Below are 144,179 nucleotides of genomic sequence, written 5' to 3'. Positions count from 1 at the left end.
CAACGTGAAGGAGGGCAAGGCAGCTAAGGAACCCAGGGGCCTATGGCTTCTCTAAACTCGGAGGCCCCCAGCTGGCCTCGCAGAATATGTTCTCCGTTAGAACCGGGTGAGATGGGAGACTGTTATCTTAGAAAGTGCACCCGGTGTGAGTAGTTGGGAATCCCAGGGGGCGCTACAGGTTTTGATACTCCAGTGTGTGAGAAGCCGCCGCGGAGAAGGCGGCTTTGGCAAGCCGGCCAATCCCACCGCAACCTTGAAGGTGAGGCTGTGGGCCAGATATGAGCACTCTAAACCGGGGTGTATCTCCCCCCACCCCCCCACCCGCGACCATCTGCAGTTAAAGTCCTGCTTAAAACCTAGTAGTTACATCTTCACAAAGACCACGGAGTGTGCAACCCCCTTACCCCCACTCCACCCCAGACTAAACCGGAGGGGATCCGAGAGCCCTGAGCATTTAGGGTCCTCTCCGGCATTTTTCATGCATTGGAGAAAGAAATGGCAACCCACTCCAGTGTTCTTGCCTGGAGAATCCCAGGGACGGGGGAGCCTGGTGGGCTGCCGTCTATGGGGTCGCACAGAGTGGGACACGACTGAAGCGACTTAGCAGCAGCAGCAGCAGCAGCAGCCGGCATCTTGAAGTAACATCACTGCGTCATAAGGGAAGGCCTGAGCTCTCAGCACTTCTACCCGCTCTTCCTTCTTAAGAAAGGAGGAAGGTGGAGGGAATCTAGGGCGCGCTCAAACCTGAGGAGGGTGCGAGAACCTCAGCCTCTGACTTCTCCCCACTTCTTGCTTCAGAGTCGCGCAAGGCGCATCCTGCACTCCGAACTCCGAGAGTCTGATTGAGGTCTTCGGTGGGGTCAGATCCTGGAACAGGTGAAATCTCAACCAGCTAGAGCTCAAGACTCAAACGCCCGCAGAAAATCCCCTGCTGCAGGGAACCCCAAAGTTCCCGGACATGGTGGTTACAGGAGAACCCGGGGTCAGCTTCCCGTTAGCTGACTTCGGCTTCTGCTACCTAGAGCAGGAGCGACCAGCAGGCCGAGCACTCAGCGCTCACCTGCCCCAAGCTGGCCGCTCACTGGAACTCTTGCCAAACCCCAATGTAGACCCTAGTTAAAGGGAGCAGGGTAGATCGTAGAACCACTGGGACCCTCTGAGGTGCGCAAGGACTTGTGACAACGGGAGCCTGAGCTACTGCCCCCACACCCATCATACGCGCAAATTCTAGCTGGAGGAGGGGGAAATCAGGGGGATCTTCTTGTCGGGTATGCGGGCCACAGCTTCAAGACCCCCCTTGAAGTGCGACAGGGTGAGACAGTGTTAACCTCGGTGGGGACAGAACGGCGACTCTACACGCTCCCAACACCTCCCAGCGTCGCGGTCCTGCCCACCGTCGGCTGAGGCTGGCAAACGCAGCGGAACGCGGCGCCTGCTATCAGGGGCTTAGTCGGCGAATCTTGGCGCAAGAAAACTTTTCTAGAGACAAGCGCTCCACCCATCCAAACTGGCAGAGAAAGGTGGTGTGAGGCTCCTGACTTGGCCATTTAGAGGAAAACGCGGAACTTGATTTGCGTGGTTTACTCACGAAGCCCTGAACTAGCCAGTAGACGGTCCCTCGTGCTCGTCTGCGTCTATGTTTCTGGGTGCTTCGGAGGGCCTGTGCATTTGTATTTGACCTCCGTTTGTAAAAAGTGGTGTGTGTGTGTGCGCACGTGCGTGCAGCCGAAGGGCGTAGCAGATCCCCCTCGCGTCCCAGAGAGGCGCGCGCAAGTCGCCAGGTCTCTGCGCGCCCTGAGCTGTGCCTTGGAAACCTTGCTCGGAGGGCTTGGCGCCGCCAGGACTCCGGGGCTGGCAAGGCAGGGCCCTGCTCTGGGCAAAGAGTTATTACTGCTTTGAGCAAAGGGCGAGGCCTGGGGGGCTCGCGGGTAGGGGCAGGGGTCGCGGCTCTGCTCAGCTCCAGGGCCCGCGCGCACCAGCTCACGTCACGCCCCAGCCCGGAGGGTCTCGGCAGGCCTCGGGTCCGCGAACTTTGCGCGCTCTTCCTTCTCTTCCATGCCTGAGAAATCTCGGTCTTAGTTCAACAATTTCTAGCCGCCCTATCCACTCTTGCTAGCGTCGAGCGCCACCGGGAAAATCCCCGTATCCCGGGCCAAGCGAGCAGTCCCAGGATGAGGCGGCCTGGCCCAAAATGCGGATTTTCCATCCAGCCACTCGGCCCGCCTAGAGAGACCCTCCGACAGGGCAGCTTTTCTTTAAAACGAAAAGCTTCTTCTCAACTTCTTCTCCCGGGCTTATGATACTCCCTTCTTGATGAAAATATGGAAGAACTCCGCGGCCCAGAGTACGGATCCGCCAGATTTTCATGTGCAAAATACTCAGGAATGAGAGGTGGGGGTGGTTGCGGAGGGGGCGCCTCCTATGACACTCTCCCCCACCCCCCGCCCCGCCCCAAGAGCATCCCGACTCCCACTGCCGGCTCATTTTCTTCCCAGCCCCCCAGCTCCATCATGCCTTCTAGTCTGGCAGGGACCTGGCCAGAATGACGAATTCTACCTGAAATCACACCACTGCAGTCCCTGGGCGATGTTTTCCTTCCGTTTCAAAAGCTGGCGATGCAGGCGGAGAAACGCGGCGCGGGTTTGGGAGCCTGCAGCATCCCGCCGGCCTCAGGAGGGGCGGGGCGGCTGCGGTGTGCAGAAAGCACCACTCCCGCCTCAGCTCGCCTTCCCAGCCAGAACTGCATTTAAGTGCCTCAAAATTCAACGTTCCTGGGACGTCCCGGTTTCAGTATTTCGGGAATAGGAAGAAATGAATCTGGCTACTGACGGCAAAATAGAGGCACAGAGACAATCCTACAGTTCAGTCAGCAGAGCCTGTGCCTGAAGGTGTGAGGGAATCAGCCTAACTCAGGGTTGGGACTCACAGCAAGTGGTGAGACTGCCATCACCACCCAAAACAAGTGGCCCCTTTAGGGATAACAGCTGGATGATGTCCCCATTTACCTTGAGGTCCCTTCCAGGGTGCCCTACCTTTCTCTTATCTTTCCTAGGCCAGACCACCCCAGCGGTTCCCTCTCCCCACTGTGAACATTCCTCCAGGAACTCAGCTCCACGCTCCATGGGGGTACTGAGTGGCTGACTGAGGCAAGGAATGGTCAGCCTTGCATCCCTGGGCTGCACTCTGGGACTTGTCCGGGCAACCAGCCGAGCCAGGCTAAAGAGAGCTAAATCTGGGGGCTCCACTGTGTCCTGGGCCCAGAAGTCTAGAACAGAAGTCTTTGTGCTCAAGCAAATGGGTCAAAATGGGGAGGCAGCTAAGCCAGACCAGGGAGCCTCTTGGAGCTCCAACCAGGGCTGGGTCTAGGGGCATACTAGGTTCACTGCCCTCAGCATCTCTTCAGGGACAACATTCTCCCTCCCAATGGGCCCCATGGGATAACTGGCTCCCTGTGATGGATGGTGGGTCTGTAAGAGGGCTATGCCCTCACCCCAGCTCAGTGTCAAACAGACCGGGGTGATCAGGTTTTGTCCACAAGGCCTATTTGTTCTAAACTCTCCTGAAATAACATTTTATCAACTCCAGACATTTCGTAGTTTCGAGGGAAAGGGGTGTGGCTGTCTTGGAGAGAGATTTGACTCTTCAAGGTTTCAAAAAAAAGAGAGGAAAAAATTGAATGGCCCATCCCAGAAGCAACGTGGAGGCAAAAATAAATTTGCTATATTCCATTTGCAGTATGAGGGGAAAACTGCCTTTCATCCCACCTCAGCTTGGCGATGGTCGCCTGCAGTGACCCATCTATTGGAAGATCCTGTGTGTGGGTGTGGGTGTGGGTGTGTGTGCATGTGTGTACATGCTGATGGGGGAGGTACAGATGGTGTGCAGTGTTTCAGGCCCTTCACTGACCAAATGTGAGCCAGAAGGTCCAAGTTCTGGTTTGGGCTCCTCCTCAATCTGGGACAGGGAAGTGACCTTGAACAAATCACCACTCTGCCATGCAATACTTTGGCAGCTTTAAAATCATGACAGGCTGTTTTCCAGCCCTAACCACTGGTGGATAGTGTGTGGTCCTTTTCTCTGGACACTGCGAACCTGCCCAGTCCCCCTACTCCATCCACAAGCAAGGGGTGGGTTTGCCCTGGAATTGCCTCTCTAGACTCCAGTACCAGCGCTGGAGAGGTTAACCTTGTCCCCCACTACCCTGTTCTCCACCAACCCTGCTTACACTCTGCTTACAGCTGCTGTAGAAAGCTGGTGCACACACTCCTGGTGAAGCCATCTGCAGGACAGGCCTGAGTCTATGGCCGACAGGGCTCCCAGGTCAGACTCTGGTGCATGGATCGCTGGATCATGGCAGCTGTCGCAGGCTATGGTTTGATGGAACCTTGGCTCCAGGGTTGCAGTATGCTCCCCCCAAGCTCTAGTCCCCCATCTCCAGCGGCTCCACCCCACAGTGCCTCCGGCTAAAGTCCAGGTGGGAGATCCCAGACCCTAAGGACCGCCTCGCCCCAGCAAGCCAAGTGGCCTTTACAAACCAGAGTAAACATTTTATTTACAAGTTTGTGGTATCCTAAGTGCATCACGTCTTTGCACTGTGACCCCTAGTGCAGGGAAAACTGTTTAGTCCAACACCTCACAGTGTGAGCTGCTTGTATCCGGGCAGGAGTGTTCGTCTGGCGCTGGGAGCTTGGCAGTGGCGGTTGGGGGTGGGCAGGGGGGGCACTCTGACTCCCCTCGGCTCTGTGCCGGGTGGGCTGCACCGGACCAGGGCGGCGATGCGCGAAATTCCTCTGCTGCGTCTGGAACCCCGGGGCCCGCCGCCAATGGAGAGTAGGCACAGAATCCAGCCCACACTGGAAGGCTGGGGGTCTGCACGCAGGGCTCCTCCAATCTCGTCCAGTCTAGAGGCCGCCGAGGGGCGCTGGGACGGGCTCGGGGCTTTTGGGGGCGCTGCTGAGGGCGGGCTGGGGTGCGGGGAGCAGCTCTGAGGCGCCGCCGCTGCTGTGACTGCCGGAGCTCCCGGCGCTGGTGGTGCTGCCGCTACTCAGGCCGCCGAAGTTGAAGCCGCCGCCGCCGCTGCCGCCGCCGCCACTGCCTCCACTGCCTCCGCTGCTGGCGGCCAGGAGGGCGCCGGCCGCTGAGGCCTTGATGACCGTCGTTTGGTGCAGAGCCCGCTCGGCCCCTTCAGTCCGCTCCGTGTCGCTGGGGGCCATGTCCAGTGACTCGGGGTCGCTGCTCTCGCTCTCCGCCTCGCCCTCGGAGCGACTAGGGCTCTGCTCCTCCGGCTCGCCGTCAGCGGCCGGGGCTCCGCCCGACGGCTTCTCGCCCGCCTCCTTGTCTTTGTCCTTCTGGGCCTGAGCCTCCTTGGAGTGCCGCCACTTCATCCGCCGGTTCTGGAACCATACTTTCACCTGCGCCGCGCCGCGCCGCACCGGGAGACAAAAAGGGACATGGAGATGAGAGGCAGGCTCGCTCCAATCCGACTCTCGCGCATCCCAGACCTTCTCCCAAAGGCGGGAAAGCATCATTGATAGTCCCCAGCACCTCTACCACAGGCCAGGTACTGGGTTAGGAGTAGGGACCCAGAGGCAGCCGAGGGAAACCACGGGGACCACCAGGGATCTTGGCTTAGGGAAGCCGCTAGGACTGTTTCTCAAAATGTGGCCCTCTGACCTGTAGCCTGAAGTCACCTGGATGCTTGTTGGAAAAGCAAGTCCTTGCACCTTGCCCTCAAACTAGGGTCATCAATACTCTAAGTCGATGCTTCTTAACCCCCTGTGAGCCAGGACCACCCCCTGCCATGAATCTGATTAATCTATGGAACCCTGGCCCAGAAAAATGCACATATACCCAAGATTTTGCACACAATTTCAAGGGTTTGGTGGCCCACTGTTAAGAATCCTTGCTAAGTCGGCCGATCCTCTACCGCCATTACAGAAGGCAAGTCAGTACAAAAGTATTTCTTTTTAAGGAGGAACCCTGAGAAACAAGGGGAAGGGGATTCAAAGAGTTAATCCTAGTGGCATGGGAGCACCAATGGACCTTCAGTAAAAGAGCATTTTCTTGGTGTGTGTGCACTCAGAGACTGATAAGGACCCTGCCCCTGCCTGAGATAAACTAATCCTTCTGAGGGCTCAGAAAACGCTGGCATTAAACCTGTGCAAAGTGGAGGAAGGGGGTAGGGATGGTTCGGAGAATCTATATAAATATATAATCCCCTGGGGGACCCAATGCTTTCACACAAGTCCCAGCTTCCCTTTTAAAAATAACATCCACAGCTGGTGGAAAACGGCTGGGCTCCTCCAGTGTATGTGCTGGGGAAGGGAGTTGTGTAATGAAGGACAGAAGGAGGGGGTGGGCTAAGGGAGCTGTGAAAAAATGCCTTTGGCTTCTGCCCTGTTCAGAATATTCAGCACCCAGGAAGCAAGGGCTACTGCTGTGAGGTAAGGAAGAACTGTGACTCTTTATTTTCAAAACTTAAAAAATAAAAATCCAGGTCTTGAACTTGAGAAAAGGAAAAAATTGAATTCAGGCACAATAGATTTGCTATTTGAAAATTTTTCTTAAAAAACAAACCAAACAAACAAACAAAAAAACTCAAGTAGGCAGAACCTGGTGTAATGCTCTTGGGCGCTCTAAGAAAATCTTTTTTTTCTTTCTCTTCCTCACTGGCCCCCTCCCATCAGGCCATTAGAAAATGGGACTGACTGTGGCCGCTCCAAGTGGACTTCTCACCCTACTGGGGCTAAGTAATTCCGTTTGAAATGATGTTTTCACTTCCTCACAACTGGTGATTTCACAATCCAGCAGTAGCAGAAGGAGGAGGAGGGAGGGAGGATAAGAGGAGGGGAAAAAACAACAACAACAATCTCTTGACATTGGATTTTTATCTCTTCTGAAACTGCCCCCTACAGCCAACTGCGCCACACTGGAGTACATAATTATCTCCGGAGGCCTATTTGCTTTCTCAGCAACAGGCTTTCCCTTGTTGGCCAAAGTAAACATGCGGCAGCTTGTGACATATATCTTTAGGGTGGGCTATTCTTTCTGCCCTTCTCCCCCTACCCTCTTCCTCTCTCCCTCTCAAGTTGAGAAGTCTACGAAGCCTCGTGAAATTCAAGATTTAGTGTTTCCACCGCAAAAGGAGAGTCAGGCCGGGCGGAGGGGTCTTGGGGCTAGGCCACGAGCTGCTGCCCCACCGAAGGGCTGTGCGGCGGGGCCGGAGCGGGCTTACCTGCGCATCCGTGAGACCCAGCATCGCGGCCAGCTGCTTTCGGTCCGGCTTGGTCACGTACTTCTGAATCTCAAACCTTTTCTCCAGACCTTTTCTCTGCAGGTTTGAGAAGACTGCCCGAGACCACGAGCGCTTTCTCTTGTACGTCTGAGGCATGGTGTCCTTCGTGAGCACGGCGTAGGGACCTGCCAGCAGAGGGGAGCCGGAACAGGAGAGAGACAGAAGGGCCCAGTTAGTGCTCTGTCGCGGCCTGCGCGCCTGGGGCTCACACGATGCTTAAAATTGTTTTGCCTCAACAGTCGGCTCTGAAAGCCCTTTCACGCAGGCACGGAATGGCCTCTCTAAAGAGGAAACTTAGGGCTCATAAGACCATAGGCGGAAGGCCTAACGGGAGTGTGGAGTGGACAAGCCCGGGGCTTCATCGGTTAATTCCAAAGGAAAGACATAAACCGAATGCGTGACCATCAGTCATTCTCAGAGTGGGCGAAAATAACCCTTGGGCCTAAAGGATCCAAAGATGACAGCCTCGATTCTCTACTCGTGTGTGTGTGTGCACTCGCATCCGTGCCCAGGTGCGCAAAAGTGTTTGAGGTCATTCCAAAATGTGTGTATGTTAACAAGCAACACCACTTGCTGCACTTTCAAACCACCCTCTAGGGAGAAATGACTAGGGAAAGCCCCTTCCCCATCACCCCACCTGCCCCCCACACACTTTCTTGACTCCCCAAGCTCCCCCATCCCCCAGGCTACAAAAGACTGAGCTAGCTTCCTGGGAAATCTGTCGCTTTCTCTCCGGACGCGGTAGCCTCCCGAGTCAACTCCAGGATTGCTAAACCGCGGCGTGCACGTGAAACTCCAGGAGGTGTGGGCGTCGACCTATGCATGAGGCGGGCGCTCGGAAGGGTTTCGGTACCTGGAAATGTGTCTTGAAACTGATGTTGAACTGAATTTCTCGGGTTCGAACTTAAAGGACTCAGGATGGCAGAGGCCTCATTAATGGGATCTAGAGACGCGAAGAACTGGCCGGCGGAGGGCTGCAGGCCGGAAAGATGCACCCCCGCGGGCCGCCCGCCGGTGAGCAGCGACGTGAGATCTGGGGGCAAGGGAAAAGAAGGGGTGTTATCCCTCCACAGACCCACACTCACACTCTCTGGAATTTGCTTCTCTCTGCCGCCCAACACGCCCTCCATTCCGCTTTCCTGGAGCGAAGTCGTGAGGGACCTCTGTCTCCAGCCCCCAAGACGCCTCTCTCCGTACACTGGCCAAAGGGCAGGGCACGAAATGTTCCTGTGTGTGCCCTGTAGGTCCACATCCATGCGTGTAACTAGGGAGGGCTTTTGGCAAAGAGGCCTAAACAAGACACCTTCAGGTGTCTTCCAAGAATTCCATAGAACTAAACCGTCCCCCCTCCAAGAAGCCCTCTGCTCTCTCCTCTTGGAAGTTCAGTCAGTATTGTTCATCTACAGTTCTTTGGTGGAATTGCACCAGAAATCAGACCAAAGGAAGCAAAACTGTTCCCCAAAAGGGCTTTTCCTCTCCAATAATGTAGTTCTCTCTCCAGATATGTGATTAAAGAGACACACATATGATAGTCCTTTGAGCAAATATTTACTCCAACAATTTTTATGAATATTGATTCTGTGACTGTGTGTTTTTAAAGCATCCCTGGGTTCTTCGTGGTTTTTATTTTTTATCTTTTTTTAAAAAACGTAGAGCAAGTGAGTTTCAAACCTAATGCTTCACAGTCTCCTTACAATTCATTTCCTTTTCCCTCATTCTACCAACTTGTTCTTAATCCTAAAAACACTCAAAGGCATCCCAAACGGCCCCAGGGATCCGCGAGTGCGTCAGTTTCCTGATCAGAGGCCTGCAGCCTCTCTCCCAAGACCTACCTCTCAGTGTGTTGCCTTCCTTCACTTTGGGGTCAAATTCTGCAGACAAAATGCGGTCAATTCCAAACTTGAGGTCCTTGCTGGAGGGGGCCGGGGCGGAGCCGCTATGGTGGGGGTTAGGGACCACCCGCGACCCAGAGGCCGGGGGCTGCAAGGCGCCAGCCCGGGGTGGATGCGGAGGCTGTTGCTGCTGCGGTTGTTGCTGCTGCTGTTGTTGCTGTGGGTGATGGTGGTGGTAGGCGGCTGAGAGCGGGGACAGTCGCTGAGGGAAGCCAGCAGGGACTTCGGAGGGCGCCACCACCGGGGTGGGTCGAAGCGGGGATCTGGCGGCAGCTTGGAAAGAGGCGTGCGGGTGAGTCGATCCCAAGTGCGCGGTGAGGGCAGCAGCCGAGGCCCCCGCCAGACCCTCCGGGGTCGCCCCGGGCTCCCCAACACCCGCGTGCAGGATGTCCGCGATGCAGAAGGAGGGTTTCTTGACGGCGGCGGGGTCCAGAGGGAAGGAGCAGCCGCCAGGGCCGGCAGAGGAGCAATAGGCGGCCGACCACAGGCTGAAGTTGGACGCGTAGAAGGGAGCCAGCCCGGCGGCGAACATTCTGGCGGGGTGCGCCGAGAGGCCGCCGCGGCCTGGCTCGGCCGGGTAGATGGCTGGGTGCGCGGGGAGAGGAACGCTAAGTCCGGGAGAAGGCAGAAGCCCCTCCGGGGACGCTCCGCTTACTCGTCTCCGTCCGAACTGCAGACTGGCCAGGGAGCCCTAGCGCCACGGAGGGAGGAGGCGAGGGCCGGATCCCGGCCGGCCGGCCACAGCCTCGGCCCCTGGCCTCACTTTAAAGGCGGCGCGGCGCCCGCGCTCCCCGCGGGCTGGAAGGCGAACCAGGGGCGCTGGAGCGGCTAGGCGGGCGGGGGCCGCGACTGCACGAACGCCAGGGAAGCCGGGGAGACGGGAATCGGGCACCGAAAGAAACACCCAAACAGCTAAGCCTTAAGAGCTAAATTTAAAACAACAACAATAATAATCCGTTAGTTTGAAAAAAAAAAAATTAGAGGGGGGGGGGAAAAGTCCTCTCTAAAAACTCCCAAAGTTTTGGCAGGAGCTTTCGAGTCAGACCCGGGGTAGGACCTCGATCCAAGCGCTCATTGGCCACGCTGGCAACCAATGGGGAGTGGGAAACGGAGGGGAACTGGGAAAGGGGGCGTGTCCCGTCCCCTCGGCCACGCCCCGGCCACGCCAAACTGCTGCTGCCGCGTGGGCTGAGCTGCGTTAGGCGCGCACTCTGCAAAGAGCAGGGGCCAGAACTGCTGCCCCAGGGAGTCCTAACCTCCCACTAACTTCTACGGCTCCGAATCAGCACCAGGCGCAGAGAGTTGGCCACAGCGCTCCTGGAGCCCTCTCTCAAGGAAACTGGTGCTCCTGCCTATATTCGAGGGTACAAAGCCGGCCTCCTAGAACGCTGACGGAGCCCAAGGTTCCCTCCTCTCTTTACTTCTCTCGGCCCGATTTTTCTCCAGTCGGCCTCTATCCCCGAGAGTAGGTGTCCTCTACCAAGCTCAGTCTTTCGTAGGTCCCGGCCCACACGCGGCCCTGCCCTGGGCTATCGCGCGCAGCCCTCCCCCGCCCCCCGCAAATGAGCACCTCGTCTGCTTCCCGGCCGCGGAGATCCTCAGGGAAGAGAGGAGGGACGCTCGCAAATGAGCTTTATTCTGAGCTGTCACACACTGACAACTTGAACGAGTAACTTTTCAAACAAAATAAAACGGATGTCTCCGAACGCCTCCCTTGGAAGCAGCCAAACCTTCTCCCCTCCCCACCCCTCGAGCCTCAGGGACAACAAAACAGGCCGCCGTCCGAAACCCGGGAGCGCGGCACGCGCGTCCCCTCCTCTGCTGCACCTTGTAGGAAATGTCACCCTCCCTCCTCCGCCACTTCCCCGATCACGTGGCGTCCGTTGTTTTGCAAGTGCCCACAAGAGTCGATTTCCTTGGGGTTAAATGCTGCTTTCATTGCTGCGACTGTTTCCCCAGGGAACTCCTTAGGCCTGGTCGCAGGAAAAGCTGCAGTGGGAGCGGACGCCTTCTATTCGCACTTGGGGTCTTTGGAGCACAGAGTCGGTGTAGTGGGGGTTTTCTGCAACATCAACATCTCTATTTTAAGAATTCGTTCTCTTTTAAATTAGAGTCAGAATGGATTTCCCCACCCCTCTCCCAAATAAACCACAGGCCACCCACATGAGTTCTTGCACATTTTCAGGAAGAAAATAAAATGATATTAATAATGAAGCCACGAAATCTTTTGTTTTCGATTGTCCTAACAGGCATCTTCTAATAGAACTTCCGTGCTTCTGTGGCATTTTCCTGCCCAAACTTTCAGTATCGTTGCCATAAAGTTTCTGTGGCATTTTACAATTTCACTTCAGTACTAACAGGTCTTTACCAAAGAAACCGAGGAAGACAACTGAATTTGCCATGCCTATCTCGAGTTCGGGGTTTGTGCTAGCGGTTTCTGGTCACTGGTTGCAGATGCTGTCATTTTAAGCTTTTGGCTCTCTCCAGGAACGTAACAATCTCTAATCAATTATTTGTGACCAGTCAGCTTTGAGAACAACACCGCCCCGCCCCTCTCCCCAACCAGCTTCTGTCTCTCTCTGTCCTCTGTCTCTCCCTCCATCTCTTACTCAAGAGGGTTTCTTGCCCTGCTCCGTGGAGCCGGGAAAGAGATCTTGTGTCCAGAGACTGAAAGGGGGTAGGAGTGGGGTGATCTGCTAAGGTCATGGGCACCTGGGGCAAGAGAAATGCAGGAAGACCAGCCCTTTAGTTTCTAGCCAGAGACAAAGAGGTAGAGGAGTATAAAGCCACTTGAGATGTTGGACCCTCCTTAAAGGGCTCCAGTGCAGGCTTCGCAGGAATACGCTGAGGATTCCAGGGAGACTCTAGAGGGAGGGCGCGGCCTGTGTATAACTCGGAGAAAGACACTAGCGCCAGCGTGTGTAGGGGCGGCCTGGAGCCCTCTCTTCCTCCCTTTTTTTCTGGTGTCGCTTCCAATTCCGCTGCGAGCACTGAAGCCAGGGCCTAAGCACAAACTCACAGTTCGAAAACAGGAGCATTTAGGCCTCACCCCAGGCAGTCCGCCCGCAAATGCGAAGCGACCCTCGGGAACCCGCGCGGGATGCATGCGGGGCAGAACGTGGGCTCTGCGGGTTTCCAGCGGAGCCCACTACCCGCATCTGCAGCATTTCAAGGCCCGGGGCAGAAGGGGCGAGGATGGGGCCACAGGGCGCATTTTCCCCGCAGACTCCTAACCCTGCCTCCCACTTCTCTCTGCCCGCCAAACCCGCACGGCCTGATTGTAAATTGCAACCGGACCAGCGTGCCCTTCGTTACTCTCGGTTTCATTGCAACCGCATCAGCGCCTCTCAGACCCACCAGGAGCTCCCGGAGGGAAACGCGAAAAAGGAAACCTTTGGAACCCCTTTCTGCCTCCCCTCCACACGCCTTTGGCCCAGGCTCCGACTCTGCGAGCCCCTCGCCCTCTTTTGAGTGCTCAGAATCTCCTCCTCCTCCCTACTCCCTCCACCCTCTCAGAACCAAGAAAGCAGCAGGAAACCCTGGACTCGCCAGAGTTCAGGTCATCTCCTGTTTTTTGATGGGCTCAAACTCCGGCTAAATGAGCGGATGTGCCTGCGAGATTGGGCTCAAAATAGAAGCGGCCTTAGTATTTTAGGATACTGCAGAAATCCTTATTTCTTCCGGAGAAAAACTCTATAATGACTCCTAGCACTTCCCCTTTCAATATTTGTGCAACTTTATCTCCACCGACAAGTTGCTCGGGTGACGCAAATCCGCCCTTGTGTATTACAACTACCAAAATAAATGCGCGGAAATCAATTCCCTTCTAGCAATGAAAATATAAATATACAGCTGCGACTTTCCCCTTTAATCTTTGCTTTCCGAGCGGCTCCGGGCTGTGGCGAAATGAACCGGTCCAGAGCAATTGAGACAGGCCGAAGCCCTGGGGGCAGAGGCGAGGGCTCGGGGGCCTGCTAGCCGCGGATTCCGGGTTCTAGCAGAAGTGAAGAGGGCCAGACTGAACCAAATTAACTTGAGCTTAAATTTGGCAGCGCTGTCTTTTGAGGAAGCTCAGACGAAAGACGTTTGCATAGCTACACTGGGCAAATTGCAATTGACAATAGAGCAACAGAGGTAGTGGTTTATACTAAAAGGTTTAACAACTTTGGGTGGTGGGGGACAGGGAGGAGGGACGCTAGAGGGGGAGATGCCACAATGGCATCGAATCAATTCCAAGAGCTGTCTTTAATGCATACGACCCTTCCCTTCTAAATCAGAGGTTTATGCATTGACTGAAGCAAGAGATGGGTCCCATTGCCCTCTGGTTGTGCTGTATTCCAAGTCTCCGTCCTTAAACCACCCATGTAAATTCTTGTCCTAAATTTGGGGACACATATACACACCCACTGAGCATAAAAACTCAAGGAGAGTAAATGTTGAGCTTTGCTTATTACATAACATAACTCTTCAAGGGCTTCAGCTGTCCAGATGTGCTTTCTGCTTTTGTTCTTGCTTTTGGATTCTGAGCAGAATAACGCACAAGTTAATTGCTCTGTGGATTTGGGACCCCCTTACACACAATCTTAATTTTAAATACTTTTTCAAACAAAGGAAAGGATGGAAATAATTAAATATTCACAGTCAAATAAGAAGGAAACTTAGCTTACCCAGTTCTCAGGATGTGAGAGGTTTGCAGCAATGTAGGAATCTGAGTATATTCTGCCTGTCATTCTGCCAGCCCGAGATTTACAGACTGCTGGGCCAGTGCTTGCATTTAGAAGTGGGTGTGGGCCTTCTGTTCCTTATGGATACTATGTACTAGAGTTTAGGACTCTAGACACACACACGTCCCTTAGATTATTCTAAATAGGCCATAATGCCCTTGTTCTGGAGACCTTAATATTCCGGAAGTTAATATAGTTCCTGAGTTTTAAAAGATAGTTAGACTTTGATAGGGGTTAGGAAAGGTGATTAACAATGTGTTAGGACCACAAAGTCCATAGCCACTTGATTTATTCCTTTTCTCATTTCCCAGGTGAGGCAGACTCACAGGTGGCCATCTCTTTATGTGGCCATAGCCCTGCCCTGACCTCTTGCCAACAGGACCGGTTTTGGAGCTGCAGACAGCCTTTTGGGTCTGGTCTCACTTAGCTTTTCTTCTCATAGAGTTTCTCACATGTTTCTTTCATCCCATGAATAGGATATACCACTTCACATACATGTACTTCCCCTCTCCCTCTTTCTCTCTCTCTCTCTTTCTTACACACACACACACACACACACACACACACACACACACATCACGGGGGATCTTAGAGACTGGGGAGAAGGGCAGGAGAGGCAGTTTGGGGTTTTCTCCAGGCAGTTTCGAGCTTTCTGCTGTTGTAAAACCCAGTATCTCTGCCTCTCCAAGTCATTTCTCCACACTCAGCCAAGAAAGACCTCAGACCTCATAAGACATAATGATAGAACCCATTTCCACGTGGCATTTATAACATAGACCCACATATATGTGCAGTGAAGTCATGTCCTCGTAAGAGTAAGTTAAGAGAGACCATCTTAACACGGAAACAATTTAGTACTTCATTCTACAAGTTTCTGTGTGGTAGCCGGAACCAGTCTCACTTCTTCTCCACATATTAGTCACTTGCCTTGTAGAAGCCGAATTTGCTGCTTGAGTTATTGAATCTGAATAGCTGAGATTTGACATCTAGGGAGTGAGCTGAATGTTAAGGTAGGAGAAGCAGGTGTAGGTGAAAATTGTATGTTAAAAGACAACTCTGGTGTTGAGAGGGAGAGAGAAAAGGCATTCCCAGAAGAACAGTTATCTAGACAAACAAAGCTTTCCTTTCCTTTGAGATAATATTCCCAAGTTATAGAATGGGTTCTAAGAACAGAGAAGGGACTTAATTACTCCCAGATTAAGAGGCAGGAGTGAGAAGGAATCCTCTGAAGGGAAAGGATTCTCAGTTTAATGTAGATAGAGCCCAAGGGCTGTCCCCATCTCAGTGGTGCCAGTTCTGCTCTTCCAGAATTGAGACAGCTCTGAATTTAAGGATGGAATCTTGCCAGTCCTATTACAGCTCAAGTCCCTGCATCACCTCATCCCTCAATGAGCCCGCTTCTTACCAAAAGTTGGTTCTCTACTGACACCTGCTGGGCCATCTCTGCATCGTCGTCTAGTAGCGCTCCTCCTTTGCCAGCAACATTGCTGTGATGAGAGCTGACTCTTCCTTTTGCAAATATGCAGGTTTCTAAAATTGGCTTGGACCAGCAGCTGCTTCCTTCCATGTTGCCGACAATATGGAAAGATCTTGTAGGATGTCTTTGAAAGATGGGGTGAGGGAAGTTGTCAGCCTTCAGTTCTAATACCTTACATTTTACAGATCTCAAGGCCAGCTCACATTTATTATTTTACTTATTTTTTAAAATAACCCATTGTAAGAATGAAGAGGAGGTATTATTATCCCTCCTCATGTGAGTTTAGGAAGTTGCCCCTCAGAGAGGTTAAGTGGCTTGTCTAAGGTTACATGGTTAGGAAATGGTGTTGCAGGGAGCAAAGGCTACATTTTCTGACTCATCAGCCAGAGCTATGCCCCTTGGCCAATTTCTTTAGGGGAAATGGTTTATTCAGAGGAAAAACTCTCTGCCCTCCATCTGAATGTGCATCAGTTTCAGGCGAGGGGCTAAAGTGTAGAACTGTGTCTAACACAGGGATTGTCACAGGAACACTGTTAAACAAGAACACATTGGTGATCACACCACTAAATTGTGATTAGAGGTGTTTGGAAGACCCTAGGTTCATATTGTTTCTCTCCCCTTCTCCTCAAGGTAGCTGAAATCCTACTCTTGGAGGATTTTCCTCTTTGGAGATGAGGCATCTTACTATAAATTCATGTATCTGATCCTTTTCATTGTGCACCAATCTGAGGGCAAAGAGCCTTTGCAGGGGGAGGACAGAAGGATACTGTGAGCATGACAAGCAGACAAGGGCTCAGGCCTTAGTGGAACAGAGGGAGGAGCGTGAGAGCACTGGGCATGGGCTCCTTGCAGGAAACTAAAGAGGGAAATTGCAGAATGGATTTTTTTAAAATTTTTATTGTCATATGATTGCTTTACAATTTTGTGTTAGTTTCTGCTGTACAACAAAGTAAACCATCTACAGGTATACATGTATACACCCTGCCCCACCCCGCCCGCTCTAGGACATCACAGAGTACCAGGCTGAGCTCCGTGTGCTATACAGCACGTTCCCACTGGCTGTCTATTTCACACAGGGCAGTGTATATATGCCAGCCCTAATCTCTCAGCTCATCTCACCCTTCTCTTCTCCCCCTGTGTCTACATGTCCTTTCTCTATGTCTGCATCTCTATTCCTGCCCTAGAAATTGGTTCATCTATACCAGTTTTCTAGATCCCTATATGCATTAATATTAGAGATCTGCTTTTCTCTTTCTGACTTACTTCACTCTAAGTCTGTCTGTATGACAGACTCTAGGTCCATCCACATCTCTACAAATGCCATTTTAGAGTTCTTCTAGGGGCTGTCCTCTGTCTACAAGTTCTCTAAATAGTAAGAAAGAAGCAAATATGGGTACTTCAAACCCCAGAGCTCTGCCATTCATTTTCCCCCATCAGCACCAAATAGTTTTATAGGATTTCAATGCCCAACTGACATACACACAAAAAAGATAACCTTTCACTTTTGAATCCCAGAGATAGAGCAGTATAGCTGTATTCTAGTTATTTCATGTTCTTTTATCTGAATCTTGGGTATTAAAAAGTGGCTATAATACTCTCTTCATGGGTTTTAAAAGAGAATCAGAATCATAAAGAAGTGGAAAGGCAAGTCCAGGGTCACAAAGACCCCAGTGGAAATGGGATCTTCCTGCTAACCACTATCCACCCACCTCAGCCTGGTTACAGAAACTTTGTTCCTGAGAGAAATAGGGGTGGCCTGAAGTGTAGATGGAGGTAAAGGTGGGGAGAGAGGATGAATTCAAAAAGTTTAGAAGATAGAGTAGACAGGATACTCAGTGACTTCATTTAAACAGTCCCTGTTAGAACACATACTGTATAATCACATTCAATCACAAATTCGAAGATGGGGTGCTTGAGGAGAATTTAACATTCAGCTTTATGGTTTGCATTTTCTTGTGTGGCTGCTTCCTCCCTTGGGAGATGCTGACAAAATTTTCATGTTTCTTCCAAGTGATCAGTTGTGCTTGAATTTATACTTTTGAACTCAGGGCTCACTGTCTGTTTGTAATCAGACTCAGATGAATAAGCTGATAGGTTCAAAACAGAAGTATTTACAAAAGCCCAATTTGATCATTTGGGGTGGCCATGAGCCTGTTGGGGAAGGCAAGGTTTGTAACATGATTGTATTTCAGTACCCTCATTTTGCAGAGAATAGAATACAATTAGTGTTGACTTCCCAGGTGGCTCAGTGGTAAAGAATCTGCCTACTAATGCAGGAGATGCAGGAGATGTGGGTTCGATCCCTCGGTCAGGAAGACCCCCTGGAGGAAGGCATGGCGAGTCACTCCAGTATACTTGCTTGGAAAATCCCATGGTCAGAGGAGCCTGGTGGGCTACAGTCTGTGGGGTAGCAAAGAGTTGAACACGACTGCGTGCTCCCTGTCCACCACCACCAGGGATTTAATCTTCAGGAGGTTTATCTTATTGTTCATTTAGTTGTTAGCCTTAACAGTGCTTTACCAGCAAAGTGAGAAATCCCAGCACTCAGACTATATGAGGTCTCTTGGTGATGGAGAAGAAACCATTCCAGAACCAACTGCCACATTAGAACATAGTTCTTCCCTTGATGGGCCCCACGGTGTTGTTTGTTCGTTGTGTTTTTTGTTTTTTGTTTTTTGTTTTTTCAGAATCCACAAAGGAAAGAAATTTTCCTTCAAGAATACTAACATTTAAACCTCTTTGCTAGTCCAGTGGTTGAAAATCCACCTGCCAATGCGGGGAACGTGGGTTGCCTCCCTGCTCCGGGAAGATCCCACATGCCCCCGGGGCAACTAAGCCCATTCACCACAACTACTGAGCCCGGGTGCCGCAACTACTGAGGACTGTGCTCTGAGACAAGAGAAGCCACTAAAATGAGAAGCCCACGCCCCACAGCAGAGAGTAGCCCCTGCTGACTGCAACTAGAGAAAGGCTGCACGCAGCAATGAAGACCCAGCGCAACCATAAAGAAATATTTTTTAATTCCTTAAAGAACACGAACATTTCAGATGCTCCCTGATATCACTAAATGGGAAACCATGTGAGCAGAAAATGAACACAAAGATGAAGCTGGCCTGCACAGGTGACACGCACAGGTTGACTCTTCTTTCCCACATGGAAGAGGGTGAATGGTTGACAGTTCTCCACCTAATTCAGGGGCAAGCGCTCCTAAAACGTTGGCTTGGCATTGAGTTCATATGAATAACTCCCTGACTCTTCTGTGTATATGGAGCCCCTCTTTTGTCGCACTTGTACCTCACACCAGACACATCCCACACTGAGATCATCATTTATCTTCACAAACTCTTTCGCCTCCGAGGTTCTTGGTAAAGGCACCACAGCCTCTGTTTGGTTTTTTAACCCAAATCTGATAGTCACCCTGGACTCTTTTTTCACTCATTCACCACATCTAATCAGTCTTCCCGCTCTCGAGGATATCAAAAAACCTTCCACTTCTCTCTGTAGCCTGACCCCCACCTCAGTCCAGCCAGCATCCATCCTCCCCTAAACTATTACGGAGCCTCCTACTGGCCTTCCTGCAGCCATCCTTGTCCCCCTCCAGTCTGCTCTCTATTCCACAAATCAAGGGATCTACTAACAACTCATTTTTAATCATATCCCTCCTCTCTCCAAAGCCCAAGAGTGGCTTTCCACTGCCCTTAGCATACAGTCTCTAATCCTATACATCTCCTCCAATGCTCGGCATGCTCTGGTCACTGGCCCAGACCCATCTGGTTCCACCATCTTTTCCCTCTGGATGAAACTGAGTCAGCCTTCTCTAGGTCCTGTGAGCACACCATGCCTTCTCTGCCGTGGGGTCTTTGCAGGACCTTTTCCTGACTAAACCTCTGTGTAGCCCACTCATTTACCTTTCAGCTGTCAGTGTAAAGGACACTTCCTCAAGGAAGCCTCCCCTGATTTCCCAGCTAAGTTAGATCTGCCTCTCCTTTGGTCCAGCCTGTAGGTCTAAGAACCTCTTGGAAGTGGTCCTCATCACATTTGTAATCATTTGTTTTCTACCTGTCCTCTGCCTCTCCTCCAAGGACAGGGCCTATGTTTAGGTACCTAGCAAAGTGCCAGATACAAATCAGGTGTTCAAGAAACATTGGTGGACAAGTTTATGGCTGAAATAATGAGTTGGCTCCTTGATTCCATATCTCAATTGATCCATCTTAGTCTCTCGCGTCTACAGCCGCCCACCTATTCTCTTGCCTTTGTTCCCTTTCTGTGTATGGAGCTAAGTCAATAGACAGAGAGGTGGGAAGCAATGCTCCCTTCACTCCTTTTACTCATAACTTGACAGTTTCCTTTGTTCTTGCCACTGAATGGGGCTGTTGAATTAGTGGGAGAGTCTGCTTCCTCACACGTGGGTCTTCCCCTTACCCAAAATATTTGGCTTTATACAGCAGTACCAATAGAATGCAGAAATATGAAAGGCAAGAGGTTAAGTAAGTCCCCTTCTCTCTTTGCAATCAATTTCATAGAGAATTGAAGGTTATGAGAAGTTTTCAGTAGTATAGAAAAAGGCACTACATGTTCAAGTAATTTTACTAGCATTATGAGCTGAACTCTACTAATACATGCATATGCATAGAGAAAAGATAGGTGGGTATCATAGTGAACATCTGTTAACTTTTGATTTGTTTATTTTATTTATTCGCTTGTTTGGCTGCACCAGATCTCTGTTGCGGCACACAGGATCTTTGTTGCAGCATGTGGAATCTAGTTTCCTGACCCGGAATCGACCCAGACCCTCTGCATGGGAGCTCAGAGTCTTAGCCACTGAACCACCAGGGAAGTCCCCATCTGTTACTTTTTTGATCAGTCTAGCATGCTCCCATTTGGAAACAACCCAGCTTCTTCCCCAGAGTTTGAGTTGTAAATTATGGGACCCTGCACGGGACAAGTATATGACAAGTTTATAAGAGTGGGACCAATCAGAGTCCTTTTCCAAGATGGATGGAGATGATGAAAAACAGGATATCTCTGTTTCCCGGGAATTACCAGTTCAGAGAAAAATACATGTCTGGATGCCCAGCTTGCCATTAGGAGAAGAAAACTTATCCGAGACAAAACCCAAGAAGAACTGAGAGAGAGAGGCTTGAATGTCAGCATCTAACGTTCTTTGTGCTGCTGGGTGGGATTCATGGCCTTCCTTTGTGAACAACACTATCGTGCTATCTATTTCCAGGGCTTTGTTGCTCCTGTTGAAAATTGTGGGATTTAATTTTATTTTTCCTCTGTTTCTCATTGCTTTTGATTTGGATAACATTCTGTAATGTGAATGTGTGATAATATATCATCCCTGTATTGATGGGCACTGACTAGGTTTCTAGTTGTTTCTCCACTATGATCTTAATCAATTCTGCAAGAAGCACCACTGTGTATTGGTTCTTATATACTGACTACTCTATTTCTGTAAAAAAAAAAAAAAAAAGATTCCCCAAAGTAAGATTGTTGGGTCAAAGGGGACATAAATATATAATTATATTTTAATTAGTTTTTTATATAATTAATTAAATACTGTTATATATATTTTATCTGAATATATATATACACATATTAAGTAGACGTTGTCAGATTGCTTTCTAAAACAGTTGTAACAATTCACATTTCCACTGTTAATTATAACATTATCTTTCTTCCCCACAGCTCTGCCAGCAATAGACATTTTTGGTCCTTTTAAACTTCTGCCAATCTGATGGATATGAATTGATATCTCATTATTATTTCAATTCACATGACCCCAATTTCTCACAAGGGTGCCCATTCTCCTATTTTCTTGTTCCATAGATGTTCACAGACTTTAATAATTGCAGCTCTGATTGGTAAAAACACATAACTCTCCAAGCACCCCATTTTCAACTTCCTCTTGTCAAGAGGAATCCCAGTCCACAAGCCCTTACACCAGCCTGGAACCTCTTTCTCTCTCGAGCATTCAGAGCACATGCTTTTCCTTGCCTCCCGCTTTTGGTATCAGGCTGCCCATGGTCAGAATTCAACGAGGGCAAAAGTCTGTGTCCGATTCACGAGCGAAATGAAATCCCTCAGTTTACACTCAGGTGTCGGTGCACTACTAAAAATGAATCGCCCTGAATACTTAAAGTATTTGACCAACTAGGTACGGTTTGGAAACAGGCCTAGGAAGGCCTTGATCCAAACCATCTCACCCTCCACTCCTGCCCTCAGTCTGAATATCCAGGTCACCTTCTTCCACTGCAACTTGAGAGCGGAGTCTATTTTGGTGGCCGGCAGAGCCCCAACTCCACCTCGATGACTCTGGCTCTGAGCATGCCTCTCAGCTTCAAATGTGTGTGTGTGTGTCTCTCTCTAACATCTACCCCTCCTCCCTCCACCCCACCCTCCTCTCCCCAGCAGCAACGTGTGATGGAGAATTCACAGGAAATGTGCAATCTGAGGTGATCAAAGGCTTCCCTGGTGGCTCAGCTGATAAGGAATTCACCTGCAATTCGGGAGACCTGGGTTTGATCCCAGAAGCCCAGGAAGCCTGGGAGTGGGTTTTAAGACACTCTCCTGCAGGAGCTCAGAAGCCAGCATCTCAGACGGCAGTGAACTTCAAGCTTTGATGCCGGCACGGAATGGACAGTCACCCCAATCTGTGGGAAGGTTAAAAAGGTTTCAACTATCCTCTCTCTTCCTTTGCCCTTCTCTCCCTTCTCCCATCAACTGTCCAATTTAATCATCAAAGTCATGGAGAATCTTCTGAAATTTCTCACAAAATGATCCAAAGTGAAAGTGAAAGTCACTCAGTCGTGTCCAACTCTTTGCAACCCAATGGACCACACAGTCCATGGAATTCTCCAGGCCAGAATACTGGAGTGGGTAGCCTTTCCCTTCTCCAGGGTATTTTCCCAACCCAGGGATCAAACCCAGGTTTCCCGCACTGCAGGTGGATTCTTTACCAGCTGAGTTATCAGGAAGCCCAAAACCTATCGCCAATAGCCCTGGGTCAGATAGACACAAATACTGAGTACTAGTGCCCCAAAACAAACTAAGCACTTACAGACATCCTCTCACTGGGTTCAGAAAACAAGCCCAGGAAGGAGCTGTCCTGTGTTGCCATTGCATTTGGGGAAGCAGAGTTTTAAACGCTTAAGTAACTTCCCTAAGGTCACAGGTAGTAAGCAGTGTACCCTGGATTTGAACTTGCTTTTTTGGCCACTATGGCCCATTCTCGTCTCTTCTCCGGCCTTTCTTCTTTTTGTTGTTGTTCTTTCTATAGATAATGAATCAGGAATTTCTCTCCAAGGCACCGTTGCCTCCTGAACTGTAGCCCCCTGCTCAGGAATCCTCTCCAAGGGGGACTTCCCTGGTGGTCCAGTGGCTAAAAATCCACCTGCCAATGCAGGGGACATGGGTTTAATCGCTGGGAAACTAAGATCCCATATGTCATGTAGCAAATAAGCCCATGCGCCACAGCTAGAGAGTCTGTGCGCCATAACTAGAGAGTCCACACGCTGCAGCAAAAGATCCCACATGACACAATGTGCTGCAGCTAAGATCGAGACAGCCAAATGAATAAATAAAAATGTTTTAAATTTTTTAAAAAAAGAGAAAATCTTTTTCCTGCATTTCATATCTGAAATTCTCCGTCTCCATCGACTCAGCCAGATTCCCTTCACCAAATCAAGTGTGTTCTCTTTTCCTACCTGGCCCTTGGATTTCCCCTCCTTTCATCCTCCCTTATTCCCTGGGCTTCAGCCTCTCTGCCGTTTCTGTCCCTACCACAGGCTAAGCTCAGTGACTTTGCATTTCCTGTTCTTTCTGCTTAGGACACTCTTCCTTGACTTTTGCATGACTTGTGCATTTTGTGTCACTCAGAACTGAACTCAACTGTTATCTTATAAAAGAGCATCCTTTCGACTCCCCTGATGGTCCAGTGGTTAAGACTCCATGCTTCCAAGGCAGGGGCGTGGCTTTGGTCCCTGGTCAGGGAACTAAGATGCCACATGCTATATGGTGTCGCCTAGCCAGGAGAAATATCAATAACCTCAGATATGCAGATCACACCACCCTTATGGAAGAAAGTGAAGAGGAACTAGAAGGCCTCTTAATGAAAGTGAAGGAGGAGAGTGAAAAAGTTGGCTTAAAACTCAGCATTCAGAAGGAAGATCATGACATCTGGTCCCATCACTTCATGGGAAATGGATGGGGAAACAGTGGAAACAGTGTCAGACTTTATTTTTTGGGGCTCCAAAATCACTGCAGATGGTGATTGCAGCCATGAAATTAAAAGACGCTTACTTCTTGGAAGGAAAGTTATGACCAACCTAGATAGCAGATTGAAAAGCAGAGACATTACTTTGCCAACAAAGGTCCATCTAGTCAAGGCTATGGTTTTTCCAGTGGTCATGTATGGATGTGAGAGTTGGACTGTGAAGAAAGCTGAGCGCTGAAGAATTGATGCTTTTGAACTGTGGTGTTGGAGAAGACTCTTGAGAGTCCCTTGGACTGCAAGGAGATCCAACCAAACCATTCTAAAGGAGATCAGTCCTGGGTGTTCTTTGGAAGGACTGATGCTGAGGCTGAAACTCCAATACTTTGGCCACCTCATGCAAAGAGCTGACTCATTGGAAAAGACCCTGATGCTGGGAGGGATTGGGGGCAGGAGGAGAAGGGGACGACAGAGGATGAGATGGCTGGATGGCATCACGGACTCAATGCACATGAGTTTGAGTGAACTCCAGGAGTTGGTGATGGACAGGGAGGCCTGGCGTGCTGCCAATTCATGGGGTCGCAAAGAGTCGGACATGACTGAGCAACTGAACTGAACTGAACTGAAAGATTAAAAAAAAAAAAAAGAGGTCATCCCTGAAGCCCACTTGTTACTATCACACTATCTTATTTTCTTCTTTTTTAAAAAATTTCTTTCCATTCATAAACAACTGGAACTGTTTTATTGTTTTTCACGCATGTTGATCGTTTATCTGTCTCCACTCAGCTGTAAACTCCCTGAGAATAAGCCTTTATCTGCCGGGTCACCAATGTTTCTCTTATAAAATGCACCAAGCACTTAGAATATGTTCAACAGCTTTTGTTGGTTGACTGATAACCAGAATGCACCGTAGTATCTTGCTCATTCTAACATCTCCACTGAAAAGCGTTCATCCTCTCAAATCTGTATCCACCATTTCGTTCACAATTCAGACTAAGCTCACTTGTGAAGATCATCTTGATGAGTCCCTCCTGGTGACACCTGTTCAATGTCCCTTCTGTAAAAATCTACAGAAGCTCTGCTTCCAGTCTCACCACTTTCCCATGTGTCCCTTTTCAATGCCTCGCCATTTTCAGATGTTTTATGCCTCCTATTTCTCAGGGGTGCTCTTTCTCTAAATATTCCAAGAAGATGAAACATACTAGGCAGTTTTAAAGGAAAATATAGGTGTAGCTATCAAAACAGCTTATTTATAGCTTTGAATGCTCTGATTTGCAATGTTTTAGTTTTCTATATGACATCACAAATTCCTACCAATTTATTGGTTTAAAACAAAACATCTCTTATTAGGCTACCACGGTTCTCAAGGCCACTCTCTTAATTCTGTAATTGGTCTTCCATGGACTTGACACTTTCACATGGTTTTCAGTTGTTTTCTGTTTTCTTTACTTAAGCTGTTCTTTCTTGATGTTCACTCATTTCTTCCTGATGACATTTTAACATTTTTCTATTGGTAGTCATGAACTTTTACTTATTGAAGATGCCTTATAACTTTTTGTCATAGTTCCTTATCCCAGTTATGTGACTTGCCTTTATTTGCTTTATCCCTGTCCCTTAACCTCCATGAGAGCTTGGGACCTTGCTGTACATGCCCAGGTGTGAAAGGGTCCACATCCTCCTCCCGGCCTCTGCTACACTCCCTACACTTGGGGAACAACCCCTTCCTCCTTGTCAGACTTGTCCAGTGATGTCTGATTTCCTGTGCTGCCTCCTATAGTCTAAGGTTACATCTTCTGTATATGGCAATAGCCTGCGGTGTCTACTTGCAGACCTAGTTTCCTGGCAACTGAGACTTTAGTCTGCTTAGTTTCAGTTTCAGCTATTCTCAGTTAACCTCTCAAGGCTGAACTGAACACATCAAATATGTAAAACAAGGGGAGGGGACAATGACCCTTAATCTATCCCCAGCCAAAAATCTATGGCCAGTCATTTGATGAGTTTGGTGGTCACAACTCATTACAGACAGCCTTGAAATATGTTTAGTACAATTGTTTGAAACAAAACTGATTGTTGTTTAACAAATTAAATAATTGTTTAACAAATAAACACAATGTTATTCTTGTGTCTATTGAACTATTTTAAGTAATTCTTTTTAATGCTTTCAATAGAGTTTCACTATGAAGGCTCTTTGTTTCTTTGAAGCCGGTATGTCTCAGTACTTTTTAAATATAGACATTATCTAATAACTATAGAAAATGTAGGTTTTATGGAAATATCACAGGAAACGATATAACTTCACTCTTATGAACAGAGACTGTAAAGGGGGGAGTATATCTCAGAAGAGAGGGATGTAAGATTCTCAAAACAAACTCCACACTTAACAATTGTATTTACATAATTCCAGTGAAAGAAAGGAAGACCCCAACATGGTTATATGGGGAGGAGGGATGCTCTGCAATAGGTTTCAATTTTTAAAACATCATGTACCAAAGCTTAAAGTTACCAAGATCAAAACCAAAAGAGTGGTAGGAACTTTAAATGTAGTTGCAGAATGGCTAGAGCCCATGGTGAAATTAGATTTCTAAGAAAGAAAGAAAAAAAAAAATAGGACTTCTAAGTCTGTGTCTAAAAAGGATGAAAAAACAGCAGGCTTCAGTGAAAATCATGTGATATCAGCTGATATCAAAGAGAAATCATAATTATTCAACTCACTTTATTCACTTCTTCTTCAGGGAGAATGATTTTCAAATTTCTTAGTAGCTAATGTAAAGTTGGAGTTCCAATACAGCATACTCTTCTATGATCTCTTCTTCCTTGGAGGTACTAAAAAAGTAGTTACCTTAAATTAGTTCAGTTCTTGAGCCTAGAAATATTATATCCCAAAGTGCTAAAAAACATTCAGATATGATATTAAATAGTTGCTAACTATATCGCTGGGAATTTGTGAGGAATGGGAGAGATACCAAAATCTAGAGACAAAACTTAGCCCAAATTTTAAAGGTTTTTAAGTGTTAGACTGGTAAAGATGATGATGTTTTCTAGGCAAGTTGATAATTTGTCTGATTTTGAAAAACATGATTCCACTGAAACAATATAAATTTTTAAAAAAACAAGTCAAGTCAAACTCATAACATTTTTCCCTAAAAAATTATTAACTTGATAGAATAATTCATTCATTTCATTCACAAATATTTATTGAGCCAGGTATTACATACCAAGAACTCTTCTAGGCAACCTAGCAGAACAAAACAGATAAATCCTTGCTTTAAAAAGCGTGCATTCTACTGGTGTAGAAGGCAAAAACTGAACTGGTATGTCATATCTATTAATGATGATGAATGCTATGGAGAAAAATAAAGCTGGGTAAGGGGTTAAACATAAAAGAAAGTGAAAGTTGCTCAGTCTTTACGACCCCATGGACTGTAGCCTGCCAGGCTCCTCAGTCCGTGGAATTTTTCAGGCCAGAATACTGGAGTGGGTAGCCATTCCTTTATCCAGGGGATTTTCCCAATATGAGAACTGCATTTTGATAAAAGCAAAACATTCAAACAGTGGCTCATAATATATTTTAGGACAAGATGGTGAAATGTGGATTAATGATGTGATGCTCCTGGTTGAAGTTTTCAACCAATCTTGTCACACAGTCGTTGACATAGACAAAGAGGGGTTGGTTGAAGAATATGCCTCAGATCATTTCTGGTCCAGTCCTGATCAACACTGCTATCTATGATTTGGATGGAGATATAGAAGGAGCTTTATCAATGTGCAATGCAACAAAGCTAGGGAGAAAATTGAACAAAACCAAGGGCAAATAATTTTGCTGAAAAAAGGGCAAAATAATTGTATAAGACCTCTGAAAATTCACTCCCTTATAAGAACAGCAAGAATAAGGCAAAAATGGTCAAAATAAAAATTTTCAGAACTCTAGAAATTAACCAAAACCTTGCAATAATTTGAGAAATATTTGAGAAAAATAGTTGAATCTTAGTATGCTTTGTGGCACTTTACCTTGCCGTATTCTGAACCCCTTCTCCCCATTTATGCAATAGCCATGAAAACCAATAACTTTGCAATCATACTACAATGAAAACCAGCAGCCTAGCAGCCATTTGACTAAGTTAAATAATTTTGGACTTCCCCAAAGTCCTATCTCCAGATAAATGTCACTATTTGACCTCTCTGGCAGTTTACTGGAAACCTCCACTAACAGGTGGAGAAGGCAATGGCACCCCACTCCAGCACTCTTGCCTGGAAAGTCCCATGGATGGAGGAGCCTGGTAGGCTGCAGTCCATGGGGTTGCCAAGAGTTGGACACGACTGAGTGACTTCACTTTCACTTTTCACTTTCCTGCATTGGAGAAGGAAATGGCAACCCACTCCAGTGTTCTTGCCTGGAGAATCCCAGGGATGGGGAAGCCTGGTGAGCTGCCGTTTATGGGGTTGCACAGAGTTGGACACGACTGAAGTGACAGGAGCAGCAGCAGCCACTCACAGGACTGACCTTTTTTTCCCTAATATTTTCTCTTTTTAAAAAATTATATAAGTTTTAGGTGTAAAGCATTATAGTCCTTCATCTATATACACTACACAGTGATCACCACTACAAGTCTAGTTAACATCTGTCATCATAGAGTTGACCCCTTTCACCCATTTTGTCAACCCCCTCACCCCCTTCCCTCCTGGTAACCACTAACCTGCTTTCTGTGTCTATGAGTATGTTTTGGTTTTATTTCATTTGTTCATTGGCTTTACGGGTTGTTTTTTGTTTTTAGGTTCTACATATGAGTGAAATCATGTGATATTTGTCTTTCTCCACTGGACTTGTTTCACAGAGCATAATAATCTCAAGGTCTATCTATGTAGTCATAGGCAGTATTTCATTCATTTTTATGTTTGAGAAGTGAAGGGTGAAAGTCGCTCAGTCGTGTCCCACTCTTTGTGACCCCATGTCCTGTATGGTCCACAGAATTCTCCAGGCCAGAATACTGGAGTGGGTAGCCTTTCCCCTTCTCCAAGGGATCTTCCCAACCCAGGGATCGAACCCAGGTCTCCTGCATTGCGGGTGGATTCTTTACCAACTGAGCCAAGAGGGTAGGTATTTAATCTTCTTTGAATGCATTGTAGAATTTGCCACTGAAGCTATGTAGGCCTGGATTTTTGTTTGTTGGTAGTTTTTTGATGTGCTCCAATCTCCTTATTCCTGGAGGAGGAAGTGGCAACTCACTCCAGTATTCTTGCCTGGAAAATCCTATGGACAGAGGAGCCTGGCAGACTACAGGCCATAAGGTCACAGAGCTGGACACAAATGAGCATGAGCAATTGCCTCTTTAGTAACCAGATTTTCGGTTTTCTATCCAGATTTTCTATTTCTTCATGATTCAGTCTTGGAAGACTGTATGTTTCCAGAAATTTATCCATTTCTTCTAGGTTGTCCTATTTGTTGACATATAATTGTACTAGTCTCATGATTTTTTTGTATTTCTGTGGATTCAGTTGTAATTTTCTCTCTTTCACTTTTGATGTTAATTACTTGAGCTCTCTTGGTCTTTTCTCCTGTTAACATATTTTTTTTAATCAGTTTTGTTTCTCTTTTCAAAAAACAACTCCGTTTCATTGATCTTTTCTATTTTTTTAACCTGTCATTGATTTTATTTTTTTCTTTCTACTTTGATCTTTATTATTTCCTTCCTCCTAACTTTGGACTCAGAGTTTTTTCAAGTTCTTTAAGGTGTAAAATTAGATTGCGTATTTGGGATTTTTCTTTCTTCTTGAGGTATGCCTGTTTGCCATGAACTTTCCTCTCTGAACCACTTCGCCATACATTTTAGTACGTCATGTTTCTGGTCTCACTTTCCTCTTATTTCTCCTTTGGTTTCTTTGAGGAACATTGTTTATTCAATAGCGTGTTGTTTAATCTCCATGTTTTTATGAGTTTTCCCTTTTTTTCCTTGTGGTTGATGTCTAGTCATAACATCATGGTTGGAAAAGATGTTTGATGTAATTTCAGTCTTCTTAAATTTATTGAGACTCATTTTGTGACCTAACTTGTGATCTATTCTGGAGAATGTTCCATGTGCTCTTGAAAAAAATGTGCATTCTGTCATTTTTTGGATAGTTCTGCATATAAACCTAAGTTTATTTGGTTAGTGTGATTGATCCACATCTTTATTATATATTTACCTTATCCAAAGAAATGTTTATTTATTTTTTATTATAAATTGGTGCTACTTCTTTTCAGGTTAAGGAAATCCTTTACTATCTCTTGTAGGGTTATTTTGATTTTGGTACACTCCTTTAGCTTTTGCTTGTATAGGTAACTCTCAGTTTTTTTGTGGATTCTGAATAACAACCTTACTGTGTAGAGAAGTATTGGTTGGAAACTTTCTCCTCACAGCACTTTGAATATGTCATGCCTCTCTCTTCTGGTATGTAAATTTCCTGCTGAAAAATCTGCTGTAGCTGTATGGGGTCTTTCTTATATGTAACCACTTGTTTTTTCTCTTACTGCTTTCAGGTTTCTCTTTTTATCCTTAAATTTTGCCATTTCGATTATAATGTGTCTTGGTGTATCTCTTGGGTTCATCTTATTCAGAAAGCCAGAAACCAGTAGGATGCCATATTTATCATGTAGAAACAAACAAAAAAAAAGATTTTCAAGAAAGAACTCTGTGTCAAGCAAAAATATCATTTAAAATTAAGTAGAAATTAAGCTATTTCTAGATACATGAGAGAATCATTGCTATCAAGCATGCCCTACAAAAAGTACTAACAGAGATCCTTCAGAATAAAATGAAAGTTTTTTTCATGTATGTTAAAAATGCACGTGAAGAAATAAAGAGCACTGGTAAAAGCAGCTACATGCTGCTGCTGCTAAGTCGCTTCAGTCGTGTCCAACTCTGTGTGACCCCTTAGACAGCAGCCCACCAGGCTCCCCTGTCCCTACAATTCTCCAGGCAAGAACACTGGAGTGGGTTGCCATTTCCTTCTCCAATGCAGGAAAGTGAAAGTAAAGTTGCTCAGTTGTGTCTGACTCTTCGCGACCCCATGGACTGCAGCCTACCAGGCTCTTCCATCCATGGGATTTTCCAGGCAAGAGTACTGGAGTGGGGTGCCATTGCCTTCTCCAAAAAGCAACTACATAAATAAATATTAAAGACAGTATAAGTATAATTTTGGTTTGTAACTTTTTCCTTTAACTTATTTAAAAGATACCTGCATAGACCAATAATTAGAAAGCTATGTTGCAGGTTTACAATGTTAAGACATAATCTGTATGACAATGATACCACAAAGGAGAGCTATTTAAGATCAAAGTTTAAGTATATTATTGAAAGTTAAGTTTGTAATAATTCAAATTAGGTTACTAGATTATTATAAATTAAGATGCTAATTGTAATCCTGAAGGTAACCAGTAAGAAAATAACAACTGTAAATATATGAAATATATGTATATGCAAGAGAATTAAATGGTGTAGTAGAAAATGTCTAACAAAAAAATAAGAAAAAAAATAAAGCATCAGTGGAGGAATAGAGGAACAGAAAAAACTCATGACACATGTAAAACAAAAACAAGAAGGAGATGTAAATCTTGCCTTATCAGTAATTATATTAAATAGAAATGGATTAAATACTCCAATAACATGGCAGAAATTGGAAGAACAGATTTTTAGAAACATCATTTACCCATGCTGTCTACAGAAGACACATTCAAGATTCAAAGACACAAACAGGTTGAAGGTTTAAAAGCTGAAAAAGATACACTTGAGCGGCACCAAAATGATATGGAATGCCTATCAGCCAAAACAGATGTTAAGGAAAGAGTTATTACTAGAGCTAAAGAGAGACTTTTTACAATGATAAAGTGTCAATCTATCAAGACATAATTATAATCACATATACAGTTAGCAATAGAGCTCCAAAATATGTGAAGCAAAAACTGACAGAATTGAAGGAAGAAATAAATAATTCAACAGTAATAGGTGGGGCTTCAATCCCACTTTTAACAATGGATAAAACTAGACAGAAGATCATTGAGAAAACTGAAGACTTGAATAACACTATAAATCAACCAGGCCTAACAGACATCTATAAAACACTCAAGCCAACAACAGAAGAATATACATTCTTCTTAAGTTTGCATGGAACATTCTCCAAGATAGATAATGATAGGCCATAAAACAAGTCTCAATACATTTAAAAGGGTATAAGTCATAAAAAGTATGTTCTCAAACCACATGAAACTAGAATTCAATAACAGAAAGAAATTTGGGGGATTCACTAACATGTGATAATTAATTAAACAATACACTCCTAAATAACCAATAGATTTAAAAAATAATAAATCACAAGGGAAAATAAAGAATATTCTGAGATGAATGAAATGAAAATACAACATACCAAAATTTATGTGTGCATGCTCAGTCACAGAATCATGTTTGATTCTTTGAGTCCCCATGGACTGTAGCCTGCTACGCTCCTCTGTCCAGGGGATTCTCCAGGCAAGAATTATGGAGTGAGTTGCGATTTTCTCTTCCATGGAACCTTTCTGAACCAGGGATCAAACCTGCATCTTTTGCATTGGTAGGCAGATTCTTTACCATTGAGTCACCTGGGAAGCCCACCAAAATTTATAAGATATAGCCAAAGTGGTGCTTAGAGAGAACTATATAGCTATGAATGTCTATTCTTTTAAAAATGTAAGATCTCAAGTCAAAAAACTTTAATGAAAAGGAAAAAGAAGAACAACTAAATCCAAAGCTAGCAGAAGGAAGGAAATAATAAAGATTAAAGCAGAAATAAATAAAATAAAGACTAGAAAAATAATAAAGAAAATCACTGAACTAAAAGCTGATTCTTTGAAAAGATTAATAAAAATTGCCAAACTTTCAGCTAGACTGAACAAGGAAAAAAAGTCTGAAATTACTAAAATCAGGAATGAAAGAAGTGACATTATTACTTACCTTATAGAAATAAAAAATACAAAGGAATATTATGAACAATTATATACCAACAAATTAGATAAAATAGCTAGCATCCTAGAATGACATGACTACCAAAACTGATTCAAGAAGAAACAGAAATTTTCAAGCAACAAAGACCCAGAACAGCCAAAAGTAAATAAATAAATATTTTTAAAAGAATATATAAAGAACTCTTACAATCAACAATAAAAGACAAACAATCCAATTAAAATGAACAAAGGATTTGAAGAAATGATTCTCCTAAATAAACATATAGCCAATAAGCAGATGAAAAAATATTCAACATCATTAGTCATTTCAGAAATGCAAATCAAAACCACAGTTATCACTTCACATCTACTAGAATGACTAAAATTTTTTAAAAGACGATAACAAGGATTGTTGAGGATATGGAGAAATTGCAACCTTCATATGTTGCTAATGGGTTATACAGTGGGAAGGCCACTTCGGAAAACAACGTAACAGTCATCAAAATGTTATAAACAGTTATATGACCTAGCAATTCCACTCTTAGGTATTTACTCAAGAATACTGAAAACATATGCCCACACAAAAAAGTTTACATAAGTGTTCACAGCGCATTACTCATAATAGCTAAAAAGTGGAAACAGCACAAATGCCCATCAACTGATGAATGGATAGTCAAAATGCGGTATATCCATTCAATGAAGTATTACTTAGTCATAAAAAGAAGGGAAGAAACCTGATTGTGGTAATGATTGCACAATTTTGTGAATGACAGGGCATTCATTTTAAAAACCGCTTGCACAGGTACAGATTAGGGCAAGCTGCTTTAGCAGAAGTTTATATGAGGAAATTCTGTGAGCTAATTGCTTAACACGCTTGAAACAAGACGTTTCCCCTCATTTTATTGCATTTACACATGCTATTTTTCTCTCTGAAGCATTCTTCATCCCTACCCCATACTCCATGTTTTTGTCGAACTGTTGCTTGTCCTCCGGAACTCATCCTGCAAGACAGCTCTTCCTGAAAGTGTTCCCTGACCTCACCTCCATTCATTATTTGACGAATATTGGGAATTTTCCTCTGGAGTTCCAAAGCAGTTTGCATTTGCCCTGGCCACAGCCCCTGTCCCCCCCACATTACAATTGCTCCTATACACTCACACCTTGCATAGGATCCCTTCCGAGCAGCGACTGCCTTATTCATTCTGTATGCACCATTCCTAGCACATGGACTGACAAATAGTAGTTTTTCAGTAAATGGTTTTCAATGGCTTACTGAGCCAACAGTGCTACTGAAACAATAAATAAAGGCGTTAACAAAAAACTGATTGCATTTACAATATTAAGTGAAGGTGTAGTTCTCTGAACTCACTGTGCATTGACCAAACCATCAGATAGATTCCTACAAAAGAGAAAGGCAATGGCAAATAATGGAGGGCTCAAGGAATAACATATAGAAGGTAAAACACAGGATTCTGTCTCACATAAGGAAGAGATAAATAATCGGCATGTTGAGTCCAATAAGAGAAGCAAGGACTATGCACAGGCATGATGCCTGTCTTACTTGGCCATATATTTGGAAAAGTGTTGGTATAAAAGAGTTGATTGATTCTAGGTTTTGAGATTGGGGGAACCGGCACAGGGAATTGAGTCAGTCATTAATAGAACCAGAGAGAAACATTATTTCAAAGCAAATTTCAGTTCAATAAATCAAAAAAAGATCTTTTAAAATTCCAAACGATCTTCTTTGCAACTTCCCTGTCAGGCACACATAAAATTAATAGTAATAATAGTTGTTAAATAGTATTTATTCTGGAAGGCTTCCCAGGTGGCACAGTGGTAAAGAATTTCCCTGCCAGCCTGCCAGTCCTGGAGACATGGGTTTGATCCCTGGGTCAGAAAGATCCCCTGGAGGAGGAAATGGTAACCCACTCCAGTATTCTTGCCTGGGAAATCCCACAGACAGAGGAGCCTGGTGGGTGGCCGTCCATAGGGCAGCGAAGAATCAGATGCAACTGACCACACACATTTATTCTGGTACCAGGCTCTGCATCAAATCCTTTACTTGTGTTATATCATTTAATTCTAATAATTTGAGCAAAGTACAACAGAAATCGCTCTTACTGCTACTTTCTTTAAATAGATATTTGACAACGTCCATTTTAATGTATTCTATAGAAGAAATCCCCCCAGAGGACAATAGCTTATTTTTTAAATGGTTGAATATGCATGCACATTAATATTTTCTAGTTTTTTATTTTTTATATTGATTAGCTTTTTTGTTATTGTTATTATTCCTGAATTGAAAGCTTGGGTTATTTTTTAATCTTTCATTTTCTGAAAAATAAATGCAAGTTAAAACTACAAAATTTCCTTTGAGTATGCATGCTTACTTAGTCATTCAGTCATGTTTGACTCTTTGTGAGCCTTTGAACAGTAGCCCACCAGGCTTCTCTGTCCATGGGATTCTCCAGGCAGGAATACTAGAGTGGGTCGCCATGCCCTCCTCCAGGGGAATCTTCCCAACCCAGGGATCAAACCTGCAGCTCCTGCATTGCAGGTGGATTCTTTACCCACTAAGCCATCAGGGCTTTGGTCATATCTCACTTGTTTTGATAACTGACCTTCTTATAGTTTATTTATAAGTAGTTTTGATTTACTTTCAAACTCAAGAACTTAGAAGGATATTTAAAATTTTTCAAATAGTGAGATTTCTATGAATGGATGTGGCAATCATTTCTGACTATTTTTATTTTTAATGCATTGCACACAGAGAATGCAACTGGTATGATTTCATTCACTTTGAAATTTGTTTCGATTTTCTCTGGGGCTCAGTATATGTTCTAATTGTTTTTAATATTCTTAAAAATAATATGTGTTCTCTATTGAATATCAAGTTTTACACAGATCTATTAATTCTGTGTGTAATTTAAAATGGTACTATATTATTACTCATTTTATAATTTTCACCTTATTTTTTGTCTATCTCAGTTTCTTCTTGAATTTTTATTAGTTTTCTCTTGTATATTTTGATGTTGTTAGATGTTGATGCTAGTGTCTTGTTTGCTTTTTAACACTTTTGGCCCTAAATGTCATTTTGTCTCATACTAATACTCTAATACTATCTTATTAAAATTTAATTTAAAATTTTTGAATAGTGTTATATATTCCAGCCTTGAAAAGAAAAAAAAGTATTTTCAGAGAACTTGCCTTTTCACTCGAACCTTCCTCAGCTGCAGAATTTCCCTCCCCAGACACAAGTGTTATCAGTGTGTTAAATGTAAGTCAGTATTTGGGGAGGGTCTGGGAAGACATCAGCTTCCATCTTGATTCAGTCTCTGAATGTTGTTCCAGTGGGAGGAATGCAGCTAGAATATGTTCTCTTGCATCAGTCTAGAGTTGCAAATCCTCCTGTGAGGCTCAAAAAGAATATATTGTGATCTATACACTTTAGGCCTTGTGGTTAGGGAAGCCCTTCCATATTGCTGGCCCTAGACTATTTTCTTCAATACTTGTTGGTCAGGTGGGAGAAAAGGATGGTAGGTGCAAAAGTGTTGCCATAGGTTTGAGCCATGATTTACCTTGTCTTGAAGTTCTCAATTTTTCAATTTTTTTGGCTACGCTTGGTCTTCGTTGCTACATACAGACTTTGTCTTGCTGCAGCAGGCAGGCGGTCCTCTCTAGTTTCAGTTCTCCGGCTTCTCATTGCAGTGTTTTCTCTCGTTGCAGAGCACAGGCTTAGAGCATGTGGGCTTCTGTAGCTGTGATGCACAGGCTTAGTTGCCCTGCAGCATGTGGGATCTTCCAGGACCAGGGATTGAACCTGTGTACCCTGCATTGACAGGTGGATTCTCAACACTGGATCACCAGAGAAGACCCAATTTTTATATCTTGAAACACCCATGCATGCAGATCTTCTGGCATTTTAAGACAATATGATTCAATCAATTGATCAATCAGTCAATCACCAGTGTTGGCTGATGCTTTTCTTAATGTGGATAACCATTAGATACACAGCCAGTTCTTACCCTAGGGAGCTTAAAATTTAATTGGAGCTAAAAATACTTATGAAACAAGGAACAACACAAAGAACATAAAACTGAGTGTATGCCTCAGGGTGATCCTGTTGGTGATCCTCTTGGGACAGTTTGTAGGATAGCTAGCTAACTAGAAAGCTAGACAGACCTGTGCACGCATGCTCAGTCACTCACTTGTATCCTGCTCTTTGTGATCCCATGGAGAGCAGTCTGCCAGGCTCCTCTGTCCATAGGATTCTCCAGGCAAGAATATTGGAGTAGGTAGCCATTTCCTTCTCCAGGGGCTCTTCCCCACCCAGGGATCAAACTGCCATCTCTTGCGTTTTCTACACTGTAGGCAGATTCTTTACCACTGTACCACCAGGAAAGTCCTTGAAACAGACATAGATATAGTTATATATATTCTTTATATATCTTATAATTTATAGTGCTATAGAACTCATATATGTGCATATTTCTACATATATCTATTTCACAGAACTCTGATATATCTTTTTTTCTTATATGAAATTCAAATTTTCTTTTTCTTGTATATATTTCAATATTTATTAATACTGGGGAAGTATAAATTTATGTTAATGAAGAACATTTAAGAAATGGGATTAGCACTCTATATTTTAAATAGAACCACTATTTTTAAATGGAGCATTTATATCTTTAAATAGAGCATTATTTCCTGCTGGCCATTTCTTACACATAGCATTTGAAAAACAGCCCCCTGATGGTAATGGGACTCACACCCAAAGCACGATCTATGTTAACCAATCATGTACAGTTGCTGAATATTTTGTGCCACAGATGGAGAATTAACGCTTCTCCCTTTCATTTGGCACTCTTAACCCCTCCCCCCTCAACCCTGCCCCTGTCCTTTCTTAATCTTGTCCTGTCTTTTCTTTCTCTCTCTCACCCTACTATCCTTCTCCCACCAGGTCTGATGAATTCTTCCCAGCAAGCACTCTGCACAAACCCTCCTCTGTGGGCCTCCCTCCTGAGAAGTTAGGTGGCTGTGTCAGTGCCTCTGATGCCTATTTTTACACTCGTGTTTGTCCGGAGTCTGACGTGGTTTATCACAGTCTCTCCAAAGACCCATTGTTCAGCACTTCAAGAAGAATGTTGTTATATTGACTGTTAGTGCGTCAGCCCGGCTCTCTCTGGAGGAGCTCTTGGATGAAATTAGATAATTTCCATTAGAAGACCGTGCATTATTAGTCCCTGGTGCCAAACCGGAGAAGGAGCCAAGATGACTATTTCTGGCCAGGCTCACCTCAGGAAGGAACCTTCTCAGCTTTAATGGGATTTTGCTATTGTTGGTTGCCTTCTGTTTGACACCAGGCCAGACCAGGGTTGGAAATTGTTTAGAAAGCTGCATGAAATATAATAGAACCCCAGCCATTTGCTGAGGCACATTCCTGCACAGTGTTTATTTTGAAGAAGGGAAAAAAATATATTGTCCTTGGCAGACAACAATTAAAAAAAAAAAAAAGCAGTAACTTGAATCTCTGACCATATGCTTCTTGTTGCCAGTTGTGTTTAAAAACTCCCTGCCGGTATCGGAGAATTTCACACTGAAGTGGTAAATCTCTTGTAATATTTATAAGCATCTTCATTACAGACCCAGGAAGATATTTAAAGTCATCTAGGCCTTCAAGGCTGAAGCTATTTGAAATGGGTGGGTGCTGAAGAGAAGATGGAAACTGAAAGAATATTCCAGACTCACTCTGGTCCCAGTCTGGCCCCAGATGTGGACTCCCCCAAAAAATCCCTCTGCCCTCCTATCTAGCCAAAACTTTTCACATCCAACAGCTGTAGGAGCTGAGCCTTTCTGAACTGCTTGTGTTCTGAGCAGATTTAATCACTGAAGCAGTAGAGGACAGGAGGAGTAAATGCCTCTTTAGTCTTGAGGACATTGTAAAAATCAACCTTTGATCACAATGGTAGGGAGTTTTGTTTGGCTTTATTTTTGTTCCCGTTCTCAAAAAACTAGCTCACCATCAGAGTCCAGTTTGGAGAAAAATTTGTCTTTGTTTTGGCAGAACTATGCTATGAACTGTCTAACGATATTAAAGGTTGGACATTTTTAAATGAGATTGAAATCCCTAAACTGCTTTCTTACAAATTTGCTTAGTGTCACACACTTAGCTTTCTTTGATGGTTCAGTTCCTTTTGGGGCTGTGTGCATGAAAATCGTAAACAGAACAAAACAAAAGAAAGGAAAAAAAACCTAAGGTGGGGTTTCAATAGACAATTCTTTGAAAAAGCAATTCAACTCCATTTATAAGAGTTCCTTGGTTGAGTTAAAATGCAGCTTCCCAAGATAGCTTAAAGATAAAATCTTTAAGTCTAGGAGCTGATTCCATCAAATGACATTTAGATGTCCTCAGACACGTCACTTCCTTTCAAGCATTTGGCCTTAACCTTGACCTTTCCCTCTTTAACTCATTTAATAAATAATACGTCCAACAACATCTTGACTGTCAACAACAATGGGAGAGATGGGAAGCAGAGCTAATTAAAAAATACTCACCAAAGCTGATCACCAACTCAACTTCTGCGTAAATGTCACCCCTTCCCCACGAAATCTTTCATCAGAAATGCTGACCCATGGCCAAAACTGACTGAGGGGTGACAGATGGGCCCTTCACAAGGGAGAACTGGAGAGAAAAATTTCAAAGTACATACACCAATAAACAGACTCTCCTTTGGCCCTGCCTTGACAACGAGGTCCTGATTTCACCTGAGGGAAGTGGGTGAACCCATGGGTACCAGCAATGAGTTTCAAGCAGCAGGTAGAATTCTAAGACAACCCCCAAATTCCAGCCCCCAAGTGTGTATGTCCCATGCAATCCCCTCCCCTTGAGGAGAGACAGAACCTATAAACAGGATGGAATGTCACTCTTTGACTAGTGTCCCTTATATAGAAAAGATGAAGAGACTTTGCTGTTGTAACTGAGATCTCAAATCAGGTGAAAGTGAAAGTCACTCAGTCATATCCGACTTTTTGCAACTCCTTGGACTATAGAGTCCATGGAATTCTCCAGGCCAGAATACTGGAGTGAGTAGCCTTTCCCTTCTCCAGGGGATCTTCCCAACCCAGGGGTCGAACTCAGGTCTCCCACATTGCAGGCAGATTCTTTACCAGCTGAGCCACAAGGGAAGCCCAAGAATACTGGAGTGGGTAGCCTTTCCCTTCTCCAGGGGATCTTCTCAACCCAGGGATTGAACCCAGGTCTCCAGCATTGCAGGTGGATTCTTTACCAGCTGAGCCACAAGGGAAGCCCAAGAATACTGGAGTGGGTAGCCTTTCCCTTCTCCAGGGGATCTTCCCAACCCAGAAATTGAACCAGGGTGTCCTGCATTGCAGGCAGATTCTTTACCAACTGAGCTATGAGGGAAAGGAAGATTATCTTGAGTGGATCTGACTTACAAGGGGGATTGGGTCCTTCCCCAGGAGACATTCTCTTTCTGCCCTTGAAGCAGCAAACAGCTCTATTGTGAACTCCAGTGGCAAGGGGGCATTGCCCTGGCGCTGAAGAGCCCTACACCTGCACAGAATTGAATGCTCCCAACAATCTGAATGAGACTGGAAGTGGATCTTCAGCTCCACAGGAAAATGCAGCAGGCTGACAGTCTGATTGTAGCCTTGTGAGAGTCTGGGCGGAGGACACAGTTAAGCTGTGTCCAAGCTCCTGACACAGAAACTGTGAGATCAGAATGGTATTGGTTTAAGCCACTAAATTTGTAGTAATTTCCTATGAAACCATAGATGACTAATACAAAAGCTCTACAGACAGTCTGACCAGTTTTGAAATGCTGGACACTCTACCTGACATCTGCTATTGCTACAGATGTCATTGCTACAGGCAGGTCATCTATACATGTGTCCCTACAATGGTCTGGAGGCTTTTCAGGATCCATGCCTGAGATCTCCCAGTACCTTCAGTTGGATATGACTGCCTTCCTGTAGTTCCAGAGGCTCTAGGGAACCATTCACTGGCCATTTCTTTTCCTTAAGGCAACATCATGGACACTGGGGGGAAATAACATAATTTGAGACCATACTAGCCTAAGTTTAAGTGCCTCTTTTGACATGTTTTAAGCCAGTTAACTCAGTCAAGTCATTTACACTTTTTTGAGTCTCAGATTTCTAAAATGGGGATGATAATATAACTTCCAGAGTTTTCATGAGAAGTAAATGAATTACCTGTATGAAAAACCTGGCCCAGAGATTGGACTCTGCTGCTGCGGCTGCTGCTAAGTCGCTTCAGTCGTGTCCGACTCTGTGCAACCCCACAGACGGCAGCCCACCAGGCTCCCCCATCCCTGGGATTCTCCAGGCAAGAACACTGGAGTGGGTTGCCATTTCCTTCTCCAGTGCATGAAAGTGAAAGTGAAGTTGCTCAGTTTTGTCTGACTCTTCGCGACCCCATGGACTGCAGCCCATCAGGCGCCTCCATCCATGGGATTTTCCAGGCAAGAGTACTCTAGTGTGTGCTAAATATGTCCATTTTCTTCGAGACTTAGCTTAACATCTACCAGGAAGCTAGCTTTGATTTTGCCTCTGCTGCTTGCTAGTAAGTTACTTAACTTTATGCTGCTTCCACATTATCATGAATAAAATGAAAATAGCATTAGTACTTATTGGATACCATTATTGTAAGGATGTAAATAAAATAATCCATAAACCACTTATCACCTGCATGGTACACAGCAATGTAAGTATTTTTAATGATCATTCTTCTTCCACTTACCAAACTGGAATGCATCACTTCCTTCTCCATGGTCTCATGAGCTTTGATTGGATTTATAAGATAGCACTTCTCTTATTCTCAGATATGGGTATTGTAAGAAACTGTATGTATTTCTTTCTCTCCCAATCTATCTTTTGCTTTTGGGGGACAGAAGCCATGACTAATTCACCTCTGTAAGCCACTCAAAGCCTTGCCTCTTGCCTTCCAAATAGTAGATGGTCAAGAAGTATTGACTTGGGACTTCTATGGTGGTCCAGAGGTTAAAACTTCGTCTTTCAACACAGAGGTGTGGATTCAAACCCTGGTCAGGAAGCTAAGATCCCAAGTGTCTCATGGCCAAAAAACCAAACATAAAACAGAAGCAATATTGTATCAAATTCAATAAAGACTTTAAAAATGGTCCACATTAAAAAAAAAAAAAACTCTTTTAAAAAAGTACTGACTTGACCAAATTTTCAATTGACTTGGACAGAGCCAATACTAGATAAAAGCTAATTACAGAACCCAAGCAAAGTAGTGACCTTGTAGGCTCATTTGGTCCCTCCTGCTTGGAAGATCAAGTCAGCCAAGACGAACGTGTCTCAAGCTTAGTGGAAAGATCCTTATGTAAAGAGTTGGCATTATCATTTATTAATTAATCACTTGAACATTAATTTTCTGGGAATGTGTGTATCTAGTAGATGCTGTATGCTCAGACACTGAGTTGCATCTGACTCTTTGTGACCCCATGCAGAAGACCCGCCAGGCTCCTCTGTCTATGGGCATTCTCCAGGCAAGAATACTGGAGTGGGTTGCCATGCCCTCCTCCAGGGGCTCTGCCCAACCCAGGGATCGAACACAAGTCTCCTGCATTGCAGGTGGATTCTTTACCATCTGAGTCACCAGGGAAGATACAGTGGTACAAACCAAGAAGTAGAAGATAGATTCCTTCTCTCAGAAAAGCTTCCTGATCTGGCAGCCAACACTATCCCCCTGAGCTTTGTAGGTGGCACTAGGGGTAAAGAACCTTCTGGCCAATGCAGGAGAGTAAGAGATGCGGTTCAATCCCTGGGGAGTACAATAAGTACTAATGCACTATCCCCCTAGACTGGGAGCTCTCTCTCACTCTAATATCCATCTCTCCTTGCTGAAATTCTGCCCACAGTCTCCGCTCTGAACTCAGGAGAGGGTCCAGAGGACAGCTGTTCCCCATCCTCAGCCACGTGACCCTCACATAGTTAAAGCCCATTACTGAGTCACCCCTCAGCTCTTGCCTCACTTAAGCTGTGCCTCTAAAGCAGGGATATTGATGACGACCTGACTGGTAGGGCGACTGTGAGAAATAACTCATTAAAATGGCTGCAGGGTGCAATGAAAAGGCCAGAGAACAGGGCCAAGCGGCTTCCCCCAGCACTCCATTCATTTTCAAGGGAAAACAATTCTGGATCGGAGCTATAAAAAGAACACTGAAGATAAAGTGTACCTCTCTCCCCACCTCGCTATTTGTCTTCTATGAGGAACCGGGCACTTGCCAGGCCTCCTTTTCAGTCTTTATCACAGAACATTTCTCATCTGTTCTTTTATTCATGCTGGGCCCTTTTCATTGTCTCCTGCTCAGAAATGTGAGATAGGGATCTAGCTGACTGGCATTAGGAAACTCAGCTGTTCAACAAAGGAACCTGTCATTGTGCCCCAGGCACTTCAAAGCTCTCACAATATCTTATTTTAATTATTTGTTGTTTTTTTTTTTAAAGTTTGAACAATGTGTTTTGCATCCTAGATTGTCTGTGGGAAAATATATTTCTCATTAGTTGGAGCCAGAGCTGCTGACAATTGCAGAAATGACTACACAGTAATTCATGCTAAAGTTTGTGAAAATACTTGAAATTCTTTTTTAAAGAATTAGAAGTATGCTTCTAATTGTGTACCATAGTACTGATTAGACCTCACTGTGGGCATCAGTAGAAGCTAAGGATCAGGATGGTGCAACTAGATTATCCAGACTCAATATTAGCACATTTTTGCTAATATTAATTTAATGTGACTGTGTAGTATTATTCTAGAGGTAAAGGCAGTGGAAAGAGCTTTAATTCTCATAAGAAGGGCCTGACGTGTCTACCAGACACTACAGTAACAAGGGCCTGATGAATGGGATGGACAGTGAGTGTAAAGTTCGAGTGAATTTTAGACTTGAATTCCCAACTCAGGCCTCACATTTCCACGCTTAACACTACAAAGGGCTATTTAACAGATCAAGTTAATCAAAACAAAACTGATAATACACTATGGACACCAGGAATTAAGAGGGAATACTGCAAATGGCAAGGAAGTATAAATTGAGAAGAAATGATAAAGTGGTTTATTGTGATCCATTCATAGAAGCAGAAGCAATAGCACAAACTCAGCAAAAATGGTTATTCTGGACTTTTCTTCATCTCAAACACCACTCGTGGCCTTCTCCAGCGGCATATGATTAAGACTCACTTTTCTAGGTCAGGTCCTGAACTGTAGAGAACAAGAGAGGTTCATATCTTATTCAGACTGCTTACCAAGCATCTAACAAGGCGCTTTCATACTCAGTCACTATGTGTTGCATGAATGAATCAACAAATAAAAACGTAAGTCTAAGAGGCATCTTGAAAGGGACTCAGCATTGTTTTGTTTTGGACACCAGTAGCAGATATTTGATCCGATTTCTCTGTCCATGGTGTACCATCATCATCAGTCCTTGCAAGTCTCCTCTCTTATTTTACTTCTACTTTATTATTATTTCTTCCCTCTGCTCCTTCAGCCTGAATCCCATTTTTCTCTCTACCATAAGTACCCACCCCAGAGTATCTAATTTATGTTCTTAGTTATGTGCATATTTATAAATATCATGATATTATTGTGTGTGTTTAATTTACACATAGTATTAGCTGTGTTATCTCTTGTTATATTTCTTACTCTTGTCATGCAACAGTATCTTTTAAAGATCTGCACATGTTGTTTTATGTATATACATGTTTTTAATTTTGACTGCTGCATTATATACCATTATTTTTGTATATCATCTTACATTTATACATTCCCTTAGGAATGGATATATGATTGCCTTTAACCCCTGCGATTTTAATCACTCTTCAGTTTAGTTCAATTCAGTCCAGTCACTCAGTCATGTCCGATTCTTTGCAATCCCATGAATCGCAGCACACCAGACCTCCCTGTCCATCACCAACTCCCGGAGTTTACCCAAACTCATGTCCATCGAGTCGGTGATGCCATCCAGCCATCTCATCCTCTGTCGTCCCCTTCTCCTCCTGCCCCCAATCTTCTTAGTAATAATCAATCCTTTCCCCATTTATTTTGTTGATAACTTATAATTTTAATATAATTCGAAACAAAGAAAAGTTAAAAGAATAGTGCACAGAACTCCCATCAGTTTACCCAAATTTACCAATTACATTTTGTCCCATTTGCTTTCTCAGTATCAATTTATCTATATTTATAAGTGTACTTTTTTGATCATTTAAGAGTAAGTTAGAGATATGATCAAGTCCACCTATCACTAAATTTATCTACTAAAAAGTCAAAAAATATATCAAAGAGAATATCATGAAATACCTTAAGACAAATGAAAACTGAAAACACAGCACTCCAAATCTATGGAAGACACCAAAAGCAGTTCTAAAAAGGAAGTTTGGTGATACAAGCCTACCTCAATAAAGAAAAACCTCAAATAAACAATCTTATCTACCATCTAAAGGAGGTTAAAAAAAAAAGTTCAAAGTCAATAGAAGGAAAGAAATAATAAAGATCAGAGAGGAAATAAATAGAAATTTTTAAAGAACTATAAAAGATCAGTGAAATTAAAAACTGGGTTTTGGCAAAGATAAACAAAATTGATAAATCTATTGCCATTTTATTGTTATGAAGTGCCTCTCTTATCTCTGACACTATGTCTTGCTTTGAAGTTTATTTTGCCTAATTTTAATATAGCCATTCAAACTTTCTTATACTTTCATTTGCCTCATATGTCATTGTCCATTCTTTAACTTTCAATCCATTTTCTTATACTTAAGGTACCTCTCTTGAAGATAACAGATACTTTTGGTCTTGCCCTTTTTTTTTTTTTTTACTTTATTTTACTTTACAATACTGTATTGGTTTTGCCATACATTGAGATGAATCCACCACGGGTGTACATGCTATCCCAAACATGATGGTCTTGCTTTTTTATCCACTCTTACAAACTTTGCCTATTTAGTTGGCCTATTTACATTTAGTTTAATTATTGCTGTGTAGGATTGAGGTCTACCATTTGCTCTTTGCTTTCTGTTTCTCCCATTTGTTGTTTTTTTTCCCTCAATTTTATTTATTTTAATTGGAGGCTAATTACTTTACAATATTGTGGTGCTTTTTGCCATACATCAACATGAATCAGCCACAGGTGTACATGTGTTCCCCCATCCAGAATCTTCCTCCCACTTCCCTTCCCACCCCATCCCTCTGGATTGTCCCAGAGCACCAGCTTTGAGTCCCCTGCTTCATGCTTTGAACTCGCACTGGTCATGTGTTTTACATATGGTAATATACATGTTTCAATGCTATTCTCTCAAATCATCCCAACCTCACCTTCTCCCACATAGTCCAAGAGTTTTTTCTTTATACCTGTGTCTCTTTACATCTGTGTCATCTCTGCTGTCTTGCATATAGGGTCATCATTACTGTCTTTCTAAATTCCATATATATGTGTTAATATACTATATTGGTATTTCTCTTTCTGACTTACTTCACTCTGTATAATAGGCTCCAGTTTCATCCACCTCATTAGAACTGATTCAAATGTATTCTTTTTATAGCTGAGTAATAGTCCATTATGTATATCTCCCATTTGTTTTTTATTTCTCTGTGCTCTCCCTTCTTTTGACTAATTAAATATTTTTTACCATTCCATTCCTCTACTGGTTTTACCTCCTTGCACTTTTTGTTTTGCTTTTGTTTTTGTTTAGTAGTTGTTTTAGGAATTCTTAACTAGTTACTTAGACCTAACATTGTATGAAGTATAAAAAAAATCCTTGCAACAGTATAGTTCCATTCATCCACTCACCTTCAACCTTTATGCTATTATTTCACACATATTACAAGTCTACACCTTATAACCCCCATATATATTTTAAATAAAGAGAGAAAAAGTACTTTTAACCCACTTGCTGAATTCTTTATTTTTACTGCTAGATTTTTCATACTAAGACCTAGGAGAGCTGATATGTAGTTCTAGCCCAAGTCCAAAGGCCCAAGGAACTGGAGAACCAATAGTCTAAGTTCCAGTCCAAAAGCTGGCAGGCTCAAGACCCCAAGTTTCAGTTTCAGTATGGAAAAGGCTGATGTCCCAGTTGAGCAGTCAGGCAGAGGAATTCCTTCTTAGCCTTTTTGTTCTATTCAGGTGTTTAATTGGACGTGGCTCACCCACATTAGGGTGGGTAATCTGCTACGCAGTCTACCAATTCAAACATTAATCTAATTCAGAGACATCATCACAGATATATTCAGGATAATGTTTGACCAAATTTTTGGGTACTGCATGGCTTGTCAAGCTGACACAAAAAATTAGTCATCACATCCTGTTTGTCCTACAGTTTCTCTCTTAGCTTCTGACATCCATCAACTTCCTCTCACTTCTCCAAGATTCAGCTCTAGATGGAAGCTGGCACCCTTTGCTAGTTGATCATCTTTTGTGGAAAAGAAAGCTTCCGAAGTATTATTTAAAAATAGTCAACTTATTTAGGAAACTCCAAATTTTAGGATTGTTCCAAGACATTTCTTTAAAAAGCATGGAAATCTCCTTAGCAACTTAGTTTTTTTTTTTAACATTTCTCTGATCTTAAAGAAATTTAAGAGGAAAACGTGGGCTTACTATTTACCAAGTTTTGTTTGATTAGCAATTTTGTGTTTTGTTTTTAATAAACAAGTGCTAATGGTTGAAATTCAATATATTAGCTGTATAAAAAATATGACAAGTTATGGGCCAAAAGAAGTCAACTATAGGAAGTGGAAGTTCTGAATAAGACAGTTAATGAGACTCACTGCGTGATAAATATAGTACATTAAGCGAACTTTGAATCCCAGAGGAAAATGATATTACAGACTGAATGTTCTTGATGGTGCCTGATTTCCCCTTCCCCCGAGGAAGCATTCTTCGGCTCTTTTTCCTAGTGAATATCTCCAAAGCCCCAGTTAGAGAATGCTGCAGGGTCAGTGGAGAGGCGCAGAGTTTAAGCCTTCAAATACTGAAATCGAGATAAATATGCCAAGCATCCAAGTTCTGTTAAAACCTCAAGAAGGGCTCTGGAGTGGTCTGTTTATTTCTCAGTATTTTTGAGCCAGTCCCTTAGTTCTCAAGGAAGAGGGAAGGACATGAGAATTCCACTGCTCTATTATTAATTCCGCTGTCCTGTGGGGAGCAAGGCTCTGATCATTCTTGGAGAGGGAGGCAGACGTAGGCTGGCTCACAGATTTATTTATTTATTTACTTTTTACTGCCAGGCTAGGTGATCTCAGAAGAGGCAACTGGTTGCCAGGAATCACAGACTGTGTGAAAGCCAAAAGTCACACTGGAAATACTCTGATCACCTCTCAATTTACAGGAGAAAGAAACAGGCCCAGATGCAGTCAGTAGGTTGCCCCAGATCTTACAGTGGGAAAGGTGGACAAAAGCCAAATGATCTGACTCCTGAATCAATGATTTTCCCATGACACTGAGACTTCACATGAATACTGATTTTTAAAATCTGCTTTCTTTAATGGTCTCATCTCTTCAATGGAGTATGGTACTGACCTTGACATTTTTTGAATGAATGAATGACTTTAACTCTCAGAGATAATACTTACGTTCTTATTGATTTCTATGGTTTTGTTTCTTTACATTATTTTAGCCTGTGTGTGTACTTAGTCGTGTCCAACTCCTTGTGACCCTATGGACTGTAGCTTGCCAGGCTCCTCTGTCCATGGGATTGTCCAGGCAAGAATATTGGAGTGGGCTGCCATTTCCTTTTCCAAAGGATCTTCCCAACCCAGGGATCAAACCCACGACTCTTGCATCTCCTGGATTGGCAGGCAAGTTTTTGGCCACTAGTGCCACCTGGGAAGCCCTTATTATGGCCTATTTTAGAACAATTAGCATTTACTTTTTTCTTGACAAGAGTTTGAAAAGCTGGGGTTGAAGGCGGGAATAGAAGCTGGACACAGGGAGACCCTTCTTTGTTTTCACTGCCCTGAATGACACGTAATTAGTGAGTGGGCTGCTTACTCACTTGTCAGTCCTTATGCTTTTCCAAAACCACTACAATGTGTTAGGTGCGGTGTCAGGTTAGAAGCTGGGGGTACAGAACTGAAGTATATGGTTCAGGTAGCAGGTAAGTAGGATGTCACAGAGCTAGGAAGACACAGCCCAGCAAAATGTGAGTTTCCAGCCAGTGTGTTCAGTGCACAGGGGCTATGGGAGCAGGGGAGAGGTTGATCCAGCTGGGCACAGATCACGTCACACCGACATTCCTTATGTAGGGATATATTGCATCTTAGTTATGTGCTTTCCCTAACTCCCTGTGTAGCACCAGCTCAGGAGAGATGAAGAGAATTATCAAATGAATGAATCCATAGACAAGTATTGCAGGTTTTGTGAATGTAGAAGGTGCAGAGAATCCACTACTTTGCCTACACACGCAGGGAGCAAAGCAGCCACAGGTAAATCTGACCCAGGCTTTTGTTTTGGCCCATGTTGTCATTTTGAGAAACTTGAACCACACTGTGCTTTAAAATATTGATGTCTGACTTCTTTTCAAAAATCAGCAAAATATCTGACAACACGGTGCTCTTCTTCCAGGATGACTGGCTGGTTGGCGCTGGGTAGAACTTATATTTTCCTACTGAGCACAAAGCCTTGAGGTGGCCGTGTCCCCACCAGTCTTACTGTGTGGGCCTGTGCCCCTCACCCAGACATCCACTCTCGCATTCTGGATCTGGACATCCACAGAAGTGGAGATCAGTGTGGGGAACAGCAGGTGTACCCGAGGGAAGGATTTCTGGAGTTGCAGGGGCTCTCGGAAGTACAGCAGGTGAAACTGGAGAGAGCGGGCAGCCTGAGGGGAGGCGATCCTTTCTGATACCCAAGGTGGGCGCTCCACCAAGGGGATGGCTGAAGACAAGGAGACCATGCCTCCAGTTTCCCTCCTGAAAAAGCAGATATTTTCTTTTGAGAAATTAAAAAATAAATTTAGTAAGTCTTTTAAAAAGCAATAATCAGCTCACTACATGTTAGCATGAATACCATATTTTTAAAACTGATTATATCTCCCCTCCAAAATTTTAGTGATAAGTGGCATTATTTTATATTTTTGCAAATATCTTTATGTTTAGCTTAATAGAAGACAGCTGGTGTTCATTTTTATATTCAGTCTACAGTGGTATACTGTTTTCATTGAAGCATATGAAGCAAATAAACACACAGAGATGAAATCAGAAAAGAGGAAAGTATTTTAGTAGTCTTTTCATATAACTGTACAGGCTGTCCTTCTATAAAGGGAATATATGGCATCATGTCCTTTCCCAGGGAAGAATATGTTCATATGTAGATTCCTTTTGCTGGGAAAGTGTCTCCCCACATCTAATCCTAACCACCACCACACCCTGCATTGTATGAGGCAGTTATCCTTCAGGGCTAGGCTGAAATGTTCTCTTGGGACCCTGAACTTCCCCTTGGTAATGCTCGTCAAACTTGCAATTAGTTGTTCCTGTCGTTAGCTGTTTCATGCCAGGCTTTCCCACTGTAGAGGAAGCTCCATTAATGACTGCAGTGCAGTGTCTGTTTTGTTGATGACTAACTGTGTGGATGCCCATAGTAGGCACTCAGCATTTTATGAATGTCTTTAAGATGTCTCCCATGGGACTTCCCTGGTGGTCCAGTGGTTAAGACTTCACCTTCCAATGCAGGGGTGAGGGTTCGATACCTGGTCAGGGAGCCAAGGTTCCACGTGCCTCATGGCCAATAAACCAGGACATTAAGAAAAAAAAAGCAATACTGTAAAAACTTTAATAAAGTTTTCACACAACCACTATTGAGAATAGTAAAAAACTAAGACTAAAACTACCACATGGGCCAGCAGTCCCACTGCTGGGCATATACCCTGAGGGAACCAGAATACAGAAAGACACATGTACCTCAATGTTTATTGCAGCACTATTTACAGTAGTCAAAACATAGATGCAACCTAGATGTCCTTTGACAGATGACTGAATAAAGAAATTCTGGTACATATATACAACGAAATATTAATCACCCATAAAAGGAATGAATTTGAGTCCGTTCTAGAGAACGGAGGAGCCTGGTAGGCTGCTGTCTACAGGGTCGCACAGAGTCAGACACAACTGAAGCGACTTAGCAGCAGCAGCAGCAGCTAGTGAGGTGGATGAACCTGGAGCCTGTTGTTACAGAGTGAAGCAAGTCACAAAGAGAAAAACAAATATCATATATTTATGCGTATATATGGGGAAACAGTGGAAACAATGTCAGACTTTATTTTTTGGGGACTCCAAAATCACTGCAGATGGTGACTACAGCCATGAAATTAAAAGACACTTACTCCTTGGAAGAAAAGTTATGACCAACGTAGATAGCATATTCAAAAGCAGAGACATTACTTTGCCGACTAAGTTCCGTCTAGTGAAGGCTATGGTTTTTCCTGTGGTCATGTATGGATGTGAGAGTTGGATTGTGAAGAAGGCTGTGCGCCGAAGAATTGATGCTTTTGAACTGTGGTGTTGGAGAAGACTCTTGAGAGTCCCTTGGACTGCAAGGAGATCCAACCAATCCATTCTGAAGGAGATCAGCCCTGGGATTTCTTTGGAAGGAATGACGCTAAAGCTGAAACTCCAGTACTTTGGCCACCTCAAGCGAAGAGTTGACTCATTGGAAAAGATTCTGAGGCTGGGAGGGATTGAGGGCAGGAGAAGGGGATGACAGAGGATGAGATGGCTGGATGGCATCACCAACTCGATGGACGTGAGTTTAAGTGAACTCCAGGAGTTGGTGATGGACAGGGAGGCCTGGCGTGCTGCAATTCATGGGGTCGCAAAGAGTCGGATACAACTGAGCGACTGAACTGAACTGATGGAATCTAGAAAAACTGTATTGATGAACCTATTTGCAGGGTAAGAATAGAGACGCAAACATAGAAAGCAGCCTTTTGGAGAGGGTGGGATGAATTGAGAGAGCAGCCTTGAAACATATACATTATCATATGTAAAATAGATAGCTAGTGGGAAGTTACTGTATAACACAGGAAGCTCAACCCAGTGGTCTGTGACAACCTAGAGGGGTGGGATGGGGTGGGAGGTGGGAGGGAGGTTCAAGAGGGAGGGAACATATGTAGACTTATGACTGACTCACATTGTTGTATGGCAGAAACAACACTGTATAGCAATTATCCTCCAATTAAAAAAATATTTAGTGGTCTAAATTAAAAAAAAAAAAAAACACCTCTCCTCGGCCTGTAACGCCTCATCATTTTTAGGGAGCCTATTCAGGGGGTAGCTAAGCAGGAGAAAAGCTTTCAATAAGCTGCTCCTAGCCTGCCCTCTCTCTAGATAACTACCTGGCACTTCACATTTTCAAACTGCTTAGAGAGACAGGCCTCACAGACAAGGAACTCGTTGTACTGGGCCTAAATAAGCAATGCAGAAAGAACGGCTACGTATAGCTGAGGCATTTTGCTGTGCAGCAGAAACTAACACAACATTGAAAGCAACCGCACTCCAATAAAAATTAATTTTTTAAAAAAGAAAGAACTTATAAAGGCATTGACTGCTGTGCAAGAGGTGAGTTGAGGGTGGAAATCTGCTCCCTGGTGTAGACATGTGTCTGAGCAGGAGAGAAAGGCCCCAGGGGTGGACTGAGAACAAAGTGATTTCAGATGTGACACCAAAATGCCATCCCAAGGACTTGGTTTTCTATTGAGGTGCTTCTCTCATTTATTTATTTATTGGCCATGGCCCCACAGGATTTTGGATCTTAGTTCCAAGACCAGGGATCGAACCCACGGCCACTGCAGTGGAAGCATAGACTCTTAACCACTGGATTGCCAGAAAAGTCTCAAGCAGCTTTTCTCTTAAGTAACAAGCATTGAGGGTTAGCTAATTTTATCAGGATATTGATTTTCCTTAAAGATGCTCTAACGTAAAAGTAAAACATTTGCAAACTGGAGTTCTGTGCATTCTCTGTAATAATTTTCTGCCCACACACCCTAGCACACCACTCTGATAACCCCTGCCAGAAAGTTCCCAGGGAGGCGCTCTGCAGTTCACAAAGTACTTTTACACACCTGCTATCAGATCCCCGGGTATACACGAGGCCTCAGTAGTATCATATGATGGATGGTGCATTAGCATACTCATTCCTATTTTATGGCTGTTTCAGTGAAGACCCACAAAGGTCAGGAAGCCTGGCCCCGGGTCACCTAACCAGCACAGCCACAGCTAAGGTCTGGACAGGCGGTTTTCCTGGCCACCTTCCAGTTCCCTCTCGCCTGTCTTATGCGGCTGAAGTTTTTCCAAGGGAACCCGTTGACTTCCAGCAGGCTGGCGTACCTGAACGTTAGCACTTCAGTGTAAGGATCTGATCATTTCTGGTTGTGATCCAAAGAAAGGAAAACCTCTTTGAGGGTTAACAACATTGTCATGAACCCCCACTGAACCAGTTCCCTGACAAGGACAGCTGGACACACCTCCTTGGGCACTTTGCACTTGTACAGGTGGGGAAAGGGAGGCGGGGGTCCAGGGGCGGGTGCTTGTAGGAATCCTGCCGCAGGCTGGTTTTGGGGGGCAAGGTCACTGCGAGAAATTGGCTATGGGGGAAGGAGGCAGGAGCCAGGCCTCAGGCCCCGTTTACAAAATCAGCCTCCAGGCTGCTGTCTGCAGCAGAGGAGACCTCAGGGGCGACCTCATCCAGGCGCAAAACAAAAGGGTGGAGAGGAGGAAGCAAGTGAGTTTGCTAATCTCAGTTGTTTATTTTTCCTCCCTCATTTCCTCCTGTGTTCCTCCAACCCAAATCCCCCAGCCTCTGGTTTCCCGCCCCTATCTGGTTAATAACCTCCCAGGGCAGCCTCCTCAGCAGCCCCCCTTGGCTCCCCCCTCTGTAATCTCTTCTCCAGGCTTTGCTGAGGCTGTATTTACCACCACACAGGATTTCCGTAGGTGATAACTGCAGAGCCTGCTGGCTCCGGGGCAGTTCCCCCTCCCCTCACGGGGGTCTATTTACAGCAGGGGAAGAATTCCAATCTCTCCGGAGAATGTGACTGTCCTGAGGGGTCCTACACCAGTGGCTGAGCCCGCCTCTTGCTAAGTCACTCATGCCCACACCCCTCCCGCCCTGACCTTCAAGTGTGTGGGGGCCCCAAATGCAGAGACAGGAGAGAAGGTACAAAGGTGAATTGTCTGAGGTGAGTCGCTCACTCACAAAGCTCACAAGCGGAGGGTCTTGGGGCGGGGCCTCCGAAAGTCTCCACCTCTTCCTCCTGGACTGGCCTTGTCAATCCAGGTCCCGCCGGAAGTGGGTATGCACCAGGCGCCCCGCGTTCACTCATTCCAGGGCTGGTCGCTCAACACTCAGAGAAGTATCCACCTCCCAGGGTAGTTTGTTTTTAAACTTGGTATTGATGAGGAATGCACATGGGGTCGCCAATTCAATGGTTCCACCACATGGACTTACTGAAGGAAGGAGCACCCAGATCAGAATGTTGGCCACACTCACAAGCCCTTCGCGATGCCCCAACCTGGGCACTACCACCTCCTCTCACTTCCAGCCCCCAGGACCACTGTCCTGACTCCTGACACCACAGATCCATTTTGTCTCCTGAGGTGTACACTGAAGAAGCTGGATTCCAGAGATGCAGAGATAAGACTTTCAGTTTTCTCAGTCAACAGTATTTGGGAGGCCGGAGGGTTGTGGAGCCTGGCCTAAGTATTCTGTTTTCAACTGTCAAGATCCCTAATTCCTTAACACCACATAACTGTGAGGAATTTTAGGGAAGGAATTATCTTTAGTGAGAAGCCCTGCAATGGGCAGCATGCCAAGTGTGGAGGAAAAGTGGAATAAGACAAGTTAGACGAAGGCGTTGCAAAGAGATAGGGACTGCGTGAAGCCGAGGCCTCCAGGGGCTTCATGAAATGTGTTAACGTTTTCACCAAAGGGAGAGAGAAGAGTTCTAAACTCTCTCAGCCACCTTCAGTCCATCCTTGCCTCTTTCCACTTTTTTCTCTTTTTCTTGTTGTTGTTGTTCAGTCACTAAGTCATTTCTGACTCTTTGCAACCCCATTGACTGTAGCCCACCAGGCTCCCCTATCCGTGGGATTTCCCAGGCAAGATAACCATAGCTGGTTGCCATTTCCTTCTCCTGGGGATCTTCCCAACCCTGGGATTAAACCCATGTCTCTGGCATTGGCAAGTGGATTCTTTACCACCGAGTCACCAGGGAAGCCCTCTGTATTTCTAGAGACACTATTTTAAGCAAAGCCATACCCCCTACCTCTTTACTTTAAACATGTGAAAACAGAAGGATAATATAACCCACATATGTAATTGTGTGTGTGTGTGTGATAAAACACACATGACATAAAATTTACCATTAGTGATATTTAGTACATTCACAATATTATGCAGCCATCACCACTACCTGGATCCAAAACCTTTGTATCATCCTAAAAGGACACCTCACACTCATTAAGCTATCACTCTCCTTTCTCAAAACCATGTTCAGATGTTACCAAATAGGTAGCAACGTCTTAACTATATGTGTGTTGTCCAGGCCCTCCCCGACTTTTGTCAAAAAGAATGCTAATGCTAATCTCTCTTCATACAAGACCCACATATGTCATTTTAAATTTTCTGATAGTCATGCCAAAAGGTAAAAAAAAAGTGAAAATAATTTTACTAATTTATCAATAGCTAATCCATTTTTACGGATGAGTAGTATTCCATTGTAGTGAAGTGAAAGTGAAGTCACTCAGTCATGTCCAACTCTTTGTGACCCCATGGACTGTAACCTGCCAGTCTCCTCTGTCCATGGGATTCTCCAGGCAAGAATACTGGGTTGCCATTTCCTTCTCCAGGGGATCTTCCCAACCCAGGGATCGAACCTGGGTCTCCTGCATTGCAGGCAGATGCTTTATCCTCTGAGCCCCTACATCTTCTTAATTCGTTCATCTGTGGATGGACATTTAGGTTGCTTCTGTTTGTAGAAACATGGATGAACCTAGAGATGATCATACTAAGTAAGTTAGAAAGAGAAAGACTAATATCATATGATATCACTTATATGTGGGATCTAAAATATGACGCAGAAGAATGTATCTATGAAACACAAACAGACTCACAGACATAGAGAACAGACTTGTGGTTGCCAAAGGGAGAGGGTGGGGAAGGACGGCTTGTGAGCTTGGAATTAGCAGACGCAAACTATTATATACAGATGGATAAACAATAGGTCCTACTGTATAGAATAGGAAATGCTACTCAATATCCTGTAATAACCATAATAAACCATTTAGCATATGAAAAAGATTATATATGTATATCTATACATGTATAACTGAATCACTGCTATACAGTAGAAATTAACACATTATAAAATAGCTATACTTCAATAAAATAAATTTTAAAAAATAATTAATTTAATCCAATATTTCCAAACTGTTATCATTTCAATGCATCATCATTATAAAAATGATTGCTCTTCTATCTTGCACTCTTTTATTTGCACTATGTATTTGAAATTGGGTGTGTATCTCTCACATATTGTACATCTCTGGGGGGACCAGCCATATTTCAGGAACCCCACATGGCTAAAGGCTACCATGTTGGACAATGTGGCTCTAAACAATTTGTAGAATGCTATCAAAATCCCAAATCATCTTTCTTAAAGGTGACTGTTAAATACTCAAACGTTTTCAAGGCTATAGTTATGTTTTGAATATCAATTTCTTTTCTCCCATTATGAAAAATAATACACCTGAAAACTAAGGAAATAAAAATTACCACTAAGCGCCAAAACAAGAATAACTATAATTGCTCTTTGGCACTCTGTATGTCATGATTTCTTTGTAGTTTTTTTCTCATCGTTTTGTGCACCACACAGCAGCGTTACCACCACTTTGAGGTAGAAGCTCAAGGCCAACATAACCACTTCCCAGAGGCAATTGTGCCATTCTCTCCAGGGTCATGAGGAGGCTGGTGAACTAGCTTGTGTCTAAGATTCCCTCCAACCCAGACACACCAGGGTAGTAGGATGCCATTCATCCCTTCCATTTAACAGACACACACGGACACACAAACACACACACATACATACATCCCAGGCCTTTCCTCCTACCCCATAGAACAGCCTGCAAAGGAGCAAGAACATCATTAGTCAGCCTTGCTAACTTGCTGGGAAAACACAAAGATCTAAACAGAAGCACTTTTATTTAGCATTCATGCTCAGAAAGAAGAAAACCTAGCAGAAACCAGACTCGGTATGCGAGAATGTAAAAACATTTTTTTTTTTTTGAGGTTCCCAGAAGCTTCATGCCACAATGCCCCAAGCTGGGAAAAAACGTGCCATTTCGTATGTTTATAACAACATCTGATTTAATATTATACAATTTTGCTTAGTCACAAACCAGAACAAATACCTTCAGATTTATTACATCCTTCTATTCAGTAACTTAAGTTATCACAGTTAATAATGCAACCATTCCACAGCCCAAGAAAAAAGCTTTCTAATTCTTTGGGATGAAAGATTCTGGAGTTGCAGGGTTTTTTCATGGAGGATTTAAGGTTTTCAAGCTCTCAATGAAGCTTGAAATTCATCTTTTCCAGTTCACATGAAAAGAGTTTCCTCTGAAGCTTGGCTAGGAGGTAGAAAGAGAGGAAAACCAGTTGACAGACAGAATCTCTGTGGGCTTTTAGAGAATGTGGCAATTTCTCACCAGCATCTCTAACTCTTACCTTGTCTGGAAAAAATAAGATAAACACAAAGCTAACAAACACACAGAAAATCCATGCCAATGGCCCCCATGTTCTTTCCATTGTTAATGCTGTATTTTGGACTTCCTTCTTACTTGTTGATTCATTAAAAGGCACCAATTGATTTTTGCTTCAATTTGTTTTGTTCAAACAGCTTGTAGGATCTTAGTTCCCTGACCAGGGATCAAACCTAAGCCAAATGCAGAGTCTTAACCACTGGACCACCAGGGAAGTCCCACCAATTGATTTTAAAAAAGAAGCAAATGCTACTCTCTCAAATCATCCTACCCTCGCCTTCACCCACGGTGTCTGCAAGGCCATTCTCTATGTCTGCTTCTCCATTCCTTCTCTGCAAATAGGTTTATCAGTACTATTTTTCTAGATTCCATGTATGTATTAACAGATGTATTAATACACAATATTTGGGCTTTCCTGGTGGCTCAGACAGTAAAGAATCTCCCTGCAATGCAGGAGACCCAGGTTCAATTCCTGGAACAGGAAGATCCTCGGGAGAATGGAATGGCAACCTGCTCCAGTATTCCTGCCTGGAGAATTCAATGGACAGAGGAGCCTGGCAGGCTATAGTCCATGGGGTCGCTAAGAGCTGGACACGACTGAGCGACTATCACTTTCACTGCTACTTTATTCTGACTGTAAGGCCCACATAACAATTACCTTCCAATTAAAAATAAATTTAAAATAAAATAAGCAAATATGCTTACAAAGCGCTCTTTCTCATTATTTCCTCATGCATACATTCTCACACAGGCATTTGTTACACAATTTGTGCACGATTGTTCAGCCCCAATCATTGCCCCTTCCTGCCCAACTGAAATGAACTGAGCTGAATGATGTGGGAGTTAACCCAGTTGCCTGGTAGTCCATCCAAGTTTTGCCTTCAGAGCTCTGCTCTCTTCCAGGACACAGGTGGTCTCCCACTGCCTCTAGATGTGGGTGTTAGGGTCCTCAGAGAGCTGGGAGACGTGTGTTTGGATCAGCATGAACCGGTCACCCGATGTGGACATATCCATGTTTAACCACAATGTATGCTAGTGAGTCTGATTTCTCAAAGAAAGCCAGCATTTCTTTACACACCATTAGAGAGAATGCCAACATTAGAGTGGGGAGAGAGAGGACTCAGTAATGAGGTAAGAGATTAGAACAATTTGAGGCCTTCCTAAAAAGGAGGATTCCTAGGTCTCACTGCAGACCCATCACATGGGGATACCAGAGCATCAGATACAGGAATAGCCACTTTGAACAAAATCATCAAGTGATTCACAAACCCGCTACAGTCTCCACACAACAGTCTTAAAGTTCCCTTCATAAAGTCACAAGTGAATGTTTCAAATGTAGGAATAAACCAGATTCCACTTGAAGATACTTTGAATTCTTGCTAACAGATTTTTAAAATTTTTATTGGAGTATAGTTGATTTACAATGTTGTGTTAGTTTCAGGGATATAGTGAAGTGAATCAGTTATACACATACACTGCCAACAGATTTTTAGCAGCAAGTTGCCAGAAGTCAAAAGCTTTGAGTTCTGTTCTAGCCCACCACCTATAACGTGGGCGAGTTACTTAAACTTTTCAAACCTCCTTGACATGAGTTATGCAACTAAGGGCAAGTGTGATTATAATACTGAATTAGCTTACGGAAGGCTTTCCCATCCATCCACCTCACTGGATCATCAGGAGGATCAAGAGGCATGCAGTGGATGAACTTGTTCTTCAGACTTCTTGGCACCTGGCAAAGGCAGAACACAATTAGTGTGTGGACATAGTTTTAGATCAAACATCTGATTTTTTTGAGGTCAAATAAATCAGTCAATCCTAAAGGAAATCAAGCCTGAATATTCATTGAAAGGACTGATGCTAAAGCTGAAGTTCCAGTACTTTGGCCACCTGATGTGAAGAGCTGACTCATTGGAAAAGACACTGATGCTGGAAAACATTGAGGGCAGGGGAAGAAGGGGGTGACAGATATTGAGATGGTTGGACGGCATCATCCACTCAATGGACATGAGTTTGAGCAAACTCCAGGAGATAGTGAGGGAGAGGGAAGCCTGGCATGCTGTAGCCTATGGGGTCGAAAAGAGTTGTACATGAATGAGAGACTGAACCACAAATATCTGCTTTATTACTGAACAAAAAAACAAAGCTAGGCTGGAGGATGTGCTTGAGGAATATAATATAGAAGTAATTAGACAACGATTTCTAATACAGAATCTCAGCAGAAAATTTATTCACCCAGCCTCAGGAAGCACTGGACAACTACAGGCCTCTCCCATCTAGGGCAAGGTTTTTCTGCCACGTTTACCACTTGGACCAAGGAGACTTCCCAGCAGTTTGAAGGTGGGCTGAGCGCAGGAAGAGGAAGGAGGAGCAGAGTTCAGTTGCTAGTCCCAAGTTTACCAGTCATTTTTCTCCTAAGAAGGATGAGAGGAAATGGGGAGGGGCCAAGACTGATTAATGCCTCTTCATTGGATTCATAAGAAATAAATACGAATACTCAAGCAGCCTGAGGGAAATTACTCTATCTGTCCCCAGATTCCTACCTGCCAATGCAGGAGATCCTGGTCAGGAAGATCCCCTGGAGGAGGAAACGGCAACCCACTCTAGTATTCTTGCCCGGGAAATCCCATGGACAGAGCAGCCTGGTGGGCTACAATCCATCGGGTCACAAAAGAGTCAAACATAACTTAGGGACTAAACAACAACAGTGGTCAACCAGAAGGGGCACAGCACCTTCAGAGAGGGAATCAGCTCCCTACCACCACCAAACCAGCCACTGCTCCACTAGAGACCTTTCCCTGCAGGCAGTGTGGAGCTTTCCCCCCATAAGTTTCTGAGAAGGGTCAGTAAAGTACATTGTGTTTCTCAAGGCCTTTCTATATTCAAGATGAAAAATGTAGCTCTTCTTCAGTTTTCCGTCTCAAATTATTTCAAGCTACATTGACCAACATAGCCCATCAGAAGTTATGCAGTGAAACCAACATGTCTTAATTTATATCATAAAAGCATCCCAACAATAAGATGTTCTACACTTGAACTTACCCTTCCCAGTATCAAGTTACCAGCGAGTCCCAAGACCAAAATTTAATCCTCTTACAAGATCCAAAGAAGTTAAAGCCTGAAATTAAATTATCCCACTCTCAGTCAAGTTCAAAGACATTACACGTCAAATTCTGATTCTCTTTAGCCTCAGTAAGAAGAGTTCTTGATGTCCTGGGGTGTGAGGAGGAGAAGGTTGGGGCTCTGACAGCAGCTGTAGCCTGCACTGGCTTTCCAGTAAGGGGCCTTAGAGTTCGGATTAATTCAACTCTAAGCCTCTGTTGTGCCTCAATTTTTTTTAAATATTATTTTTTATTTGTTGTAGAATACACATAAACCTTATGTTCGTAACCATTTTCAAGTGTACAATTCAGTAGTAGTATATGTTTTCACATTGTTATGTAACCATCACCACCATTCCTCTCCAGAACTCTTGTCATCTTGCAAACCTGAAGCCCCCACACCCATTAAACAATAACCACCATCCGCTATCCTCCAGCCCCTGGCAATCACAGCTCTTCTATTTCTGTACATTTGATTATACTAGATACCTCGTGTGAGTAGAACCATACAGCATCTGTTAAACCATAACCACCATCCTCTCCTCCAGCCCCTGGCAATCACAACTCTTCTATTTCTGTACATTTGGTTATGCTAGATACCTCGAATGAGTAGACTCATACAGCATCTGTCATTTTGTGACCGGCCTTTTTCACTTAGCATAATGCCCTTAAGGTTCATCTGCGCTGTACCACATGTCAGAATCACCTTCCTCTCTGAGGCTGAATCACCTTCCATTGTATGGATACAATTTGTTTATCCATTCAGTCTGTCGGTGGACATTTCATCTGTTTTCCACTCTTGGCTGCTATGAACTTGGGTGTACATGCCTCAGTTTCTGTTGTTGGATTGACGCATATACACTATTGATACTATACTATACTAATAATCAATTGATGGGAACCTGCTGTATAGCACAGGGAACTCTGCTCATTGCTCTGGGGTATGCTATATGGGAGGGAAATCCAAAAGGGAGGGAATGTATGTATATGTATGACTGATTCATTTTACTGTGCAGAAGAAGCTAGCACAGCACTGTAAACCAACTGTGTGTGTGCACGCTAAGTCGCTTTAGTCATGTCTGACTCTTTGCAACCCCATGGACTGTAGCCTGCCACACTCCTCTGCCCATAGCATTCTCCAGGCAGGAATCCTGGAGTGGGTTGCCATCTCCTCCAGGCGATCTTCCCAACCCAGGGATTGAACCTAAGTCTCTTAGGTCTCCTGCATGGCAGGTGGGTTCTTTACCACTAGTGCCACCTGGTAAACAACTATACTGCAATAAAAATTATTTTTTTAAAAGTGCCCCATGTGTGTTTTGCCAAAGGCTATAGCAAATTGAGAAGGAAAGATTCTTCTCAAAGGACTCCTTTAAAGGAAGAAGGGTAAATGGTTTTATTTGAGGTGCTCATCAATCATTGCCAGGTGACTTTAATCCACAAAGAGGTTAATGATGGCACCATGTTTACCGTATCTGGGGGAGATGAACTCATCCCTATAAACAGTCTGCTCTCTCGGGGGTAGCATGTGAGACATTACCGCCTTAAACACATTTTCATGGTTCAGTATAAAAACATAATGAGAAAGGGCTTCTTAGAACAAGTATTTATTTTCTGCCTGAGAAGCGTGAAATGTGGATACTACTAATAAAGACCCACAATTCTAAACGTAGCATAACAAAGAGGAAAAGTATTGGACCCTTCCGACAGCTCATGTCCAGAACATTATCTGCAAACATACTCATTGCCAACTGAGATGATGCAAAACGTCAGAAACGCATCTGTGGGAAGGCACCTCCTCCCACAGGAAGCAAGATGTTGGGGCAAGTGAGATTAATACAATTAAAACTTTAAAACACAGTCTGAAACAGGGAAATATGGTTGAGCAACACAAGGCTGAGACTTGAGATCTGTATCTCCTTTCCTTTCAAAAGCCCTGGGAGCATAATGAGAGTACAGCTTTAAGAACTAAGATTCACCCCACCAGGCATTAATGGTGTCCAGAAACTATGTGAACAATCTTATTCGACATCCCCAAGACGTTAATATCTGTCCAACGCCAAACCCGAGGGGGAAACATGTTAATTTTCTCAACCTTCTGATAGCACGTATACAAGATCTCTGAGTCCCACAAAAGGCTCCAAATATATTCTCTAGGACTTCGACTGTCTTAAAATACAGGCTTGCATTTATCTTGGCCACATTAACGAGATCTGTTTGACCAATACATTTATATTTATGATGACCGAGGGCAGATTATGGTTGTTAAAATTTGTCCTTGGGACATGAAAACACTCCTCTGTCATTAATACATTCTGTAATATAAACTATGATGTCAGGTCAACGTAAAGGGTAAAAACGTTCCGAAAGTATGCACACATCATTTTTTAAAGCAATTGAGCCTAATGGAATAACAAAGGTCATCATAACAAACCATTACAGCCTTGGTCTTGGCAACTCTGGCCACAGAAGAATCTCCAAGAAACGATCATCATTCCTCCAATGTTATGGCATCCAGACGACAGGAATGGCTCGCAAATGAGTCATACGGGCTCAGATCCTCGGTAGCTATGTGAGCGCAGGACGATCAATTATTCATGTGTTTACAAAGAGCTTTCCCGGTTGATGTTAACCAGAGCTGCTTGCAAAGAAGAGCTCTCCAGCTGTCCTTGGTCGTCCTGGGCCTCCGACTAACAAGCCACTTTAATTGCTGGCAAGTCATCTGGAAGAGGATCCTCCCCTAGACCAAGTACACGCCATTGCTTTGAGACTTTATTAGGTGTAAAAATATTAATCAGAAATAATTATGACACCAATACCTTATTTACAATACTCCCAGCAAAGCCCATAGGGGTTTGAACTTGACTTAGATCCCCCAAGCTACATATGGAGTAGAACCTTGACCATTGAAGACACAGGCAGGGAGAAGAGGGGCTTCCAAGGATGAAGAAGAACCAGGGGCTGTGGGCCTCATGAGAGAGGCAGAGGGAAGAACCATTTAGAATGCTCTTGGAGGGGGCTTCCCTGGTGACCCACTGGTTAAGACTCCACACTTCCACTGCAGGGAGCGTGGGTTCAAGCCTTGGTCAGGGAACTAAGATCCCACATGTTGCAAAAGATGGCCAAATAAATAACTTTTAAAAATTAAACACAAAATTTTTTCAAAGCTAGTATAGTATTAAAAGTAAATACAATAAAATAAAATGCTCTCTAAAGGTAAAGGAACATGACAGAGGACCACCAAGGGTAAAGAGATGAGATTTATCAATAATCAAATATGGATGAATTTGACCCATCTAATAAAACTAGCCTTGGAAGAAGTCAAATGGGAAGTCACTTCTCAGGTCCCTTTCTTCCTCAATACAGCCGACTGTCTGTCCAGGAAGACTAATAATGTGATTAAGGCAACTCCTGCTTCTGAGCTAAACCGCGGAGCGTGGGACCAGGCGGCCCCCTCGGTCCCCTGTCAGCTGTGTTTTGAAGGAGAGCAGGATCAGAGTCTAGGCTGTGGCCTGAGCCTTCTCCTCTGAAGACAATGCAGTCAATGCTGACAAAGGAAGGCCTCAGGTACATTTTTATTATCCCAGTTCTAAGAACATCATGGGACTGAGCCAGATCCTTCCCCTTTCTTGAAACTGGGTAACTTGAGACGCTATCCTAACTCACTCATCCATTTCTAAGAAAGCGGTAGAAGCAAATAATGTCTGTTCTTGCTGGTGTGAGATCACAGTATAAAGTGAATGTGTATGTAAACTCGGTGGCACTAGCACCCCTGGGGTAATTCTGCTTAATGTGGTGGGAGGCTCAACTTTGGTTGAGCATAGTTGCCATAGCAAGTTGAAGCTGGCAGACAAGGGATGGGGTCTCCCTGGCCCGTGAAGCATGCTGGAGCTCTTGTGTTACATACTACTGTAAGACCAGGAATGGAGAGCCTGGGTTTCCGCCTCTCACTCTGATCCACTCCATCTAACCACAAAACAGTTCTGGAAAATGAGTCCAAAGAAAGAAACTGCTTCTTCCTAAGGTCTTTGGCAGGAGAGCTGATCTAAGACACCCTCTCCACTCCTCCCTTTAACCTTTCAGTCCAGTCCCATCCTTCTGGTCCAGTGAGAGAGGCCTCTTCCACGTGGCAGGGGCCCTTTATCGTCTTCCCTCTTCTCATGAACAACCTCTCTGGCTCAGCACGGAGCTCAATTCTGGCTGGTCCTCCCTCTAGAAATCAGTGCAAAGCTTCCCAAAAGGTGACCAGAAATAGACCTCTGGGGAGGGCAGTGTTAAACCCAAACAGAATTCTTCACTACAGTTCTCTCTGGCGCCCTGTACTGGCTGCTGGACCTTTGGAAGAGGAGTGAGGCATGCCAGACTTCCCAAAGTTATTAGTCCAGGGAATTCATTTTTTAGTAGCTTCCCTGCAAGCTCGGACAGTAAAGAATCCGCTTGCAATGCAAGAGGCCTGGGTTCGATCTCTGAGTCGGGAAGATCCCCTGGAGAAGGGAATGGCTAGCAACTCCAGTATTCTCGCCTGGAGAATTCCATGGACAGAGGAGCCTAGAGGGCTACAGTCCACGGGGTCACAGAGTCGGGACACAACTGAGTGTCTAACATCACAAGCAAACTTTCAGAACATCCCAGACCCAGTCAAACTTAGTGATGTGTGGTGTTAAGGTATCAACAGGTCTGAGAGTCACTCTGGCATCTTTGAGTGGCTCCACAATATCTGTTCTTGGCCACCATGGATTGCTTTGATTTGTCACTGAGTTCTGGGGGGTACCTGCCTACTGTTACTGCTGGTGACAGCCTCACAGATGGTTTTCCAAAGTCACACTTGGCTAAGTCAAGCTCGCCTGACCTTTTCACACAGTCCTAGCAAACTGGCAGCCCTCCCCCAAGGGCATCTCCTCACCCGGTACCACTACAGGCAGAAGGAGATGAGTTTTTCCCATTGTCCGGCCTAATTTCCATCAGGCCCACCCTGATTTCTTTCTGCCCTTGTGTGTAAGTTGCTGTTTCTCGCTCCTATTTGTGGTGATCTGACCTTTTCTGGGGAATAGCTGGCAACGTGGCCCTTTAAGCAGCCTGCCTAGGCTTTTCCCCAAACTGTCCTTTGCAGGGTCTCCAGCTGTTCCGTAATTCTCAGCCTGCACAAGACAGTGCGGCTGCAGAAGACATTGCCACCCAGAATGAAACACACACTGACAGTGGCTGTTTTTGTCTGACCATGGAAGCCCATCAGCCACAGCTTTAAGGAGACCTCTCTGAGGGTCCGCGATGGTCTCTGTTCCTGACCCTCTACTTCAAGTGGAATTGTGTGCAAAGGTTCAGTCTCCAAAATAAACCAGACTTCAGTCCTGCCTTTGGCATTAACCAACTCATTAAATATAAAATAAACACAAGTAAATGGTTTTTAAATCTCACTGACAGAAAGCTTGGCAACGACTCTGAGATTCTAGAGGTCACTGGAACCTCTGTCTTAAAACTGGAATCTTCCTCACACTCTGAGGAGCAGAAAGAGACTCTGTACAAGGGAGGAGGGGGTTCGGGTACCCCTTCGATTGGAAGGGTGCCCTGCAATGCATAGGACAGGGTCTGCACGCGTGTGGCCTCTGGCACAGACTGTGTCCCTCGGGAAGCGGCTGTTACTATCGAAAAGGGGTTGGAAGTTCCCATCTAAGGCATTCACCTTGCCCTGAATACTATCTAGAGCCAGCCACCAAACCAACCTTGAGTTTCTCATCACTGTCTAAGTACTGGCTGCTCTCAACAGAACTGATAATCACATGGTTTCCTAAATCCTGTGTGCATTCTGCCATGGATTTCCAAGGTCCAATTAGTAATATTACTTGCTGAATTCTTACTGGGTTGGCCAGAAAGTTTGTTTGGGTTTTTCCATTGTATTGGCCAACCCAATATTTTTACTTTATCTGTAGTTTCAGCATAAAATGAATTTATTGGGGAAGGTGATGGGCCAAGGATGACTGATTTATTATTCTAATTCCACTTCACTCTGAGCATGGGGAAAACAAATTTCAATAATTCACCAACCAGAAAACATATATACGTGCACCTGTTACCTTATAACTTAACCTCAGAGCTAGGCTAGGTTCCAACCATTACTAACCACTTTTATAAAACCAAAGTGAAACATACACAGCTTTAGGTTAAAAAGTATGTTTACATGACAGCGCTTCAAAGACGAGAGTATGCCTGAGGGGGTGTGTGTGTGTGTGCGTGTGTGTGAGGTGACAGAATGATTGGTTTTGCCCATTCACATCTGTCAGCTTCAAAGTCTGACTTCTTGCCAAGAAGTGAGTACAACCTGAAACTAGTCAAAGCAGCTTCCATTTATTTACAGTTTTGAAACACATTTTTCATGACTTAGCTTCCTAATACAAAGAGCAAAATGGCAATGAAAGATAAACATCATCAGATACTAGAGTTATATAATTTGATGAGGAGAAAAATTAGATACTGGTTGTTAAGTGAATTGACCTATGTTTTCCTTTTCTCCTTTGAAAGATTTCATTCAAAACCTGAAATAAAGTGGTTTATGTCAAATCACACAATCACATTTCTTCTCATCCATGGGTCTCAGAACTTTTTCATCCTGGTTTTGAGGAAGAGCAACCAGTCTTGAGTTGATGGGACCAGCAAGATCCAGAAGGACCCCGTGACAGCACAGCCGCGCTTTTAGGGCCAAATTCCCACAGCAGATGGAGAAGGCAATGGCACCCCACTCCAGTACTCTTGCCTGGAAAATCCCATGGGCGGAGGAGCCTGGTAGGCTGCAGTCCATGGGGTCGCTAAGAGTTGGACACGACTGAGCGACTTCACTTTCACTTTTCACTTTTATGCCTTGGAGAAGGAAATGGCAACCCACTCCAGTGCTCCTGCCTGCAGAATCCCAGGGACGACGGAGCCTGGTGGGCTGCCGTCTATGGGGCTGCACAGAGTAAGTGACAGCAGCTCCCACAGCAGAGAAGCAGAGAATACCTAGAGGTTACCTCAGTTTCTTTCAAAAATTTTTTCTGTGATAGAAAACTAAAACCCATCCATTCCCCTCTTTTCAACAGCATGGCTGAGCTGTGACAATGCCCCTAGGTGGCATCACGTCCTCTCCGGACCATTTCTTTGGGCATCGTTTCCCAGGGCAACATCAACAGCATCTCAGACAACAGGAGACAAGGGTGCCTCATCTACTTAGTGTGACTGTTCTCTCTTGTATACTGGGAAAAGTTTGGTCTCACCAATGGGATATAGTTGATATTCTGTTTCATGGCAAGGAAGATTTTGTCTTCCGTTCCGTATCAGAGCCTGACAGCAATGCTGCTCTCATGAGTGGATTTTCTTCCCTGACATCTCTGCTGTCCTGCCGCCCAGAGGCACAGTGTGCCGTGAAGGATCCATCAAATGCCTATGGACACTAAGAGATAATAGGGCCAGATCCAAAATGGGGAAACCAACGTCTAAGTGTTTACTGAAGGCCAGACTCTTTATACCCTTTTAAAAGCCTGTCTAGGACTTGAGGGGGAAAAGTGAAGTGACAGTCCACCCTTATTTGCAGTGCTATTTAATTTCCATTGCATGCTGAGGAACGGGGTAATAAAATATTCTAGAACATTCCTCTCGATCCCCCACCCTTTCTCTTCTCTCCTTTTCCCTAAGGCATAGCAGTGAGATGATGGAGGTTATGAGTAGGTGAATGGAGAAGAAGGAGAAAACATTATTCCACAATCACAATTAAACAAGCGATTTTTAGAATCCTGCCTTATCATTTAGGTGACTTACTTAAGTCCTATTAAGTTATCAAAGCTTTCTTTGCTTTGTAGGCTGGGATGCTGGAAGCACTGGGACACGAGGAAGAAATTCAGAGAAAGATGAAAAACTTGGAGATCACAGTTCTAAAGAAAATGTGGAGGAGTCAAATGCCCCATTCCAAAATACTGTGTTTCAAACGTTGTCAGTTTTGAAGAATTTTTTTTAAAGGCATCTGCTATTCCAGGACATATGATTCCTATTCCTGGACGAGCAGGTACACAAGGTCTCCCACGTGGATGGTCCCTGGGTTTTCCAGAACAAAATATTGTCCAAAGAGGGGTGATTTTCCGTATAACTTTCGTTCAGAAGGGTCACACAGGCGATAACTGCAATAGGAAAAAGACCATAATGAGTCACAGCCAATCAGAAGGAAGAGCTCAAACCGTATGTGATTTCTTCTCAGCAGACGGATCCACCCCACACAGGGCCAACATGCTGCCCCACTCCAGCGAGCGCCGTTCCCTTCAAGAGTTCAAAACAGCGCCTCCTGGGGTTGTACCCAGTGCACAAACTACCAAAGTGTTACCAATGGCCACGTTCCCACCTCTTTTCTCTTTGGAATGTTCCCTTTTTCGGCATTCAGGAAGTAGGGACTCAATATGTGTAGACATTACTTTATCACTTCCCTCGGCATCTCTCCTCCTGACCCCACATCGTGCTCAGAACCACAGCCTGAGCAGTCCGTCAGGCTGAGGCCTGGAGTCATTCTTTACACCATCCCCTCACTTTCCAGTGTGTTCATAGCTGCCAGGTCCTACCTAAGGTTTTTCCTGTACCACGTCTTTTGAATTTTCTCACTTTTTCTTCCGCTGTCAACAATCTCACTTCGTGCATCCTCAGACATCTCTAATAACTCTTTTCTACCCTCCCGGCTTGGTGGCTCCTCTGTGGGCCCCCCTCCCCGAGTTCCCCAAGCACTAGAATTCTACCTTTTCTTCAAGGCCCAACTCCAAAGCCACATGTCCTAGGAAAGAAAGTCAGGATCCCCCGGCTAGGAGCGGTCTCCCCATCCTGGATTTTCTCTGCTGCCCCTTGAACACGCATGTGCTGTGTCCTGCGCTGTTAGAGCACGTCTGTCTGTTCTACAAGACAGAGAGTCTGTGGACAGCAGGAAACGTGACTAACTCCATTGTATCACTCACATCCGAGGCTGGGCCCTGTATGTCACTGGTGACCCACAATCGTTTGTTGAACAAATTGAACGCGTTGGTGTAAAACGCTCTCTGTTAGGAGCGATATTCCTATCTTTGGAGCTTCCCCAGGGGCTCAACAGCACAGAATCTGCCTGCAAGGCAGGAGACAGGTTGGACCCCTGGGTTGGAAAGATCCCCTGGAGGAGGAAATGGCAACCCACTCCAGTATTCTTGCCTGGGAAATCCCATGGCCAGAGGAGCCTGGCAGGCTACAGCCCATGGGATCACAAAAGAGTCGGACACGAATAAACAACTAAACAGCGACAACAAATTCACATATTTTTCAGGCAAAAAATGCAAGAATCACCAGGAAAAGTGTACGAGGGATGTGCATGAACAACATGGCAAGATTTTCCCCTCCCCCACCTCCACCAGGAGAAAGTTTTCCTTCTGTCTCTCATTTACTCTAACTCCAACTTTAATCATTTTTATATAATTTTGATGGAAAGCACTTTTTCATTCTACTGTGTTCTGAGAAAAAAAACTATTGCAACAACTCAGGCCTAATTTTGTTCTGCTTATCAGAGGTGGCTAATGAGAAAACGGGGAGGGTGAAACCTCTAGCCTCTGCCCCCAGCTGCAGGCACTGTGTCTGTTCTGGTCATTGTTGTATGCCAGCAGCCTGGTATGGCACCTGGTACATTGAAGCCACTCGAAATGAGGTTGGTTGAGCCAACGAATAAATCAACAAGTGGATGGGAACCATGAGCCGCTGATCCAACCGGTCCTGCCTAGCCAACAACATTCCCCTGCTCTGCAGTCAGGTCTCTGCAATGATGCTGGACCCTGGGAACCAGGCATGTCTCCTAGCCTGCCTCTCCTTTCTCAGCCTGCAATACCAGGGACATTTGGAGATGTGTCTGTTGGAGGGTGGCTTCTTCAGGATGGAGGCAGATCGGGCACTTTATGACTCGGGATTTCTGTTTCTTGCAAGCTGGGTAGCCTGAGGCTCTGATTATCTCCGTGAGGGGATTGAGAGTCAGTTCTGTGCAAACACTGACAGTTTACAGAGAACATCACACAGATTATCTGTTAATCCCTACAATGTGCCTATGTGGGAATATGTATCGCCCTCACTTCACAGGGAGGTCTCAGAGGAGTAACAGACTTGCCCAGGATCTAAGTGGTCAGGCTTGGGCCAGAACTGAGGTCTGGCTCACTTCAGAGTCAGGACTTTTCCCACCAGGGATGTGACCTCTGGTCATCTTTGTACCTCCTGGGCACTACACACACCTATGTGAAAAGAGGTGAAAGGGGTTAATATTTATTCTGCACAAACATTCAGCTATGCACGGGTTTCCTTGCCCCTTGACATCACCACACACACACACAGGTACTCCCCCTCCAGGTAACTTAGTAAAGGAGGACCCACAGGGGCGGCCACCCCTTCCAGCCCAGCCCCTTAACCTGCTCAGGGTTAGGCCAAGGAGTTGGTTTGTAGGCGCGGCACTGCCAAAAGCCCCCAGCTCTGTTCCACTTATGCTCCTGCTGACATTGTCGCCACTGGGCTATGGGAAGACTCGACAAACGAGATCAACAGCGACCCCTTGTGGGACTGAGGCGATATTGTCCACTGTCTGTGAATTCACATCCACACCAAGCTTTTTGTTCAAGAGACTGAAAACAAGGCATGATCTCATACATGGATCTTCTTTGATTTTTTTCTTCCAAATATACAAATTTTGCTTTTGCAGCTGATGATAGGATTGTGGTGCTGGTGACCCCAATGGACTGTAGCCCACCAAGCTCCTCTGTCCATGGGATTCTACAGGCAAGAATACCAAAGTGGGTAGCCATTCCCTTCTCCAGGGGATCTTCCCGACCCAGGGATGGAACCCAGGTCTCCTATTTTTCAGGCAGATTCTTTACCATCTGAGCCACCAGGGAAGCCTTGATGATGGGGTTAATAAATTGCAAATCCATGTAAAATCACCTTTCTTGGGCTTCCCTGGTGGCTCAGTGGTAAAGAATCCACCTGCCAATGCAGGAGACACGGGTTTGATCCCTGGTCTGTGACGATCCCACATGCCACAGGGCAATTAAGCCCATGCGCCACAACTACTGAGCCTGTGCTCGAGAACCCAGGAGCTGCAGCTACTGGAGCCCGATGCCCCGGAGCCTGTGGTCTGCAACAAGAGGAGCCCCCACAGTGACAAGCCCGAGCAGGGCAGCTAAAGAGCAGCCCCACTCACCATAACCAGAGAAACGCCCTCACAGTGATGAAGACCCAGCACAGCCAAAAAATACATAGAATCGCCTTAGTGAAGTTTCTCTTCCAGTGAGTATGAAACACACTATCACACTAATGGGAGGCACACTTTTTGTTTCACTTAAACAGAGGTTCCATCCTGAAGGGTGTGGTGTGAGTGGAGACTGTTACCTACAAAGTGCTGTGGACTGGTGAGAGCTGCTTGCTTTACTCACTTACTGGTCAATGCCCTGACCATGGTTTGCAAGTAGGGTCTCTGATCACCACTGGGTCCCCACCGAGGGCACAGGACACTTCTGGGGACTCCCAACTTGCTCTGTGTATGATCAGGTCAGGAATAAAACAGCACTGTGAAGACACCACAGACAGGAGGGACTGAAGGCCAAGCAGGTTGGGCTGCTTTGCATTTAATGCAGACTCAGGAAATGGAAAGAAGTGTCTCCAGGATTTTCCTTCTCTCAGAATGTGCCAAGCTCATAAGCAGAGACCATCAATAACCACAGTCTAGATGGTCATTATGTATTTTATCATCTAGTTTTAAAAGTAGTGTTTATTGCTTTATTCTAACCAAGGGGGAGCGTAAACCAGGAGAGGTATTATTAGTCCATGCATGTATGCTCACTCTCAGTCGTGTCCAACTCTTTGCCACCCCATGGACTGTAGCCCTCCAGGCTCCTCTGTCCATGGGATTCTGCAGGCAAGAATACTGGAGTGGGTAGCTATTCCCTTCTCCAGGGGATCTTCCTGACCCAGGGATTGAACCCTGGTCTCCTGTGTGTCCTACACTGGCAGGTGGATTCTTTACCACTAAGCCACTTACTCTTTTTAGGTCCGTTTTTACAAATAAACTGAAACATCAAGCACGTAACTGACTTGCCAAAGTCACACAATTACGGGGGCCGGGGAGGAAGAGCCTGGTGGGTGGGGGGGCTGTCTCCTTCCATAGTATCACTCGCACCAAATCCTTCTGTCTCTACTTCAGCACAGCACAGCCTGACACAGGCAGAGAGCAGCAAATGCCACTGTCCAAGTCCCCCTGCATCTAACAAAACATATGTTTCGACAGAACGAACGAGGTGATTCTTCCTATTGAAAGGAACAATGACAGACCCATACCGCTCCTGTGGGATCAGCATGGGAGTCACTCTCCCTCCAGCAAGAAAAAAATAATTCCTTCTTCATATTTTCCTGCCAGCAGACCAACCTCCACTGTGAGTATTTCACAGACAAAGATTCCTCTGGGCCTGCGATCAGCAGCCATTCAGCACTGGTCTCCCAGCTGAGAACCTGCCTTCCTGGAGCAGCACAGCCCTGGGGCACAGGGGACCCGGGAGAAGGGAAGGCAGAGCTTCCAGGTATCCTGCCCAGGAGGAAAGCCAGGGAGCAGAGAGGAGGCCCCCGAAACTACTTTGCTTGGCTTCTGTGATTTATGTCAGGCGGCCCAGGCCTTTCTCTTCCCGATTTATGGCTGTCTGTCCTGGGAGGGACATAAATTATGGCATCTATGGCAATTTAAATCTCAGTAAGATACAGGAGAAGACACCTAGGCTGGCTGTCCCATCTCCTGGGGTATTAAGAGCAATTAGGCTGGACTGGTTGGACTGCTGAGAGGCTGCAGGAGATCCAGAAGGCTGGGCTGCTCCCAGGGGTCAATTTTCCTTCTTTTATAAACACAAGATCCCAATGGAAGGAGAGGCACCAAAGATTCAGAGGACTGGCCCCAAAGACACTTTCTGAATCCAGAAGGAAAGGTACCAGGCACCAAGCACTGTTGGGAGGAGAGAACAAGATGATGTATGCAAATAGATAAGAGCCAATTCTCCAAATCATTTGGCTGGCTTGTACACAGAACCCATGGAGGTCTGTCCTGCTCCACTGACTTCATAGGGAGGAATAGCCAGGGCCTGAGCTAGAGAGGAGCCTGCTGATCAGCTGGCAGAATCAGGACTGCTAGCACCATGGCGGGGCGCTTTCCCCACCTGCCCTGCCCTCCCCCTCCACAGAGCTCCTCAGTGATCACAGCAAAGTGGGAAGATGGAAGAATTGCCAGTTTGTGCTCATAGTGAGTGAACCAGCACATTTGGAGGAATCACTAGTCCTTTGCTGCAGCTTCTCAGACTCGCTCCCCTCCGGAGTGTCCGGTCATGTCTAATAAAGTCTCCTCCAACATGTCATTACGACCATCCTCAATCAAATGGGCTTCCCTGGTGGCTTGGACAGTAAAGAATCTGTCTGCAATGCAGGAAAGGGAGTCTGTTTCATTCCATCTTTCACCAAGCTTGTTAGTCCAAGCTCTTTGGACCACCAGTCTCCTTTGATTAGCATCCATCCCTCTCTTGGGCTTCCCTGGTAGCTCAGATGGTAAAGAATCAGCCTGCAATGCAAGGGACCCAGGCTCAACTCCTGAGTAAGGAAGCTCCCCTGGAGGAGGGAATGGCCACCACTCCAGTATTCTTGCCTGGAGAACTCCACAGACAGAGAAGCCTGGTGAGCTACAGTCCATGGGGACACAAAGAGTCAGACACAACCAAACGACTAACACTTTCATCGTCAAACAGGCAGATGAGTTCAAAGAACTTTACAGAGAACATCCAATTGTCAGTCATTTGACCCAACACATAACATTTTATTGTATTTCCTTTATCATATGTATTTATCCATCCATCAATCCATTGTCATTTTTTTTCCAAGTAAGTCACAGATGTCAGCAAATTTCACCTTGAAACAGTTCAACTGGAATATGATTTCCTAGGGTTAAAATTTCTTAACTATTTTTGAGGGGTGATAAAATTTACACGGAGTGAAATGTATAAATCTTTTTTTAATTTAAATTTATTTATTTTAATTGGAGGCTAATTACTTTACAGAAATGTATAAATCTTAAGTGGTCTATCTATTAACATTTTGTTGTTGTTCAGTTGCTAAGTCGTGTCCAACTCTTATTTTTCCTTCTTTTTTCTTTTTTTTAAATTGAAGCATAGTTGATGTACAATATTTATGTTACAGGTGTAGTGATTCATGATTTTTAAAGATAATACTCCATTTATAGTTATAAAATATTGGCTATGCTCCCTGTGTTGTACAATATATCCTTGTAGCTTATTTTTTTAACTTTTAATTTTTATTGAAATATAGCCAATTAATGGGACTTCTCTGGTGGCTCAGATGGTAAAGAATCTACTTGCAAAGCAGGAAACATGGGAGACTCAGGTTCGATCCCTGAGTTGGGAAGATCCCCTGGAGAAGGGAAGGCAATACACTCCAGTATTCTGGACTGAAGAGCCGCATGGACAGAGGAGCCTGGCAGGCTACAGTCCATAGGGTTGCAGTCAAACACGACTGAGTGACTAAGCCACACACACACACTCACACACACACAGAGTCGATTAACAATGTTGTGATAGTTTCAGGTGTACAGCAGAGTGTCTCAGCCATACATATACATGTATGATTTCTCCCCCAAACTCCCCTCCCATCTAGGTGTAGCCTCCTCTTTGAATGTTTCTGTAAATTTGCACTCAATGGTGGGGATCCAGAGAAAAAGCAGCCATTTGCCCTTCACCTCAGTAATTTTGAATCTCCCCTCCTAACCTCCCTCCAACCCACCTTGTTTGACTCTGCTCCTGACCTCCGTCTCTGCCATGCGGCCTGACCCCGGAATAACTGTCCACCTCGCTGTAGCCTGGTCTTGATGCAGAACACTGGTCTCCATGGACCACAGGTATTGGCTTCATGCCTGGGGGCAACGTGCTGTCTGGGACAGAGTCCCCACCCCTAGGCTTCAGCCTGCCAAGGAGGGGCCCGATAGTAGTTTCTGGGTCAGCAGGATCAGCAGAGAGGGATGTATGTGTACATGCTCAGCTGTGTCTGACTCTTTGCAACCCCATGGACTGAAGCCAACCAGGCTCCTCTGTCCATAGGATTCTCCAGGCAAGAATACTGGAGAGGGTAGCCATTCCCTTCTCCAGGCAATCTTCCTGACTCAGGGGTTGAACCCAGGTCTCTTGCATTGCAGGCGGAGTCTTCGGGAAACCCAAGAGAGGGATAGGTGCTGATTAAAGGAGACTGGTGGTCCAGAGAGCTTAGACCAATGAGCTCAGTGAAAGATGGAACGAAACAGACACCCATTCCAGGGAAGCAAATTTGGTCACACAAGTCCCAGCATAACCTCCTCTTAATGTGCTCTTCATGATGCCTTTTATGTCAGATGGCAAAAATTCCACTTCATTCCTTCCTCAGGTCTTCTGGGACTTTGACTAAAGCAGAAGTTACCACCACCACCACCACCACACCCCCGCCTTCTTCCCTCTCCTACTCTGCAAGTAATACCCAAGATTGCATGTCAGAGTCCAAGCTGAGGGCCTCAGGGGCTGAAGAAATGAGACCTGACACCCAACCTGTGATCCTTCATTCAAAACGGAAGACCAGGGAAGATGAGCATCACTTTGAGAGTTTCCACCATGTCCTGGCTCCAGATTTGGCAGAAAACAGCACAGAAGGGCATGGATCATGAATTGCTGTTTTAGCAAAAGTACCACAGCTTGCTTATAGAAAGGTTAGAGGCCACATATAAGAATATATATGTCCCCATAATTCCATTACCAAAAGAGCACCTCCATTAATGTTTCATTTTACAGACTTCCAGCCTTTTAGCTACTCAGATGCATTTATATATTTTAAAAAGGAAAATCAAATGAAAAAGTCAATGCTATATATGCAGTTTTGTAATCAGCTCTTTAAAATGAATATTATTGTAAATATTGGTCTATGCAATTTAAACTTATCTGTCACTGTCTTTCATTAAAAGAATTTTACTGTAAAACTTTTAACATAAAGAAAAAAGTAGAAAAAAAAATAATGCAATGAATCCCCACCTAATTATCACCCAGATTCTATTTATCAAGATTTGACGTATTTTTCCATGTGCGCTTTTGCTAAAATAACAGCACACCCCAGGTATCACTTCACTTCACTCCTGCATACTTCAACATGCTCCTCCAAAACAGTCGGGCCTTTCTTAAAGCACCAGAAAGTCCTTATCACACCTAATGAATTTGTGAGGTCACCTAAGGGGAAGTCCATCATAAAGTTGGTCAAAATATCTAAACCATGTATTGTTGCTTTTTAACTGGTATGCTTGGATCCCGAATTCTAAATGAAAAGTAAAATTAGTTGTGCAAGTAGGCATTCGGAGACCAAAGCACCCAGGAATATTTCCTAAATGACCCAGTCACTAGTACCCCCTTCTGCTTCAGGAATACTCCTGTGTGGTGTTCTCCCTGCTTCTTTGAAGAGATATTAAATTGCTTAGTCTTACCTCTTCAGCGTCTCCAGTGGCTCCTTCCTGCTCATGACGCCGGTGTCTGGGTCCACTGTGGTTAAAATGCACCTGGACACACACACAGGGTATCATACACCGGACAAGCAGACAGCCCTCCCCTTCTCCTCCCCTTCTCGAGCAGCAGCGCGTGTGTCTCACCTAGAGCAAGCCATCACCCTTTTCAGTTCCACGTCACCAATAAGAAGCTTATTCCATGAGTCCTGGGGCCAAAGCACATAAATCAGGTGAGCACTTCGGAGCTCCAGCCCCGACTCACCCCTGTAGTGGGGGACGTCACGGGATTCGACAGCTAAGCAGCCATTTCCATCAGGGACGGCTGGCTTTACATCATGCCTTCCTGTTTCCCGCCCTCTGCGTTTGATCTGTCAATTCTTTCCTGAAATGAAACGCTCCCCTTCCTCTCACTTGTAAAACCGGAATTGAAACTCATCTCTGAAGAATAAATACTGTATGGTATCACTCATATGTGGAATCTAGAAAAATGGTACAGACAAACTTATTTGCAAAGCAGAGAGATGCTGATGTAGAGAACACACATGGATACCAAGGGGGACGAGAGGGTGAAAGGAATTGGGAGATGGAGATGGACACGTACACACTATTGATACTACATATAAGATAGACAGCTAATGAGGACCTGCACAGGGAACTCTGCTCAATGCTCCTAAATTGGAAGGAAATCCAAAAAGCAGAGGGGATACAGGTACAAATATTACTTTGCGACAAAGGTCCTTCTAGTCAAGGCTATGGTTTTTCCAGTGGTCATGTATGGATGTGAGAGTTGGACTATAAAGAAAGCTGACCGCTGAAGAATTGATGCTTTTGAACTGTGGTATTCGAGAAGACTTTTGAGAGTCCCTTGGACTGCAAGGAGATCCAACCAGTCCATCCAAAAGGAGATCAATCCTTCATTGGAAGGACTGATGTTGAAGCTGAAACTCCAATACTTTGGCCACCTGATGCGAAGAGCTGACTCATTTGAAAAGACTCTGATGCTGGAAAAGATTGAAGGTGAGAGGAGAAGGGGATGACAGAGGATGAGATGGTTGGATGGCATCACCAACTCAATGAACATGAGTTTGAGTAAACTCCGGGAGTTGGTGATGGACAGGGAGGCCTGGCGTGCTGCAGTCCATGGGATCGCAAAGAGTCGGACACGACTGAGCAACTGAACTGAACAGATAGCTGATTCAATTTGGTATACAGAAGAAATTTACACAACATTGTAAAGCAACTATACTCCAATAAAAATTTAAAAATAAAAATGAAATTCATCTCCTTTAGGAAGCCTCCCTGCCTGATTGGAGGTGGTGGGGAAGGCAAGGGTGGGGGCTGAGGCAGGGACCAGGTGAAATAGAGGAGGGATTATGGAGAGGGGGATTATTCTAGGTTGTAGGTGAGCTTTTCCTGCTCGCCTAAAATGGATTAAAACATCTCCCCTGGCTGGACAGGAACAAATCTAGAGGAGGCCAGTAACCTTACTTCCCTTTGCATCTCCAGAGGAGCATTTATTAATACAAAGCTCTCTGGCCTAGAAAGTTCCTCAGGCATTTGTCTAAGGCCTGGGTCACTCGTGCCTTCTTTAAGGACAAATCAAATCGATGGTCTATGCCCCTCAAATCCAGCAGGGGAGAGAGCACACACACATAAGAAAAGTGAATGGTCCGTATTCCTTTTAAAAGGTCCAGAAAACCAGAGAGGAAGCATTACAAGGCAGCACCCTTGCGCTGGTTGATCTGTGCAAGCAAGCCTGGGGCTGGTGGTTTAGAGAAGAGATTTTCAGGCTGTCCCACTCTGGTCGGGGGAGGTTTTAAGGAAAACATGGGATATGAATTGAGTCTTCCAGGGTGGAAACTTTGAGAGATACAAAAAAAAAAAAAAGGGTGAGAGACTCAAGGCAATAATAAGGACGTCTGATTGTAGTCCTGACCATCTTACCCTCACAGGGAAGGGGCTGAAGACAAGAATCCAGAGTTAAACCTGCCCACTCCTTGGTTGATCATAAGCCAGAGAGAAATTTCCAGACCCAGAATTTTAACTTTGATAGTGTGTATTATTCTTCATATGTATACTGTGGAGTTTCGTTTTTGCTTTTTAATCATAAAATGAGTCTCTTGTATACCCACTCCAATATTCTTGCCTGGAGAATCCCATGGGCAGAGGAGCCTTCAGGCTACAGTCCATGGGGTTGCAAGAGTCTGGCACGACTTAGCAACTAAATCGCTTGTATGTTTCACAACAGTCCAAAATGCTGGGCACCTCAGGTTAGAGTGCCCCAGCTTGTTCTGTGTACATTTCTCCACCAGGAGGCACTGTAGTCTTCCCCCCCAAAAAATGCATCCTTTAGAATAACCTAATCAAGCATCAAAGACTCACACCTTAAAAAAAAAAAAAAAGTTATGTCCAAGGAAAGGAGCAAGGAAGGCATAGTGTTACCTCTGCATAGACATCGCAGCCTGAAATTACAATATTGGGCCTGAAGTTGGCTGTTTTAACTTTCTTCTCTAGCCTGGAGTTGAGATCTGCCAACGATGCCTCAGAAAGGATCAAGAAAGGGCTGGCATCTGAGTAGGGGATCTGATGAGGAAAGAAGAATTGTTAGAGCATGACACACACAAAAGCATTTCTCAGAGGTCACATGGGTCTGGTTCCTGGAACCTTCCACCCCTCCCTCACCCTACCTCCCCACGCAATCTTTCTAAGTATTTCTCTATTTCTTTTTATAGCAAAGTCACAGCGATTCAGAAGCTTTAAATAGCCTTGCAGATAACAGGAACTGCATGATGGAGTGAAGAAAACAGGGTCTCAGAATCTTAGAGCTGCCCCCTTTCTCATCCTCCGAATTCTCACACGTTGATTTTAATAAGGTGGTTGGGTTTGATGACCTCATTAGGTATGATAAAAAAATATTCACTGATTCCATGGATGTGTATTTTTCATGCAACCGGCAAATCAACATTTACCATGGCTGTGGCAATGGTGCCACAAAGCATTGTATGTTTCACTCTTAGGATGAATTCTTAAAGCCTTATTCCTTTAAGGGCCAGTCTGGTCATTTAAAATCTGTGGATTTCCATACCCGCACTCATTCGCCCAACTGAGATCTGACACAACATGGCAATCCCAGTGTAAAAAGGCTGGACTCTTCATGAAATTACAGAGGGACTGGGAAAGACGCTGACCTAGAAGAGTTTTGAAGCCATGTTGGCACCAGAATTCTTCCACAAATAAGAATTTTTGCTCTTGGGCAAAAATGCAAGAGTCCTCCAAATCAAGAAACACAGATGATGCTCCCAAGGGAAGGGCTTTATTTTTTTACTAATAGCTTATGGCAAAAGTAACAGCTGAGCTCAGCAGACATGTGCCATGCCCTCCATTTCCAAGGAAGCCTGCCTTCCTGACCTGGTCCGTGGGTGAGAATGCATCTTCTACTTGGTGAGAATTTCTCGGTTGCATGTGGGGTTCAAAGTGCACCAGCCGGTAGGGCTGTGTCTTCAGGAAGTTTGTTATCCACTGAGCCGCAGCCTCACCACAGTCTCTGCCCTCGATCTCCAAGCCGTGCACTCTGCGAGGGATGGGGACCAAGAACAGGCATGACTTTGACAACCTGGACACCCTGCCACATCCTGCACAGATCCAAAAGACTGCGCCTCGCTGTGACGTCGCTGTAATTCCTTTATTACCAGAAGACGTCATTTTAGCCTAGCCCTTACTCTGAACCATGTGGAAACCCAAATAAAGACAGAAGTTCAATCCCTCTTTTCTCCATTTTTTTTATAGTTGACTTACAATATTGGGTTAATTTCAGGTGCACAATATAGTGACTCAGCTTTTTTTGCAGGTTATACTCCATTATAGGTTTTTGTAAGATGTTGGATGTAATCCCCTGTGCTATAGAGTAAATCCTCATTGCTTATCTGTTTTTATAAACCAGAGATGCAGATGCAGCCTTGTGATTCCTTGCCTGGAAGGAATGCAGGCAGAATAAAATGAGATCATGTGTTTGAAAAGAGAAGGAGTTTTTCAGAAGAAACCTAATGAATTAGTATAAAATAAAATTGCTGCAAAAATATGGTTCACCCAGTTGGACAGAAATCTTTATTAAAAGGCTGGTATAGTGATAACAGGGGCTTCCTACGTGGCTCAGTGGTAAAGAATCCACCTGCCAGTGCAGGAGATGGAGAAGACCTGGGTTGGATCCCTGAGTCGGGAAGATCCCCTGGAGAAAAGAATGACAACCTACTCCAGTATTCTTGCCTGGAGAATCCCATGGACAGAGGAGCCTGGTGGGGTACAGACCATGGGATCGCAGAGTCAGACACAACTGAGCAACTAACACTTCCTTCCTTCCTTCCATACTTCACTTTTTGAAAAAGTTGAATCAATTTAAAGAAAAACATCAAGTAAGTAAGTAAGTGGTTTATAATTCAACATAAATCAAGATCATGGTTTGAAAATGCTGAAGTTTGGGAAAGAGGACAGAGTCAAGGGACCTGTGTCTTCCATATGAAATGTCTGCTTAGTTCCTCTGCCCATTTTTTAATTGGACTGTTTGAGTTTTTATCCTGTTGAGTTATTAACCTGTTACCAGATACATGTTTTACAAATATTTCTTCTCATTTTGCTGATAGTTCTCTTTTGTTGTGCAGAAGTTTTTTAGTTTGATGGAGTCCCATTTATTTATTTTTGCTTTTCTTGTTTGTGTTTCTCATGTCATATCTAAAAAAATCTCTGCCAACCAGGGAAGCCCTTTCATCCCATTGATTGATAGAAAATCTCTCCCAGGTTTGGAAATTTCTTAGCTTTAAATAATCTTTCTGCCACCTTCTATCTCTCTTCTCCTACGGGTACTCCAATAATTTGCAAATTGTTTCTTTTAATGATATCCCCATAGACCGCATAGGTTTTATTCACTCTTTTTTGTTGTTCTCTTCTGACTAGATAATTTCAAAGATCCTGTGTTTATTCTCACAGATTCTTTCCTTCGCTGGATCCATTCAGCTTTCGATGCACTCCACTGCATTTTTAGTTTCATTCATTTTATTCTTCCCCTCCAGAATTTCTGTTTGGTTCTTTTTTTTTTTTATGATTTCTACCTCTTTAACTTTTCATTTTGTCCATTTATTGTTTCTGTGATTTAATCAAATTGTCTTTCTGTGTTTTTTTATATATCACTGAGTGTCTTTAAAACACCTATTTTCAGTTAATTGGGCACATCACAGATTACAGGTCAGGAAGCAACAGTTAGGACTGGACATGGAACAACAGACTGGTTCCAAATAGGAAAAGGAGTACGTCAAGGCTGTATATTGTCACCCTGCTTATTTAACATATGCAGAGTACATCATGAGAAACACAGGGTTGGAGGAAGCACAAGCTGGAATCAAGACTGCCAGGAGAAATGTCAATCACCTCAGATATGCAGATGATACCACCCTTATGGCAGAAAGTGAAGAGGAACTAAAAAGCCTCTTGATGAAAGTGAAAGAGGAGAGTGAAAAAGTTGGCTTAAAGCTCAACATTCAGAAAACGAAGATCATGGCATCCAGTCCCATGACTTCATGGGAAATAGATGGGGAAACAGTGGAAACAGTGTCAGACTTTATTTCGGGGGGCTCCAAAATCACTGCAGATGGGGACTGCAGCCATGAAATTAAAAGACACTTACTCCTTGGAAGAAAAGTTATGACCAACCTAGACAATATATTCAAAAGCAGAGACATTACTTTGCCGACTAAGGTCCGTCTAGTCAAGGCTATGGTTTTTCCTGTGGTCATGTATGGATGTGAGAGTTGGACTGTGAAGAAGGCTGAGCGCTGAAGAATTGATGCTTTTGAACTGTGGTGTTGGAGAAGACTCTTGAGAGTCCCTTGGACTGCAAGGAGATCCAACCAATCCATTCTGAAGGAGATCAGCCCTGGGATTTCTTTGGAAGGAATGATGCTAAAGCTGAAACTCCAGTACTTTGGCCACCTCATGCAAAGAGTTGACTCATTGGAAAAGACTCTGATGCTGGGAGGGACTGGGGGCAGGAGGAGAAGGGGATGACAGAGAATGAGATGGCTGGATGGCATCACGGACTCGATGGACGTGAGTCTGAGTGAACTCCGGCAGTTGGTGATGGACAGGGAGGCCTGGCATGCTGCAATTCATGGGATTGCAAAGAGTCGGACACGACTGAGCGACTGAACTGAACTGAACTGAACTGAAATAGGTAAGTGAAAAATTACGATTCTTTGGCGATATAATGTTTTAACGATTTTTTTGCATTCCTTAGAGTTTTGTGTTGCTGGCTTTGCATCTGAAGTAGCAGTCACCTTCTTCAGTCTTTACCAACTGTTTTCCAGAGAGAAACACCTTGCATCAGTCCTGGTAGGGATTCCGAGGGTTTCTCAGGCCTTCTCTGGATACACCTACTCCATGCTTCTTGCTCTCTTATATGGAAGAATTCTTAAGCTTATATGCTTTCTCTCACAGTCCTGAAACCCATCAGACCAAATGCTGTCAGATTCCCTGTTTCCCTTCAAAAGCAGCACTAAAGCTTAAGTCTGTGGTCTTTCCTGGGCCTGCAGACTTAGCTACCTCACTGTACGTGCTCACTGTATGTGCTGTCTGCCAAAGTTTGTTGGAAGTGCATACCGGGAGCCAGCCAGAGTTGGGGGTGATGTGTGTGAGGTATGCTAAGAGCTGGGGGTACCGAGGGGGCCAATTGGGGGTGTCAATTGAAAAAATGCACAACATGAGAGCTTCGAGTTCAGTTTAATTTGGGGACTCACTGAGGACTACGGCCCAGGAGACAGCCTCTCAGGTAACTCTGAGGAAATGTTCCATAGAGGTGGGAGGAGGTCTGTTCCTTTGTGATTTTGGTGATGGAGCATTTGCGTGATCAAGCACACATCTTAGTAGAAGGTTGCTGCAAGTCACAAGGGGCAGATTTTATTGCTTTTTTAGGTATGAGAAGATACGAGAATTTGGGCTCATAAAATCTTCTGAAAACATCTATCTGAAAGCTGTGAAAACAAGTGTAGTGACTATGATCATGCACTTTTTAAAGTTCTGGCCTTCCAAACACATCAGAAATCTTTAGGAAAGTGAGCTGAAGTTACAGCTCTTTCACAGGAGAATAGCCTGGGTTGCTAAAGGAAATCTAAGTTCAAAGAATTTTTGGCATCTTTCATCTATAACATGTCTAAGCTCCTTATTTTGCAGTTTCCCAACATGCCCTTGTCTAGTCTTTGAGGGAATGGACCAAAAGCCTGTATGGGACCAGGAAAAGCTTCCACATGATTCCAAGTGAACCAATAGTTACATGAAAAATTGTTAACCACAAGAAATTATGGGTAAATATCTCACCCTAGCAGGCAAGCAGGAACCAGAATATGCAGAAACAGGAAATACCCAGTGCAATAGGTATATTAAAAAATCTGCCTCAGACAATCAAAAATACAAATTAAATCAGTAAGAAATTACCGTTTTTTCTCACAAAAATGGCAAAAGATTTTTTAACATAATGGTCAAAAAGAAATGAGACACATATAAACTGCTGGTAAATATATACCTGGTATAACCACTCTGCAAAATGATTTAGCAGTATATACATATATATGTATGTATATATATATATATATATAAAATATATAGATATATCTATCAAGTGTCTAAGGAGGGCTTCCCTGGTGACCCAATGGTAAAGAATCCAGCTGACAATGCAGAAGACACAGATCTGGGAAGATCTGATATGCTGCAGAGCAACTAAGTCCATGCACAACAACTACTGAGCCAGGCCTCTAGAGCTTGGGAGCTGCAGCTACGAAGCCCGCACGCCCTTGAGCCCATGCAACAACAGAAGCCACCGCAATGAAAAGCCCGCACACCACAACTAGAGTAGTGCCTGCTCACGGCAACTAGAGAAAGTCCAAGCAACGAAGACCTAGCACCACCAAATAAATAAATAAAAGTCTACAGGAGTCATACTCTTGTTGTTGGTGAAACCACTGCTAAAATTTTTCCCCTAAGGAAATAATAAAAGTTATGAACAGAGATTTATGCCAAGTATTCATCACATTCTTTATACCTAGGAAAAAGCTGAAAACAATCCAAATGTTTAATCTTGGGGACATGTCAAAAGGCATTCAAGACATTCATGGGATGAAATATCACACCAACATGAAAATGGTATGTTTGAAGACTTTTTTAGCAATCTGAAAAATACTCAACATGTCCACTTAAGTATGTGAATCATATTCAAGACAGTCTTCTGTACTATTTCAATGGTTTTTAAAGTATTAGCGATTAGAGACAGAAGATATGTCAAAATATAAATTATAATTGTCTCAGAAGGGTTTTGTTTTCTTTTTTTTTTTTTTTGGTATTTTCCAATTTTAAACAATGAATATGTATAACTTTTACAATCAGAAAAACCACCAAAATGTTGTTGAGTCACTAAGTCATGTCTGACTGTTTGCGAACCCATGGATTGTAGCCACCAGCCTCATTCTATCCATGGGATTTTCCAGGCGAGAATATGGGAGTGGGTTGCATTTTCTACTCCAGGGGATCTTCCTGACCCAGGGATTGAACTCGAGTCTCCTGTACTAGCAGGCAGATTCTTCACTGCTGAGCCACAAGGGAAGCCCCAAATTAAAATTAAACATTATATTTATAATTCTGATATTATGGAAATTATACTAATTTTGCATTTTATGAGTTTTGGGGGGTCTTTAGAATTTTTTAGGTAACTTCATTTTTTTTCCAGTCAAGTAACTACATTATCTGATGTGATATTATTCTCTATAATAGGCTGTGGACTAATTTAGCATTCACTTGCATTTTAGTTCAAAATGCATATTACAACAGTATAATTAGATCACATTTTGGCTTTCTCATAATAAGACTTAAAAAAACCCAACTCTAGACATGATTTCTTAAGACAGAGCCACTTTTCCTGGAATAATCGCCCCCTTGTCCTTCCGATGTTAAGGAAAGAGCCTCTGTACAGAGCAGCCTCCTGGCTAAATATAGGGACCCCTGTGCATCTGCAGGTCAGATCACTCCTCTGATTGCAGACATTCTTTTCTATTTTGGAAGTTCCTTTCATTAGGACTAAATATCATGGGTCATATAGCCATTTGTGACTCCTTCCATAACTCAGATTTGGAAAGGTCCCAGTCTTTCCAAGCAACACATGGATCTAACCTCACCTCTTCTAGGATCCTCTCTCCACTCCTTCTGCCCCAATTTGCATCCTTTATCCTCTGGGGATGTTATGTCAATATGCCTTTGTTCCCATAGTTTACTGCAAAAGACTTTTCTTTCCTGCCCCACATCGACAAATTTTTCTGAAGTTGCCCCCTTTCCCACCTTCTTTTAGATCACCACCATGTTGAGAACTTGACCCTACATATGGTACATTTGCAATCAATAGTCAATTATTGATAACATTTCTCTGAATTCCCTCCATAGCCCACAATTTGCCAAAACTGTAGGAAGAAATATTCACGTCAAGATTAAGGTTTATCCTTTTCTTACCTGCACTTGTGCACCACATTTGTGGTGGGTGTCTTGACGGGCAGCTGCAGGTCTTTGGTGTAGGCTGCACTGAGGGTCAGCATGTCACCCTCACAGGTCAGGGAAATCAGGACCAGGCGGGGCTCCTGTCGAGCTGTAACCATATTCCCCTCCTTGTTGATCACAAGCCAAAACCTGCCATTTTCAAAACACAAGATATTCATGGACCACATGACTGACAGCCCATCTCTGGGGGAGCTTCAGGGGTACACTGTTATTTTGATTTCCTCACTGTAAGCCTCGTGTGTCTGTGCATCTGTCTGTCTGTCCTAAACATCAGTTCATCAGTCCAGCAAGACCAGATCTGTCAGTTCATTTCACAGTGTTTAATAATCACTCATGCATCGAACAAAATATCTGCAGAACATTCTGAGCTCCTGATGGCACAAAAATCAAAGAAGTTATATCTTCATCTCAATTGCCCTAAGTATATGATATCTCAGAGAAAGATGAGGAAGCATGGTGCCTAGCACACAGGAGGCATTCCTGCTGATGGAAACAAGACACTGCTGTATTGTCCACAGACTGTGGAGTCGAGCTGAACAGCAATCAATGCCACTTATACTTTGCCAAATCCACTCCCACCTTTCAAAAAAGTTAGCTGTGACTTCTGCAATTTATCAAAAGGGCTATTGTTAATGTGGACAATATTCTTTTCTGGCTTAGTACTCAGGGTCTAGAGGTACTTCCCAGAACAGAGAGAAATACAGAAAGAAGAGCAATAGAATGAACTGTTTCCAGGAAAAAAAAAAAAAAATGATGCATTTGCATAGAGAGCAGTTCAGCTACCCAGGAAGCTAGACACACTAACATTTTGGTCATTTCCATTCATACTGAATGGAAAGACCCTGATGCTGGGAAAGATTGAAGGCAGGAGGAAAAGGGGGCAACAGAGGATGAGATGGTTGGATGGCATCACCGACTCAATGGACATGAGTTTGAGTGAACTCCAGGAGTTGGTGATAGCCAGTGAGGCCTGGTGTGCTGCAGTCCACGGGGTCACAAAGAGTCAGACACGACTGAGTGACTGAACTGAACTGAAGAGTCACACTGAGTGGAATGATTATAACAGGAGTCACTTTGTGTTTCTTTTTTCTTTTGCATGCATCCTTTTTTTGGCCATTCATATTTTTTTATTTTTCATTTTCTTAATTTTTATAATGTTGTGCTGGTTTCTGCCATGTGAGTGAGTGAGTGAGTGAGTGAAGTCACTCAGTCGTATCCAACTCTTTGCGACCCCATGGACTGTAGCCCACCAGTCTCCTCCGTCCATGGGATTCTCCAGGCAGGAATACTGGAGTGGGTTGCCATTTCCTTCTCCAGGGGATCTTCCTGACCCAAGGATCGAACCCAGGTCTCCCGCATTGCAGGCAGACGCTTTAACCTCTGAGCCACCAGGGGTTTCTACCATACAACAATGCAAATCATCTGTAATTATACACACATCCCGTCCCTCCAGAGCCTCCCTCCCCTCCTGCCATCCCATTGCTCCAGTTCATCACAGAGTGCCAGACTGGGTTCCCCATGTCACACAGCGACTTCTCACCAGCTATCCATCTTACACCCGATAGTGTATATACATTGATGCTACTTTCTCCATTTGTTCCACTCTCTCCCTCCTCTGAGATCCACAGACATAAGTAAAAAATATGGCAGATACTCAAGATCACCACTTCTAGCAGGTGGCTGAGTTGCTCAGCCCTGCTAAAAAATAAACTTAGTCCTGTCCTAAAGGAACTTCCTCTTAGTGGTTCTTCATCCTGGACACAGATAGTTCTATCCTGTCCCAGATCCCTGGTACCAGCATTTGAATATTCTTTCTGCTAATCCTTCCTTGTAACAGTGGTAGTTTTGTATTTCTAAAATACAAATCTAATCATGTCACCCTCATACAAAGTTCCCCATAGTTCCAGTTTTTAGAATAAAACCCTAAGTCTTCTGCAAGACCTTTTTACAATCCAGCTGCCCTCCCAGTCATTCTCACCATCTGTGATCTCACATATGCCAGCCTTTCTTTTCAATTTTTTCACTGTGGTAAAATACACACAGCATAAAATATCCAGCATATTCTTAGGCATATACCCAGAAGAACTAAAAGCAGGGACTCCAATAGGTACTTGCGCGTTGAACTTGCAATATTCACTGCAGCTTTATTCATGATGCCAAAAGTAAACACAATGTAAATCTCCAACCTCAATGGACATGAAAAAAAATAGGATCTTAGACACGACTGAGTGACTCCACTTTCACTTTTCACTTTCATACATTGGAGAAGGAAATGGCAACCCACTCCAGTGTTCTCGCCTGGAGAATCACAGGGACAGGGGAGCCTGGTGGGCTGCCGTCTATGGGGTTGCACAGAATCGGACACGACTGAAGCGACTTAGCAGCAGCAGCAGCAACCATATTTAATCACACAATTCAGTGGCATTAAATAATTTCACAATGTGCAACCATCACCACTATCTATTTCCAGAACCTTTTCATCATCCTAAACAGACACTCTGTATCCATGAAGCAATAATTACCTATTTCATTCCCATCTAGCCCCTGCCCCTGGCTATCTCTAATTCACTTTCCCTCTCTGTGAATTTGCCTAATCTAGTTATTTCATATAACTGGAACGATATAGATACAGTGTTTGTCTTTTTGTATCTGGCTTATTTCAGTTAACATGATGTTTTCAAGATCTGTGCTGTAGCATGGATCAGAGCTTCATTCCTGGGTAAATAATAGAGTGTGAATAGACCACATTTTCAGTCCCAGCTGGGAAGTCCTTCCACCTGTTCCTTCCTCTGGCTTGCCTGGCACTTGTCACATTGAGTCGGTTATCATCTAGGACTGCGAGTCTGTGTTTCCTTCTCTTTATCACATTTTCTGATGCGACGATAACAGAAACAGCTCACCTTCCCACTACCTCATGAATTACCCTCCGGGCAGCCAGAAGAGGGAAATTTACAGCCTGCATCTGTCCTGCCTGTTCCCTGCAAAAACTGAGGGCTGGTCTGGGAGGGAGTCTGCAGTGCAGCCTTACAAGGAGGCTGAAGCCAGACCCAGAAGAGGACAAAGCTGCTTGCTCTGGGCCCTGGCCATCTTTGCTGAACCCCAGGAATTCACACAGGTCATGACCACCCGGGTAGAATAAAACCACTGTTTACAAAGCATCAGCATGCTAAAGAAAACAAGAACCATGATTCCACTCATGGTGGTGTGGCTCTGAATCTCAGGTGTTTTTTTTTTACTCATAAAGGAGTGCATGAGAGAATTAGAGAAAATAACATAAGCAATAGCATTTTTTAAGCTGCAAGAAGCTCAAGCTTTAACTGCTGTTATTACGATTATGTGCTCCACCTTGGTGTGCTCCTTGAAGGCTGGGCTCCATGGCACCTTGTGTCCCCAAGTTCTCAAGAGATAATTGCTAAAAATAGAGTGGCCAGGACTAAGCCTGTGAAGCTCGCGTTTCCCGCTAGACTAAGTTGAAGTTTGCTCGCGCAGCGGCAGACACCTGGGAACAGATGAGAAGATGCCGCACTTACTCTGGAGCGCAAGCCGTGAGAGAGCCGGTGGGAGGTGGAAATACGGACCTTGGGTCTGCCGTTGGGAGGTGATGGCCCCCTTCTCTCTGCTTCCTTGCCCGCCCCCGTCACCCTCCTCGCCAGGTCCCATTTTGTAAGGGAAGGATCCTGCAGGCCTCCCCCGCTCCCGCTGGCGTTCCGAGCCCATCCCGCGCTGTCCCCGCGCCCAGCCCTACCTGTCCCGCAGGTGGCCGCTGCGCAGCCCCAGGGCCGTGCACTCGGCCGCGTCCACCGACACCCCCTTGCAGGACTTGACCGGGTAGATCCACAGCTCGCTCACCGTGCCCACCTGCTGCAGCCGCCGGCGCTGCCGGGACGGCGCGCGGCGCCAGGCGACGGCCCCCAGAGCCACCGCGGCCAGTCCCAGGGCGGCCACCCCGAGCCAGCGGGGCCCGGGCGGCGCGGGGAGGCCCAGGCGGGCCAGAGCCGAGGAGCCGGCGGCACCCATGACCCAGCGATCGCGGGCGCGGCGGGGCCCACCAGGAACGTGCCAACCTGAGCCCGGCAGGAGCGCGCCCGCCGCTCGGGGATACTGGGGGAGGTGCGGCCCTTGGCCGGGAGTCCAAAGGAAGGGCGACTTCTGAACCCCTTTCAGGCCGATCGGAACGTAGCGTCCTTCTGCCGAGGGGTGGCCCGGGGGAGCTGCGGGTGGGAGGCACCGCTTCTTCCACTTCCGCCGCCTAAGGCTGCAAAGCGAGGTACCCTCCCCCGTGATCACTACAAGTGACCATTTTATTTACGTATTTGTGGGTTGTTTATTTAACCTAAATTTTTTTTTTAAAGTTCGCAGGACGCATCAGGCAGCCGGCAGATACCTCTCTTGGGAATAGGGAGCAACGGGCACCCGGTGGCCTTCGCAGGGTGCCCGGCTGCCTTCAGCCACTCTCCTCATCTGCGGGCTCTGGGGCCGGGGAGCTTTGGGCGGGTGGGAATCTGAGGGCGAGACAGGCTACCAGGGTCTCAGGACCTGCAAGCCCAGGTATTCAGGGCCGCAGCCGGCAGCTCCGAACAGCAAAGCTGAGCAGAGACTGCCCTCTATAGGACTGCACACTTGGTTGGCTCCTCCAGGCACAAAGCCTCAGAGATGCAGCTGCACTTGCCAGGAACCGCGGCTACGACAGAGGATACCGGCACAACGTCCCGAGGCTTCTTCAAGGCAGCAGGGGATGTCCTCCATAATCCTTTCGAATTGTGGTGCAGAAGACTCTTGAGAGTCCCTTGGACAGCAAGAACAAACCAGTCAATCCCAAAGAAAATCAACCCTGAATATTCATTGGAAGGACTGATGCTGAAGCTGAAGCTCCAATGCTTTGGCGACCTTTTACAGAAGACCTGACTCACTGGAAGAGACCCTGATGCTGGGAAAGATTTAAGGCAGGAGAAGGGGCAGCAGCGGATGAGATGGTTGGATGGCATCACTCACTCAGTGGACATGAGTTTGAGCAAACTCAGGGAGATGGTGAAGGATGGGGAAGCCTGGGGTGCTGCAGTCCATGGGGTCACAAAGAGTGGGACATGACTTAGCAACTGAACAATAACAACAAATCCTTGTAAGGCACTGACTTCAGGCTCTTGCCACAAAATCAGGCCATGTTTGAGACTTTCCTGGTGGCTCAGTGGTTGAGAATCCACCTGCTACTGCAGGGGATATGGGTTTGATCCCTGGTAGGGGAACTAAGATCCCACATGTAGCAGGGGCAACTAAGCCGGGGTGCTGCAGCTACAGAAAAGTCCACACGCTGGATGCTGAAACTAAGACCCAACACAGCCAAAAATAAATAAATAGATAGATAAGTATTTTTAAAAAGAAATACCAAAGAAAAAGTACAATTGAGAATCACATTTATTCAATATATTCAATGATATTCAGTTCAGTTCGGTTCAGTTCAGTCATAGGTGAGTTCATTCATTCACATGTTACATCAGTGAGAATTCTTGTTTAGTTATACCAGAATAGTTCAAAAATTACTTGCATCTAAAAAAAAAAAAACAGGTTCATGATTCCTTCCTCTTGTTGTTATTCTCAAAATTCCTTTTGCTTTCAAATCCCCTTCTCTTCTTTATCATACTTGGAATTTGTACTGCCTGTCCCTGTCAGTTACAATTACTTTTACATGGCTTAACAGAGGCATAATCAAATAAAGAAACAAAGTCTGCAGAATAATTCCCATTTCAAATACAACACAATTCCATAATGGTGGGGACAAAACCACATGAGCAAAACTCAACAAGATTCAATGGCAATGTAAAACCCAATAAGATGGATTTGTGTGTTAACGTGTTAAGGCACACTGGCAACCTTTTGTTTCCCATTTTTCCTAAAATACACAACAATACACAATAAAATATAAACATTCAGAAGAAAATTGTAGCTTTTCAGTTGATTCTTTCAACTTTCTTTACTCGTCAGTATTAATGTCAGAGACTGAAGAAGTGTAATAGCTACCATCACATTCCAAATAATTTTATGGATAATTGTATTTATTTTAAAAGTCTTCATTACCTAAAATCTGTATGCGTTCTTATTCCCAAATCACCTTTAATACTTTCCTTGTATTAACTCAGAACATTCGTAACTCCAAAAAGAGGTTCATTTCCAGGATGAAATTACCGGCTGGGTAATAAGGATTTGCCCAGAGAGTGGTGCTGCTGCGGCCATAAAAGTGCTGATCAATGCCACTCAGCTGCTGAAATCTGAATAAATTGTAAGAATCTCTGATTATTTTTTTTCTCTTACCAGTCATAAATAATTCAAACATGCACAAACCAGTCACTTATTAAGGTTAAAATGCAGGAAATATAAAGTGTGTCCTGCACCAAATGACCCTGGCAAAGGCTTGGGTCACACAAGCAAGTTGGGGGCAGGTGGGAAGAATTGTTTTAAAAAAACAATTGGTCAAAATGCTGAAAAAATGCCTATACTCCACAAGTCAATAATTCTGCTTTAGAAATCTGACTTATAGAAACATAATCTTCCAATGCTCTGCATACAACAGTGTGTATGTACGCAGTCACTCAGTCCTATCCGAGTCTTTGCTACCCCAGGGACTGTAGACCACCAGGCTCCTCAGTCCATGGGATTCTCCAGACAAGAATACTGGAGTGGGCTGCCATTCGCTTCTCCAGGTGATCTTCCCAACCCAGGGACTGAACCCGCATCCTTGTGTCTCCTGCATTGGCAGGTGGATTCTTTACCACCTGGAAAGCCACAACTGTGTCTACCAGACTTTTACTGGTAACAAAATTGGATTATAGCCTGAGTGTCAAATAGCATAAAGTGGTCTTTACAAAGTGTCATGTAACATTTGGAAGCCATCAAAAATGACCTTTGAACAGGCTGGAGGACTATGAAAGTGCTTATGATACATGGTTTATAATTCCTAGATACATGTTTATAAGCTCATGCTGCTGACTCTGTGCGACCCCGTAGACGGCAGCCCACCAGGCTCCCCTGTCCCTGGGATTCTCCAGGCAAGAACACTGGAGTGGGTTGCCATTTCCTTCTCCAATGCATGAAAGTGAAAAGTGAAAGTGAAGTAGCTCAGTCGTGTCCGACTCTTAGCAACCCCATGGACTGCAGCCCACCAGGCTCCTCCGTCCATGGGATTTTCCAGGCAAGAGTACTGGAGTGGGTTGCCATTGCCTTCTCCTTATAAGCTCATAGTTCATAGATATACATGTATATGTGTGACATGTGGTATGTGGACAGGAAATGCTGCCTGCCCTTTCAGTAAACAAAAAATGTTGCCCACCAACCCAGTTTTACAAGAATCAAGTCATCAGTCCTTGCAGCTGCCCAAGGAAGGTGTGCCCTGAGGGCAATTCAGGATGGAGAAAAAGAGCACTCTGTGCTTTAGACACTGGCCCTAGATAGTTACGATGCATATCTAAGGAATCATTTCAATGAACTCAGATTTCTGAATCTTCTCAAACATAGAAAAGTACTAAAATCATTAACTTGAGATTTCTATTCTTTGTGATTAGCAGTAATCCTTGGATTACTGACTCCTTCACGTGTCTGACTCCTCCCTTACCTCTTTGGAGCAGTTCTTCAGAGCTATCTGAGAGGCTGTCTCCCAGGTTATAGCCCTCAGTAAGATCCTCCAATAAGGCTTCACTCACAACTTTTAGGCTGTGCATTTTTCTTTAGTCAACAGATACACATTTGTATATATAAATTATATACAATAAATACTTGCATTATATATGATATATATGATTCTATCATACAGATCATGATATATCATATAGATCATGGCTACCTTAAACAAACGACAAAAAAAATAAAATAAAATAAAATTTACAAACAGTAACAATGGGCGATTCTTTCTTCTACATTTCTGATGTCTTCAACATTTGCTGTGATGATCATGAATTGCATTTATAATGGAACAGATAAACTTCTGTATAATTGCATTTTAAAAGGACCAAAAAAACCAACTCAAGTAACCCTTGTGCAAGTAGTAACAGCTATTTTTTTAATGGCTTTAATCAACCTGTTGGAAAAAGAAGACCCTCCAGAATCAGAAACCATAGTAGGCTCACCATCAAAGTAAAGGGGCAAGGTTATTGTTTTTAAAGCCCAACAGAAATGCCCACCAGAGAGGAAGCCCTTGGTGCCATTGAGGGGTAGGCAGTAGGGATGACTAGATACCATGTTCCCCAGGTGGGACTCTGAGGGGCTGACACTTAACCCTCTTGAAGTGAAAGCATGTTCAGAGCAAAGAAGCAGGAGACAGCCATCAGGAAGCACTCGGGGTTTGTGCAGGAGAGTGGTGATGAAAAAGCTAAAAGGGAACTTAGGACCAAAGGTCAAACAGCACCTGTGGCATGCTGACAACCTGGGCTCTCCACACTGCCTCTGTACCTGTGACCTCCACCCCACTTAAGCCACATTCTGTCACACCTGCCTGACCTTTCCTCTCTTTCCCGCTTCCAGTCCATCCCACACACAGCTCTCAGAAAGACCTTCCAAAAGCACCGTTTGTTAACATATTTATTTGGCTGTCAGGCTTTAGTTGCGGCAGGCAGGATATTTCATCCGTGTAGCTCACGGATTCTGTAGTTGTGGCACGTGGGCTCAGTTCAGCTCTGCAGCTTGTGGGATCTTAGTTCCCTGACCAGGGATAGAACTCAAGTCCCCTGCATTGCACAGCAGATGTTTAACCACTGGACCACCAGGGAATTCCCTTAAAAACCTTTAACAGGCTTCACGTGTCCTCTTAGTTGACCTGAGTCTTTGTTTATTGCCCTTTGAAATGCTGACTATCACATCTACCTTATGGAGACCCTACAAGGACTGGAAAAGGTAACATATTATCTTAGGCTCACTAACACAAGGTCTCCTGGGAGTGGAGACAACTGGAAACAGCTGGGTGTGAGCAAAACTTGGGTGTTCCTCGCTTCCAACCACTGCAACACAAAAGGATCTGATTTTGAGGGGATTTGAGCCTGAGCAATACAGTGGAGTATCCACCAGAGGGCAGATAGAATGGAAACCACAATTAGAGAAAACTAACCAAATGGACCACTTGGATCACAGGCTTGTCTAACTCAATGAAACTATGAGCCATGTCATGTAGGGCCACCCAAGCTGGACAGGTCATGGTGGAGAGTTCTGACAAAACATGGTCCACTGGAGAAGGGAATGGCAAACCACTTTAGTATTCTTGCCCCAGGAACAGTATGAAAGGGCAAAAAGATATGACACAAAAGATGAGCTGGCTGGGTCAGTAGGTACCTGCTATGCTACTGAAGATCAGTGGAGAAATAACTTCAGAAAGAATGAAGAGACGGAGCCAAAGCAAAAACAACACCCAGCTGTGGATGTGACTGGTGATGGAGGTAAAGTCTGATGCTATAAAGAACAGTATTGCATAGGAACCTGGAATATTAGGTCCATGAATCAAGGTAAACTGGAAGTGGTCAAACAGGAGATGACAAGAGTGAACGTTGACATTTTAGGAATCAGTGATCTAAAATGGACTGGAATGGGTGAATTTAATTCAGATGACCATTATATCTACTACTGTGGGCAAGAAGAAATGGAGTAGCCCTCATAGTCAACAAGAGTCTGAAATGCAGTACTTGGGTGCAATCTCAAAAACGAAAGAATGATCTCTGTTCGTTTCCAAGCAAACCATTCAGTATCACAGCAATCCAAGTCTATACCCCACCCACTAATGCTGAAGAAACTGAAGTTGACGGTTCATCGAAGACCTTCAAGACCTTCTAGAACTAACACCAAAAAAAGATGACCTTTTCATCACAGGGGACTGGAAAGGAAAAGTAGAAAGTCAAGAGATACCTGGAGTAGCAGGCAAATTTGGCCTTGGAGTACAGAATGAAGCAGGGCCAAGGCTAATAGAGTTCTGCCAAGAGAATGCACTGGTCATAGCAAACACCCTCTTCCAACAACACAAGAGAAGACTCTACACATGGACATCACCAGATGGTCAACACTGAAATCAGACTGATTATATTCTTTGCAGCCAAAGATACAAAGAGACACTCTATACAGTCAGCAAAAACAAGACTGGGAGCTGACTGTGGCTCATATCATGAACTCCTTATTGCAAAACTCAGACTTGAATTGAAGAAAGTAGAGAAAACCTCTAGACCATTCAGGTATGACCTAAATCAAATCTTTTATGATTATACAGTGGCAATGACAAATAGGTTCAAGGGATTAGATCTGATAGATAGAATGCCTGAAGAACTATGGACAGAGGTTTTAACATTGTATAGGAAGCTGTGATCAAAACCATCCCCAAGAAGAAATGCAAAAAGGCAAAATGGTTGTCTGAGGAGGCCTTACAAATAGCTGAGCAAAGAAGAGAAGCGAAGCGCAAAGGAGAAAAGGAAAGATATACCATCTGAATGCAGAGTTCCAAAGAATAGCAAGGAGATATAAGAACGCCTTCCTCAGTGACCAGTGCAAAGAAATAGAGGAAAACAACAGAATTGGAAAGACTCGAGATCTCTTCAAGAAAATTAGAGACACCAAGGGAACATTTCATGCAAAGATGGGCACAATAAAGGAGAGAAACAGTATGGGCCTAACAGAAGCAGAAGATACTAAGAAGTGTGCTGTACTTAGTCGCTCAGTCATGTCCAAAACTCTTTGTGACCCCATGCACTGTAGCCCACAGGTTCCTCTATCCATGGGATTCTCCAGGCAAGAATACTGGAATAGGTTGCCATTTCCTCCTCCAGGGGATCTTCCCAACCCAGGGATCAAACCCAGGTCTTCCACATTGCAGGTGGCCTCTTTACCATCTGAGCCACTAGGGAAGTCAAATATTAAGAAGAGGTGGCAAGAATACAGAGAAGAACTATACAAAAAAGATCTTCATGACCCAGATAATCACGATGGTGTGATCACTCACCTAGAGCCAGACCCTGCCGTGTGAAGTCAACTGGGCCTTACCATCACTAAAAACAAAGCTAGTGGAGGTGATAGAATTCTAGCTGAGCTATTACAAATCCTAAAAGATGATACTGCCGAAGTGCTACACTCAATATGCCAGCAAATTTGGAAAACTCAGCAGTGGCCACAGGACTGGAAAAGGTCAGTTTTCATTTCAATCCCAAAGAAAGGCAATGCCAAAGAATGCTCAAACTGCCGCTCAGTTGCACTCATCTCACATGCCAGCAAAGTAATGCTCAAAATTCTTTGAGCCAGGCTTCAACAGTACACGAACCGTGAACTTCCACATGTTCAAGCTGGATTTAGAAAAGGTAGAGGAACCAGAGATCAAATTGCTAACATCCACTGGATCATAGAACAAGCAAAAGAATTACAGAAATACATCTACTTCTGCTTTATCGACTATGCCAAAGCCTTTGACTGTGTGGATCACAACAAACTGCGGAAAGTTCTTCAAGAGATGGGAATACCAGGCCACCTTATTTGCCTCCTGAGAAATCTGTATGCAGGTCAAGAAGCAACAGTTAGAACCTGACATGGAACAATGGACGGGTTTCAAACTGGGAAAGAAGTACATCAGGCTGTGTATTTTCACCTTGCTTATTTAACTTATATGCAGAGTACATCATGCAAAATGTTAGACTGGATAAAGCCCAAGCTGGAATCAAGATTGCCAGGAGAAATATTACTAACCTCAGATATGCAGATGACACCACCCTTAGGGCAGAAAGCGAACAGGAACTAAAGGTCCTCTTGATGAAAGTGAAAGAGGAGAGTAAAAAAAGCTGGCTTAAAACTCAACATTCAAAAAACTAAGATCATGGCATCTGGTCCCATCACTTCATGGCAAATAGGTAAACAATGAAAACAGTGACAGACTTTATTTTGGGGGGGCTCCAAAATCACTGCAGACGGTGACTGCAGCCATGAAATTAAATGATGCTTGATCCTTGGAAGAAAAGCTATGACAAACCTAGACCGCATATTAAAAAGCAGAGATACTCCTTTGCCAACAAGGTCCATCTAGTCAAAGCTATGGTTTTTCCAGTAGTCATGTATGGATGTGAAAGTTGGACCATAAAGAAAGCTGAGTGCCGAAGATTTGATTCTTTTGCTGGAGAAGGCTTTTGAGAGTCCCTTGGACTGCAAGGAGATCCAACCAGTCCATCTTAAAGGAAATCAGTCCTGAATATTCATTGGAAGGACTGATGCTGAAGCTGAAACTCCAATACTTTGGCCACCTGATGCAAAGAACTGACTCATTTGAAAAGATCCTGATGCTGGGAAAGACTGAAGGCAGGAGGGAGAAGGGGACAACAGAGGATGAGATGGTTGGATGGCATCACTGACTCACTGGACATGAGTTTGAGCCAAGTCCAGGCGTTTGTGATGGACAGGAAAGCCTGGTGTGCTGCAGTCCATGGGGTTGCAAAGAGTTGGACACGACTGAGTGACCGAACTGAACTAAATACAGTGGACCCCTGTTTGCTAAGGTACCTCTGAGACCATTGGTTTCATCAAATGCAGACAACATGTGAAAGATGTTGGCTCAGACATCAATCCGGGTCCAGTCAATGGTGGCCTGACCAGCAGGGACACAGAATCAGGTCAAGTTACATAACTCAGGCTTGAGTCCACTTTCCCCAGATGCTTTTAGAAATGGTAAGAACTTGGGAATTTCACAAGCTTTTCTGTAGTATTTACTATACTTGATCAAATCCAAGATACGTCAATCCCTGGTCAGGGAACTAATTCCCACATGCCACAACTAAAGATCCTGCAGGCTGCAACTAAGATCTGGTACAGCCAAATAAATACATATTTTTTAAAAGAACATTTGTTCAAAACAAATAAATAAAGGGCATTTTCCAGCTCCACAGATAAGAACAGAAACTGCTCATTCTCCCAGGAGTTATAGCAGCAGAACAGAAAAACATCTCCATACAAGAAAATGTGGCCCTTGCTCCAAGGCACTGCACTCCAGAAGCAAAGACTGCCCTTTACCTGGTGGTTCTGTCATGCCACCATCTGGTACACGGGGTCACCAACTTTCAGGCTTCCAATTTTTTCCACCGAATAATAGATTCCAAACAGTGGGGACGACTTGTAAATTGACTTTTCAGAAGGATCACACAGGCGGTAACTGAAAGAAGCAAAAATTCACCCTCAGGCACCAGAAGGGAATAATCTAGGTGCTCTCAATGGAATTCAGCTTTCATGCTCAGCTTCTCTATAAACAACTAGCAAACCTTTTCTAAAATGTGGACAGAGAAGTCTGGGTAAGTCAAACTTCAAATAAACCTGGTTTTTCTAGAATATCCTGAGAGTCTAAACAATTTTTCTATGGCTTTGGTTTGAAGTCCCAATGAAAAACTTGTACGTGTCACTTAAAATACCGTGTTTGCATGTGTACAAACATGGGAAATCAGTGCTCATGCAGTCTCACAGTGGACCTGCCCTGAACTCCAGGCTTTCTGCCCCTCCACGGTTATAAGTTCAAACCTGGGATCTTTGATAAAACTGAAGACAGAGGTGCTGTTGGCAGGTGGGCTGGGTTGTTACTGAGGTTAATTTTTTTTAAGGCTTGTCTAAAGAGAAAATAATCATTTCACTGGGTCTTAAAAAATAAAAAACAAAATAGAATTGCCAATCTGAAGGCTTTAAGAAGTAATCTCATCTGGAACTTAAATCCATTAGAAACACACACACACAAAAAAAAAAAAAAACAGAGGAAAGGGAAACAGAACAGAATACAACTTCCAGAAAAAGTTAATTTAAGTTTAAAAACACATTCTATATTGAGAACGAAAGTCGGCCAAAATTCTATAAGTAACAAAACACCCTAACTCAAAAGAAGCTCTTGAATAAACAAACTCAGACAACTCATTTCATTCCCCTTTTCAACTATTTCATTATACAACTCAATTATTCTCATCCTCCTGCTACTGATTCTAATAAATAAATGAGAACTGCAAACAAGGTCTTAATTTGTAAATAGATGTGTAAAGGTTATTAAAAACTGAAGTCATAGAGATGAAAATTTCAAAATGTGGAATCATACAATTGAACATTTGTCCAAAACTCTAAAAGAGTCATCTAGGACAAAAAAAGGAGGCAACAAATACTCACTGACATTAATAACAGACACAAAGAACCAGAAGGCACGAAGGTGCCCAGACAGGGCACCTGTAGCCACAAGTGGTTCGAGGCTGGGGATAATATAAAATACACCAGACACATTGATGTTCTACCTCTTCAGGGTTTCGAGTGGCTCCTTCCTGTCAATCACTCCAGTATCTGGGTCCACCGTGGTCATAATGCACCTGTCACACAATAACGAAGGGTCAGAGGACAGTTAAGAACCGGTGACCCTGCCACGCCCCAGAGGTCCAGTCTCACAAGACTCCTTACCTGGGGCAAGCCAAAATCTTTTTCATTTCTACATTGCCAATGAGAAGTTCATCCCAAGTGTCCTAGGAGAAAAGGAGACAGTATCTTTTAAATTAAGGCTCCATCCAGCCTTATTCCAGCCTTATTCGGCTGGTCCTATGAAGCTAGCAGAAGAACAGAGTACAAGAGGATGCTAAGAACGGACTCAAAGGAAGGAGGGTGTGGGATGCAGAGGTGGTTTTTTTTTTTTTTGGCTGCATCACACAGCACATAAAATCTTAGTTCCCCAACCAGGGATCAAGCCCTCACCCCCTGCACTGGAAGCATGGGGTGTTAACCACTGGACGGACAAGGAAGTTCCAGGACACAGTTCTTGACTGGGCCTCAGAAGCCTGCCTCTGTCAGCGCAACAAAATGCATCTTCTCCAGGGGCCAGGTTGCCATGAGAACCATCAAGCAACTCCAGGTTCAGTTAATGATGTATAATGAGAAGTGGAAAGCTTGCATGACTGCCCACTCTTTCCTTTTGCTAAGCTGCAGTGGAAGCCAAGTTACAATCTGAGGGTTCTTTGATGAGTGGGACATGGCCCAAGAGAAGTCGGTTCTAAGATGCACCCATTCAGCACCGCCGCTGGTCCTGACCAGCCTCAGCCAACTGCCCTGCCTTGATTTACCTATCTTAAACCGTGGTAGGTCTAGCCAATGTCTGCCTTGGGATTTCCTTCAAACCTCATGACTGGGGGAGGAATTAATATGGTCCCATTTTTACACAAAGCTACAGAGGCAGAGAAAGTTTACAAAATATTTTCAGGGTCACAGTGGCTAGGTTTGAAAACTTTTCTTATTCTGAAGCAGGGCTTTTAACCACCCAGCTTTTAACTAACCCCATGTCTATACCACTTGGTATAGGTCTGTCTAGTCAAAGCTATGGTTTTTCTAGTAGTCATGTATGGATGTGAGAGTTGGACTATAAAGAAAGATGAGCGCCGAAGAATCGATGCTTTTGAACTGTGGTGTTGGAGAAGAGTCTTGAGAGTCCCTCGGACAGCAAGGAGATCCAACCAGTCCATCCTAAAGGAGATCAGTCCTGAATATTCATTGGAAGGACTGATGCTGAAGCTGAAACTCGAATACCTTGGTCACCCAATGCAAAGAACAGATTCATTGGAAAAGACCCTGATGCTGGCAAAGATTGAAGGCCAGAGGAGAAGGGGACGACAGAAGATGAGATGGTTGGATGGCATCACTGACTCAACGGACATGAGTCTGAGTAAACTCTGGGAGTTGGTGATGGACAGGGAAGCCTGGGGTGTTGCAGTCCATGGGGTCGCCAAGTTTAACACAACTGAGCGACTGAACTGAACTGAAGATTCAAACTGAGTGGAATGATTATGACAGGAGTCAGCTTGTGTTTCTTTCTTCTTTTGCATGTATCATTTTTTTGGCCATTCATATTTGGGAGCTGGTGATGGACAGGAAGGCCTCACATGCTGCAGTCCATGGGGTCGCAAAGAGTTGGACACAACTGACCGACTGAACTGAACTGAACTGATACCACCTGGAGTAGAAAATGGTTAGCCACTCCAGTATTCCTGCATGGAGAATTTTCCATGGACAGAGGAGCCTGGCGGACTACAGATCACAGGACTGCAGAATCATACACGACTGGGCACGCACATACATCTATATACCTATCTATCTGTACACACATACACAATATACATACATACATATAAACACATAAATATGGAGGTTGTATTAATTACAGTATATATACATATATGAAAGTGAAAGTCGCTCAGTCGTGTCTGACTCTTTGCAAGCCCATGGACTATACACAGTCCTTGGAATTCTCCAGGCCAGAATACTGGAGTGGGTAGCCTTTCCTTTCTCCAGGGGATCTTCCCAACCCAGGGATCGAACCCAGGTTTCCCAAACTGCAGGCGGATTCTTTACCAGCTGAGCCACAAGGTAAGCCCATAAACAAATATATATACACACATACATACACGCATTCACATACACACACACACACACACATATATGAGGAGGATATGTTACAGGCCTCTCTTGCTAACAGGAAAGCCATCTGTAAAGCCTGAATTTCACAAGCCAACCCTTTGTCCAGGCCCCAAGGGAGGCATCAGGGGATAGGGCCTCACTCTAGGCTCCATACACCAACAGTGTCTATAACTAGATGTGTTAGGGGTGGCACTCTGGCTGAAATCGCCCACCCTGGCCAGGCACCATAGTAACCATTTGCATGAGTTGTTTTACGACAGGAGGTCCTGGTAAGGATCACGAAACTAATAAGCCACCACCAACAGGAAGAGTTCAGGAAAGGTCAAAAGGAGACACCGCATGTCCAACCACCTCCCAGAATCCTTCTCTCTGCATCCATCTTGGCTGAACAAGGTGTGCACCACCAGGAAGGACTCTGAGTCAGAATGATTGGCTAAAGACAACCCGGAAACTAATTCCATCACCATAAAACTGTGAGCCATGTGCAACGTGCCTTGAAAATTTGTTTCCTGATCTCAACCCAAGTGAGCTTTTGGAGATCATGGGTCTGAGGATTTGGTGAGAAATCCAGCCTCCAAGTGAGGCAGTGGGGCATCCAGTCCTCTCAGCTGGTGGCTCACTGCCCCAGAGACAGGAGAGGAGACTAGTCCTTCCCTGCAGGAGGCAGGGCAGAGAGGGGAATGGGGCCTCGCAGGTAATGTCCCCCCTTCCCTGCTGATGACCAGGCTGTGATCATGCTAGGGACCTCTTTCAGGGAACACTAGACCACCCCTTCCCCACCCCGGGCCTATTGGGGAGACTTAGCAAATGCGCTGGCACCCCACTCCAGTGTTCTTGCCTGGAGAATCCCAGGGACCGGGGAGCCTGGTGGGCTGCCGTCTATGGGGCCACACAGAGTCAGACACGACTGAAGCGACTTAGCAGCAGCAGCAGCGGCAGCAAATGCACGAAGGAAGTCCAGTGCCTACTGGGTCTTCCCAACGGGAAATCTCTGCGGGATATGACTGACTAAGGGGGTTTCTGTGGATGCCTTGGGTTCCCAACTGCCATTTATGAAACTCTATGATGTAAGAAATGAAGTGTTTCCTGCCATATCAAAGAACAAGGATGTCAGAGCCATCAGCCCTCCAAATGTGAATTCCTGAGCCCAGAGGGCACCCAGGAGAAACAATACCTGCTATCAGGCAGCCATCAGCCACTCCCCAGGGTCAGCATTAAGGAGCTGGGAAGAGTGTCGGGGTACGGAAAGGGGGAGGGGGTTAGGATGGGAGACTGGGAGGAGAGAAACACAGGATACTGGCCCCGGAGAGCTGAGATGCATTTGAAAGGAATGATGTCAGTGAGCCCAGAATCTTGTAATTTCCCATATGCAGAAAAAGGGCTAAATTCCTTAACTTGAGATATGTGTGTGTGTGTGTGTGTGTGTGTGTGTGTGTGTGTGTGTGTGTGAGTCGCTCAGTCATGTCCGACTCTTTGCAACCCCATGGACTGTAGCCCACCAAGCTTCTCTGTCCATGGGATTCTCCATGCAAGAATACTGGAGTGGGTTGCCATTTCCTCCTGCAGGGGATCTTCCCAACCCAGGGATCGAACCCACGTCACTTATGTCCCCTGCACCGGCAGGTGGGTTCTTTACTGCTAGGGCCACCTGAGATACCTGGTCTCCCTTAATTAACAATAATTTTTCAATGTTCAGACCACCTGACATTTATTGAAAACTTCTATACAACCTGAACACACACCTCCCCCCACCCCCACCCCTGTCTCCTAGAAGCAGTTCCCTCAGGGTCACTTGAGATGCTGTCTCTGGGGTCTGAAGTCCTAAAAATTCCCACCGAATAAAACATAATTCTCTGCTTCTAGGTTGTGACTATTTTTTAAGGCAACAGTGGAAATAAGCTCTGAGTTTCAAACAACTAATTGATGGGTGAACTATGTAATAACTCTTGTAAAAGGCAAGGTCACATCATATAAAATCCTTTGTTCCTATTCAGTCGCTAATCAAGTCATGTAAAATGGAATCTCTAGAGTCTAGCTGCGACTTTTGATGAGCAATGTTCAAATGCAACACTGCAAGACGGTCATAGCGCCTGGCTCGCCTCCTGAAGAACCGTGACCTCCCAGCGGGTATGACCAATAATACAGCTCCTGTATCTGGAAGTGACTGGTCTCTGGCACCCGGGCCTGGAAGGAGCTAACAAGACTAGACGCACTTCGCCACACGAGGGCGCTGCGGGCACAGGCATGCAAGCCCATCGGGCAGCCAGTGCAGAACCCTGCCAGCTTCCCCAGTACCTCTCTGTTCCATTTCTTTTTACAAGTGCTGATGAATTTCATATATGAAAGCCACATAGCTGTGTAAAGTCGACCTCGTGATTATCATATAAAGCGAGAAGCCTGAAAAGTTCAGTTAGATTTCCTAGTTTACAAGACATTTAATCTGCTTTTAATGCGCTTCCCAGGTGACTCAGTGGTAAAGAGACACAGGTTCAGTCCCTGGATGCGGAAGATCCCCTGGAGAAAGAAATGGCAACCCACTCCAGTATTCTTGCCTGGGGAAATCCCATGGACAGAGGAGCCCAGCCGGCTACAGTCCATGGAGTCGCAAAGAATTGGACACGGCTGAGTGACTACAACGGAAAAGGCAACGGCAACCCACTCCAGTGCTCTTGCCTGGAAAATCCCATGGATGGAGGACCCTGGTAGGCTGCAGTCCATGGGGTCGCGAAGTCGGACACGACTGAGCGACTTCACTCTCACTTTTCACTTTCATGCATTGGAGAAGGAAATGGCAACCCACTCCAGTGTTCTTGCCTGGAGAATCCCAGGGACGGGGGAGCCTGGTGGGCTGCCGTCTCTGGGGTCGCACAGAGTTGGACACGACTGAAGCGACTTGGCAGCAGCAGCAGCAGCAGCAGAGTGGCTACACAGCAGCAAAAGGGGGAGCTGAAGCTCTCTAGGCTCTAGCTCACATACTTCTCCCCCTCTTTCTCGGCCCCTGAAAGTCTCTGTGGCAAATAGTTCAAGTTACCGAGATGCAATCAAAAAACAAAGGTATAGGAGCTCTCCTTAAGTAAAGGCAGTAGCCCCATCGACAGCTTCTGGAGGACCGTGAATGTCTGGCTGCTCCTCCACCCAGAACTTGGGTCTCCCTCGTGCTCATCATGTTGGCTTTTCTAAATCACGACTAATTTCCCTGAGGTCCTTCGAGGTCCCCTCGCAAAGTAGGGGTGTCATAAAAGCTCCCTGGAGGAGAACAGAGACCCCTATTTGCAAGGCATGCCATAAAGTGATGAGGGGAGCCCCTATAGTCGACCATATGCATACAACACCGAGAGTGAACCCTAAGGCCAGCTATGGACTTTGGGTGATTATGATGTCAGTATAGATTCATGCTTGGTTAAAAAATGCCAAGTGAGTGATGCTGATACCAGGGGAGGCTACATATGAGGGGCTAGGAATAGATGGGAAATGGTCACTGAGATAAGAAGCACTGGTCAATTTTATCACTTTGTTTAAATATTTATTTGTATGTTCATTTACTTGGCTGTGCAGGGTCCCAGCTGCAGCATCAACACCTTCTTTGTATCATGGGAGATCTTTCGTTGCGGCTCACAGACGCTTTAGTTGCGGCATGGGCTCAGTTGTTCCAGGGCATGCAAGGATCTTAGTTCCCCAACCAGGGATCCAACCCATGTCCCCTGCATTGCAAGGCGGATTCCTAACCACTGGACCACTAGGGAAGTCCCAACTCTATTATTTTTTAAACTTCATTGCTCCACATTTCCAGAATTCAAGCATACCACACCGGCCCAAAGGAAACTGCTTTAAAAATAACTGCTTAATATTCTGAATTACATGGAAAAAGTACAAAGTGCTTTGGGTTCCAAAGAGTAAATATTGCACAATGCATCCTCCTACTGCTCTATGATTTTGTAATAAATAATGGCTGGAATTTTTGCACTATGCTTAGGTTTGCTGTATGTTTATTATTAGTTGGTCTATATTTCGGTGCATTGTAATTTTACATTAATATTTAACAAAGTCCTGCTAACTAAAAGGGTTATTGATGGTGCCAGGTAGACAGGTTACTGCATAAGGCCCTTAACTCTTGGGCCTCCTAATTTAAAGGAAAATAAATCAACCCCATTAGCATCATTTTATAGTAAAGATTTTTTAATATGCATTTCCAAAGGACTCTTCTATTCAAATAAGAATCCTCTTCCTTATGTACTATTTCTGTAAGCCTATCACAAGGCAGGAAAAAAACAACAAATGGACTTGGGAGTACAAGGTCACTTAACATTTTTTAAACTGAAAAAACAAGGCTCCACCCACTCAAACTGCCTAAGCAAATATAATTAGGCTTACATCAGCTGTCGGTTCAGTTTGACAAGTTAGAGGTGACCCAAAAAGTCTTAGTTGGCAAGTTACAGGAAAGCACAAATTCTTTAGCCAGGAATGGGAGTATCTTTTCTTCTTCTTCCTCTGGTTCAAGATCTTATACTAAAATTAATATCTTTAGTGGAGACAAATCAAGAAAAAATGTATTCCCTAGAAGAAAGTGTCTCAGCAAAGAATGGGCCAGTTTTACAGGAGTCCTGTGCAAGAATTTTTGCTTCATGGACTAATTTCTGATCAGTCTTCAGCATTATTAATACTGAGTCTCATTTCATTCTGTGTTTAACAAGTATCTAATGACTCAACTTCTGCACCCTCTATTCATCAGCACAGGAAAACAGAACAGGGGAGAAATAGGCGGGTTTACTGGGAATGTCTCTGAAGAGGCTTGAGCCTCAAGCTCTGGACCCTTTTGAGACCCTGTGCTTAATCTTAGTTTCATTATTTTCTCCTCTTAAAGAGCCCTCTCAAATTGATTCCACTTCAGGTCACACCAAATCTGGGTTATTCCTGGGGAGAAAAACAAGTCTCTTCCGTCAGGCAGCTAATGCCCAGAGACTGTCAGCACTCCTGTTTCTCCCACCCCCTAGGACACCCTTGCCCCTCACCCCTCCTAAATCAGCACTTTCCTGGGCACTGTTTGCACAAGAGTCACCTAGGATGGTGCTGCCAACACAGTCACAAGCCTGATCATAATTCTGACGCAGGTTTCAGGTAAGGCGGGCTGATCTCCCTCTGGGGACGAAGCATGGCACGGATGTTTCTGCCTCAGTTTCCCTAACTTTCCAAGCACTTTCTAGAGAGCTGCCAGGGTAAAATCATGCAGCTCGCAGTATCATGAGGTTTGGCCATATTTGTTGGGTGCATGAAAATAGTAATTACTTCCTCATTCAAAATCATTACCAACCCTTCCTTGTCCACAATATAAAATCTAAACTCCTGGCACTTCCCTAGTAGTCTAGTGGTTAAGCGTCCACATTGTGATGCAGAGGACACGGGCTCAATCTCTGGTTCTGGGAACTAAGATCCACATGCTATGAGGCAACTAAGCCTGTGTGCTGCAACTAGAGAAAGTCCTTTGCCACAGTGAAGATCTAGTGCCGCCAAAAAAAAAGATTTTTTAATTTGTGAAAAATAAAATCCAACCTCCTCGGCATGGTGGCCTCTAGCAAGCTCCAGGTCCAGCCACCTCATGCCACTCCTCCTCTACCTGCAGCGTCCCTGTGATTCTGAAATGATCCCAGGCACCCTTGATGTAACAGCCTGTGCTGCTTTTAGGCCTTCTAACTGGTGGCCTCCTTTACCCACCGTGACCCTCACTCCCCCTCACCAGCTCACCCAACATCACACTTCACAGCACAGCTCCTGGGTAGCTTGACCTGACCCCTCTCTGCTCCCACGCCTCTCTTCTCCAGGCAGGTATAGGCACTTCTAAGCAACCTTGGCCCCTGATAAGTACGTGCATTAAAGCTTTCCTTATGCTGGCCTGCCATTGCCTCCCAGCCATTCCTCTCCTATCAGGAAATTCTGAAGGGCAGCATCTGTATCTTTTCATCTCTGTATCCAGGATTCTTATTATGGACCACAGTGCCAGTCAATTGAAAAAAAATCATTTTTAATTAAAAAATTTAATTAAAATCAATTTAAAAAAATTTTAACAAATGTAGAGAGGGATTCAAGATATTAGATAACAAACAACAGGATAATATCACCAAGTAGACAACTTCTGTATACCCTAGTTATTGCTTTCATTATCAAATAAAATGAAGACTGTATGAGGATTTCTACTAGCCTCCATGCAAAGGTTTATCCTAAAGAATAATATTTACCAGCAAATGGGGCACATTTTACTCACACAAAAAGATGCGGGGGTCAACCAAGGGAGGAAAGAATTGAGAAGGTATTTAAGATCCTCTAGAAATTAGCTTCTTGGGATCTCTCGATTGGAATCAAGATCTCCACTCCTCAGTCCTGGGTTCTAATCCAAAGCCACTACTTCCATGCCTAACAAGTTGCGTAACACCTGCAAGCTTCATAAAAAGGAGAAAATAGTACAGACCTCACAGCACTGTCCTAAGGAACAAATAGAGAAATTTGCATGAAGCCATCCACTGATTCTGTGTCTGGCACCCAGTAAACAATGAATGAATGGTTGCTGTAATTTCCAGCGCTTATAAAGTTAAGCTGTATAATATAATCCCGACGTTTAATAGGATTCCCAGTACTTGTTATTACAGAGCAACATACAACTATATATATTTCACATACAGGTCGCAGCTACAAGGTGCTGATGTGGTTGTCCTGTTAGGGCTAAAAGGGGCTGAGTCTTTGGAGGGTGAAAATCTCTAGTTTCAACCACATAGCAGAGCATATGAGTTCTCTGGGAGATAATTCAGGCCACAGAGTGACACATCTCCAGGTCCAGGTTTACAAGTAATCTCCTGTATCCTCCTGGCCTCCACTTTGGGGTCTGGAGCTTTCAGAAGTCTCAAACCTTTCAGTGCTCCTGGATGGTACAGGTACAAAAATGGGCTGTTCTCTTCATCTTTTTTTCCCTGTAGCTATCTTTGAGCTATAACTATCAATACACTCTAGCCTAGTTCCATTGTTATTTAGTTGCTCAATCTGACTCTTTGCAACCCCATGGACTGTAGCCTACCAGGCTTCGCTGTCCAAGTAATTTCCCAGGCAAGAATACTAGAGAGAGTTGCAACTTTTTTTCTCCAGGGGATCTTCCCCACCCAGAGATGAAACCTGCCTCTCCTGCGTTGCAGGAGAATTCTTTATCGCTGACCCACAAGGAAAGTCCCAGTTTAGACCTAGACGTGCTACAGTTTGGGAGTTCCAGTTGCTGGCTTTGGGGCCTGAGCAGTAAAGGGTGAGCAGCGCCCCCCCTGAGGCCAGGAAGGAGATAGTGGCAGCAATAAGTGAACCACTCCATGCAAGACGCAGGCAAGTCTCTCAAATCACCAACCTAGCCATCCTCAGAGAGTCCGACTTGGCGCTGACTCGGGAGCACCTCTAGACATCGTGCATAAAAGCAGACAGCCGCTTACCTCCTCAAAAGCACTGCAGCCTGTCACCACGATATTTGGCCTGAAATTGTCTATTTTCACTTTCTTCTCCATCCTGGTATTCAGATCGGCCAGGGAGGCTTCCGACAGGATCATGACGGGGCTGCAGTCCGGGTAGGCCACCTGCACCAAGGACACAGCACCGTCAGCCCTCGCTGCCCATGGAACAGGCTCAGCCCAGCTGCCAAGCTGGGTGAAGCCCAGAAGCCAAACCACCAGAATACAGAAGGGGAGAGCTGCGTTCAGGAGGGAGAGGTGACTCCGTGGGCTTGGAAACGGCCAGCTCAGCACTGGAGCAGGGTTCCTGCCCCCAGCCCCTACCCCCACCCCAGGGCCGCAGATAGGGCTCCCTGTCCACACAGAGAAAGCAGCAGGGCCAAGGCTACCCTGCAGCCTCATCTCTTGTTCCTCACTCCTGCCCAGCAGTGAGTCCCCTGCCGCATCACCACCACCATCACCAGACAGGGGAAGGGTCTGCTGCCAATCACCTCTGCTCTAGCCCTGGTTTCCTTTAGTTGCGCCATTCACTCCCGTGCATTTATTAAGCACCACCTATTGGAGAAGGAAATGGCAACCCACTCCAGTGTTCTTGCCTGGAGAATCCCAGGGATGGGGGAGCCTGGTGGGCTGCCGTCTATGGGGTTGCACAGAGTCAGACACGTCTGAAGTGACTTAGCAGCAGCAGCATGCATCAGACACTGTTCTAGGAGGGGAAATAGCGTGAATACAGCAGATAAAACCCCCTGCATTCAAGGAACTTGTAGTTCAGGGATCGTGGGGAGAGACACCTGGAGATGGATTTTGAGCCTCATCTCACTGCACAAAGCCTTTGGTTTGGGAGCTGCAGCTGACTCAGTGGAGGTGAGGTGCCTTTTAAACACCAGAAATGATCACACACCACTGGCTGTGAAGGGTGGACTTGGATAAACTCTGCTTCTGTGATTTTAGAAGACCTGGATTTAGAAAACCTCATGGACAGAGGAGCCTGATGGGCTACAGTCCACGGGGTCACAAAGAGTCTGGCACGACTGAATGACTGAGCACACAAGCACATAAACTTCACTTTGGCCTGCCAGCTCATCTTCTCTGTCCTCACCTGTCCAGGTAGCACCCTCAGTACCCCCCCGGGTCATCCCTTAGTTCAGTTCAGTTCAGTAGCTCAGTCGTGTCCTACTCCTTGCAACCTCAGGAACTGCAGCACGCCAGGCTTCCCTGTCCCATCACCAACTCCCAGAGCTTGCTCAAACTCATGTCCAGAGAGTTGGTGATGCCATCCCACCATCTCATCCTCTGTCATCCCCTTTTCCTCCTGCCTTCAACCTTTCCCAGCATCAGGGTCTTTTCCAGTGAGTCAGTTCTTCTAATCAGATGGCCAAAGGATTGGAGCTTCAGCTTCAGCATCAGTCCTTCCTAACTGGGGCCCCAAGGGAGGCTCTCTGTGGGCCCAGAAGGAAGCCGGAAGGGAAGGGCAGCTCCCTGCAAGCTCACCTGGTACTTCTTGTCCAAAGAAGGGAAAATTTCATGTGACGTTCTTGCCTTCATGCTCTTTTCAAACTGAACCAGCCTGAAAGCATCCGTTTTCAAGAAGCTGGTGAACCACTGAGCAGCCTCGTCACCGCAGTCCCTGCCCTGGATGTCAAGACCAAACACCCTGGAACGGTCACAGAGAGCAGGGGGGTTACATTCGCACCTCAACACACTGAGTGGTGGGGTCAAGGTGGAAGAGCTGGGCTGCTGGGATCTGACTATCCTGGGAGACCAGTGAGTGGTCAGTGGGCCAAACCTGGGCAGAAGCAGAGCGGGAGGGAGCAGGGAAGAACCCATCAGGTGCTCATAACTCATGCAGTTACAAGCTGAAATACCGGTTTTGTTTCAAGAGGCGGGGCTGGAGCCTGATGCTCTGCATTCCTAACAAGCTTCGGGATGCCTAGGCTGCTGGTCCATGGACCACACTTTGAGTCGCAAGGATTTAGGATGCTTCAGAAAGGGAGAGGGACCATGGTGTGGTAGAGGTGCCCTGAACTTGGAGTCTGGTAAACCTGGTTCAAACTGGAACTCTGCCCTCTCTAATCTTATGACTTTTAGCAAATCATTAAACTCCTCTGACCTTCTGTCTCAGTTACAAATTGGAAATAATAATATATTACCTGCTTCACAAGGTGGACACAGGTTCCACCTGATAATGAAGTGGTCTTCAAGGATTTTTTTGCTTGAGCGGCCTCAAAAGATAAAAGCTATATACTCTCTTCCCCCCAAAAAGCTATGTACCCCTCACAGAATTGCAAGTTGACATGTAAACTTTTCTTCTTTTTTTTAAACTGAAATATAGTTGATTGACAATATTGTGTTCATTTCAGATATAAATGATTGAGTTATATATATACTTTTTCAGATTATTTTCCACTACAACTTATATAAGATATTGAATATAGTTCCCTGTTTTATGGGCTTCCCAAGTAGCCACAAAGAGTCCACCTGTCAATCCCTGGGTAAGGATGATCCCCTAGAGGAGGAAATGGCAACGCAATTCAGTATTGTCATCTGGATAAGCCCATAGACAGAGAAGCCTGACAGGCTACAGTCCAGGGGGTCACAGAGTCAGACATGACTGAGCAGGCATTCACTGTGTGTGTCCCTGTTTTATGTAGCAAATCCTTGTTGTTTATCTATTTTATGCATTGCTCATATCTGTTCATCTCATGCTCTTAATTTTTCCCTCTCTCCCTCACTTTCCCCTTGGGAAACAATAAGTTTGTTTTCTATTTCTGTGATTCTGTTTCTGTTTTGTCTATAGATTCATTTGTATTATTTTTTAGATTCATATATTTGTGATAGCATATAATATTTGACTTCCTCTATCTGCGGTTCACGGGGTCACAAAGAGTCGGACACGACTGAGCGACTGAACTGGACTGTCTGACACTTAGTATGATTTTCTCTAGGTCCATCTGTATTTTTTATGTTTAATTTGTTATGAAAGATTAAATTTCCATTGAATTGTAAATATTAACATTTAAAGTAAAATTATATCATAATTTATATGTTATACCTTAATATTATAAATACATATAAATTATATTAAAATAAAATTATGCTTTTAAAAGCATGCAATGGAATTCAAATGCCAGGGTAGTTTGACAGCTATTTTTAAAAACTATTTTTAATAATACATGATTAAGTCCTGGGTGTTCATTGGAAGGACTGATGTTGAAGCTGAAACTCCAATACTTTGGCCATATGATGCAAAGAACTGACTCATTTGAAAAGACCCTGATGCTGGGAAAGATTGAGGACAGGAGGAGAAGGGGACGACAGAGGATGAGATGGTTGGATGGCATCACTGACTCGATGGACATGGGTTTGGGTGGACTCAGGGAGTTGGTGATGGACAGGGAAGCCTGGCGTGCTGCAGTTCATGGGGTCGCAGAGTCGGACACAACTGAGCAACTGAACTGAACTGAACTGAAGGACTTCTTTTCTGGCCCACGTTTTAAAAATTATTTTCAATTTTTTTCTCAGTCTAGGACTCCCCCAGTGGTCCAGTGGTTAAGATGCCATGCTTCTGCTATAGGAGGCATGGGTTCCAACTGCGGTTGAAGAAGTTTCACACGCCACCTGGGGCAGCCAAAGGGAAACAAAAATGTTTTCCTAGTTTTACTGAAACATAATTGACATACAGCACTGCATACGTTCAGGGTATAAAGCATAACGACTTGACTTACATGCATTGTGAAATGATCACAAGTTTAGTTAGTAGTCCTCATCTCATATTTTTTTAAGTTCCTTTTTTCTTATGATGAGAACTCTTAGGATTTACTGTCTTCACAGATGGAATGAAAGAAGGTGATTTATAATAATTCCACTCATCCTTTGAATCCTTCTGTGATCTTTGGCATCCATTAAAAGTGTTTTTAATAATTTATCAGCAACAATTTGACTAGACATGCCTTCATTTTAGTGTAAGACAAAGACTGAATCACCATCTTGTGGAATGACTTTACTCCCGTCATTAGAAACATTCTCCTTTAGCAATACCAGTATTCTTTTATTGTCTGGGCCCCCTACAGGTTTTTCCCTCCCAGGGCAGTGCTCTCTACTAAGACAAGGGATGGGCAAGCCTTTCATCTGTACCAAGGAGAGGTGGAGAAGAGAATTTGCCCCCTGCAGGTAATATCACAGCTGGAGGGAGAACCTATAAGATTCAAGGATCTGGAAACTGACTCCCTTAAAGGGATCCTAGCCCTCAGGTATCACGGGAGGTGTTTGCACTTCCCTGTGAGTGCCTCCTCCAGTCTGAAGGCCCCTGGGGTGATGGATGTGAGGGAATCCGAAGTGGACCATAAGATGCTCCCTGAGGCCCACAGACCTTGTCTGATGGCTAGACTCACCCCACCTACTGTCAAATCTCCATGCAGTTCTGAAGTTTCTTGGACCTTTGCCTTCTCTCTAAACCCTCTTCTTGGAGCCACTGTTCAGCCTCTGACTAACCCCTGGCTCCAACCCCATGGTCCTCTCATGGTCCTCTCCCTCACTGCCTTCAGCCTTTCCCCTAAAACTCTCCTCCACCAGTCTACTAATCCATACAGATCTGCTCCCCGGGCTGAACGCTTCCTTCAACCCCTTCAGGACAGCCCTCCTGTGTAAGTGCACACACTTCCACCCACTCAGGTGAGCCTAGTGTGGGCTCTCTGAGAAGCAGAGAGGACCCAACGGGGCAGGGGAAGACTAATTATCCAGTGCCCCTGAAAGTTACCCCCCCCTCCACTAATCCTTCCTCCCTACCCTCCCTGCTAAAGACTCTACCCTTCTGTCATTCCACCTCCTGCAATTCTCTCCGAATTTTATGAAAAGTTCACTTTCTTCCATGTTTCTAAATGAGATGTTCCATAATCACCACCTCACAGAAAAGAACCGCATCTCCCTGAGTGAGCATAACAGAACTACATTAGTTAGTAATCTAATTTAGTTCAGGATTGAAGGAAATCAACTCTGAATATTCATCGGAAGGACTGGTGCTGAAGCTGAACCCCCAATACTTTGGTCACTTGATGCAAAGAGCCAACTCATTAGAAAAGACCCTGATGCTGGGAAAGATGGAAGGCAGGAGGAAAAGGGGACAACAGAGGGTGAGACAGTTGGATGGCATCCTCGACTCAATGGACATGAGCTTGAGCAAGCTCTGGGAGGTAGTGAAAGACAGGGAAGCCTGGCATGCTGCAGTCCATGGGGTCACAAAGAATCGGACATGACTGAGCAACTGAACAGCAAAGTTAGTGATCTACTAATTTATAAAGCGAAATAACTCACTAAAAATACTTGAGAAGACATAAAAGCTTGAATGGACTTTTACAAAGAAAATCTAGGCAGTTTTACTGGAAAGTTTCACCAATGATCGAAGAATAAAAACTATCAAATGTAAACAGAAAAAGAAATTTAATTCTCACTTAAAACAGGACAAAGAGATAAGATGTCTAGGACTCAATCTAACAAGAGATGTACAATTCTATTATAGAGAAAATTATGAAATTTTGTTAAAGAAATAAAATAAGACACAAATAAGGGAGAAAAGATAACACATTCATGGATAGGGAGGCCACTGACACTAAAGATGTGAGACCTATCATTTATTTAAGGGCCTGCTATGAATCAGGCACTCTTGAAATAGATAAATAAATTCATTTCAATTTTCCCTAAATGGATCCTCAAATTCAATGCAATTCCAATAAAAATCCCAAAAGGATTTTACATGGAATTTGACAAGCTGATTCTAAAATCTGCAGGAAGAAAGTCCCTGGCAGTCCAGAGGCTGGGACTCTGCACTTCCACGACAGTGTGAATGGGTTCGATCCCTGGTTGCAGAACCAAGATCCTGCCTTCCACACAGTGAGACCAAAAAAATAAAAACAATAACAATGTCCCATTGATTAAAAAATAAAAGTGTGAAGTCCAAGGATAGTCAAGACACTTGGAAGATAAAATAATGAGGAGACTCATCTTACTCGATATCAAGATATAAATTTAAAGAAATTAAGACAGTGATGGATAGGATCAGGAATGGATACAGAATCCAGTGCAAAGGAGAGAGAGCTCAGAAAATAACTGAGACTTTCTAAAGAAGCAAGTGGCTCAGTGATAAAGAAGCAGGAAATGCAGGTTCAATCCCTGGCTCAGGAAGATCCCCTGGACACGGAAATGGCAACCCACTCCAGTATTCTTGCCTGGGAAATCCCATGGACAAAGGCGCCTGGCAGGCTGTAGTCCATGGGGTTGCAAGAGTTGGACATTACTTTACGACCAGACAACGACAACAAAGATCTTAAGATGCCACAATGCAGGTGGCACTATAGATCACTGGGAAACGAACGGATTGTTCAATAAAATACCGGAGCACTTGATAACTGTATAAGAAAATCAAATTGAATTTCTACCTCAAATCACCATCAAAAATCAACTCTAAAAAACTAAATAAATAAACTTTAATGCAGAAACGTAAGTGAAAAAGGCAAAACTTCAATAGTTTTAGAAAAAGAATAGTAGGAGAATTTTTTATAACTTTGGAATAGAGTATATTTCTTAAGACACAAAAAGGGCAAATTCCCCCCCCAAAAGGTTAATTACTTTGAATATCATAAAATTTAAAATGTCTATCTTTCAGAAGATACCATAAAAAAGGTTTAAAAAATAAATCACAAAGCAGGATTTTGCATCTCTTATAACTGACCAAATAGATCCAACCTAAAGAACTCCCCATCAGTAGGGAAAACTAGGGCATGCAACATAAAAAATAATTTCATAGACAAAAAGAGCACAAGGAACCAATAACTATAAAGAAAAAATATTTAGCTTCCAGATTTCAATGGAATGCCTAGAAACGCAAATTAAAACTGCAAAGAGATACCACCTAATTCATTTTAAAGATACTTGCAGAATTAAAAATATAAGAAAAGCCAGATGAGGAGGACTGGTAACAAATCTAATTGATGAGGACATGAGGCAATGAACCCTTACTCTGGTGAGGTATAAATTGGTACAATTTTGGGAACCGATTAGCCATTTCCTTATCAAAATTAACATGCAGATACCCAACGACTCAGTAATTCTACTGCTAAGCTCATGCTCTAAAGAATTAAAGATATGTAGAAAAATGTTCTTAGGACATTTTTCCTATTAGAAAAAAACCTGCAAAATGACATGAGTTAATGGAGAAGAGCATAAAGAAGCTGTAGCAAAGTCATACAGTGGAAACTACCCCACCGTGAAAAAACTCAACTACAGCTTCCAGCCACAAGCCACAGATGAATCTTATAGCGTTGAAAAGAACAAGCAGCTACAGAAGAATACTGCGTAATGACATTTCATAAACTTGAAGCAAAACTTAACCATATATTATCTAGGAGCGCATCCATACATAAAAAGGAGAGTAGCAGGAACCAGGAGAAAAAGAAATTCAGGACCCTGGTTTCTCTGAGGGGCAGGACATCATGAAGGTACTTGAAATAAATCCATTCATGTTATATTTCCTAAGTTGGGTATGGCTCTACAGGTGTTTGTTTCAGTATTGTGTTTTATAACTTATAAATACTTTATGTGGGGCTTCCCTGATAGCTCAGTTGGTAAAGAATCCGCCTGCAATGCCGGAAGGAGACCCTGGTTCCATTTCTGGGTTGGGAAGATCCACTGGGGAAGGGATAGGCTACCCATTCCAGTATTCTTGGGCTTCCCTTGTGGCTCAGCTGGTAAAGAATCAGCCTGCAATGCTGGAGACCTGAGTTCAATCCCTGGGTTGGGAAGATCCCCTGGAGAAGGGAAAGGCTACCCATTCCAGTATTCAGGCCTGGAGAATTCCATGGACTACACAGTCCATGGGGTCACAAAGATTCAGACATGACTGAGCGACTTTCATTTCCATACATTATGTAGATTCCTCACATATCAAATATTTAATTATATGATATTGTCAGTAGTCACTATATCTCATAATGGAATGAAACCCAGCTGGAGAAATTTCTTCTTCAAAGGAAACTATTACTTCAGTTATAAAGAAAAAAAAAGAAAACTTCTGTTGGACTGTCCAGGTTTTAAGTTATTTCTTTCTCACACCTGAAAATACGTTTGGACTTTTTAGACATCAATCGTTCATAAATCCTTATGATAATTAAGGAGGCCTACTGCTCTACAGTCGCTCTCAAAAAATAAAATGACACCACATAGGGTGAATAGGGAAAGCTGGTTAAAGAAACTAACAATGAAAGTTAATCAAATTCATGACACTGCATCCCCATCCCTACGGCTCTGTTAAGGAATCTCCTTTACTTTTTCTGAGCTTGGTCTCCTCATTTGTAAATTGTACTGATATCTGCCTCGTAAACTTACTGAGATAATTAACTGAAATACTGTAGTCAATGAATGATTGCTTCAGGCTTTCAAAACTGTAGAACCTGGAGTGATGGGTTTCGGTTCAGACACTTTGCTAATAAAAGCACACCATGAGGGTACAGGGAGCATTCTGAGACTCTCCAATTTCCACATGCTGAGAATTCTCGGGTGGTTACAAAGGGAGCGCCCATGGCAAGTGTCTAAGCCTCTAGGACGCCCAGCTAGCACAGGACAAGACCTTGAAAAGCCATGCAACTGGACGGCCCTGCAAGGGTCCCACAGGCTGAAAGGAAGCCCAGGCTTAAGGCGCATGTCTGGCCAGAGGTCAGATCTCATACCTCCTGATGCAGTCTCAATCTCAGACCTCAGGGGCCACAGAGTCAGCAGGAAAAGCCTCAGCATCCATATCATTCAACCCAGAGATATAGGCAGGAACATCTCCACTAATGAATGCCCTTGTCTGCCTGACAATTCTGAATAGAAGTCCATCCTACTTGAACAAAAGGAGACAAACCCTAAAGACTGGCCCTCTGTATGCTCTCTATATTTGTATTACTTATTCTGGTTTTGATGCTTTGATATCTTGGGACTTGGTGACGCTGAAGGAACTCCCCCTTCCAGGGCTAACCAACTGAGAGAGATAGTGAAACACTGGGCTTTCATATGCAAACCAGCCAATCCAAAGTCCTCATCCAACCACCTCCCCCACTGCGTTTCACACTCTGGCCATCTTCGCCCGCTCTAATCATCAGGGTCAGATACCAGACAACCAAGGACAACCCCTGTGCCCCAGGGCCAATTTTCCCAGAGCCTGCAGAAACCAGAATAAAGAGTCTTGCAGTTTCCTCTGCCCTCTCTGCCTCCTGGCAGACCCCGGTATTTCCCCATGTGGTCCTGCATGGCATGAGCTTCTGGTTTCTAGGCATGTGTGAATATATGTGTGAAAAAAAAATACTTCTTTCTTCATGACAGTTTTTTCTGTGTCTGCATGTCTTGCCATATCTGATGAAAGCAAATCTAAATATCCTTAATGCAGTATTTTATTTCACCCACTCACACTTGACCACTGGCTTGATCCCAAAGTAGACTAGACTTCTCTTAAATATTTCCTTTACCAGTCTCATCATCTACTGTACAAAGTGTAGCAAGGTGGGACACAGGGGAGAGCCTAAATGGAAATGAGTCTTGGCACAGGTCCCCGGAGCCCCAGAGCAGAGCACCTGCAATCATGGAGCTTGTTTGAAGAATGCAGTTTGGTCGGCAAAACCAGCTGGTCCATGCCTGGAGCCCTGAGGATCAGGCAATCGTCCTCATAGGTGATGGAGACCAGCACAAGGCGAGGTTCCTGCCGGCCAGTCACCATGTGTCCATCTTCCTTTATCACCAGCCAAAACCTGCCAAGAAACAAACAAGGGCACGCTCAGAAAAGCCTTTGCCACCCACTCCAAAGCTCCCCTCTAGCTTTCTATTTCATCAAAACCCTCCCTCTCTGGGACTTCCCTGGTGGTCCAGAGGCTGAGACTTCAAGCTCCTAATGCAAAACACCTGGGTTCGATCCCTAGTCAGGGAACTAGATCCCACACGCCGCAACTAAGAGTTTGCATGCAGTAACTAAAGATCCCAGGTGCCGCAACTAAGACTCAGAGCAACCAGACAAACATTTAAAAACAGAAAAAAAAAAACTCCCTCTGCCCCCACTCAGGACCCAGCAATTTCTAGACAATATCCAAATCTAGCCAAATTCTTTCCGTCCAAGAGATGGTGCTACCCCGCACCCCAAAAGGAGTTTGTTTGGTACAAAGAACCCTGGGAAAGAGCATTTGGCCAATGTATGAAAATCCCCAGTCCCCCAAATCCTGGTGAGGCTGGCGTAGGGATCTCCTCTACTGCTAGAGCTCATACATTGCTCACTTTGGGACTTCGTTTTGGTCAGAGACTTCCCTGGTTAAAGCAAAAGGTCTTCCAGGTCTTTCTGCTGTGGAACAAGAGGGGACTGACTAAATGGCTACTGGTGCAGGTGGACTGAAACTCTAGACAAAGGTCTTGAATGTGTGTGATTCCAGTGGATGCAAACCAGCCTCTGCTGGGCTTAACTTGCTGGGGCATGTGGACCTTGATCAGGAAACCCGTAAATAGCCTTTCTTCTTCATGCACACGTGAAAACTTACACAACGTTATAAACCAATGCCGCGTCTGTATGTGTGCACTCAATCACTGAGTTGTGTCCAATTCTTTGAGACCCCATGGACCATTTTTAAAAAGAAAGAAAATGTGGTATATCTATAGGGCAGAATATTATTTAGCCATAAAAAGAAGGAAATTCTGCAATTTTTAGACAACATGGGTGAAACTTGAGGGTATTAACAGTAAGTGAAGTAAGTTGGACAGAGAAAGATAAATACTGTATAATCTCACTTGTAAGTGAAATCTAATAAGCTGGGAATTGCTGGAAACAGAAAGTAGGGCACTTCCCTGGTGGTCCAGTGGCTAAGACTCCACGTTCCCCAGGTGAGGGGCCCCGGTTTGCTCACTGGTAGGGGAACCAGATCCCACATGCCGCAGCTAAGACCTGGTGCAGCCAAATAAGTAAACATTTTACAAAGAAAGTAACAGAGAGCAGACAGGTGGTTGCCATGGGGTGAGGGTGGGGGAAATACGTGACTGCCTTCAGGCGGTCAAAGGGTACAAACTTCGAGCTCTAAGGGGAAAAAAATGTCTGTAATGTACATTATGACATCTCTAGTTAATAATACTGTATTTACACTTGAAAATTGTTAAGAGAGAAAATCTCAAATGCTCTCACAATAACGACAGTGACAAAATGAGAATTATGTGCGGTGAAGGATGTGTTCATTAGCCTTATTATGGGAATCATTTCACAATATATGTGTGTATCTAATGATCACGTTGTACACCTGAAACTTACTCAATGTTATATTTCAGTTATCTCAGTAAAGCTGGAGAAAAAAGAAATGGCTTACGCAATTCACGTGTTAGATAAGAACTCATCTTCTAGACAGTCCCCACCCCCCACCCCACCCCCCCGTTCTGGGCTCAGCTTTCACACTCTGTGTATCACATCCAGGGAGAGAGTGGGGTGCAGAGTGAGCTGAAGAATGGAATGTTAGGCTGGTTATGCTCTTATCTATAGTAATGCATATACTGACATTTTGGGTTATACCACATACATGATTTGATTCCTAAGTGTGCCGCCCCTAGGGAAAATGAGTTTCAGCGTCACTGTTTTAGACAGAACCAAGAGCAGTGGGTGAGGAGCTCTGCAGACTCGGATGAGTGAACCACCACTGAAAGCTGAAGCCTCCCACACGTGAGCAGGAAAAAAAGACAGCCCCTGCCGGAATGAGGGAGACATTTCAAAATATGCCTGGAGCCGGATGGAATGGTGAGATAACCTGATGAGCCAGGTCTCTGGCGGGGAGTCTCCTCTCTGGAACCTCCCCTTCAGACAGCCCATTCCTGTCCAAGTGCTGGGTAACTTGCCTCCAAGCCAGCAGACACGGGCTGGGTCCTGAACCCAGCTCCCTGGCACACATGCTGGTGCACGGGTACCACGGTGGCCGTGGCAGTGGTGATAGAGCAAAGGCATTTTGGGAACTGCTGTGGCTACTCTCCTGGGAGCTGAGGATGCTGGGCAGTACTAGGTCCCCAACCCTCTGAGGGGGCCTCCTTTTTTTTCCCCAGGCATCTTTGGCTTTCAGGGTTCCCTAGCCCTTCACCTGCAGGGTAAGAGTGGGTTCTGTGACCCAGGGCTTTCCTGCCTACCTTGTCATAGCCCTGTGATGCTGGGAAAGATTGAGGGCAGGAGGAGAAGGGGGCGACAGAGGCTGTAATGATTGGATGGCATCACTGACTCAATGGACATGAGTTTGAGCTAACTCCAGGGGATGGTGAAAGACAGGGAAGCCTGGCGTGCTACAGTCCGTGGGGTTGCAAAGAGTCGGGGACCATTTAGCAGCTGAACAACAACAATTCCCTCAGGGCTGGGCCCTGTTCCTTATTTCCAGCTTCATCCTTGGGCACAGAGTCCTGGGTGGCCCTGCTCTAATGAACCCCACCAAAGCCTGCACCTGAACTTCCAACATGGCCAGTCCTGCTCTGAAACGAGCCTCCCTCTGAGAGCCCCACAAGACCAGGCTTATCCAGACAGGAGTCACACACCCCTACGGATCATTATTTCTAAAAGTCAGCCCTGGGCCAAGTCTTTTCACCTCCCATCTTTCTCCCCACTTGAAACCCTGCACTCTGGTTCTCAAGCCTTGCCCCTAGCTTATTGTATAATGACCTGGGTGTTAATCCCTGGGAGGAGGCAGAAGTGGTGGCTGGAAGTTCTGTGCTAACCTGCAATGGCGGGGGCAAGAGGCAGCTTGCAAGCAGCCTGACCTTGGAGCGGGACGATCACAACGGAGGATGCAAAGAGCCATCGGCAACACACACAAGCCACCCCCGTTACCCTGTAACCGGAATGATGTTATTTTTCACCTCCTGCACACAAATAATGCCCAGGAGTGAATAATGACCTCTGCTCTGCCAGACGAGAAAGAAAGGATCTATCTGCAGTGTGGATTCGATCATGACCTACTTTTCCTCACCTGCAACCCTGAAAGCCAGCACCTTCGTTTTACACAGAAAACACGAGTGTGTGGCACAAAGAGCATTGCAGAGCCCAGAACTAAGTCTCCAAAGGAACAGCGATGCCCTGAACGACCCACAGCAGTGTTCAGGGAGCAGAGCGCAAGACAGATGGAAAGTGTCATTTCTAAATGGGCAGACTGGCCTGGGAAGTGGGAAGAACTGAGCCAGCAAAGGGAGGAAAACAGGAGACCCACCACAGAGAGCTGGAGGGTAAAGGAAGGAGGGAAGGACACTTGGGATAATAAACTTAGGGGACTCAGGTCTCCAAGAGGGAATAGTCTGTGCAGAAAAAATGAAGGGCTGGCTTCATAAAGGGCTGGGGTGGATTTATCAATGGGTGAGACATACGGTCAAGGACGACAGCCCAGAATCTGTGCCAAACAGCCAACGTCAGCATTTTGCTGGACAGTCTTGAAACCAGCTCAAAGCTCAGGGCACTCAGGGCCAGCGCTCACAGACACGTTAAAGGCTTTGACTAGAACATCTCTAGAAATTGAAGGCTCAGAGTGTTAGGACCAAACTGAAGCCAGGACAGGGTCTAAGGGGCAGGCTAGGCCTGAGAAAAGCTGAGGCACTGGGAACTCCCGCAGGCAGTGTAGCTAGACCAATCAGAAAAATCCCCGCAGACCCCGCCCACACCAGACCCGAGCCAATCCAGATAGGGATGCGAGGTTTAAAAGTCCCTTGGGCATATGGTTTAACCAATCAGCTATGCTGTTACAGAAACAAAGAACCGTCTGTATAAAAGTATATGTGATTCAGAGCTCGGGGCTCTTGTCAGATTCCGCTGTGCTGGATAAGACCTGGGCCCTAACTCGAGCTAGCAATAAACCCCTTTATGCTTTTGCATTGCTGTGGACGTCTTATTCTCTCAGTTTTGGGGACTCGGACTCTGGGCATAACAAGAGCAATTAGGAAGCGCTCAGCATCGGAGAACAGTTCCAAAGACACAGGTTCAAAATGGAAATTAATCAAAGCGGCCTTTTCCTGCCTTCTAGACTCTGCGGAGTTTCACGATGGAAATCTCAAGTTGGGAGAATAACAGCGTTATAGCAGAGTTCTTTCCAGTTTGTTTTCCAGTTTCAGTTATCGCTTAATAAATAGATAGACAGGGACTTGGAGATCATCAAATTCAACCTCTTTAGCCAATGAAAAACAGGCTCGGAAGAGGTTAAGTTGACTTCTCTGGAGGTCTCCTGAGACTTGCTGTGATCCCTGCCCTTGTAAATTACATACTGGCTTCACAGCAAGGGCATGAGTGTTGCCCTCAGAGATATCAGTTCAAATCCCTTCATCATATAGTGGTCTTGTTGTTGTAGGAGATAAATGGACTCCAGGTTAGATAGTTACAACTGGCCTCCTGTTTACGTTTCACAGGGGCCCAAAGAAGTGGGCTTCAGGCTGGATACTTAGAACTGTTAGCATTTTCTGAGACAAGAGATAGGTGGGCTCCTTCTCACTAAGAGGTGGGCTCCTTCTCACTAAGAGGGCTGCCTACACCCTTTCTCTCCACATTGCTAATAATAAACTTTGTATCTGCATTTACAATTTCTGCCTCTGTGATAAATGCGTTTTTCACTGGGGTCAAAGATCCAGGGGAAAAATAGCTTCTAGCCTCTAGCCCTTGCTGGCCTGGTGCCTAAGATTCCTGATTCTCATCCAGGCTACCCAGGTTCAATTCCTGGGCAGGGAATTAAGATCTCACTTCACTGCCGTCTCACCGAGATCACTGTGATCTCGGGTCAGATAGTCATCCTTTCTGATACCATTTCCTTATTTGCAAAGTGGACACAATATCTAGCCCACAAGATTGCTAGGAGGCTTAGATTATATTATTTGTTGAAAGGCCTTTGTTCAGTGTCTGCTGAGTATGAACCATCAAATGAAAGTATTCCATCGCTTTTCCCTGCCTCACCCCAGTCTCCACACCACACTATCCCATCTCAAGCATATATTGTTCAAAACAAGGGAACGCTCATACAGTTCCATCTATTTTCGGACGTCCACAGAGGCAGAAAAGCAAAGGAAAAATATTCTCTTTCCATGGAAGCCAGAGTCACAGCAAAGTAGTGGCCACGTGCAGTGGGAAGCAACAGTTCTTCCTGATGAAAAGCGGACACGCAGGCAAGCCCTGACTCTCTGTGCAACAGCATCAGTGCTTCACATGAAGAAGAAGGGGGCACAACTGCCTTTTCTCTGGATGTGCAGCATGAGAACGTATGTCTTCACTCTGGCTCAAGTCTTCCCAGCAATCAGGAGGCTTTTCTAATCCTTCACACTTGAATCAGCTCAGATTCTTCTTAATGGTCCCAGAGAAACCCTCTAATCATAGCATCAGAATCACCTAGGGAGACTTTAACACCTGAGAAATGGAGTATTTCCTGCCATATCAGCAAATAAGGATGTCAACGGGCGTGCTAAGTCGCTTCAGTCATGTCCGACTCTTTGTGACCCTATGAACTGTAGTGCACCAAGCTCCTCTGTCCATGGGATTCTCCAGCCAAGAATATTAGAGTGGGTTGTCTGCCCTTTTCTAGAGGATCTTCCCAACCCAGGAATGGAACCCGTATGTCTTACATCCCCTGTATTGGCAGGCAGGTTCTTTATCAGTCAGCAGCAATTTCAGCCCTCCTTTGTGAGCTGGTGAGTCCTGAGGGAACTCAGGAAGAATACCTGCCATGCAGCTACTCCCTTTGTGAGCCCTGAGGAACTCAGGGTGTGAAAATAGGATGCTGGCCCCAGATAGGTGTGGTGCATATCAGAGGAATGATTTCAGTGAGCTCAGACTCTTGCATCTTCCCATAATAGAAAAGCGCTAAATTCCTTACCTTGGGATATCTAGTTTTTTTTAAGTTACAAAAAACTTTTGACAATCAGACTGACTACCTGCCCTTTGTTGCAAAACTCCTCTATAACCTGGCTCCTCTCTTCTGCCTCTTCAGACCAGTTCTCTCAAGGTCACTTGAGATGTTATCTCCCGGGTTTGAAGTCCTAAAAATTCCTGCCAAACAGAACTCAACTTGGAACTCAACACAGTTCTCACCTTGTAGGTTGTGACTATTTTCTAAGTCGACACACCCCACACAAGCTTGTTTCACTCCTATTCCATAGGCCTGGGATGGAAAACTCAGGATATTACAGTCTTAAAAACTTTCCAGGGACTTCCCTGGTGGTACAGTGGATAGGAATCCACCTGCCAATGCAGGGGCCAAGTGTTCATTCCATCTTCGTCCAGGAAGATTCCACAGGGTTCAGAGCCACTGAAGTCCATGTGCCACAACTGCTGAGCCTGCACACCCAGAGCCTGTGCTCCTCAAGAGAAGACACTGCAAGGAGAACCCTACCTACAGCAAGGAAGAGCAGCCCCGCTCACCATCACTAGAGAAAGCGCGTGCAGGAATGAAGACCCAGCACAACCAAAAATAAGTAACTCTCCAGGATTAGAAATCTGGGGTGAAAGGGATGGAAAATTCCCTGTGAGCTTCACACAACACTTTTCTAAAACAACCTGAAGTTTTTCCATGCCATGAGAGCCCACATTTCTTTAAGGGGAGAGCAATTTTCAGCGAAGAGAATACATGTGTCCCGGGAATGAACTCAGGACAGCAGACACCCTCCGCTAGAAGGCTCCCGCAACGACCAATCTGCAAACCTCCCTCCTCTAGACATAGGACCACAGCTAATCTATCCCAGCCAGACAGCAAAGCATCTTCATCCTAAGGAAGCAAAAAAGGAGGTTCCGTTCTTCCTTGATCACTCTTTCTAGGGTTTGGAATCGTTCCCTGTCTCAACTACCAATCGGCACGTGCCAGGCATCTGGCCATCTACCTCTACAAGGATTAAACCATGTGTTGCTGCAGCTTCTGACTTTCAACACCTCCTGAAAGGAGTTCAGGGTGGAGAGAGAAAATGAAGCACTCTGTGCTCTGGGAAAAACTGAGAAGACAGGTCCTCAGATGGTTAGACGTTTTCAGGAGCCAATTTTGTGAGCCCAATTTTTGTATCTCCTCATATTTGGAAAAGCACTAAAATCCTTGAAGGTGATGACTGTACCTCATGACTAGCAAAGCTTCACGAGACTGGTAGAAATCTTCTGGAAAAATATGTGCTTGATTGCATGTATTCCCCCTTCCCCAAATCACATGCATACTGACCTTTCCCCCCCTGCCTCTTTGGAACAGTTTCTCAGAGCTATCTGAGGTTCTGGCTCCTGGGCGGCAGTCCTCATTTTGCCCCAAGTAAAACTTAACACTCACGTTGTGCATTTTTTTTTAAGTTGACACCTGCCAAGATGGCCTTCCCCTTATGCAGCTGCTCCATTCTGTGTCCACAAGTATGTCTGTGGGCTCACCTCTGGCGGGAGAAAAACAACAGGGCACCTTTTCTGAGGGAGGAGGATGAAATTCTGATGTGTCAGGTCCTATGTAGGTAAGGACTTTACCTAAAGTTCTTCACTGAGGATCACTCTGCCTCTGGGGGAGGGGACACACCATTCCTTTAGTGGCAGGTATTACACGCATGGTCCCCCCGCCATATCCCCTCCCCAACAGAAGACTGCCCTCTGCTCATTACGTATTACAGCAGGTCAGGACCCCAACCTCCAGCATGTCTCAGGAGCCTTCCCCGGGTATTAGAAATGGTGAGGGACCAGCCCCAGCAAGGCCAAAGCCAGTGTGCTTCAACAAGACTCGGTTTCAGCACTGCTCCCATCTACCCACTAGTGCCAAGAACATTTTACTTTTCTACTATTGCGTTCATACGAAGAATCAGAAAATTTAGAACAGCAGCCTTGGAGATAAGCAATCAGACCCCATGTTTTTATAGAGCCTCTCCTCCAGGGAGGGACACAGATTTTGCAAGCAAGCAGGACCCTGTGGGGCTTTCCCAGGACAGTCCCTCCCCTATCTCTGCTTTAGGTTCTCTCTGAAGTACCTTCTTGTTGTTCAGTGGCTAAGTCCAGACTCTTTGCAAACCCATGGACTACAGCACACCTAAAAAACAGTATTTGATACATATTTCCCAGGCTCTTTTATAGATATGAAAACCCTCACCAAATGGAAGATGTTAACTACTAGATGACCATGAGTACACAGCTCCAAGCCTCCTGGAGCCTAAGGAATAATAACATTAACTCCTGTGACACCCCCATGTTACTTCACTGTAAGCCAGTCAAGAAAATTGTGCAGGATCTTATTTCTGACCCTGCAATACCCCCTCACTTGGCTTTAAAAATGCTTTGTCAAGGGACTTCCCTGGTGGTTCAGTGGCTGGGACTCTACGATCCCAGTGCAGGGCCGGGCTTTGATCTCTGGTCAGGGAGCTGGATCCCATGTGCTGCGGCTAGTAGTTCACAGGTCACAACCAGAGATCCCACTGCAGACCAAAAAATGAATAAAGATTAAAAAAAGTTTGTCAAAACCTTTCCGGGAGAGGTTTGGGGGAGGCATGCGACACCAGTCTCCTTGCATGGCCCTGCAATAAAGATTTCTCCACTCCAAACTCCAGCCTTGTGAGTTGTTTGGCTTCACTGAGTCCTCCAGGCACAAAAACTTGCAGCTAACAGCTTGCCTCCACTACCGTTCCAAATCTGAACCAGACACCAACTTGACCCTTCTATCTACAAGATCAGAGACAGCCCAGGAAACACAAGCGGCAAACCTCTATTCTCCTTTCCCGGGACAAGCCCCAGCTCCCCCCACCCACCCCCTCCCCGGCAGGTCCCACGCTGTCCCCGCGCCCAGCGCTACCTGTCCCGGAGGTGGCCGCTGCGCAGCCCCAGGGCCGTGCACTCGGCCGCGTCCACCGACACCCCCTTGCAGGACTTGACCGGGTAGATCCACAGCTCGCTCACCGTGCCCACCTGCTGCAGCCGCCGGCGCCGACCGGGCCGCGCGCGGCGCCAGGCGACGGCCCCCAGAGCCACCGCGGCCAGTCCCAGGGCGGCCACCCCGAGCCAGCGAGGCGCGGGCGGCGCGGGGAGGCCCAGGCGGGCCAGAGCCGAGGAGCCGGCGGCGCCCATGACCCAGCGATCGCGGGAGGGGGCCTGAGCGCACACGGGGCAGCGTCTGGAGTGAGGCGGGCGCCTGGCGCTCAGGGCTCCGGGCGAGAGGGCGGAGCCAGGGTCGGTCCGGTGACGCGCCCTGGCACCCTTTCCGCGCGCCGGCGGCGGCACTGGCTGTGCGCAAGGAGGGGACGCCTAACAGGCGCCGAGGATCCGGCGGTAACCGAGGGGCATGAGACAGAGAGCGGGCCGGGATGTTCAGACGCCCCTGGGGGAGGCACGGATCGGGAAACCGAAGCCGCAGGCCTGGCTGGCCGTCCTCTCTCTGAGCGGTCACTTTCGCTTTATTGCTCCCTCTTCCTGGTGGCCTGCGACGCAACCACTCACCCGCCCACACTCCACCCGCTCTCCACTGCCTCTTGGCTTCCTGCACGGCCCACTTAACTGCGTGACTGGAGCCCAGCCAACAGGGAAAGCGGACGTCGAAGGGACCACTTTAAACGTTTAGCAGCTCCTACTGGCAAATGGCTCTGAGCACTGCAGAACTTTGGGCCCATAACCCGCTCCGTGGAAACGTCTATGCTGTGGATAAACTCCACCACGGCTTCTTGCTGCATGAGGCTAAGCCCCGAGGATGACCCCAGCCTCTCCTTCAAATGCCTACCTGAGAAAACTCACTGTTGCCAGGAGGTTTCAGTGTTTTGTTCCTGCCAACATCTGAGGACTGGCCCCTCGATCCTCACCTCCCTTCCTTGTTACTGACCTTTGCTCTTGGCCTCCTTAATCTATAGAAACCAGTAAGAAGCAGAGGGGAGGCAAGAAATATAGGCAAGGCTATGTTGGAACTTGAGCTGCAGCACCAGGAAGCAAAAACAAGTAACAGATTCCCTCGCTTGCTCCCTGAGAGGGTGAGGGTGGGGGGTGGGGGCTGCTGATTCCTATGTGGGGTGAGGGCAGGGGTGGATCCAGGGGTAGGGCTGGAGGGGTAGCTTAAGTGGGTTGCCCACCCCTTGGTGGTCCTAGGTGCAGGGTGCATAAAGCAGGGTGCAAAAGCAGACCCCTTCTTTTGCTGGGTTTGGGGTCTTTTGTATCTTCTGGTTCATAGTTTTCCCCCACTGCACATGCACACAGCTATTTTTAGTCCCTTGTAGTTTTTTTTTTTGTATTTTGTTGCTGCAGGAGACCTTTGTCCAGGTGCAAGCATTGCAGCAAAGAGTCCCAGGTCCCAACCTGTCTCACTTTTAGAGCCCTTACTCAAAAGGCTTCACCATTGCGAATCCTCCCTCTGTCCCTTCCAGATGTGTATGAATCTCCTACAACTCAGAAGTGTCTTTCTCAAGGGCCTGAGAACCATTCCATTGAATTGTAATCAGTACCTCTGGCCCAACTCCATCTCATTGCCCCCATCCTTGTCAGTTTCACTTGAGACCACCCCTCACCTTGCTCTCATTCACCCTTTAAAACCCAGTCAACTCTGCATTCATGGGGATGGAGTTCCGTTTTTTCCCCCACAGTTCAGTTCAGTTCAGTCACTCAGTCGTGTCTGACTTTTTGCAACCCCATAGACTGCAGCACCCCAGGCCTCCCTGTCCATCACCAACTCTTGGAGTTTACTCAAACTCATGTCCATTGAGTCGGTGATGCCATCCAACCGTCTCATTCTGTTCCCCTCCTCCTCCCATCTTCAGTCTTTCCCAGCATCAGGGTCTTTTCAAATCAGGCAGTTCTTCGCATGAGGTGGCCAAAGCACTGGAGTTTCAGCTTCAGCATCAGTCCTTCCAATGAATATTCAGGACTGATCTCCTTTAGGATGAACTGGTTGGATCTCCTTGCTGTCCAAGGGATTCTCAAGAGTCTTCTCCAGCACCACAGTTCAAAAGCATCGATTCCTCGGCGCTCAGCTTTCTTTATAGTCCAACTCTCACATGCATACATGACTACTGGGAAAATCATAGCTTTGACTAGATGGACCTTTGTTGGCAAAGTAATGTCTCTGCTTTTTAATATGCTGTCTAGGTTGGTCATAACTTTTCTTCCAAGGAGCAAGTGTCTTTTAATTTCATGGCTGCAATCACTATCTGCAGTGATTTTGGAGCCCAAAAAATCTGTCACTTTTTCCACTGTTTCCCCATCTATTTGCCATGAAGTGATGGGAGCAGATGCCATGATCTTCGTTTTCTGAATGTTGAGTTTTAAGCCAGCTTTTTCATTCTCCTCTTTCACTTTCATCAAGAGGCTCTAGTTCTTTGCTTTCTGCCATAAGGGTGGTATCATCTGAATATATGAGGTTCTTCATTCCAGCTTGTGCTTCATCCAGCCCAGTGTTTCTCATGATGGACTCTGCATATAATTTAAATAAACAGGGTAACAATATACAGCCTTGACATACTCCTTTCCCGATTTGGAACCAGTCTGCTGTTCCATGTCCAGTTCTAACTGTTGCTTCCTGACCTGCATACAGATTTCTCAAGAGGCAGGTCAGGTGGTCTGGTATTCCCATCTCTTGAAAAATTTTCCAGTTTGTTGTGATCCATACAGTCAAAGGCTTTGGCATAGTCAGTAAAGCAGAAGTAGATGTTTCCCTACTAGTTCCATAAAATTCCTTTTTACTGCTTTAACTGAAGTCCAGGTTTGTTACTCCTTACCCACTCTATTCACACAAGCTCTTGGGTAAACAGTGGATTTTCTTAGAGAAGTTAAGGTTTGAGGTCATTTGTTTATTTTTCAAAAATTGTCCTTTAACCTGCTGCCAGGTTCTGAAGAGTTACCAGCAGGCCACCTCCCACCATCAGGATTGGTCATTCACAGGAGAAAAGGGCTGCCCTCCAGGCTGGGAGGAGAGCAGAGGAGGGCAGGGTGCAGAGGAGCCAAGCTCCCTTCCACGGTTCCTCCTGCAAAATGAAAGTCAAAATCTCCCTGTAAACAGACCCTGTTGGAAACTCCAGGCCAGTGCACTCTGTCTCTTCAAACAGCACATATAATTCTCATCATGCTCAGAAACCAGGACTTAGATTTCTTTCTCTAGTGTGGTGTTGTGAATGAGGTGTGTGTTTAAACTTACACCTGGTCCCCTTCACTTCTCCAGATACCAGACCCCACGAGTTTACCATCAGCACGAGGTCCTTATGAACCCATCTCCCACACTGCCCTTGAGCTCCAGGACATGAGAAATTGTCTTGTTGAGCATCTGTTCCTTTCCACACACAGTTATTGCTCATTCCCCCTAGATTGGCCCTGGGAATTTAATATTTAGAAGAAGCTGCCCCACCGTCCAGGAGCTTACAGAACTCCTAGAAGACAGACTGGGAGGATATTGTCAGAGGGCAGGCAAGGTCAGGGTGCAGTGCAAGTGACCAGAAGCAAGGAAATCTCCGGGCAAGTCGTGTCTTCAGAGGAAGGCGCTTTTCAGCTGAGACTTGAACAAAAAGGAGGGCTTTGGAGAGTGACCTGAGAGGGGATTCTGGGCCAAAGGATCAGCCCCTGCAACATGGAGAAACTGAAGGAACAAGAGCATATGGCATGTTTGAACAGCCACTAGAAATCCTACCTGTGTCTGCAGCCAGGGAGCTGAGGTAGGACAGGTGGGCGGGGCCAGATCACAATGCACCAGTCTCATCTTAACGTGGAGATGCCTCAGGATTCAGAACAGCAGTGAGGCGCCATCAGGCTCTGGTGTTTGAAAGTCACTCTGGCTTCTCTGGGAAGTAAAAGTGCCAAAGGTGGTTAAATGAGAGGCGCCCTAGTTCAGGCTGAAATAATCCCAAATCAGGGAAAAACAATAATGGAGATGGAGATGGGGGGTGGGGGGCTCCTTGGCAGTCCTGTGGCTTAGGGTTCTGTGCTTCTACTGACAGGAGCCTGGATTCCACCCCCTCCTCAGGGAACTAAGATCCCACAAGCCTTGCTGTGTGGCAAAAACAAAAAGAAAGTTTGCAGTGGAGCTGGGGACAGGAGAGATAGACAGGCGGCAATTAGCAAGAGGTGGAGACAGATGGATCACTTGAGATTGAGGGAGAGGGGCCCATGGTGACTCCCAGCTCTCTGGCGTAGCTGTCTGGGTGTGGGTGGGAGATGACATTCTTCAAGATAAAGAATTCCAGAAAAGCTCGTATGGGGAGAAAGATGATGAGCTCTGTTGGGAACAGTGAGTGTGAGTTATATGTGGAACATCAAAGGAGAAATAGTTCCCTGAACAAGTAACTTGACCTTTCTGTGCTTCCATCTCCTCATCTGTAAAATGATGGCTCAAGATCTCCGAGATATCAGCTCGAAATTCTGTATTTACTAGATCCATATTGGCTGGCATCAGTTCCAACAGCCAAATAAGTGAGGAACTTTGCCATGATGAGCAAGTCTCTGCTACCCTCACCCACCATCACCTGGCACCTAGGCTGCCCCAACCACCATTTCACCAGAACTCAGGGTTGGGGTGATTTCATGGAACAAGGATATTCCTGGTAGTAATGTGTACACTCTTTTACACATTACATTATAAGGGACTGGAATGCAAAAGTAGGAAGTCAAGAAACACCTGGAGTAACAGGCAAATTTGGCCTTGGAATGCGAAATGAAGCAGGGCAAAGACTAATAGAGTTTTGCCAAGAAAATGCACTAGTCATTGCAAACACCCTCTTCCAACAACACAAGAGAAGACTCTACACATGGACATCACCAGATGGTCAACACTGAAATCCGATTGATTATATTCTCTGCAGCCAAAGATGGAGAAGCTCTATACAGTCAACAAAAACAAGACCAGGAGCCGACTGTGGCTCAGATCATGAACTCCTTATTACCAAATTCAGACTTAAATTGAAGAAAGTAGGGAAAACCGCTAGACCATTCAGGTATGACCTAAATCAAATCCCTTATGATTATACAGTGGAAGTGAGAAATAGATTTAAGGGCCTAGATCTGATAGATAGAGTGCCTGATGAACTATGGAATGAAGTTCGTGACATTGTGCAGGAGACAGGGATCAAGACCATCCCCATGGAAAAGAAATGCAAAAAAGCAAAATGGCTGTCTGGGGAGGCCTTACAAATAGCTGTGAAGAGAAGAGAGGCGAAAAGCAAAGGAGAAAAGGAAAGATATACGCATCTAAATGCAGAGTTTCAAAGAATAGCAAGAAGAGATAAGAAAGCCTTCTTCAGCGATCAGTGCAAAGAAATAGAGGAAAACAACAGATTGGGAAAGATTAGAGATCTCTTCAAGAAAATTAGAGATACCAAGGGAACATTTCATGCAAAGATGGGCTCGATAAAGGACAGAAATGGTCTGGACCTAACGGAAGCAGAAGATATTAAGAAGAGGTGGCAAGAATACATGTAAGAACTGTACAAAAAAGATCTTCACGACCCAGATAGTCATGATGATGTGATCACTAATCTAGAACCAGACATCTTGGAATGTGAAGTCAAGTGGGCCTTAGAAAGCAACACTACGAACAAAGCTAGTGGAGGTGATGGAATTCCAATTGAGCTGTTTCAAATCCTGAAAGATGATACTGTGAAAGTGCTGCACTCAATATGCCTGCAAATTTGGAAAACTCAGCAGTGGCCACAAGACTGGAAAAGATCAGTTTTCATTCCAATTCCAAAGAAAGGCAATGCCAAAGAACACTCAAACTACCGCACAATTGCACTCATCTCACACGCTAGTAAAGTAATGCTCAAAATTCCCCAGGCCAGGCTTCAGCAATACGTGAACCGTGAACTCCCTGATGTTCAAGCTGGTTTTAGAAAAGGCAGAGGAACCAGAGATCAAATTGCCAACATCTGCTGAATCATGGAAAAAGCAAGAGAGTTCCAGAAAAACATCTATTTCTGCTTTATTGACTATGCCAAAGCCTTTGACTGTGTGGATCACAATAAACTGTGGAAAATTCTGAGAGAGATGGGAATACCAGACCACCTGACCTGCCTCTTGAGAAATCTGTATGCAGGTCAGGAAGCAACAGTTAGAACTGGACATGGACCAACAGACTGGTTCCAAATAGGAAAAGGAGTACATCAAGGCTGTATATTGTCACCCTGCTTATTTAACTTATATGCAGAGTACATCATGAGAAACGCTGGGCTGGAAGAAGCACAAGCTGGAATCAAGATTGCTGGGAGAAATACCAATAACCTCAGATATGCAGATGACACCACCCTTATGGCAGAAACTGAAGAGGAACTAAAAAGCCTCTTGATGAAAGTGAAAGAGGAGAGCGAAAAAGTTGGCTTAAAGCTCAACATTCAGAAAATGAATATCATGGCATCCGGTCCCATCACTTCATGGGAAATAGATGGGGAAACAGTGGAAACAGTGTCAGACTTTATTTTTGGGGGCTCCAGAATCACTGCAGATGGTGACTGCAGCCATGAAAGTAAAAGATGCTTACTCCTTGGAAGAAAATTTATGACCAACCTAGATAGCATATTCAAAAGCAGAGACATTACTTTGACGACTAAGGTCCATTTAGTCAAGGCTATGGTTTTTCCTGTGGTCATATATGGATGTGAGAGTTGGACTGTGAAGAAGGCTGAGCGCCAAAGAATCGATGCTTTTGAACTGTGGTGCTGGAGAAGACTCTTGAGAGTTCCTTGGACTGCAAGGAGATCCAACCAGTCCATTCTGAAGGAGATCAGCCCTGGGATTTCTTTGGAAGGAATGATGCTAAAGCTGAAACTCCAGTACTTTGGCCACCTCATGCGAAGAGTTGACTCATTGGAAAAGACTCTGATGCTGGGAGGGATTGTGGGCAGGAGGAGAAGGGGACGACCGAGGATGAGATGGCTGGATGGCATCACTGACTCGATGGACGTGTGTCTGAGTGAACTCCAGGAGTTGGTGATGGACAGGGAGGCCTGGTGTGCTGCGATTCATGGGGTCGCAAAGAGTCGGACACGACTGAGTGACTGAACTGAACTGAACTGAATGTGTACACTAGCAGCCCTAGTATCTTCATTGCTATAATTTATGAGAAGCAATGGGAGGCTGAGCATCTATTCATCTTATTGGTTATTTGCTTTTCTTTTCCCTTTTGATTTGGAAGATTGCCTTGTCTATCTTTTTCTTGTTGATTTATAAGAGACTTTTTTAAATTTAGAAAAATACCCTTTTATCATATGTGACTCAGTTGTTGACTTTCCCCCTAATTTGTTAGTTTGGGGGCAACTTCTGCTTACTGAGACATCACTGTCTGCCTCAAGGCGTTGATACAGCTAAATAAAACTCAGTTGATTAGAGTACCAAGCCAGGAAACAGAGAAAAAGTCTAAAAGACAAATATTGCTCTTGTTTCCGTTCAGTTCAGTTTAGTCACTCAGTTGTGTCCGACTCTTTGCGACCCCATGAATCGCGGCACGCCAGGCCTCCCTGTCCACCACCAATTCGCGGAGTTCACCCAAACTCATGTGCATCGAGTCGGTGATGCCATCCAGCCATCTGATCCCCTTCTCCTCCTGCCCCCAATCCCTCCCAGCATCAGAGTCTTTTCCAGTGAGTCAACTCTTTGCAAGAGGTGGCCAAAATATTGGAGTTTCAGCCTCAGCATCAGTCCTTCCAATGAACACCCAGGACTGGTCTCCTTTAGGATGGACTGGTTGGATCTCCTTGCAGTCTAAGGGCCTCGTGAGAGTCTTCTCCAGCACCACAGTTCAAAAGCATCAATTCTTCGGCACTCAGCTTTCTTCACAGTCCAACTCTCACATCCATACATTGCCACTGGAAAAACCATAGCCTTGACTAAATGGACCTTTGTTGGCAAAGTAATATCTCTGCTTTTTAATGTGCTGTCTAGGTTGGTCATAACTTTCCTTCCAAGGAGTAAGCATCTTTTATATCATGGCTGCAATCACCATCTGCAGTGATTTTCAAGCCCCCAAAAAATAAAGTCTGACACTGTTTGACACTGTTTCCACTGTTTCCCCATCTATTTCCCATGAAGTGATGGGACCAGATGCCATGATCTTAGTTGTCTGAATGTTGAGCTTTAAGCCACCTTTTCACTCTCCTCTTTCACTTTCATCAAGAGGCTTTTTAGTTTCTCTTCACTTTCTGCCATAAGGGTGGTGTCATCTGCATATCTGAGGTTGTTGATATTTCTCCCTGCAATCTTGATTCCAGCTTGTGCTTCTTCCAGCCCAGCGTTTCTCATGATGTACTCTGCATATAAGTTAAATAAGCAGGGTGACAATATACAGCCTTGACGTACTCCTTTTCCTATTTGGAACCAGTCTGTTGGTCCATGTCCAGTTCTAACTGTTGCTTCCTGACCTGCATACAGATTTCTCAAGAGGCAGGTCAGGTGGTCTGGTATTCACATCTCTCTCAGAATTTTCCACAGTTTATTGTGATCCACAAAGTCAAAGGCTTTGGTATAGTCAATAAAGTAGAAATAGATGTGTTTTCTGGAACTCTCTTGCTTTTTCCATGATTCAGCAGATGTTGGCAATTTGATCTCTGGTTCCTCTGCCTTTTCTAAAACCAGCTTGAACATCAGGGAGTTCACGGTTCACGTATTGCTGAAGCCTGGCTTGGGGAATTTTGAGCATTACTTTACTAGCGTGTGAGATAAGTGCAATTGTGCAGTAGTTTGAGTATTCTTTGGCATTGCCTTTCTTTAGAATTGGAATGAAAACTGACCTTTTCCAGTCTTGTGGCCACTGCTGAGTTTTCCAAATTTGCTCTTGCTTAGCCAGGCCTTTATCAGGAGTGTGGGTCCCCACCAGCCAACAGAATTATTAATTAGGGCCACTCAGCAGTGTATCTCTTAAGCAGATGTACAGATTAGATTATCAGAATGCAATGATAATCAGCCTTCGACTCACATAAGAAGTCTTATGAGTCATATAGGCTAAAATATTTTAACCATCTCAAAATCTCAACACTCCTGCAAAGTAAAAGTTTAGTTTTCACTCATATCCCAATTCAAGGCAGATGGACAATGGAACCAGTAATTCACTGACCTGGGCTTCTTCTAGGTGGTTGCTCTCCCGTCTATTCAGTTAATGAGAGGAGAAAGCAAGCAATGCTCTTGCGTGGGAGGTTTTATAGTGGGTTGATCTAGGAAGTAGTGCAAATGCTTCTAATCTCAGAGAGATAGCAGTGAGCAGTCCTGAAGAGAGATTGTAGTTCCCTGCCCAGGAATTGAACCCAGTGGATCAAAACCAGGAATCCTAGCCACCAGACCACCAGGGGATAGAGGTCAGAAGCAAAGAGGCCCTGGCTCTTTCTTCCATTTGAGATCAAGAATGTTTCAAAGAGGCAAAAACTCTAAAAAACAGGTACAAAGTTTATTATTAGAGACACAACATAACTTGTGGGACAGCACACAGAGAAGAAGTTTGTTTATTTAAGACAGAAGCAAGACAGAAATACAACCCCAGAGAGAAAGGGTATGGGCATCCTCTCTAAGGAGGAGGAGCACAGTGAGCCAGAAACTAGACAGAAATACACACTGAGAAAGGAGTGAGAGCGTCCTGAATGAGGAACACACTTTAGAGGTGATTTAAATCACTTACATAGGACAGTCCTTCTGGGCTTACCTTTGGCCAATTATCTTGTTCCTTTTTTCACACCTGCCTGGTCCTAGGACCCTTCCCAATATGCGTGGGCAACTTTTTTTTCCTAAGATGAATCCCACTTCAGAGGTCTATGGATACATATCCAAACTTATTATGGGGTGGCACCCCTTCTTTTTTGACCCCCAAAGGAGCCTTCCTGTGCAAGGGAAAAAGGAAAGTTTTCCTTGACCTCAGGAGTCGTCATCTTACTTCATTTTACTCTTCAGCTGAGCTCAGGTTCTGCCACTAGCTTTGACCTTGGGGTGTCTGGATGAGAACTAAGCTTCAGTTTTACTCCACTTGACAAATACCAGCTGTCCAACCCAGAGGCCCATCCATACCTCACTTCTACTCACATCCAGAAGCCAGAACCCAGTCCCACAGCCACACGGGTAGAGAGGTAGAGAGCCTAGAGAGTGTGCAGGCTGTTGGAGACAGAGGGAAATGTAGTCTTTCTGTTCCCAGCAAACAGAGCGACTTTGGAATTGAAGATGCGAGTGAGCTCTACCACTGCTGGTGCCACCTCCACAGTCCCTTTCTGAGAAAAGCCCCCTTGGGGTGATTTCCATACAAATGTGTCCTGTGGGTCGAAGGAATCACCTTTACCACCCTGATCACGAAACCAGAAGTAACAATAAGGGAATCAACCATCCATGAAATGACTTGACCCAAAACCTTATTTAATAAGAAAAATCCATATTGTATAGCAACAAAGCGACCCAACGAGATCTGAGAAGTTGGAATTGGGAGACGCACACAGGAAAGGAGGCTCACTGAACGGTTGCCAGCGAAGCCATATTTTCTCCCTGGTGATTTTTCTGGCTCATGACTTTGCTCATGTCCTCCTCCCTCTGCCTGCCTGTCTCGCTCTGAGTAGATGGCCTGGCTTCTGAATTCACAGCAGTAGAAGGCATCAGACATGGCTCCCTCAATCCAGCCCCTAAGTGTACACCCTCTCACACCACCCACTTGTCCACCTTCTCCGTCTCCTCCTGTTCTGTGGGTTGCAGGTCTCCCCTGCTGCTGGAGGGCTTCCCTTATGGCTCAGCTGGTAAAGAATCTTCCTGCAATGCAGGAGACCTAGGTTCGACTTCTGGGTTGGGAAGATTCCCCGGAGAAGGGAAAGGCATCCTGGCCTGGAGAATTCCATGGACTAAAGAGTCATACACGACTGAGTGACTTTCCCTTTCTTCCTTCCTGCTGCTGGAGGCTCATTCAGCCTGTGTGCGTGGGATCCTGTTTCTACCCTGAAATTATGGACTCTCCAACCAGCACATTGTCATCTTTCTCTATGGAACTTTCAGCCTTTTCTCACTGACTTAGCTCCTTCCAGCATTTAAACACACTTAAAGTACTGAAGTATTTTTCATCTTTTAAAGACCTTTCCTGATCTACCTTTTCTCCTTGTCTTTACAATCACACCTTTAAATGAGCTATCTGTAGTCACCATCTATAAACACTTTCTCATCCCTCACTTATTACCACCCCCCACCAGCACAATATGGTTTCCATCCTCATGTCCTGGATTTCTGCTCACCAAGAACTTGTGCACCCCAAGAACATTCCTGTCTTTTCCCATAGTTGAACTTAAGCCTGGTGATCACTTGTCCTTTTTTATTCCAACTAATGTGCATGCATGCTAAGTAATTTCAGTTATGTCCGACTCTTTGTGACCCCAGGGACTGTAGCCACCAGGCTCCTCTGTCCATGGGAGTCTCCAGGCAAGAATACTGGAGTGGGTTGCCATGCCCTCTTCCAGAGGATCTTTCTGACCCAGGGATCGAACCCATATCTCTTACGTCTCCTGCATTGGCAGGTGGTTTCCTTACCACTGAGTCACCAGGGAAGCCATCTGATAATGTACAAATATTGGGACCTCCCTGGTGATCCAGTGGCTAAGACTCCAAGCTCCCATTGCAGGGGGCTCAGGTTCAGTGCCTGGTCAGGAAACTAGATTTCACATGCTGCAACCAAATAAATAAAATAAATGAATAGATATTTTAAATTATTCAGTGGAATAACTGGAAGATTTAGAATTAATTACAGAGATAATATAGAAGTAAACATTCATTACATTCATTACTATATGAATGTTAAAATAGGAATGATCTTTGTATATTTGATATCATAAGAATTTGTAGCACTTAAGAGAGATTAATATATTAGAGAGTAGTTGGGAATTTTGAAGAGTCCAATTTAAATTAAATTATGTAATTGATTCAGATTTTTTAATGACAAGTGTCATAACTAAAAAAATTCTAGGCTTGTAAACAGTGTTGGGAAATTTAAGGGAACCTAAGTATTTTCTTATTTATAAGAAATATAATTTCTGAATTTATTACATTACAAGAGCTATTGAAATGCATTGGAATGCCTGCTTGTTAGTCAAACAACTGAAGTACTTAAACAGAAAAACAGTAAGTTGAAGAATGCAATTCAAAAGTCTGTAAGGCCAAACATTAATCAAAGATCTCCTTAAAAAAGTGATTGTAACAAAAAAGAAAGAAAGAAGAAAAAGGAGCTATGTAAAGTGAGCTTAAAACTGTAGGGAGATTTTATTTTGAAAGTTGAGCAAATAAAATGCTAATTAAATACATAAGATAGCCTCTTTAGGGCCCCTGGTTCCTTGTACAAAATATATATACGAATGGTAGGTGTTTGTGACACTCCCAGAGTCACTATCTTATATGTAAATTTTGGTGCCATTAAGAATCTGAGTTAAAATATCGATAATAGTAATGGTAACAATCACCTTGCATTTTACAGTACTTTACAATTTATGGAGTAAGTTGACATTCAGTGAGGTGGGGGCTGAAGTTTGAGAGAAGGCAGTTAAGTTGCCCTGTGGAGGCAGGAGGAAGGGGTGGATGATCGGGAGACAGCTGAGTGTCCATCTATAAAGTCCCGACAGAGAAGAGGGAGCAAGGATCACCATGGCCCAGAATCTTCCTTTTAGCCCTTTAAAAGCAGAACCTCTGACTTTTCAGTGTCCAAGAGCTGACTGGACTCAGGGAAGAGGCTGATGATGAAAGCACTCTGCTATTTTATCTTCTCCCGAAGAAAATAAATAGTTCTGCAGGCCCACAAGCTTGTGCCTCTGCGCGACTAACACTCCTCGTCCTCCCAATGCGGACTGAACTGGGAGAACAGCCCTCACAGGGTTACTTGTGTGTCAGTCCGGCGCCTCCTTCAGGCTGCGCGGAGGAAACACATCCAGATTGCGTTCGAGTTGGGGGCAAGGTAAGGTGGGGCGTTGTGGTAGAGACACCCTTGGAAGTTATGCCTCGGTTGGAAAACGTGAATCCCAGAACTTCCAGAGGCTGAGAGCTCAGAAATCCCCGAGAACGAGTCCAGTGAGAGGAGAGCAGCTTTCATTCCCACCCTGCTGTGGGCCAGACGCTGGTTGCTAGGCGTTAGTAATGAGTAGAGTCTCAGATCTCAAGGGGTCCAGAGCCTTCAAAGGATAAACATTGGTAAACAGGGAATTAGGTTCAAGGGGAGAAGAATTAAATGAGGGGAGGGGAGTCTTGGAACTCACTGGACACCAGCACAGACCTGCTGAAGCCAGCCTGACGGAACATTTTGCTAAATGAAGACGGGTGAGGGAAGAAGGTGACAGAGAGCAGGGCATTTTAAGGAGCTAAATTCAGCATAGCCTGGAAAGTAGAGGGCCGAGGCTGGAGGTAGAGAGAGGACTGGGAAACAGACCAGCCCAAGTAGAAAACAATTTACACTGTGTGTAAAGGAATGTGGACTTTATCCAGAAGATATAAACAATGAGTAACATCATTTACTCAAAGAGACACTAGGTGGCTGGATACATGGGAGAGAGGAAGAGTTTTCAACTTGTACACGCATTTATACCCTTTGCATTTTGAACAGTGAAAATGATGATTTCTTTAAAAAGTTAAAAAATAAAGCCATTTAAAAATGTATTTTAAATTATCCTACTTACAACAAATCTAGTTTTGTCCAGGCCTTGGGTGAGCAAAACCTACCCTATCAGCTTCTAATCTATGAGGTGTTTTCAACATTTTATATTCCATCAGAGACACCGCCCCTCTGTGGGTAGATTCCAACGCCCAAGATGTATAGATAAATAATTATAAGCAAAATTATTGTCATCTTAGAGATATGGGCTTAGAACTTTGAAAGCAGAGATTGGGAGTGGGCAGTTTACTATGTCTGTAGGCTTCAGGACATATCCTGTAAATGGGGTTTTGGTAGGAGGTAGCATGGAAACTGGAGTTGTTTTTGTTTTTTTTTTTAAGGATTATTATTATTACTTATTTGGCTGTAGCACTGGAGATCTTTAGTTGTGGAATGTGAGAACTAGTTCCCTGACCAGGGATTGAACCCATGTCTCTGCATTTGGCAGGTGCGGATTCCTATCCACTGTACCACCAGAGAAGTAAGAAATATGCTTTTCTGAAAAGGCCTGAAATGTTCTTGGAGGAAGATAGTTTGGTATGATGAAATAGTAGGAGGTAAGGACACTGTGGGAAATAGTAGGAGGTAAGGCCAGTAGGCTGGATGAGGCTGAATTGTCCAGGCTTTGTATGTTGTACTGGGGAGTATGGATTTCTTTCCTAAAATATTCAAATACACCCTCATGGACATTGGTACTCTGGAAGCTGGTGAATAGGTACCTTTAAGATAATTTTTTTTCCAAATAACAGCAAAAAAATGAAAAGAATTTTTTCTATTTTGTGTTTTCCTCTCAAATTTTTTAATGAATCTCCTAGTTTCCCCTGGTTAATGTAAAAAATTTTAAAAATCAGTGTAACAGATAAATATGATGGGAAACCTCAGAAGCATGTGAATAAACTTGTTCTTTTTCTTCCTTGTCAAATATTTTCATAGTTGTGATTTTTACATTTTATATAAGATTTTCTGTTACCAAGACTGTTCCTGGTTTATATGTCAGGATTAACTAATATCAATGCTTTTCATCTTTTCCACGGAAATCAAAGCTTCCTGACAGTTTGCAGGCCCAAACTCTTGCCCACCGCTTGATTTCTTTGGCTCCTACAATTAGTTTTGGTTTTGGTTTTTCAATAAGAAGTTTCTGGCTTGTCTTGGAAATCCAAAATAACTGGTAATGTGTGGTCTATATTCTGCATGA

The 144,179-nt window shown here is 44.9% G+C and overlaps 3 protein-coding genes across 3 annotated transcripts; all 3 read right to left on the bottom strand.

Moving 5' to 3' along the window:
- Positions 4,527-10,191, bottom strand: HLX (H2.0 like homeobox). The gene is made up of 4 exons (XM_018060179.1): positions 9,127-10,191; positions 8,148-8,327; positions 7,235-7,419; positions 4,527-5,411 (listed from the first exon to the last, which is right to left on the bottom strand). Exons 1-4 carry the CDS (start codon positions 9,716-9,718, stop codon positions 4,902-4,904), a joined length of 1,467 nt encoding a protein of 488 aa, XP_017915668.1. The 5' UTR covers positions 9,719-10,191; the 3' UTR covers positions 4,527-4,901.
- Positions 68,018-91,377, bottom strand: MARC1 (mitochondrial amidoxime reducing component 1). The gene is made up of 7 exons (XM_018060178.1): positions 90,335-91,377; positions 86,545-86,718; positions 80,419-80,581; positions 79,453-79,593; positions 77,155-77,216; positions 76,993-77,064; positions 68,018-68,599 (listed from the first exon to the last, which is right to left on the bottom strand). The coding sequence occupies exons 1-7, from the start codon at positions 90,604-90,606 to the stop codon at positions 68,470-68,472; spliced, it is 1,014 nt and encodes a 337-aa protein (XP_017915667.1). The 5' UTR covers positions 90,607-91,377; the 3' UTR covers positions 68,018-68,469.
- On the bottom strand, positions 91,984-129,867 carry MARC2 (mitochondrial amidoxime reducing component 2). Its single transcript, XM_018060177.1, has 8 exons — positions 129,251-129,867; positions 120,071-120,244; positions 111,963-112,125; positions 110,457-110,597; positions 100,999-101,060; positions 100,839-100,910; positions 99,592-99,730; positions 91,984-92,852 (listed from the first exon to the last, which is right to left on the bottom strand). Exons 1-7 carry the CDS (start codon positions 129,520-129,522, stop codon positions 99,604-99,606), a joined length of 1,011 nt encoding a protein of 336 aa, XP_017915666.1. The 5' UTR covers positions 129,523-129,867; the 3' UTR covers positions 91,984-92,852; positions 99,592-99,603.

The sequence above is a fragment of the Capra hircus genome, chromosome 16, assembly GCF_001704415.2.
Source record: "Capra hircus breed San Clemente chromosome 16, ASM170441v1, whole genome shotgun sequence".
Lineage (NCBI taxonomy): Eukaryota > Metazoa > Chordata > Mammalia > Artiodactyla > Bovidae > Capra > Capra hircus.
Note: the sequence above shows the minus strand (reverse complement) of the source record. Positions and strands in the feature narration are given on the sequence as shown.

What these genes read in the sequence shown, in the direction of transcription:
- MARC1 (XM_018060178.1), bottom strand. Translation starts at nt 90,606, where the DNA reads ATGGGTGCCGCCGGCTCCTCGGCTCTGGCCCGCCTGGGCCTCCCCGCG. An exon ending in GCTGCGATGTCTATGCAGAG is followed by an intron (nt 77,217 to 79,452) that starts GTAACACTATGC and finishes CTTTGGCCCCAG; the next exon opens with GACTCATGGAATAAGCTTCT. An exon ending in CCACTGGAGACGCTGAAGAG is followed by an intron (nt 68,600 to 76,992) that starts GTAAGACTAAGC and finishes TTCCTATTGCAG; the next exon opens with TTATCGCCTGTGTGACCCTT.
- MARC2 (XM_018060177.1), bottom strand. Translation starts at nt 129,522, where the DNA reads ATGGGCGCCGCCGGCTCCTCGGCTCTGGCCCGCCTGGGCCTCCCCGCG. An exon ending in AACAAGCTCCATGATTGCAG is followed by an intron (nt 112,126 to 120,070) that starts GTGCTCTGCTCT and finishes TGACCGTTCCAG; the next exon opens with GGTGTTTGGTCTTGACATCC. An exon ending in GCTGCAGTGCTTTTGAGGAG is followed by an intron (nt 101,061 to 110,456) that starts GTAAGCGGCTGT and finishes CTTTTCTCCTAG; the next exon opens with GACACTTGGGATGAACTTCT.
- HLX (XM_018060179.1), bottom strand. Translation starts at nt 9,718, where the DNA reads ATGTTCGCCGCCGGGCTGGCTCCCTTCTACGCGTCCAACTTCAGCCTG. An exon ending in GGAAGGCAACACACTGAGAG is followed by an intron (nt 8,328 to 9,126) that starts GTAGGTCTTGGG and finishes CCTTGCCCCCAG; the next exon opens with ATCTCACGTCGCTGCTCACC. An exon ending in TGGGTCTCACGGATGCGCAG is followed by an intron (nt 5,412 to 7,234) that starts GTAAGCCCGCTC and finishes GGCGCGGCGCAG; the next exon opens with GTGAAAGTATGGTTCCAGAA.